The following is a 139,779-nucleotide window of genomic DNA, read 5'->3' on the forward strand; positions in this document are numbered from 1 at the left end:
TGCACAACTTAACTTATATGCTGTTGTTACTCTACAGTGCTTCCATTTGTATTTCACAATTTATAAATTGAAACAATCAATGTCCAGTTGCATAGGATTTATAACATAAGCCTAAAGGTTGCTACAGAAAGCTGTCTGCTTTATATATGCGTCTAATAACTGATGATATGATTTTGTATATACCAGTAACTCTGGAGGCCTGGACTGGTCAGTAAGTCTGTTAAATAAAAGAAAGACAGGTTGTTCAAATTTCAGCAATCAGCTAAACTGAGGAGCTCACCGCTTGGAATAAAACAGATACTAGACAGCCTTTAAAAATTAAACATTTTCACTGTTTAAAAAAAATCGTATAACCACCAGAGTATGAAAAAAATAATAATCCATTTTAACTTTTGCAATGTTATTAACCAGAGAGTGCGTGCATCCTAACTTCATCAGTGTCCTTTGAGGTTAAAAAGAAAACTTTTTTGAAAATTCATAACAGTAAATTAACGTTGGCATTTACTTCAGGTACTCTTTCACCCCTCAAAAAACATTTCGAGAACTCATCAGCCATGTATTGCCTTAATGCAGGCTAGTAATAAATGGAAATAATGAGTTCATTGTAAAGTTTAAACCAAGGATAGCATGATCAGGAATTTTTGTCAACCTAGAATGCGTAATTAGCCATAGAGGTGAAATGAAAGACAAAATCACTTCATATATTAGAAAAAAACAAATGAGAACATAACTTTATAATCCACTACTGTTCCCTTGCTATTAAGAATCGATGGAATCTGTAATTAGGGAACATTATGAAAAGGTTAAAGATGAGAACACATGCAGTCTGTCTACAGGAAACCTAAACGCCTTAGGTTAATGAAATGTCTATGGAAGTCATATTAATTAGCAGATTCACAGGAACCTAACTTTTATTTCATAAATGCCATGATGGAAAGTATTAAGTCTCATGCACACAACTGTGTCCCATCTAGATTACCACACAGTGCTTACCTCTTTCAATCTTCTATCCATTTTCCTCCTAATCATCTGGATGCTATTAAGTATTGCATATCTCTGGAAATCCCTCATGAAGTAGAAGTTTCATTTAATGACATGGCTTTGAAGATAATGAGAAACTGTAGAAACTTTCTATTTTTTAGAAAAGAGGATTGTTGAATTTTCAATGTTTCATTAATATAATGTTATAAGATGACAAACATTTTCTTATTTTTCCCTTTGTTAGTTCTTTCTAATATCAATCAAAGCCATTCCTTACATTCAAAAGTGAGAATTTTGCCCATGAAAGTCCAGTTTAAGGGGCCAGCCCAGTGGCATAGTGGTTAAGTTCACGTTCTCTACTTCTGCAGCTCAGGGTTAGCTGGTTTGGATCACGGGTGCAGACCTATCCGCCGCTTATCAAGCCATGATGTGGCAGGTGTCCCACATATAAAGTAGAGGAAGACGGGCATGGATGTTAGCTCAGGGCCAGTCTTCCTCAGCAAAAAGAGGAGGATTGACAGCAGATGTTAGCTCAAGGCTAATCTTCCACGAAAAAAAAAAAAACACAAAATCCAGTTTAATCTGGGAAACAAAAGCCAGTATCAAAGTATATGGAGATTATATACCATATAGCATATAATAATTATATACTGTATAATGTATAATATACTGTATAGGTAGCAGGACAAGAAACAAAGGTGAGTTAGCATAAAAAAAAAAAGACAAAACCCAGAATACTTATCAATCAATCATTACCACCACACCAATTCCATTTTTATACCACGAAGTTCACCACTTATCCGCAGGAAAACAATCACTGAAGACAGCATTCTTAGAGAAAGTCACTTATTGCTATTCTTCTCTGCATCGACTAAAATGATATCTACAAATAGTGCCTTTTATCACTTTTCTCACTTTCAAAATGTGTGGGTATATCTGATTAGCTGAGCCTAAGTTTCATATACACATCTGCCTCCAAGGGAAATTGGGAATTTGAGCCCTGATTTTTACTCCTGTTTACAGAGGCATTTACAACTTGGAAAAGTCCTCAAATCTAGAGAGGTTTTTCAAAAGAAAATAGACAAATAGTTTAAATTACAATGATGTGGTAGTAACTTGTATCTAACTCAGATGCAGATGAAAAGTTATAAACGCTAATCAAAACATTAAAAAAATCCCACATTTGATGACAAAGAAAACAGTCAGAAATATCAAAGTATTTGACCATTGACAGAGTATTCGACCATCGAAAGAAGATAACTGCATTGGTTTAAGCTTGCGTTCATACAGCTTTACACCTGTGAGTACAGCTGAACAATTAAAGAGCTATCAGAAAAGAAAGAGCAATTCTTTTCTGCCCTTTTACACTATAATTCATATTTAAGGCAGGATTATTTCACAGCTTGTATCAACCCCGGAAATTGCCCTGACCCACGAACGTTATCTTGGACCTTTAGGGGCAGATCTAGTTACTGATAGCCGAGCTGGGCAAAGAGGGAAGGCCTGGCTCTGACAGAAGGCTGTGCTCTGGGACTTCAAGGCAATAAGGATAACTGGACTGCTAAACCAATTACCAAAATCAGGACCTCAGGAATATAGATTTTTAGGGGGCAGAAACTTACTTACCAGATTACTGAGGTAATTACAAAGTAGAAAGTGGTAGAGAGGAAGGGCGTGGAACTGGGAGCAAATGGGATAGCCCATGCTCATAACTGGAATACTCCATAACTGTCAGAAATGATGCAGAAATAAAACTTCAAATGTGACCTCATTCATTCCCTTCTACCATAGATCAGGATAGGTCCTAGAGACAGAGGCAAGTATAGCCTACAGATATGTGTGTGTTAGGGGCAGCGCAAAAGGACCAGGCTGTGGATAGGAGAGAGGTATTAAGGTTAAGGCTGAAAACGAGTTGCAGTTTTTAAACCACACAAGGTGATTTGGCCCTTCATTGTTCTCTGTCAGTAGCTGCCAGTACGGCCATGTGTCGCTTAATGATGGGGATACATTCTGAGAAATGCGTCGTAAGAACATTATAGAATGTACTGAAGGGGAACAAAATTTGACACCCCAAAATGTATCTCTTTTACATGAGGATTATTTTAGGCTGATTAATTTTAAGAAACAAAAGACTCAGAAAGTTTTTCTTGTTACCTCCCCCTTAACTGCCTAAGAGAACTCAGATAAAAAAGCCTGTCTCAGGAAGCAGCGAGCTATCACTTTAGCATATCATGAACTAGGGAAGAACCTAGAAAAGCCTCCTTGTTGGGCTCCCATCTGTGTTCTTCTGTTTCTGTGAGACCAAACAAACATTTGTTTTCCAAACTTTTCTTCCTTTTCACCTAGTTGTGAATTGCGTTCTTTCCCTTGAAGTCCTGACTCTCCCTACTCCTACAATCTTCTTTTGACTTTAGCTGAGCTTACTTTAGCATTTAAGGTGAGGACTTCAGCCACTTTGGGGGGTTACTGGTTTTCCTGAGTTTCTCTCATGTGTACATGTTATTAAACTTTTGTTTTTCTCCTGTTAATCTGTCTCATATCAATTTAACTCTTAGACCGGCCAGAAGAACCTAGAAGGGTAGAGGGAAATTTCTTCCTCCCTTGCAATACTTATAGAAATATAAGGTATGTATAGCCTACTGCACACCTAGGCTATGGTACCAATCTTATGGGACCACCATTCCACATGTGGTCCATTGTTGACCAAAACGTCATTATGTGACACGTAACTGTAGTTTTAGGGCACTTTTTTTTTTCAATTTCCTAGGTCTTCTTCCTCAGTTCTGCGAGCAGAGTTATTCTGGGCTCCCTGATTTAGAGGAACAGAAAGGAAGCATTTTATTCTCAATTAGAATCATCTGGAGGGCTGACCCCAGTCACAGCTGGCTGGCTCCACTCCCAGAGTTTCCATTTCAGTGAGTAAAGAAACCAAAATTGAAGCAAGGTGAGGCCAGGCATTTAGAGCACTGTGGGCTGCTCCCGGGAAGGACACGTGACTTTGGGAGAGGCAACTCTATTCTGAGGACACAGGAAGGGAGTGCAGGGAGAGATGCTGATGCTGCTGAACTGAGAGCGTCCTCTGCATGTCCAACGGATCAAGACCAGCCATACACCAAGGCATCTTGCAATTTACTCTTTGTCAATATATGCAAATAGCATTGTGTCTTTAGACACTTGAGAGGTTAAAATTTAGAAACATAAATCCAACGACATTCATTTGCCCTTGGCTGATATATCAGTCTGGATGCTTCCAGCTTGCCTTTGCCAGGTTAGAATTTTGAGTAGATCAGAGGAGAATTCACATTTGGTCACGTGAAACTTTGGTATACTCAATTCAGCCATTGATCTACTGTCTTGATGTTTAAAAAGGCAGAATCTATGTAAACCCATCTTTTTATGTGAGACAATTCAGCCCTTGTTTTCCTTATGGACTTTAAATATTTTTAGTTAGCAGTAATGAAAAAAAAACAACCACACGATGCAAAGCATCTGCTTGAATGTTTTGTATTGTTTTATCATTATTTAGTTGTGTGGATTAAAGTAACTGCCTCAAAATTTCAAGGAATGTCTACAGATTGAGGAACCATTCATGTTGAAAGGCTGCCCTCTTGTGACAATGTGTTGTGTGTTTTACTGGTAAAATGACCTTATCTTATACCCTCCAAAATCCAAGTCATAATAACATAAGAAAGACATAAAACCTTAATGTAACTTGGGATTTAAAAATATATGTATTGCTTATATTGCACCATTGGATAACGAATAGTTCTGATTAGGTAGATGTTCCTGGGAGCTGAAAGTTTAAAGCCATCTCATTATTTAACTTAATGGATATATTTTTAACATATACAACCCACTTCTCTCGCTTTTAAAAAGCTAAATTCTGGGGGCCAGCCCAGTGGCCATGTGGTTAAGTTTGTGCATTCCTCTTCAGCGGCCCAGGGTTCATGGGTTTGGATCCTAGGCACAGACCTACACAGGTCTCATCAGGCCATGCTGTGGCAGTGTCCCACATACAAAATGAAAAAAGATTGGCAGATGCTAGCTCAGAGACAGTCTTCCTCAAGTAAAAACATGAAGGAAGTTAGCTCAGGGCCAATCTTCTTCACCAAAAAAAAAAAAAACAACCCACATTAATTAATTAAATTTTGCTATAGATTTGCTATACATCATACAACTTAATAACTTAAATTGTCATCTTTGTTACTCTAACTGAATGTCACTCTCAGATTGAAGGATCAGTAAACATCTTTAATAAAAAGATGAATAGTGCATGTATTCTGGCTTTGAGGAGCTCTTGGTGTAATGCAGGAGACAGATGATATAAACAAGCAATTACAAAGAAAAATTGCAAATGCTGTAGTACAGGTGTACATGCTATACCCGGAAACATGGAAGAGAAAGGGCTTAGCTTTGCTTTAGAGAACCATAGAAATTGACTAGCTTAAGCTAACGTTGGAGAGACTATTAAAATTTGAATAAGACACAGGATTTTATTATATGTCAAGCATTCCTAGATGCTGGGAATAGATTAATGAAAATATTTAATCCTGACTTTTAAGGAACTAGGGTATAATGGAGAAACCAGAATGTAAATGATTTGAATCCAACAAGATAAGGGTCATAATGTACAGTGGATTTTCTCTCCTTCATATCTCTTGAAACTGTTTCCTTCTTTTCATTTCATCACTACTCTCTAGTACAAATACAGTGACCATAATGTTTTTGTGATATTAATTTTTAGGGTCCCTTTTTTTCCTTCCTGGGTCTTCTTCCCCACTTCTAAGAGCAAAGTTATTCTGGGCTCACTGATGTAGAGGAATAAAAAGGAAGCAATTCATGGAAAGGAATAGTAACTTGCAATTCTTTCTGACTGTTGTCTTCTATAAGCTTAAGCCTTTGGAATAATTTAGAAGGTTTATAGAACTGGTGGAGAGAAATATTTTGCTTAATGAGAGACTATAAATGTGAAAGGAGAGAGATTATCCCCGTTTTTAAAAATCCACTCTCCCCACCTCTACATTCTCTCCCCATGGTTGAGAGGAGGGGAAAACAGAGGGGCCCCTTGATAAGCAGTGGATACCTGGGAGCAGTTCCCTGGAAATATCCCAGGACATGTAAAGGCCCCAGAAATAAGAGAGCTACAGGTGTGTCTAGGTGGAAGGGTCAATGGAAAGACTCTCATGAGAGGATTTTTTTACTCCAAATATGGTAAAGAAGCAGCAGTGAGCTTGTGGGCCTAAACGAGCCATGCAGAAATGGACAAAGGAGAGGCCAGTAGCAGCTTGTGTGGGCAGATGGTCAGGCACTAAACGCCTAACCATCATCCATCACCCATGTTCTGGCTCTGCTTACAAACACTGTACTCTGCCACCCAGATGCCTTCGTCAGGACCGAAGCATCATTCTCCCAGCTCCTGGGAGTATTGATAGTTGATGTGTTGTAATAATGCTCACAGCTGAATAAAATCATCTCATCCAAACTCATAGCCCCTTCTCAGGGACGGGCCATATCCAAAGACTGGTCAGTGAGGGCCTATAAAGGCCTGGCTCTTTCACCCCAATGCAGGACAGTTTTATAGACCCATCAGAGTCAAGCTGCAAAAAAGGGAGGAAAATAAATTTATCAAAGACAACAATTATTCCTAATGATGTGATTTCAAAATTGCAATTAAACATGGCATTTAATGATTACTTAAAATGAACAGTTTAACTCCAGTGGGAAAGATAAGAAATCGGTAATAGCTGTGACTCCAGGGCAGGGAACTCTGGATATATGTCCTTTTAATTCCTTTTGATTCTGCATCATGTTGAGACAGAAACCCTTAAACAAGCAATAGTCAATTCCCTGTGACAACGTTATACTTAGATGGCAAAATTTCTATAACTAGACAACTTAGATAGACAGGAAGACTATGGCCTAGAAAATCCTGTTAGATAACTCTAAAGGGAGTTAACTGATAGAAAAGACATTGATATAAAGAATGCATGTGAAGAGTTTGATTAAATTGTTTCATGAAATATCAGAATTTCTAAGTCAGTATATTACCTTACATAATACGTATAATTAATAAATATTATAAGTAGATACTTGAATTTTACCTACAGCATAATGTATATTCAATGTATTTATTCAGTTTTGCTCACATGAAAACCTGGATCTTCTCAACAAGAAAATTTCGAAATCTCTAACCCTCTTCCCTACCCAACCCAGGGACATAAGTAGATACATATAGTTATGGGTCAGTGATTTTTCCTAGGATGAAAGAGAAAATAAAAACAATATTTAAGACCCCTTATCGTGATCTCTATTTTTTAAAAAAAGTACACAAACAAAAGAGACCCTTATCTTGGAAAAGGAATGGCAAAAGTATGATGAAATTTGGGCCTAGAACACAATGGATCTAATTCATTAATGACGTGTTGCAGGCATGGATTTGCAAATCACTTCCGCCAGCAGCCCTTCAAACAGAAGGTACCATCCAGACTTTATTTCTATGATGTAGGTCGATTCCACCTGTCTTTTTTCTCACATCCCTGCTATTGCCGGAAAGAAAGTCTATTATATGTTCTTTCAAAGTAAAATGCATACAATTGTGAAGCAGATGGCGTAGAGCTGTCCTGAATTTTCTCTTGTGTTGCCACTCACAGGTCTTCCACTAGGTTTTTCCCTTTGGTGGCACTGGAAAGAAGGTCTCAACACATTTTAGAGAACGATGAAGAAAATTATGCCACGTTAGAAGGCCACTTCTACACAACACATGAACTTTTGTTTTCTTCTTGCCAGGCTGTTGTGGCAAAACTCCAATGCATCCTATGCTGAATTTCTCCATCTTCTGTTTTCCTTGCTTACCTAGTATCTCCTTTTATCATCCTCCCTCTGCATGTCAGGGCTCCCGCAGAGAGGTTGGTAACACCATCTCCAGTTAGGCATAGGAGAGATGTATCTTTTTAAAAACACAAGTATGCTCATGCCCTGTCCTTGCCTGATAATGTTAAATAGCTCCTGACTAAAATAACTCTTTTTCTATGATACAGAAAACTTCATATAAGTCTGACCTGCCTGTATCACATCTGTTCTCTCTTCCTGCCTCATGGGCAACTGTACCAAGCTACATTCTCTTCCATAGCTCCCTCTCTTTGTATTAGCTAAGCCCTAAAAATCCATCAGGAACCAATTTAATCATCTCTATTATCAGTCAAGACTTCCCTAACTTCCTCCACTGCAGCTGATACTCAGCCTTTGCTCTACTCCACACCTTGGACTAATCATTGTTTTTGCAATCATCATATGGTATTGCAACATATGTTTACACAGGTAGCTGTCTTAATAGAACATAAGTTCTTTGCATCTAGGAATTCAAACTTTTCTCTTTTTGTATCCCAAAGACCTGTCATACTTGAAGAAAGCTTGTTGAAGAGACTGATTGAAATGATTAAGCACACAGTAACCCCGTTCCTTTCAAGGAGATGCAAGAGGAACACTTGAGTGTTTGAAAGTGTTTTAATGTTGCAAAAGCAAGTCTTCAACGATACACTCTCTAAGAAATGTTTCAAAGAATAGCCAATAGAATGTTGAAGGAGTTGAGCAAAGTTGAAGGACTGACACTACCCGACTTCAAGACTTACAATAAAGCTACAGTGATCAGTGCGGCATTGGTGAAATAATAGACATATAGATCACTGGAACAGAGTAGAGATCCCAGAAATACACCCACATAAATACAGTCAACAGATCTTTGACAAAGGGGCAAAGATCATCATTTCAACAATGGTGCCGAATAACTGGACATCTACATGCCAAAAATGAATCTAGACAAAGACATCATCCTTCACAAAAGTCAACTCAAAATGGATCATAGACCTAAATGTAAAATGCAAAGCTATTAAACTCGTATAACATAACAGGAGAAAACCTGGGTAACCTTTGGCATGGTCATGACTTTTTAGATATAACACCAAAGGTACAATCCATGAAAGTAATAATTGATAAGCTGGACTCCATTAAAATTAAAAACTTCTCCTCTTTGAAAGACAATGCTGAAAGAATGAGGAGACAAGCCATAGACTGAGAGATAATATTTGTAAAAGACACATCTCATAAAGGCCTTATCCAAAACATACAATGCACACTTAAAATTCAACAATAAGAAAATGAACAACCTGATTGAAAAATGGGCAAAAGACCTTAACGGACACTTCAACAAGGAAGATATAAGAATGCCAAAAAGGCATGTGAAAAAATGCTCAACATCATATGTCATCAGGGAAATGAAAATTAAAACAACAGTGAGATTCTACTACACATACTAGAATGGCCAAAATCCAGAACACTGACAACACCAAATGCTGGTAAGGATGTGTAGCAACAAGAACTTTCATTCATTACTGATGGCAATGAAAAAAAGTACAGCCATTTTGGAAGACAGTTTGGAAGTAAAATTAAACATACTCTTACCATATGATCCAGCAGTTGTGCTCCATGGTATTTACCCAAAGGAATTGAAAACGTATGTCTACACCAAAACCTGCACATGTATGTTTATAACAGTTTTATTCGTAGTTGCCAGAAGTTAGAAGAAACCAAGAAGTCCTTCAGTAGGTGAAGGGATAAATAAACTGTGGTACATCCGGGCAATGGAATAGTATTCAGTGCTAAAAAGAATGAGCTACCAAGCCATGAAAAGTCAGTGCTAAAAATAAACCAGCTACCAAGCCATGAAAAGACACAGGGGAACCTTGAATGCATATTGCTAAGTGAAAGGAGCCAATCTGAAAAGGCTGCATACTGTATGATTCCAACTATATTACATTCTGGAAAAAGCAAAACTATAGAAATGATAAAAAGATTAGTGGTTGCCATGGGCGGGGGAGAAGTGATGATGAATAGGTGGAGGACAGAGGATTTTTAAGGCAATGGAAACAGTCTGTATAATACCATAATGATGGATACATGGCATCATACATTTGTCCAAACCCATAGAATGTACAATACCAAAAGTGAACCATAATGTAAACTGTGCACTTTGGGAGATGATGATGTGTCAATGCAGATTCATCAGCTGTAGGAAATGTATCACTCTGGTGGAGAATGTTGACAGCGGGGGAGGATCTGACAGCATGTGTCCAGGGAGTATGTGGAAAATCTCTGTACCTCCCCCTCAATTTTGTTGTGAAGCTTAAACTACTCTAAAAAATAAAAGTCTTAATAAAAGAAAATGTTTCAGGCAGTATCTGAATTGAGAACATCTAGCATATAATCTAGACTAATGACCTCAGAGTACAACATCACCCTGACGTATGCCGTCCACACAGCATGGCTGCTCTGTAACTTGTGAACTAGCTGACACCAGTGACCAATGTCTTGGTTCTTGCCTCTACCATACATAATGGTAATAGTTACCATGCATGCAGGTAATAGTTATAAGAATTGCTATGTCTCTGGGTATTCTGATATTATGTGCTAGACATTATAATTATTGAATCTTCACGCCAACCTTGTGAAGAAAGTATGATTAATATCACCATTTCTCAGCCAAGGAAACTGAGGCACAGAGGGCTTAAGTAGTCGGATGAAAAGCTCACAGATGGTAAGTGGCAGATCCAAGATTTGAACTCAGGAAGACTGGCTCTCAAGCTTGGACTTGAAACCACTCTCAGTCACCACAGCCCTGTCGTTGGAGTCTCGCTCCAACAGAGTCAGAATGCTAGACCTTCCAGCTCTGTGGAAATGCACTCAGAGCTTACAACACGAAGTCTGAAGGGACAATCAATTTCCTTCTGCAGCTTATTTTGTAAAATGAGATTTCAGGGAGGAAATAGTGACAGTGACAAAGGCATAGCCTTTTTTTCTCCTATACATTTATTCATCATAACATTTTATGCCGAAACACATAGTTTGTATGTCATTCCCCAGTTGTAAATAGATAGCCTCGATCTGGTAAAACATAGAGGAAGTAGGCAGAATATTTATAATCTTGATAAAATATTTCAAAACTAACATCGTTCCTAGACTCTTTCGGGTTAGATGCAGGGACACCCATAGACTAGATTCCTTACCTTTGGCTTAGTAGCCTGGAATGTGGCTCTTCTATGTTGAGTTTAACTTTGATTGTTCCTAATACCATAATAGTTGGTCCATCCAGGACTTTACAGAGTTCCTCTGGCCAATGTAAGTGTTCTGATGTCCAGGCAGTTCTTGCCATTAAGGGATGATGCTTCATGGGCATTTTTCTTCAGATCTTTTCCCTCAGAAATCAATTTCACTTACCCACTTATATTTGAAAACGTATCATTTAATTCATTTATTCTAATCTCTTTCTTTGTTTTCTGTCAGTTTTTTCTTTTAAAGATTGGCCCTGAGTTAACATCTGTTACCAATCTTCCTCTTTTTTTTCTTCTCCCCAACCCCCCCCAGTACATAGTTGTATATTCCTGTTGTAGGTCCTTCTAATTCTGCCGTGTGAGACGCTACCTCACCCTGACCTGGTGCTAGGTCTGTGCCCAGGATCCGAACCGGCAAAACCCTGGGCTGCCGAAGTGGAGTGCACGAACTTAACCACTTGGCCACAGGCCGGCCCCGTTATCAGTTTTGTAACAGGAAATAAACACTACACTCACTATTACAACTAGGAATTGTGACTGGCATTATTTGTATGTGTCATCTCACAATATTATTATTTTTCTTAATACTACAAAGTTAATAACTGATAGTTATTATAATCATTACTATTTAAAGTAGTACTAAATAAAATTAAATCCATAGTATCCTTGTAGACTTAGAAATTGGACTAATTTTTAAGACCATTTCAGAATATGATAGTGTATTAAAGGCATATTATTATGTAAAAAGAACTAGTTTTTAATAAAACAGGGTGGGGGAACACAATTCTTGGGTCTTCCTCACTTCTGGACAATTTGCAAGCATTGGCCTCCTTGTTCTTGAATATTTTTTCACAAATGTCTGTATAGAAAACAGCCTTGGAATATAGAAATAGTGTCTCCTTCTGGAGTGAAGGAAAGGCTTGTTTACCGTCCACTAATATAGACAATGTCACCCTCTGGGGAAAAGTCCTGGCAAGTGAACTGCCATGATAAAAGACTTGGGTTCCCTCAGATCGGGGCAGCTCTCCTGCAGTGCAGTGTGCAGCATCATTTGGCCCTCTTTGTGTTCTGCTGTGAGAGTTGGAGCCGTGAGAGTTGTATGCTCTGGCTATGCTGTTGCTACGAGCAATAGGTTCTTTTTTCTCTGAGCCAGAAATCTTATGTCTTCAGCCAGCATCCATAAAACTGTGGCAGAATAACTTGTTAGCTTGCAAGTAGAGTAACATCTCAAACCCTTCTAAGTTATTGACAAATATGATCTAAAAATTTTTTAATGAATGTTTATATACATAAATATATGTGTGGAGTGAATCAGTGAAGTAGGGAGAAAGAGAAATTTAAGAAAAATGCTGATAGGGATAAGATTTTATAGTTTTTGAATTTCATTTTTATTTATTTTTCCATTTTTCTGCAATTGATATGTTCATAAACAGAAAAAAGTCAATGTTTCATAAAAATATTATACTAGGTATACTATACTTTATTGCCAGTGTGAATTATGTCTCTTTTGCAATTGTATGTTCAATGTTTTCTAGCATATAATATTGGGAAGTTATTAATTTCTGTATGTTCTTTTATATCCTACCACTCTACTGCATTCTTATTTGTTGTAAGAGTAGCTGATTCTATTGTGTTTTGTTGGTAGACAGTATTATCTTCTAATAACTTTAGAAAGGAGGACCCAAAGTTAGTATTGTTTGCAGATGGTAGTAATATATATAATATATTGTAATATGCTACTAAAGTATACTATGTAACATACTTATGTAAGATTTATTTATGTTATATTTATCTTCTTTGTTGTCTACCAATTTTACATGTATTTTATATATGTATGTGTTTCCATTTCACATTTTATTGCTTTAGGCAAAATTTCCAAATAAAAATAACTAACAACAGCGATAACAGGTTTCCTTACCTTGATTCTAATTTCAACAAGAGTAACGTGGCTGTCATATTGTTAATTAAGGTGAAAACCGTTGGTTTAAGATATGTACTTTTTTATCATCTTAAGAATGTTCCCTTTTATTTCTAGTTTAATAAAGTTTTATTTTTCCTTCCATTTTTGAGACAAGTCTTGGATTTTGTACTAGGTTGAATACTAGGTGCCCCCCCAAAATTCTTGAATTTCAAAACCTCAGAATGTGACCATATTTAGAAATAGAGTCTTTGCAGATGTCATTAGTGAAGATGAGGTCATCCTGTATCTCTCTATCCCTGATCTTCCATATTTAACAAGTTGGCATGGTCATGATTCTACCTTCAAAACACCTTAGTCCAACACTACATCCACCAAAACCACAATGGACCAAGCCACCATGATCACTCAGCCTTCTGAGTGGTTTCTCTGCTTCCAAAATTACCTGGTACCCAAAGAAGCCTTTGCAATAATGCAACAGAGACACTGTTACTCTCAGGCTTGAATCACACCAATGGCTTTATATTACATTTAGAATAAAATCCAAACTATTACCATGACCAAGAAGATGTTAAAAATCTCACTCCTGCCAATGTCGCCAACCTCAACTCCTACAACTCTGTCTCTGAAATGCTAAGCTCCCAGCTCCACTGGTCTTCTTCCTATTCCTCTAACATGCTTTCATTCCTCTTTACACTTTACACTTGCTGTACCCTCTGCTGGAAATGCTGTTTGCCAGGTCCTTGCATGAGTGGCTTTGTCTTGGTATCCAGGCCTCTGCCCTAATATGACCTTCTTGGAGAGGCTTTCCCTGATCATTTCAACGAACTCAATCCCTATAATATCACAATTTCTTTTCACTGTTATTTTTCTCACTGCCTCATCCCTCTTTGAAAGTACATGTTTGTTATCTTGTCTATTCTCTGCTTTATCCTCTAAAAACTAAGCTATGTTCAAGAACCTGATCCCCTTTGTTCATGTCTGTGTCTCCAGCAAAATGTCAGGCACATAATAAACATTCAATGCATGTTTGATGAATGAATGCCTAGGCACTAGGCAGACGTGCCTCAGTTACACATTATGTAACACATTCTTCTAGAAGCAACAGTGTTTCTTGCCGCCATCGATGCTCTACCTACTTCGTATTTCAGGAAGTATATTGCTTAACTTTTGCTACACAAGAAACCACTCCAAAACAGTGTCTTAAAACAACAAGCACTTATTTAGTTCCTGTTTTTGTAGGTCGGTTGTGTGTTTATTCAGGTCTAGGCTGACTCTGCCAATCTCTGTGTCTGTGGTCAATCTGCTGGTAGCATCTGTTGGCTGAAGTGTCTCAGTTCTCCTCCATTTGGTGTCTCAAACTTCTGGTAGCCTCGCCTGGGCATTTTAACACAGTGTCTGAGATCCAAGGACAGCAAGTACTTTTCAGGCCTCAGCTTGTGTCACATTTGCTATTGTCCCAATGGCCAAGTAAGACACATGTTCAAGCCCAGGGTTGGGATTCGAGGGAGTTATCTATAGGATGTTTACAGGGAGATCTGAACAAATTGGGGGCCATTACTGAAACAATCTAACAGGTGGCAAGCCATCATTGCCTGTTTAAAGTTGTTTCCAATAATGTAATTTTCCTGGACCTGGGGGCTCCTGATGACTAGAAAGTGAAATACTGGGGGAGAATATAATGGAGAGTGGAAACTTTCTTGCTCCCAGAAAGTAATTACTTCCTTGTAGAAAAGTGACCATATAACTCTGGTTGGAAAATGAAATGGAATCACAGTGCAGTGGGCAACCTCTTCCCACCGATTCTCAGCTCAACTATCTGCCTCAATGTCTCGTATGTGTTTGATTATCATAATTTCCTCCTGAAGTTTGGAAGACTGTGATTAATTTTCCCAGTCTGAAGAGGTTTTCAAACCTATAGTCTCTCTATGTATTTTCTTGACTTGTTCGATGGGCAGCAAGGTAAGGGTGAATCCAGGATTGTTGGCCACCATCATCATAACTCTGGGTGTCTTCCAAATAATTTTTCTTCACCCTATATGCAAAACTGTGCTTATATTCAAATCTATAAATATTGATCAAGTGTTATTTTTTGGTACAGGCTGTGTGAAAATAAGATTGAAATAAGACAGTCCCTATGTTCAGTAACACATGAACAGAAACTGTATCTTATCGCTTAGAATGAAAGTTTCTTGGGTGTGGTATCCTAGGTTACATGGTTCTGAGAATACATTTAGTTCGTTCATTAAAGTAAAATTTATTCTTAACAAATTCTAATTCCCTCTCTTTGTTACTCTCTCTCTCTCATCCCACATCCCTCCACTTAAAGAGTGTTCTGCTAAGAGTAAGCCCACTTTCTAGTTCTTTATTCTTCATTCACTTTGGGATCCATCATTTGAAAACTTTTTCCATCGATATTTTCCCAATTAAATATGTTTAATTTTCCCAATTAAACATCTCTCCTACCAAGTGTTAAAAAATAATGCAACATTAACAAATGTTGGAGAGTAAAAAATCTTTTGAAAACTTATGACAAGTTCAACTGAGAAAGGTCCAATTATTTCAGAATCTATGTCTGGAGCAGACGTTGTTTTCTTTACCTTCAAATTGTCTCTTTCCCCAGAGAGTTATTAAGGAAAGACTTGAAATTGGTAATTCTTCTAGGCGTCCAGAGTGTTAACATTTTAGTACTTTAACGATATATGTGGAAGAATTTTTTTCAATTCAGTTCTAAATGCAAATTATTCTTAAATATCATATTTGTTTTGACTGAAATCATCTAACATTAAAACCTAGTTTTGCTACATTCTTAAAAAAGAATGTAAGACACAGATAATCTTAAATTTGCTGTACTGTGAGAGCTCTCTGATCTCTAACCAGAACCACTTGTAACATTTTGTTCTTCTAAATAGCCTGCAATCACTGGTGTCTGCCCACTCTTCCTCCACTAAGCTAAAAAGAAACTTACTGCTTCATTTACTTTATTTTTCATTTATCACCCAACAAATATTTATAGAGCCCCTGAAACAGGCCAGGCATTTGTGTAGACTCTGAAAATACAAAGGTGTATAATGCAAAATTTCCTGCTCTCAGGAAAGTCACATTCTAAGGATGGATATGGACAAATAAGCAGACTTATAATACCCCGTGGTGTAACAGAGACATGAAAGAGCATCTCTGGGAAACAGAGAAGGAGGCAAAAACAAAGGAAGGAGAGAGTTTGAGAGAGACAACCAAGCAGAAGGCCAAGAAGGGACCCAAATGAGAAGGAAGGTGTCAGGGCAAATCTGAGTTAACTGGAAGGTGCTGATGGGGATCAAATAGGAAAGCTGGAAGAACATTCAATAGGGTCCTAGTGAATCTGGATGAATGATCTGTTGCTTTGAATCTTCAAACACTTTCTGCAATATTATGTTCCATTTAAAGCATTTTATTCGTGACTGCTAGCCTACATGCAAACACATTCTTCCATGTCCCTGTGAGATATCATTCTACCCTTAGCCAAGAGCCTAGCCTTCCAGAAACTTAAGCCATGATACAGAAATCCAAATTCAGTTCATCATCACCATCTGCATAACCAGCTGTTCACCGTCCATATTCCCTTCTTTTTTCATGTACCACATGTTCATAGGAAAAAAGAAATTATGAATGAAAATGTTATCTGGCCTTTGAAGTCCTACATTTCATAATCCCAAAGTCATCCCCTAATGTTCTCTGACAACGTTGTTTATGCTACCTGGAGAAGCAAGTTGTATTGTCTTGGGGCATAACTCAGGAATTTGGTAACTTTTAGCAGTGTCTTCACCTTAAGATCCTAAAATCACACGCCAGAAAACCAGCACATATGTCTGGCAATTTGCCGGGATGGTCACGTTCAGCAAGCTCCATGGCAGTTGGAGGGTGCTCACCAGTCACATCACAGTTTCTCAGAGCCAGGCTCCCCCTTTCCTCCTATGCTTCTTTTCCAGAGGATTTGGCTTCCTGTTCCACACATCCATCCATTTATTCATTCATAAACATTTACATATTCCCATTATATACTCAATAGATAACAATCGAAACACAACAAACATCTTTCAAGTATTGTCAATTGTCCAAAGGATTTTTTTTCTCTTCTTCTCCCCTCAGAAGCACATAACTTATAGGGCGTTTATAAGGACTAAATGAAACATTGTAAGTCAAGAACTTAAAACACAGACTGGCACATAAGAAGCACTCATTTTGTATTTGCTATTATTATGATAATGTGAAAAAGCAGGATTAATGCATAAGACATAAATGTTACGACCCACAAGACCACGTTTATGAATATAAGTAATTGTAAGTACTCTTACACAATGTGTCTCGTCCATCTTAGCCTCACACACAGTTAAATGATTATTTAGTGAATTAGAAGGATATTACAGCCTATTTGGATATGCAATTTTATTTTTTTTAATTTATAGTTTATTAAAACACACAAAATCCAGTAGGCCTTTGATTATGCCCATTCGTCATTTCAGTTGACCATTGTGGGTAACAAAGGTATGATTTGTCGGTTTGCTGGTAGTTTATTTTTTTAAATATAAAGTTTATCATTCAATGGAAACACAAAGAAATTACACCAATAAAACAGGTAATATATTATTTAGTTAAGCAAATCCTAAAATTAACCTAAAAATAGTCAAACTACGCTATTGAGAGAACTTTGAAAGACAATGTTGAGTCCGATTTGGCTGTGCACCCAGGCAGGCATCATGAAGGGTAAAGAATTTAAGCACCTCATCTCTCTGTTTCCTTCTATATCTAACCCAGAACATCATATCTTCAAAGCAGCCTGGCATAACATATTTTGTGCATAATGGCTCTTTGTTCCTTTTGTTCTCCCAGATAATTGCTATAGAATACCTGTACTCCATTATGGTCCTCTAAAAAGTACATTTTTTCCTCGTACTTCTATTTTTGATCTATGATTTCCACAAATTTGGAAAAAACAAATGTGATTAAAAATATTGCTTGAAGACTATGAACTTGAGCCTCAGAGTTTACTTCCCTCACCACCAAGACAAGCTCCAAAGGCTTCCTTTTCTTGTTAACTCTTATCTTGAAAAAAAGTGGAAGGAATTAGGATACTGGAGAAGACGTTGCAATATGGAAAGCTGTGAACATTTTATAAGTTTGTCTTCATGTTATTCTTGGGTGACTCTCTCGCCTATGACAAGGAAGTTTTATTATGAGGGTTATGGGGTCCTGTAATATGCTATGAGACAAGATGGCTGCTATTTCTCTGTTACCCAGAGGCCCTAAGCAACCAGGAATACTAGAGGGGGATTTCCACTCCTCATAACATATCTATAGTGCATTTTATTTAATTTTCAATGTCATTAATGTTACAAACTGAGATTCAAAGGTTTCTGAGGATATTTGGCACATTAATGGGGGTGGATTGGAAAAGTGAAATTACATGAGGCTTTGTGGTTTTGTTTAAGAATGTGGGGGGCTGCTGGTGCCATAGTGGTTAAGTTCACATGTTACACTTCAGCAGCCCAAGGTTCATGGGTACTGATCCTGGGCATGGACCTAAATACTGCTCATCAAGTCACACTGTGGTTGTGTCCCACATATAAAATAGAGGAAGATTGGCAAAGATGTCAGCTCAGGGCCAATCTTCCTCACCAAAAAAAACAAAGAATGTTGGATGTTTGTGAGCAAAGGCCTAAGTGACAGAGAGGAGAGAGAAGGTATCTCTGTGGACTGGAGTCAGAGGCCTGTAGAGGGAAGGGCTACAGCAGAAACTGAAGGAGCTGTTTTCAAGGGCTGTCAGACAGCAGAGGTGCAGGCAGCAGCGCTTAAATTCATAGGCAAAAAGTAAAGAGCATTCTGTTTCTGCCTGGAACAAACATCTAATACATCAAGCTTCTTCATACATCAGTGTTTTCCAGGTGGGTACAAATACAATGACCCCACTTCACTTTCAAATGGCTTACTAGGCAAAGGTCATCAATGTGGAGCTAATGAGTTATGACAGGTGTTTTGGGCTGAACTGTGTCTCTCCAAAATTCATATGCTGAAGCCCAAACCCCCAGTACCTCAGAATGTGACTGTATTTGAAGACAGGGTCTTTAAAGAGGTGGTTAAATTAAAATGAGTCCATTAGGGTGGGCTCTAATCCAATCTGTCTGGTGTCCTTGTAAGAAGAGGAAATTTAGACACACAGAAGAGACACCATGCAGAGGAAGGGCCATGTGAGAACACAGCAGGAAGACTGCCCTTTGCAAGTCAAGGAGAGAGGGCTCAGAAGAAACCACACCTGTTGACACCTTGATCTTGGACTTGTAGCCTCCAGAACTGTGAGACAATAAATTTATGTTTTTTAAGCCACCCAGTCTGTGGTATTTTGCTATGGCAGCCCCAGCCAACTAATGCAACAGGAAATCAAAAGCGTAGAGACTGTGACTGTGACTGATAGATTGGTTTAGAAACACATATCAAACCAACCTTGGGAGCACACAGACGCAAGTAAGAGGGAGCTGAGGCCCAGGAATTCCTGAACTGAACAGGTAAGTGGGAGAATGCCAAGGACATTTAGATGATTATTTTGAATGTGACTGTTTGTAAATATAGCTGCTAACGTGTATTGAGCTCTGTAGAAGCAGTTAACGTAGGAGTTAAAAACAAGGACCCAAGAGCCAGCCTTCTTAGAATTCAATTCTGGTTTTGTGCCTGATCCTGGATAGGTTAGTTAACATTTCTCTGTGCCTCAGTTTCTTCATCAATGGATATAAAAAGGTCTACTTCACAGGGATTTTATAAGGATTAAAGGAATTGATATATATAAAGTATTAAACTGTGTAGGAATACAGGGATGTATGCAATTGTTAATTATCAGTTTTTATTATAATGATTAGGTCAGACACTAGTCAAAGTATTGAATCAATCTTCATAGAAATTCTTTGGTGACTGAAACATGATGAGGTAAGCTTAGTTACTCCAGGTCATACCATGAGTAAGTGGTGGACCCGAGATTTGACATCAAGCATTACAAACCCATAGATTATAGTGCTCCACAGAAAAAAAAGCTTTTATTTATAAAGCATCACAAAAATGCCAAACAGATCCCGAAACAGAAGGTGTACTTATGTTTACAAGATTTACATTAATCCAAGTGACATCTCAAGTGACAAGTTTACAATTAAAAAAAATTCATATATTTTACTACTGCAGTTTGAGAAGCGGAGAATGGTACTGTTTAGACAGTGTACTGAAGCAATGAGCTTCTCTTTTTTTCTAAAGACATATCTATTAAAAATAAGTAATTTATGGAAACATTCAGTGATAAACATTTGATTGATCTAAAAACAGAAATAAACAGCTTTTAGAATATATTCAGAATGCTTGACCATAAGTATTTAAAAAATTTTCTACATTTTTGATTCTTAAAAACTTATTCAAGAAGTAGAAATATCTGAATCCCATATTGAACATCACATTGTAAAAGAAATACTGATTACATTGTTCTATTTATAAGTTCTTTAATTCACAAACAAACAAGGTGTTCCATTTGATGGAAGAGGGCATTTTATATTTTCTTTGTTATGCATGCGCTTGGATTGAGAAAGACTTCCTTACTTTCTTTAAGTACAAAATTATACATGCAAAGTGGTGGTCTGTGAAAGAGAAAAAGAGAGAAAAAAATAACCATTAGTAAAACAGCAAAGTTTATTTTCTTCTTATAAATATTGGAATATTTTACGCCTGTAATTAACTAGTTCTCCAAATGAAGGCATTAGAACCTAAAGGAATGTTTCCACACTATCTCATTTGGCCATGTAGGGATAAAGTAGAAGCAATATTTATGAAAAATAAAAAATCTTGTGTTTCAACTTCTTCTCTCCTTGCTGTTCCACTGGAATACTCACAAGGTATGGGAGATATTGGTGGATATTGGGATAGCTGAAACCTGAACTCAACACTTAGTGTCTGGGACCCTTCTTCTACCATGACAGCCACCAGGGAAGAGTTGGCCTGAACTGAATAGACAAATTTTCCCAGAATGCTTTAATCAATCCTCCTTGTCACCTACTATAACGAAAATAGTAACGTCTAAAGTATTCTGTATGTTGGAGAGGTTAGATACTTAGTATCCGAAGAGTTCTGAGAAGTCAAGTCTCTGTGGTGAATCAGGCATCTTGTCTAATTATTTATCTTCCTGTTTTAAAAACCTTCCCCCCAAAAAGTAGTAAATTAGAATGAGAAAAGATTGGTAAAAGTTCAGGAAAGGAGCTAAGGAAAAAAATGGTAGTAATAAATGGAAACTTCCTGTGTCAGTAATAATAACTTAGGTTAGGAAAATTGGGCAATTCAACTGCGCAGGTGCGGGTAGCTCACCTTTATTTGACACATGCACTGCTCTAGTTCAAGAAACACATTGCTCCCAGTCTCCTTCTAGTTTGGTTAAGACAACATTAAAAAAGCTTTAAAAATATTCAACAGCATTTTTAGGTTAAATTATTCAATATTTAAATAAACCAATTTTCTATATTTGCTAATGTGATTAAAAGTAATAAAATACAGGCATATTTGTCTTTAATTATAAAAGCTGATATAGGACACTACAGTGCTTTCCATTTGAAATAACAGAATTTTGGAATTTTAATTTTAATACTATGTGCCATAGTAAATGTAAGTAGTAAATTGTAAATGTAAAATGATGGTATTTCAATCTTACACGATCTGTAGATGTTAGCAAAAGTAGCTCTCTGTTAAGTTATCAGAGATCAGAATATAACTGAAAAATCAGACATTATCCTTTCTCCATTATTAAGAAATACGTGGGGGAATGATTTTACCACTTTCCCAAACAAATATGTATATATACTTATATCAATTCTTTATCTATCTTGTTATATCCCTTGTTCACCAAATGTGCTTGCAATGCTCTGGATCTCCCTAATTCACCTCATTTTTAAGTTATCATAATAGGACAAATGTGTCATTAAATTTATTCACGGATAAGTTACCTCAGTCATTATGTAACTCTCTTGTTCATATATTTATAAAACAATATTAAGGCTAGCATATTTTTATTTCTTTTCTACAATAAAATAAAAGCTTGCAATCGTGTTACCACTAAAATATGTTCAATCAGTAATATAGTAAATGCATATTTTTATTAAATAATCAACATTTTACAAAGCCTCTGCAATCATTACAACAGTTTAGGCAGTTCATAATGCCTACCAAAGTTAAATTTTTCCAAAAGGCTTGAGAAAAATGAATTTTCTCTGTTTTTACATTGTGAAAAGTTCCACTTCCATGACTCTAATTTTGACATCATTTATTCAATGTTATTAATATTTCTTCTCCTCAGGCAATAAAAAATTTAAAAACTATAATTTAGAAGAAAATTTGTGATATATGTTGAATTACCATGAGAAGAAGAATATTATGTATTTATTTTTTTATTTCAAAAAGAGCACTGAATACTGCATTTCTAACACTTTTACCACAAATTTGCAGAAATGAAGAACTTACATTGATAAAGTATAAACTTTGATAAAAATAACAGAACTTAACTGATTAAAATTCTCTAAAATTCAAATGCAATCCACTTTTTTATTTTAATCCATATATATTATACCAAATTAGAAGAAATATATATGCTTCCTTACATGAAAAAACTCCTAGGGCTTCTGCACAACATATCACCACATCTATGCCTCCAAAATTCTTTTAAAAAGTTTCTTAGGATAAAATTCCCAGCTCTAACACAGGTATCTGTTCCTACCTTCCAGACGAGAAAAACCAATAATTCACAGGTTGCTGAGTAAAGTGCACAGAAGGGTCTTGTCTTGGTAGTGGGAGTAATTAAGCCTAGACTGAACACTAATCCAGGCCAGCCTAAGAAATTTTGAAAGCAAAACCTGAAAGAATCAACCTGTTTATAAATAACTTAACAGCATCTTATGAATAAATCTGAAGAATATGTATAGGAATACAAAAATATAGACCACAGAAGTGATAAAATACACATTGTCTGCCCTCTAATCAAGACTTAACAAGCACCCGAAGATGCAGGAAAATGGACCCATATGCGAGTCAACCAATTGAAACAACCCAAACTAGCACAGCTATGAGAATTGATAGACAAGAACATTAAAAGAGTTATTATAACTGCATTCCATGTGTTTAAATAGTTAAGCAGAGACATGAGAGATATAACAACTTCAAGAGGTAAAAACCACAAAATCTGAGATGAAAAATACACTCGATGGCATTAACAGCAGATTAGACATGCAGAATAAAAGAATAGTGAACTTAAGACATAGCAGCAGAACTGTCAAAAATGAAATGTAGGGAGAAAAGGAAATTAAAAAATTAACAGAGCATCAGTGAGCTGTGGGACCACTTCAAGCAGCCTAATAAATTTGAAATTAGAATCTCCAAAGGGAGGTTAGAGGGAGGGGACACAGAAAAAGATATTTCAAAAAATAGTTGAAAATTTAGATGAAATTTGATGAAAACTAGCAACCCACGGGTCCAAGAAGGTCAACAAACTCCAAACACAAGAGGTGTAAAAAAAATTAGAAGTCACATCATAATTCTCTTGCTTAAAAAAGTAATAAGGAGAAAATCTTAAAACCAGCCAGACAAAAAGGCCACATTTTCTTTTAGGAACAAAGGAAGGATAGTAATAGTTTTCTCATTAGGATCAACGCAAGGTAGAAGACAATACAGTAACATTTTTAAAGTACTGAAAACAAATAACCGTCAAACTAGAATTCTATACCCAGATAAATTATCTTTCAAAATGAAGGCATCATAAAGAGTTTTTCAGATACACAAAAGTTGAAAGAATTCACAACCAGCAGACCCACGCTACAATAAAATCTTCAAAAACTTCTTCAGTCAGAAAGTAAATTATATCAGATGAAAATATGCATCTACATAAAGGGTGGAGGTGCAGCAGAAATGGGAATAATATGAATAAATATGTAAGAATTTCCCTAATTATTTCTCTCTTTAATAAATTGACTCTTTAAATAAAAATGATACAATGTATTACAAAGCGTTTAGCATATGTACAAATAAAATGTATGCCAACAATAGCACAAAAGCTGGGATGGGAGAAATGGAATTATACTTCTGTAAAGTTCTAATGTTATATGTGAAGTGGTAAAATTCACTTGAAGGTAGACTGTGATAAATTAAAGAGTATACTACAAACCCCAAAGAAATCTCTAAAGTAATAAAAGAGTTCTAGAAAATAAACCAACAAAGGACATAAAATGGAATCATAAGACTACTCAATTTATCCAAAAGAAGGCAAACAATGAGAAAAATGGGCACAAAGAACAGACAGACAGATAGAAAACAAAACGGCAAGAGGACAGATTTAAACCCAACCATGTCAATAATCACATTAAATTAAAAGATGTAAATACCCTCAATTAAATGGCAGAGGTCAACAACATCATTTCTCATTTGAGAAATCCAAGTTGAAAACACAATGAGATACCTCTACACACCTTAGGCTAGCAAAAACAAAAACCAAACAAAGAACAAAAGAACTGGTCAGGTTTTTGCTGCAGTTTTCGTTTCAGGAGAGCAGTGGAACACTCATATATTGCTAGTGGGAATGCAAAATGTACAGGCACTTTGGAAAACAGTCTAGCAGTTTCTTATAAGGTTTAACACACACTTGCCATATGACTCAGCAATCCCACTTCTAGGTACTTATCCAAGAGAAATGAAGACTTATGCTCACATGAAAACATATATGCAAATATTTATGGTAGCTTTATTTTTATACAGACATCAAAAATTGTGAACAAACCATATATCCTCCAACTGGTGAATGGATAAACAAACTATGGTATATCCATACAGTGGATACTACTTATCAATAACATTCCATTGATACAAGGAACAACATGATGAATTTCACATATGTGAAGCTAAGTGAAAGAAGCCATACTTAAAAAGCTACATACTATATGATCCCACTTATATAATGTTCTGGAAAAGACAAAACTAGGTACAGTGGTTGCCAGGGAATGGGAGTAGGGATCAAGATTAAAAATAAATGGGCAGCACAAAGCAGTTTTTGTGATTGATGGAAATGCTCTGTATCTTGATTGAGGTGGTAGTTACACGACTCTATGAATTTATCAAAACTCATAGAAGTGTATACCCAAAAGAGTACATTGTACCATTAAGTTTTTAAAAGTAGCTTTTTAAAAGTCTAGTCCAATTTGTCTTAGGAATTCATCCCAGCTCACCTCCATCATGCATATTCCACCAAGACCCTAAATTCAAAGGCTTTACTCTACTGGAAATGCCCAGAAGGAGACCTATGTTATAGTCTTTATAGCAGTTTGTTATGGAGAGAGAAGTACTGGTTGAGTGCATACACAGTTTAATCTGGACCATAAGGCATCACATTTTTATAACTCAGGTTCCCAATACTTTGACAGTGCTAATTCTCATTAATTGCACATTATCTGTATGGACAGATCTAAATAGGAAAAGCAACTAAATGGTTATGGCAATTATCTAGGTAATTAAACTCAAAGCATACATTTCATCCAAGCATCTGTTAGCATCCCCAGCCAGCAGTAAATGTTGAGTTTTGCTAACCACCCACAAAATGTATTTTAGTCTGGTTTTTTCCCTTAGGAGAAATAATTGCATTTTGTAAATTTAGCAAATTTTCATAGCCCACCCACTGTTTGGCCATGAAAACTCCATGAAGGGCAGCAGAGCATTATCTGATATAGGACTGGAAAGTGAGAGGATGTAGCAAAAAGACCAAGAAGGGTTCTGCTCTGCTGTACACAGTGTCACTCGGAGTCAGAATAGAATCGACAGCGCGAAGAACAACAACAAATCCACAGTTCAGATTTGAAATAAAAATTAAAATTACATGCATGTTTATTTTTTGCTCTCCAGCATATCCCAATGACTTTACTCTATTTCTTACTTAACCAATGAGTGAGTTGTATATAACACCTGTGTACATAAAATATGATTAAGAAGATAGTGAGTCAAATGCAATAGTGGACACATCTGTCTGCCTTTCCTCTTCCCTTTCCCCTTATAATAAGTGCCTTTTAAAAGAGAAATGCATGGGGAGAGCAATGACTGTTTGTAGGCTCACCAGCATTTTGTATCAAGGTGTGAACCTCTTGTGGTGAGGTGGAAGATTTGAAAATATTTCTCTGCCTTTCTATGATGCTCTTTCTATGAATATAAAGCAAGGAAATTGTTTAAAGTGTAGATCGTTGCTCTGCATAGATAGTCAATGTTTCTGATTGGGAAACATTGGGAAAAAATGAAGTAACCAACAGTAAAGGAAAAACTAATTTGAATATTCCATAAAAGATGGAATATGATGGCAACCATTAACTTATAGAAAGAAAGAAAAAATTGCTTATAACCAGTTTCACGGTGTTGCACAGCTCCAAGAACATTATGTGCACATTGTTATCTATGTGAACAGTGACCCCTGGAGCTATCACAGTGAGTAAGCTGCGTGATTCTACACAGAAAGCCTGCGTATAATATAATGTAAATAATTAAATTCACAATTCAACTGTAACATGTGTGGCTATAAGCAAGACAAAATATTAACAGTTGTTATCTCTTAGTTGTAGGATTACATATGAATTAAATTTTCCAAAGGTTGCACAAGGGAATAATTGACCACATTAATTAGGGAAGAAATATTTATTCCTGAGAAAAATAACAATGAAAAACAAACTAGCAAAAAAAAATTTTAAAAACCCAAGAAAAGTTTGGCTTCAAATCATTGTGAAGGCACTTCTCCACTGAAGAACTTCAGATATGTTTTTTAAAATCTCTGAATTTCTGTTTCCTTACTAATAGCAAAGAAAATACTTACCTCATAGAGTTGTTGCAAAGATTGCAAAAATAGCATCTGGAATGTAGTACATGCTAGACAAATTTAATCACTATTATTCATCTCGAAAGCAGTTCACTAATAGGAAAAACCACCCAGGGATATCCCTTTAGTGGCCAAATCTTCAGAGAAGTCATCAATCTTTGGTACACAATAATTTTCTCTTAAATCATGTGCATCATCCAAAGCATGCACCTTGGAAAAAAACTAAAAATCCCTTCCCTATGTACTAGTTTCCTAAAGGAGAAGGCTAAATTGAGTCTAACTCAGAGGATAAATTCCACTCTATTAGATGAAATTGCAATCAATGCAGATTTTCTTGTGTAATGTTCTCTTTTTTTTTTTAAATATTTTATTTTTTAATTTTTCTCCCCAAAGCCCTCTGGTACATAGTTGTACATTCTTAGTTGTGGATCCTTCTAGTTGTGGTATGTGAGACGCTGCCTCAGCGTGGTTTGATGAGCAGTGCCATGTCCGTGCCCAGGATTCGAACCAAGGAAACACTGGGCCGCCTGCAGCAGAGCGTGTGAACTTAACCGCTCGGCCACGGGGCCAGCCCCCCTTTTCTAATGTTCTTAATCAGCTCTGCTCAGAGTTTTTCAATATCCTCAACAACATTATTGGGTAAGGATTCACATCATCATATTGTCAGAGTGGGTAGTGTGCTAGGAGCAAACAGTTTGGATAAGAAGTTTAGAAAGCAGCAATGAATGAAAATTTTACAGGAAGCTAGGAGTATTTGTATGGTAAGGGAATGAAACCTACAGTTTCACAGAAGTATTGGGAATAACGCATTTTATTGATGAATTATTTCAGCAAAGTAGACAAATCTGTTTCATATAATTATTGGCTTGGTCAGTCTGTGACTTGAGCTGTGTATTTATAGATAAAAGGAGGTATAAGGAAAGTTAAATTGAGGACAAATCGGAGAAAAGGAGAAAAATAAGGAGACAGGATTGCTATTCATTGAGCATTTACTATGAGCCAAATACATGATTCACATATATTATGCCACTGAAAATGTATAGAACAAATTACAAGACAAATATAGAAAGAAAACCAACCACTTTATGAGTAAAAAGACTGACTGTAAAATACATTTATGTACATTTTGTATTGTACTTTCAATCAAATTTTGTTAAAATTTGTATTGATTACTGGGTGTTTATGTAATAACTATAATTTTACCTTACAACATAGTTAATGAAAATGTATGTGTTGTGGTTTTTATGATGAAAACCTGAAAATTCTTGATTGTGTTGCCAATTATGCAATTACTACTTAGAATTATGCCATAATAACTTTTAGGTAAATTAAAAAGAGAACCACTTATTTTAATTATCAAATATTTTTAAAATTCTTATATAACTGCAACAAAAATTTTAATCTAAAACAAATAATTTTCAAAGTGGAATATAAATAAAAGTATCTTGTCCCCTAATGAAAATATTGAATTTCTAAAAATATCTAAGGATAACAACCTTTTTGTTCAAGAATGATTCTAATGGTATATAAAAGAAAAGTTCTTTTCCAATCATCCTAAAACCACTTGGTTTTTCTCATATGAGGTGTAGCTTACATTACACATAGAAACACTCATTCACCATCAAACTGTTGACATTGTTTGGAGTTCTTTCCTTGTATCACCTCTCAACATTACACTGACCTAGAGAGCATTATTTGAGGACCCAGGAAAGAAATGGGGGGGGGGTGTGGATAGTGAAGATGGGGGACAGGTTTCAGGATGAATGAACAAACTGTAAAAATGTCAAGTAGTTCTGCCAGAATTGCTGCTTTTAAACACCCTGCAGAGGTCTAGAGTTTCAATCCCCACATTCTCCCAAACTACTGTTGGCTTGTTACCCATGCAGTTTAAAAGACAAAAATGAACTGTTAAAGACTTCAGCACAAAAAATACAACTGTAAGTTAGTTTCCTGACGTTACTGTCTAAATTAAATACAGCTCTTTTGGCTGTGCTTAACCGAATACTTACTCTCATGAAATCTAAGCATTATGTATGATACTTTGAAAAGAATCTTGAAATTATTGAACTAAATGAAATACTAAATAACTAGAGAAGTTATCATGAGGTTAGTCACTCATTCAAGCCCAGGCAACAAACCATATATTTAAATAATTAATTAATTTGAAAAATGACAATATACTTAAATTTATACATAAGCCCTCCATGATACATAGTAGTAAATTATTTGAGGAGTTACTTCCTTGTTCAATCTCACATTGTGTCATCAGACAAAATATTACACTATAGCCATGCAGAACAATATACACAACTATTTAAAAAATCTAACTTACCCCAAATTGTTTGAAGTATCCAGATCTTGAGAGAGCTGAATTTGAGTGCTCCAGCTTAGCTATTCATCTGGTGCTTTCATTCACAAGTTAGTTGTGTCAGCCAGTCAGAATTATATTGAATATTGTTTTAGTTAAATCAATATTTAACTTTAACAGGATACATTACAAGCCAATCTACTTTTAATTGATGTTCTGCCTGACATCAAAATATTTTCAGTCTCTCTGTAGTAACCTGTTATTTCTGCCACCAAACATTTATGCTCTCTCTGGTAATATTATCCTCTCTGGTGATATTACCCTTTTCATTCTTTACCCCACTCTCAATCTATAAACTTTAGATGAGTTTGATCTGATCTTGTCTCAGAGTTAAGCATAAATCAATCAAAGGACTCATTTCCAGTGTGAGGTTCAAAGGAATATACTTGCCCAACCAAAGTTAATGAGGTGCAACGAGACTTTAAACTTCTTTTTTGGTATGGGATTTGAACTTGCAATTAAGTGGGCTAAAGGTCCCAGCAGCCAACTTGGTACCATGAAGACTAAGAATGAAGCAAGGAGAATGGCACAGCCACAAGCTTGCACAAATCTGCTCCTCGGTCCTTTGAATGCAGCCAAGCCAGAAGCCACATCCTCCATAGGATTTTCAGACACATCTGGCGACATGTCCCCTTTATCTTTACGGATTTATGGTTGGGTTTTCTGTCTTCTGTAGTAGTAAGAGTTTTTTCGTTTGCTGGTTTTTTATCTGCTGTACAACATTGTGCCTGTAGTAAATAATATTATATTGTGCGCTTAAAAATTTAGGAAAGTAGATCTCACATTAAGTGTTCCTACCACAACAATAGCAAAGAAGATAGTTAATGCGGGGGAGGGGGGAAGGGAGCTGTCCTCTTGCCAGGGAGCAGCAGGGGAAAGTTCTAATGAGTAAGCCACTTGATGAAACAGGTAGGGTGGGGGTATCTTGGGCAGTAACGGCTCTCAACAGAATGTCTACAGCTATTAAAAAGTGTATTTGGGGGGCTGGCCCCGTGGCCGAGTGGTTGAGTTCGCGCGCTGCGCTGCAGGCGGCCCAGTGTTTCGTTGGTTCGAATCCTGGGCGCGGACATGGCACTGCTCATCATACTACGCTGAGGCAGCGTCCCACATACCACAACTAGAAGGACCCACAATGAAGAATATACAACTATGTACCAGAGGGGCTTTGGGGAGAAAAAGGAAAAAATAAAATCTTTAAAAAAAAAAAGAGTATTTGGTTTACATCTTCAATATTACACATTATTTACATGACAAAATAAAAATAAAAAATAAAAAGCTCTCAGAAGACCATCTCCATGGTTTATAAATTTTCTCTTTTGTGTCTGTGGCCATTTATCCCTGAATGCATTTATTCTTTTATTATTAATTTGTAAGATTTCTTTTTTTAATTAATTAATCACAGTTTTATTGAGATATAATTGACATATAACATTGTGTAAGTTTAAGGTATGTAAAGTGTTGATTAGATACTTATATCCTGCAAAATGTTACCACCTTCGCGTTAGCTAACACCTGTACCACTTCACACAATTACCATTTCTTTTTTGTGGTGAGAACATTTAAGATCTACTCTCTTAGCAACTTTTCAAGTATGTAATACAGTATGGTTAACTATAATCATTATACTGTACATCAGATCCTCAGAACTTATTTATCTTATAACCGGAAGTTTGTACTCTTTGACCAACATCTCCCCTTTACCCCCACTCCCCAGGCCCTAGAAACCACCATTCTAAACTCTGTCTCTATGATTTTGGCTTTTTAGATTCCACATATAAGTGGTTTCATATAGTATTTATCTTTCTCTATCCGACATATCTTGGCTATTGTGAATAGTGCTGCAATGAACATGGGAGTGCAACTATCTCTTCAATACCCTATTTTCATTTCCTCTGGATATATATACCCTAGAAGTGGGAATGTGGGATCATATGATAGCTCTACTTATAATTTTTTGAGGAACCTCCATACTGTTTTCCATAGTGGCTGCACCAATTTACATTCCCACCAACAGTGCACAAGGAAAGGCCCTTTCTTGCGTATCCCAGTCAACACTTATTTCTTGTCTTTGTGATGATATCCATTCTAGCAGGTGTGAAGTCATAGTTCATTGTGGTTTTGATTTGCATTTCCCTGCTGATTAGTGATGTTGAGCACCTTTTCCTGTACTTGATGGCCATTTGGATGTCTTCTTTGGAAAAAAGTCTATTCAGTTCCTCGGCCCATTTTTCAATCAGACCATTTGTTTGCTATTGAATTGCATGAGTTATTTATATATTTTGGATACTAACCCCTTATAGATACATAATTTGCAAATACTTTCTCCCATTCCACAGGTTACCTTTTCATTTTGTTGATGGTTTCCTTTGCTGTGCAGAAGATTTTTAATTTACCATAGCCTCACTTTTTTATTTTTGCTTTTGTTGTCTTTCCTTTTGGTGTCAAATGTAATACTTTCAACTGACACATTATTCTCTGTTTTTTCCTACACAAACCTAGCCTTTGAACTCCCCCCTCCACTTGTTTTTTCTCTCAATCAAGACTACAATGATCATTAGAATTTGTTCCAAATTTAGAAGTACCATATTTATTAAGATATATTAGTAATGATTCAGTGCGTGCTTAGTTATGCAGGTAATTCTTCAAATTATGTAACTAATTATAGCCCATAGTCAAGCATCACATGCTTAACTGTATAAAATTCAAGGATTTTGTTACAAGTCATTATGCTATATTTGCCTATGCAGAAATGCTTTTCTTCGTATTTTATGAAGACAATAAAAATTATTGCTATTGAATTATTGGCATATTCAAACAAAAATCTTAAATTACAGAAATTTCTGCATTTTATCCATCTGTGCTAATATCAAATACGCCCTAGTTGGGAAAAAGAGGGCAAAACTTTTGAAATTCACTTTAGTTCCAAAGCAGAGGGAAATTTTACCATTGTGCCATTTATTTCTCCAATTATTTGCGTTATTAGGTCTACCTGGGACATTGGGGAAGCAATTTGTCCAAAGTAGCCTGCCTTCTTCATCAATGTATCTCTTGACTCTGTTCTCCTTACTTTGCTGGTCTCTGAAGATCTAACTTAATCCAGTCTATTAGAAACGATATATATGTAGGCAGTTAGGTAGGTAAGCATGTGTATCGGCCTGTGGATAAATTGTATGCATATAATTAGACACTTTTTATTTGCTTGACTTAGAGTAGGAAATAGAATACCTTTCTGAGGTTATAAATTGGGAGAGCCTGGAGATGTGTGAGAAACCATATAAAATTACACACAATTTTGGCAACAGTTAGCTCTTGTGATGGTTTAAGCTCCTCCCACTGCCCCAATACTTCCAACAACCTACTCACCCACACAGTTTCTGCCTTCTTTATAAGTCTTTTTTTCTCAAGATGGCGAAATGTGCCTAAAATCTCACCCTACGGTTCTGATAACATCTATGAAATAACATTGGACAAATGTAAGAGAAGGGTTAATATAATTCCGTATCCAAGAATGTTCTGAAAAAGAGCCTCCAGTTACTTAAATTGGGATTTTGACATCCATTTTCACATTCATTTCACTGTTGTCCCAAACAGCTCTTTGTCACTATACCAAAATCTCCATTCAGTATCAGGTGTACCAAATGATGTCAATTTTATTCCCCAATAGTTATGCAATTAAGACAACCCTATGGCAATATTTAATCTATCTATTCCTTTTGAGCTGTAAATTAGATAACATTACTTACTGAAGATAAAATACAAAAATCTTCAGTGACTTTTGCAGGGACCAAAGGTCTCAATTCTAGTAAATAACACAAACTATTATTTTTCTCTTAATTATCTGAGTCCACAATTTTAAAAACTTCAAGGGGTAGATATGTAAATAATTTTTAAATCACATTATCAACTTTGAAATCCAAATATAATTTCTCTCTTAAATACAAAAAGTTTCCACAATTTCATTTACTTTCTGTAAACATCACAATTTCTGGTATATGCTAATTTTTCTACATATCCACCAAGAAGAGCAATAATTGTTAAAGTATACAGCAAATTACAACTTCTTAAGAAAGCCCTTTACTTAGGTATTAGTATAAATTATTTATTTTCATCAAAACCCTTTCATGAGAAAAAATCATTTGACTAAGTTTTTCCTAATTATGAGATACGTATATATTTATTATATTTTGAAAAAGATGAGCATTAACCATTATGTTATGGTCATATCTCCACTTTACTGATTGCCTAACATTGCATACTATGGATATTCCATAATAAACTTATCAAGTACTTTATTGTTGAGCAGTTAATTTATTTCTAATTCCTCAGCATTATAAACCAGACTATGGAAAAAATTTCTTATATAGAAATGCTTATGTTCATTCTGATACATCCTTGTATTTATTTAAAAAGTATTTGCATAACACGTTATGTCAGACAGTGTTTTTTATCCTTTTATAAATGTTATGTCATTTAACCTTCTTGATCAGTCTATGAAGTAGACTATTACTATTCCCATCTTACAGATACAGAAACTGAGACACAGAAAGATAAATCAGTTCCCCCAAGGTCACAGAGGTAGTAAGTAACTGAACTAAAACTCACACTCAGGCACTCTGAACATCACCTTATGCTACGTCTCTGAAGTGTAAGTTCTAGGAGAGGAAACAGTGGGCCAGAAGTATTAACATTAGGAATTTTCAGTATATTTTGCTAAACTATTTCCAGAATATGTTTACCAGTTTACATACCTACTAGCAGTGAAACAGGGTAGCAATTTCTGTATCATCTCAGTAACAACAGACTTTTTTTTTTCAATTTAAGAAGAGATATATAATTTATTTGAATACTATTTTATTTAATACTATTGGAGTAAAACATTTAAAAATATGACTATTAACTATTCATCCTTTTAATTTCTTAAATTGTCCTTTGCCAATTTATTTTCTGTAGTACTTCATTCAACAACTATTCATTTAGTGACTATGGTATACCAGGCAAGGACTTCTGTGAATGAAATAGATAAAATCAATGTCCTCAAGGTGCTTACATCCTACATGAGGAGAGACAAACAAACAACAAACAAAATAGATAAGTATATAGTACACTATAGATATGTTCTATGAGGAAAAAAAAAGCTTGAGCTGAGTAGGGGGATCAGAAGTCGTGGGGTTGCTTCATGGGGAAGATGACATTTGAGCAAAATCTTGGAGGTGAGAAAGTTAGTCTTCTAGAGGATGAAATGCCCAGAGAAAGGAAACAGCCAGCACAATGGTTCTAAGAAGGATCCTGCCTGGTGTGTTCAAGGACAGCAACGAGACCTGTGAAGCTTTAGCCAAAGGAGCAAGTGAGGGGAGGAATGGTTGAGGTTGAAGAGGCATGGGGTAGTGGAGATAAAGAGGAGGTCATGTGGGATCTTGTAAACCATTGTGAGGACTTTGGCATTTATTCAAACTGTGATTGAATTCTGGATGTGTTTAGAAGGTAGGGACAGAAGGATTTCTGATTTGCTGCAGAATGTCAGGGAAAAAGACTAGTCTGATGAACCCAGGTTTTTGGCTTACACAACTGGAAAGATGTTTCTCTCCATGTTTCAGCTGGAATGTAACTTTTTATATTTTTGTAAAAATTATTTACATATAAATAATTTAAAGCCATTCTGTATCCTATTTATTATAAAAATTTTCCTAGTTTCTTTTTGTTAATGATGTCTGTAACATACAGACATTATTTTTTAAATTTGTATGGAAGCAAACTGATTAACATGTTGCTTTCAGTTTTCATTATTCTGCAAACATAAACACTTGCCTATGCTTTCTCCTTACCATTTTATATTTAATATTTTACTCTATCTGGAACTAATTTTGATGTATGTTATAAATATGGTATCAAACTCTTTTTCAATTGTCAATCACTTATTCTTATGTCATTATTTGAAAGGTTATTTGTATCATCTACAAAATTAGGTTTTGGAGTTTTCATTTTATTCTATTAAACTGCATTTTAATAAGAATTGCCATTGCTACAACATTCAATCTTCCACTCCATGAAGATTTCTTTGAATACTTGCAGAATTTTATCTCTACTGCCAAATTTTAAAAATAAAATATATTAAAGTGCATCTCATTGTTGGTCTCTTTTAGTTTCCTGGTTCGTAATTCATCTTATAAATTTAAGATTTGTACCTTCTTTTCTTCAGTTTAGGGGAGGTTTCTTTTATCGTATCTTCAAATAGTCCTTCTGTTGTGTTTCCTCTTCAGCAACACTAGGTATCTGCATTTTGCATTTCAATTATTTTTCCCCAATAATTATACCCCAATCCTCTCTATTATTTATATCACCTTATTCTGTAGGTTATTATAAAATGAATTTTCTACATTATTGATCAAGTCTACTCTTTCTGGTTTTTAATGTTGATACTAAATTTGATGTTGACTTTAGTTTCCTTTTTTTTAAAATCCACTGGGGAATTTTTCTAAATTTATTATTTTTTTGAGAAGGAGGATGATTAGCCCTGTGCTAACATCTGCTGCCAATTCTCTTTTTGCTGAGGAAGACTGGCCCTGAGCTAACATTTGTGCCCATCTTCTTCTACTTTATATGTGGGACGCCTACCACAGCATGGCTTGCCAAGCGGTGCCATGTCTGCACCCGGGATCCGGGCCGGTGAACCCTGGGCCACCGAAGCAGAATGTGGGCACTTAACCGCTGCGCCACCGGGCTGGGCCATGACTTTAGTTTCTTAACTCAGTCCGCTTCCTTTTAATCACAGTCAGTTGCTTCATCATCTTTCTCTTTACTTGTTCTTTCATCAATTACTGTTTTCTTAAATATTTTGAGAAGAAGCAGTGCTTTATGTAATTTACTTCTATTTCCTGTAATAAACCTTTTAAAAAGTCAACCTTATTTCTAAATCTTGATTGTTGGATCTTTCTTCCTTATGTTGCTGGTGCTGAATTAGGCACTTTTCTTGTTGTTGTTGCGTTGTTGTGCTTTTCCCGTTCACATCTGCTGAAATGATGAGAAGAGCGCCTAGCCCTCGCATTTGCCCATATTGACAAAGGGTGGATTACCCTTGGTTCCTTTTACTGTCTACACGTATGGAACTAAATTTCTCTTTCTCATCTTGAGCTCATATGCTATTTTACATACAAAGCTTCTAGCTAAATTTCTGGTGTCTGGCCGAGACTTACATTGTATACTTCTTCTAGATTCAGGAGGAAACTCTTGTTTCTCTTTCCAGTTATGATATATAGGGAGAAGACTTTATTTTTGGACAACATGAAACTTTTACATTTAAGTGGCAGTGGCAGTAATGGAGGATGTAAAACTATAACCTCTAGACGTCTCTGTTCATACCCACTTTCCTTGTGTTTAGAGAAGTATTAATGGGGGAAACTAGAGAAATATAATGGTGTGACAACACTGGTCCCTTTAAAACCTAGCCTTTGGGGACTAAAAATATAGTTTCTATTCTGATGTTAGTAGAGGCTTTGCATCTTTAAGATAATAGATACTGAAATCAGTTGAAAATTAAAAGTCTTGCAACTCTAGTCCTTCCAACATGATTCTCTAACCTTTCTCTCTCTCCCTCTGTTCTGCTTTGGCAGGTAATGATGTTGTCAATATTCCTAACTGAAAATGTCCATATATTTTGGTATTTTTGTAAGTATTTCAACCAAAGGCAAAGGACGGTAAAATTACTCCTAGATTTTTTCCATTATAAAGACATCTTACCTATTGGCTTTTGAATGACAAAATAGTCTCATACCAAAAGTTACAAAATAACTTACACTTCAAAGAATTTTCCTAACTCTCCTCTGTTGATATAGACCTCAACTAAATGCATGTTCTTATCATTTATTGTTTTTATTATTTTTATTCTCCAAAAGTTCTTATTTATTATGCTCAACACCCTAGAAAGGAAACTGGGAAATTAAATCTATAAATAAAAGAACATAAAGTGGAAGCATTGCAGTCAACTAAAGAAGAGAGATTTCTAGCAATCCACAAACCCATTGCTATTTGCTCTCAGTTGATGTTCACTTTTGGAACAATTCACATATCCAAGTTGACAGATGATCAACTCATTAAAGAACTTTTCGTAGTTCTGAGTGCTTTCACAGGGGTGTTTTTGTAGAAATATGAACTCTGCCACGGTGAACACATACATCAATACTATGAGGATAAAGATAGTGGGAATATCTCTTCTGTTGTGAGGACGTGGAACCAAGAAGAGTATATTAAATGGGCTAAGAAAAATACTTCTAGGGCCTGTCGTCTTCAAGAAAATGCTACCCACGCTGTCATGACAGTGTCACATTTTTTTGGAATGGAGATATTTGCAATATAACTGACAAACCAAGATAGGTGATGGTAAAACTAAAGTGTAGAGTCAGATTCTCCTCGCACTGTTATTGTACACATGATGGAGCATCAGCATCACTCCTGTCAGAATATTCTTGGGGCTGAATCTCCAGTGATCTGTAGAATCTTAGACACAGCAGATGAAAATGCACTTTTTTTTCCCCACAAATAAAAAGTAACAAATTTTGGAGAAAGAAAAGATCATTGGCAGTCATAATAACTTCTGTCTTCTGTGACCATATATCTTATCATTCAGTCATTGGACCTCATTTAAAGGATTGTATAAAAAGACTTTCAACCACTCTGTAAATATATATGCATATATGAAAATTATTGATAAATTATAAGGCAGATATTTGTCTCACTTTTGTCATTTTTGTTGTGTCTTATGAAATGATTGTGTATGTTTTTTCTTTGCTTGGGTAATGTGATTTCAAAATAAATCTCATCCAAGCAAAAAAAAGTGCATTTTGCACCTTTTAAATATTCAAATATTTATGTAAAATATAATCTAAAATACAGGATAAACAGATATTTGAGTACATGAATTCTTAAACCATTCCTTAGTAAACATATTTTGAAGTTGAAAAGATAACATATTGAAATCAAAATATAGTTTTCTTACCTTTCTGGATACGTAAGTGATTTTAACATGAGACACTGGATGATGTATTCACACGTGGAACATCGTTGATGTGAGCTCTGAAAATATGCCAAATGAATGCTTGAAATATTTACAACATCGTTGAAAAATTGAGCAAGAATCTTGGCTTCTTGAAGTTTATAAAATGATTTGTTCTTCCTAAACAGAAAATTTGATATGCTCAGCATATTAGTAATTTAACGTATAATTTAACTTTAAAATCAATGTAATCTTAACAGTGTAGGAAAGAGAGAACAATATTATAGGAAAAGGCCAAACAATAAAATATTTGTTACTGTATTAAAATAATTTGAACAAAAATTTAAAACAATAATAATAATATATGCATCCCCTTACACAAATATTTTGGTAATACTTTTTGAGAAAACAGTCATATACCTTGTCTTTTTGACTAGGTGTCTAGATTGCACATTTGTCTAAAATTAGAGAAGTCATCTTATGCTTCTTTTTTTAGACCCCTGAACAACTATTACAGTTCCTTGAATAGACTGGTGACTCAAATAATAATCTTTTGTTGTTTTATGCCACTTTTTCAAATATTTGTCAATTAAAGTAATAATTATAAAAGCCTAAGATTCAAAAGAAAAAAATAAAGGTAGTATTTAAGAAGTATGATTTCCTGAGCATTTACAATAAACCCAGAACTGTCATGTAGCGTGACATACTTGACCTCATTTAACTATTTCTACAACTCCTTTTATTAGGTACTATTAGTATGGCCATTTTACAAATGAGAAAACTGAGTATCAGAACATACAAGTGCCTTTCCTAAGCAAGTGAATGCAAAGCTGGAATGCAAACACAGCCACGTCCATGCTCTTCACCACTCTACTCAATTCCTCATCCTTATGTACTAGAAATGTGAGACCCCGCAGTCATTTAGGTCAACATGAGTCTGCTTGACTCCAAAGGGAACTGTAAAGGAGGAGGATAATGATAAGGAAGAGGAGGAAGAAAGAAAGGGAGGGAGGGAGGGAGAAGGAAGGAGGGAAGAGAGAATAAGAAGAGAAGAGGAGAGGAGAGAAAGGAATTGTTTTAAAAATTTGTTGAAATAATTTCCTCCATTGAGGCAACAACTTGCCTGAGCAAAGGTGACAGTCTCACATAGAACAGCTGAAGAGCACCCAGTGGAACACCCAGCACTCAGGCCTCTTCTATTTGTCTTAGTTCTCCCTTCCTTTTGATTCTTCAAAGCAGCCAGGCCCATAAAAGGATGTCAGCACTCCCTTCAAAGCCCATCTGTACTCCCTCTTGGCAGAGTTACTACCTCCTCTTTCACAGAATATAGTGTCATTGGTCATATCTCTAATTTCTGGCCAAGAGCTTATCCAGGTTTCTCAGAGATACTTCAAAGTGAACATATCCAGACGGGAATGTGTTGTCTTCTCCCACAAATTCACATCCACTCCAATGGTTTCAAATGTCATCTGTTCACTCATGACCACCAAATCTCTGCCTCCAGCTGAGCCCTGTGTGCTGAGATCAAGACACAGGTATCCACTGCTATTCACCACGTCTACTTGGATATCTCAAGGATGCCTAAAGCTCAGTAGGTTCAAATCTAAAGGATATCTTCCCCAACACCCAACTCTCACTAAAAAAAAATCCTAAAATTTCCAAATTTCCTTATCATTTTAAATGGCATCACCATGCATTGCCCAAGTCACACAACTAGAATTCACCCTTGATATCATCCTCTTTCAACCCCTATATCCAATCTATCATAAATTCCTACTCACTTTGTCTATGAAAGATTCTGAATCTGCTTTGAATCCAGCCTCATTTTTGCATCTTCACTGCAAACTCTGAATCTCAGGGCACCATTATTCCTTGCCTATATTCTTGCAACACCATCCTATCTTTTCACTCTCCAATCCACTGTGGTCAAATTGTTTTTCCAAAATAAAAATCTAATCCTGGCCCTAACCAGACTGCTCCAACGAATACACTTCAGTAATTTCTATTGGCCCAAAGAATAAAATATAAATCCTGGAATATGTACTGCAAGTTCTAGTTCCTACAAAATCTAGATGCTCTCTACCCTTCATCTCTCTCCTTCTTTCCCTGCCTCTATTCTCAGATGTGATGAACTTCCTTCAGCTCCTGAAATGGGCTATGCTCCCTCCTGCTTCAGGATCTTTGCATTTGTTGGTCCTTCTGCCTAGAATGTAGCAGAGCAGACTAACTCCTGTTCACCATTTAGGTCTCAACTAATACAAAACATCCTTAAAGAAAATTTTAGTGACCCTTATAATTCATATACCCTATTTTATGTTTCCATACACACTATAATGTGGCTAAAGACAATTTTCACAGATTTTATTTGCATACCTTTATAATTATTTGATTACCTTTATATCTTTCATTAGGCTGTAAGCTTAATGAGGGTAGGACCATGTCTATTTTTCTCATCACAGTATCCTCAGAACTTAGCATAATGCCTAGTTCAATGCAGACACTCATTAAAAGTTGTTTGAATAGAGGAATGATGAACATCATCATTTTGCTTGTATTATGTATTTCTAAAGTCTATCTGCTGCACTGGGCTGAAATTATGTAAGGACAGAAATCTAATTTGTCCAAAATTTTACCCCTAATTTCTATTACAGTTCTTGACCTACAGAAGCTTTCAAGAATTTTTGTTGAATGATTAATTTAGCTTCTCTCCATGCATCTCCTAGCTCAGGGAATGACAACATAATTTAAATAGTCACCAAGCTTAAAACCTGAAGTCACTCTAGATTGGTTTCTTTTCTTCAATTTCACATGTTTAATTAATCATAAAAATACATCTATTCTAAACCCTAAAAACCCACTTCCACTGACTTGGTCTAAGTCTCCATCATCTTTCATATAAATTATCACAATAGCCACCTCTCTGGACTTGTTCCACTCTAATCTCCCCATCACTCATCCATCTTGGAAATTATTCTAACCTGAATATCCAATATTGATACACACTGTTTAAAATCCTCTATTGGCACATTAATATATTTGGCATCATATTATAATGTGGAAGTGATTTTTAGTGACATAGAAAAAATGATCACACTGTAGCATTTAGTATAAAAATCAGGATGCAGAACACATTTGCAATAAGGTCCTAATTTTTCTAAAAAAAATTAATGTGTGTGTGCACAGGGGTATGTACAAGAAGAAGAAAGGAAGACAAGGAAGAGGTGGAGAAGGAAGAGGTGGAGGAGGAATGGTTATAAACTAAATGGTGAATGTGAGTATCCTTGGATGATGTAATTACAAATGAGTCTCACTTTCTACTATATAGTATGACATTTTCTGTAGCGAGCAGACATTCCTATTTTAATTTTGGACAGGAAACCCCAAAAGATCATTTAAAAGTCTTGAGGGGCCAGCCCTCTGGTACGCCAGTGAAGTTTGCACATTCCACATTGGCAGCTGGGGGTTCACCAGTTCAGATCCCGGGTGTGGACGGACCTGGCACTGCTTGTCAGGCCATGCTGTGGTAGGCGTCCCACATATAAAGTAGAGGAAGATGGGCACGGATGTTAGCTGAGGGCCAGTCATTCTCAGCAAAAAAAAGAGGATTGGTGGCAGATGTTAGCTCAGAGCTAATCTTCCTCAAAAAGAAAAAAATGTCTTGACTTCCCTGGCATCTGAAACAGTTTAAATCCCAAAGCATGACTAAACTTATTAGCAAAGAATTATTAATAGAAAAACAATAAAGCCACTGGCCAGGCTTAGATGGACAGATTTACCGTGCATAGTGTTCCATATTTTACATTCCTTCATGAAAAATGCACTAATTCAAGAATTTGAATAAAATGCGTCAATATTTCATGGTGCTCTGCACAGAACATGATGCTTGTAAAGGAAATCAAGACTCACAATTTCTTTGCCATCTGAACAAGTTTGAAACAACTTCTCTGTGACAGCAGGCTGTGCGCCATTACTGAACTTGGGTACTTCCCTAGCTCCACGCCTTCGAAGGCACCCTTTCTCCATTCCCTGACTGCAATACCTCCCTTCAAATGCTTCCTTGCTTCCTCCTCTGTACTAACACAGCACATAAGTGCTTGACTACTATAAAACGTATTACTCAGCACCGTAATTATGCATTAGTCTCCTCTGATATTCTGTGACCAGCTTGAGAATCATAACACTGTTATTTTCGTTTGGATCTCCATTATTTGGTGGAAAGCCTGAATAAGTTTGGTTGGTGCTGAAAAACACTTGTTGAATAAGTGAATTCAAAAACTAATAAAGCATAATAGTAATAAATAATAGGTCATACATACATGCGTGCCTGTATGTAAATATATATATGTATGTATGTATACACACATGATTTTAAGCAATTTAAAGTAACAAGCTATTACGCAATAATATTATTTATTACAATACATTCAATCAGTGCTCAAAATTAAGTAGAAAGAGCTTAAAAGTTTCTCTTAATAAAAGATGGCCCTTGATGTAACTTAAGAATTTGGATTGAAATCCTGGTTTACCTTCTTTTATCTTCTTCTTTGGGTGACTGAAAGGAAGTTGAAAGAGGGGAAAATACAAAAATAATTGGTGCTCACTCATTACCATTTCTATGCCACTATTAAATTATCTGCAATGCCTTTATTAAGTTTAAGAACATTAAATCTATAGAATATAATATTAAAAATATGTTTATCTCAAATTTTTAAAAATTTTGCCTAACTTGTAATCCAGAATATTATTTCCAAGGATGACCATGGTATTCCATGACAAAATAGTCTTTGTGTTACTTCAGTACAGAGGTTCTCAATATTTTATCATCATGGACTTCTTTTATTATCATTTTCTTTGCGAATTCTAAGGTTTTAAAGATTAATGTACAAAAAAAACTTCATGTGTTATGAGCTATGGCTACTTTTTATATTTTTATGTTGTTCTAGATTTTAACTAAGGGTTCATGATAACGCTGTAAAATTAAATATAAGATTACTATTGTTTGTGATACTAATGTGAAAACAAATAAGCATGCAAGGAGTTTTTCCTAGTTCACTGTTAATGGTTGAACATGTTTGGATGTCACAATGTACTCAAGTCTAAGGTCCATCGCACATTAGGTTTAATCAGTTCGGGTACTGTAGCTACCTAAACTGTGACAACAGTAAATGTTGGCTATCCCAACTGTGCCTCCTGAGATTCTCCTGATGTCAACAGTAACCAGTCTAAACTTAAACCAAGTTGTTTCTAGTCCAGGCACAATAAAATAAAGTTTATCTTTGACTTCATCACTATACATGGTACCTATGAGCCTTTTGAAAACAGTTACATTATTTAATGGATTTCTAGAAGTCTAACACGGCAGGTTGGAAACCACAATTTTAACAGTAACATGCACCTTTATATCATTCTTTTGCTGAAGGGAAAATGAATTTCCTAGTTTGAGAATTTATTAAAACCCAAATACACAGTCAACAAACTCAAGCTGAGAACATTCTCTGAGATTATTAGATAACTTTAAAAATATGTATACTGGCCTACCCATACAAACATAAAAAGTTAAATAGAAGATTAAGAAAAAAACAGAATCCTCTTCTATTATTTGAGGAATTTGTGGCTAGGAGTGGTTCTCTGAAATACTGAAATTGGGGCACTCTATGGACAGAAGCACTAGATATTTATTCACAGCACTGTGAACATGACATGACTGAAAAGAGAGAGAATTAGAAGACAGGATGGTCTGAGAGCAAGAACATGAGAATGATAGTCAAAAGAGGGGGAAAAAGTTTATTTTCTCCTAACTCGTGGTTGCTAGCTGTATAACAGAAACAAGTTCTTTAGTCTCTTTCATATTTGATATCATCCTCCATAGAATAAATGAATTAGAATATAACACCCGAGATCCTTTTGATATTTAACATTTCAAGACTCACTGGATAGAAAATTTACATCGTTTGGATTATCTTCCAAAGTGAATGCTCAAGAAAATAAGCATTTAATTTACAAAAGAAAAAAAATACTCAATTATACTTACTTATAGAGCCTTGCCTTTTCAACCACTCCAATCTGGTTAAATAATTTAAATGTAATATAGCCATCCTTCATAGTTTCATCCAGAGATGTGATACTGAGAACAAAATAATAGGCTACAAAACAAAAATATAGAGTGCAATTCGTATTATTTTTTAAATTTATTTTGGCACATATGCAGATATGCATGTTTGTACGTATGTATGTAATCTAGGCACACATTAAATATGCAAATAATATTGAGAGGCACTCATTTGGTACATGGGTAATATATTTTACTTCTTGTCAATTCTTAACTAGTCTTGAAAATGAGTAAAGAAAAAGCCTCCAGACAGTCAAGGTATGGTGAAGAGTTGGCCAAACAATTAGTGAATACTAACTGGTCTACAAACCAAAAAAATTCAGAATTTAGGTCAATTAAACAATTTTTCTTTTTCAATAGCACATCTAAGGTAAATATGATAAGGTTCTTTAATTATCTGATTAATAGTCCTAGCTAAATTTGCATGGCAAATATAATTCCAAGTTTCACTGGTTGATTAGGAATGACTGTAAACTTAAACAATCCTATACAGAGTGAGCTCATGGTAGTTCTTACTCAAAATATCCCTACTAAAACTTGATATAGTATATCTTTCAGAGGCAAAGATGCTGAACTCACCTCCGTAATCAATATTGTCTGGGCTATACAGAAAGTTCTGACTCTATGTGAGTTTCCCAAGTACCTGGCACCATCCCTTAGAAGACAATGTATATACACAGAAAATGGAACGCAAATTTTCTTCTGAGAAATATTGTGCTAAAATTGCACATGCTAGGTGTTAAATGTTGCTGCTAAACAGCCAAGAATAACTTCTTGCCTTATGCCTGATGCTTAGTACTACTTCACATATGGTAATAGATTTATGATTGGACCTCATCAATTTCGAACACAAGATACATCAAGAAATGCATCTCACTTTGAAGTGACTGCCCAGCTTTAGAGAAAACACTTTGGTTTACCTTACCCAAAAAAGTAGGCATTCAGATCTGCTCACATGATTTCTGGCAGCATGACATATTGAGATATTACAGAATAAGCCCACCTCCTACTACAAGTACATAGAAATTCTGGATGTGCAATCTATAAATTAAAGGTACAACTAAACTCAGATGAAGGAAGGGGACATATCAAGAGGCAGAAATGAAGAGAAATTAAAGTCAAGGCTATCAGAAGGACTGAAGCCCTGGATCTCCACGGGACTTGAGAAGTGGGTGCAGCATGGAGACAGAGGCTGAAGTGTCAACTTCCATGCTGGACCAGGACATATGAGGCAAAGCGAACGAACTGAAATGAAAATCCCTGCACAGAGTCAGGGACCTTAATTCTCTGCTTCATCATTGAAAGAGGAACTTGGAAAATTCCTCCTACTGATTGTGTGTGGGTTTTAGGTGGAAAAAATGTTCCCTCCAGCTAATGCAGAACCTAAATTTACACTTGCCACTTGGTGAAGGACCCACCTCCAAAATGTACATAAAACATGCTCCAGGATTATGGTACAAAAGTTCTGAGAAAAACAAAACCCAACTTGCTCTGAAGGGAGAATTTTGAGTAAGAGCTGACTTCTGAGGAGTTTTCTATATTAAAAGAAGACATGAATCTTTATTTTAAAATGGCACAAATATTTTTTCTTTAATTTTTAACAGAGACTTAGATTGACCACTGAGACTAGAAAATAATAAAAATACATCATGCATAAATAGATAGATCAATTGATCATTCAATAAACAAATTCAACCAGAAGAAAACTCCAGATTATCTGCAGGGAACAATTAAATTGACAGTAAATGAAAACAGTAAATTTATCTGAAAACAAGAGAATTAATATTTTCAAAATGCTGAATGAAAATAACTCTCAGTGTAAAATTCTACCCTGAACTAAATTTACATTCCAGAGTGAGGGAAAGGTAAGGACATTTTCAAGGAAACAATCAAATAAACAGAAAGACTAGTAGTGATAAGTCACTAAGGGTATATTTCAGCAAGATAGAAGGTAAACTCAGAAAGAAGGAGTGGAAAAGAGAGGGGAGGACAAGATAAAATGTAGAAAACTGAAATTGGTAAATATAAATGAGCATTTGCTGTAATGATAATATTCATAATAAACATTGATTGTTAAATAAGAAGTAAAATAAAATACTACAGAACATGAGATTGAAGATAGAAAAGAAGACACACGATTCAAAGGCTCTATGAGGCAAAGTGTTGTTGTGACAGAATCCAGTAAAATAGTCTGTGAGGCAACATGCATTTTTATGTATAAAGCAGAAAAGAAGCAAGTCACCAGGAAAATATAACAATCTTGGACATTTATACATCTAAAGAATCATTGCTTCAGAACACATAAAGCCAAAACCTAAACAAAGTGACTGTCTACTAAAATAAAATATTTAAATAGGACTCAAATTCTAACAAAATAGACAAAATGTCCAGGTTTTGATTGAAAATTATCCATTATGCCAAGAACAGAGAAAACCACAACTTTGGTGAGAAAGGATAATCAACTAATGCCAACACTGAGATGAATCAGATGTCAGGATTATCTGACAAGGATTTTAAAGGAGCCATCATAAAAATTCTTCAAAGTCCTTTAGAGTTTATTGAAAAAAATAAAGAAATAGAAAAATCTCAGCAAAGAAATAGAAACGGTAAAAAAATAAAAGTAGAAATTACATAAGTGAAAAATACAATAACAGATACAAAACTCACCAGATATGCTTGATAGTAGAGTGGAGATGATAGAGGACAGAATCAGTGAACTTGAGGACAGATCAATCTGCCACTCAATCTAAGCAACGGAGGGAAAACAGACTGAGGGAAAAAAATGAACAGAGCATCAGGCACATGTGGGAATGTAACAAAAGATGTAGCATCTGTATTATCAAGGTGTTAAGAGGAGAGAAAAGAGAGTGTGGTGGAAAGAATATTCAAAGAAATAATGACTAGAAACTTTCTAAATTTGGTGAAGGAATCAAACACATAGATTCAAGAAGATGAATGAATCTGAAACAAGATAAACCTAAAGAAATCCTCACCAAGACATATCATAATTACACTTCAGAAAATTAAAAACAAAGGAAAAAAACTTGAAAGCAGCCAAAGAGAAATAATGAATTACCTACAGAAGAACATCAATTTGAGTCACAACGGCTTTCTAATCTGAAACCACAAAGGCCAAAAGGAAGTAGCATAACATTTTTCTAGTGCTAAAAGAATAAACTCAACTCCGAATCTTTTACCCAGCCAAACTATCCTTCGAGAATAAAGGAGAAATAAAGAAACTCAGACAAAGCAAAACTAAAAGAATTTCACATTAGCAGACTCATTCCTAAATATTGTAAGAAGGAATTTCTTCAAATGGAAAGGAATTGATGAAATAAATAATCTTGGAGAATCAGAAATCAAGAGGGAACAATGGGAAGAGAAGAAATACGGATACAAACAATAGATTACCCTTTACGTCATGAATCTTATAAATCATATTTGATGACTGAAGCAAAAATTATCACATGATCTGATACTCAAGATGATGTTTAAACGTGGAAAAGGTAAAGGAACCTAAATAAAAGTGAAGTTCCCACATTTCACCTGAAGTGGTAAAACGTTGATACCACTAGACTATGAAAAATCACGTATGCATATTGTAATTGTGGTAGACCTCCCCAAATATCTCCACGTCCTAATCTCTGGAGCCTGTGAATATGTTACTTTATATGGCACAGGATGATTAAGATCTCAAATGGAATTGAGGTTGCAAATCAGCTGCCCTTAAAATAGGGACATTATCTTGAATTATCCAAGTAGACTCAATGCAATCACAAGACCTTAAAAGCAGAAGAAGACAGAAGAGAGTCAGAAAAAGAGATGTGATGCAGAAGAAAGGTCTAAGAGATGCAATGTGAAGACTCAACCCAGCATTGTGGAAGAAGAGGCCACAACCCAAGGAATGCAGACAGCCTCTTGAAGTTCAAAAGGTCAAGGAAACAGATTCTCCCTTGGAGCTTCCAGAAAGGAATGTGGTCTTGCTGACTCCTTGATTTTTGCACAGTGACACTTGTGTCACATTTCTGACCTACAGAACAGTAGGATAATAGATTTGTGCTCTTTTAAGCCACTAAGGTTGTGTAATTTGTCATGGTAGTGATAGAAAATGAATAAAGATTTTGGTATGACGAGTGGGATTCTGCTATAACAAATATTGAAGAATGAGGACGTGCGTGGCTTTGAAACTGGCAATGAGCAAAATATGGAAGAATTTTGAGGAGCACAGTAGAAAAGCCAAGGTTACTTTGAACATATTGTTAGTGGGAATGTAGATATTAACTACTCTGCTAGTGAGGACTCAGAAGGAAGTAATGAGCATGTTATTGGAAACTGAAAGAAAAAGAATTCAGGCTATATAGTCACAGAAAACTTAGTGGAATTATGCCCTGAAATTATGCGGAAAGCAGAAAGTGTAAAGGAAGAAACTGGACATTTAGCTGAAGGGCTTTCTATGCAAAGGTGTGGCCTTGTTTCTTATTGGTGTTTATGGTAAAATGTGAGATGAAAGACAAAAATTGAGATAAAAGTGCTAAAAACAAATCCTGCACTGACAATTTGAAAAATCCTTTCCTATCAAGTTTATAAAAGATACTAAAACTAAGAGATTCACCATCAGGAAATCATATTCTTAAGAAAATGTTAAGAGTGTGGATGGACAACCTTTTGCTTTAGAAAGATCAAAAAGAATATTCAGTAACATAAAAGGCTCTTTGAAAAGATTAAGTGTGTGACCCATAGATTCCCTCAGCCATCTCAGCAGAGAAAAAACATAGAGATAGGATTATCTAGACTTTTCTTTTTTCTTTATATTTGGAGGAGGCTCTTATCTAATGGAATGAAACTCTGTGACATACATGGAGATCTACAAGGTTTTTGAGAATGTTGTAGCAGCATAAATACTGCCAGGTTGGACTGAAAGGAACAGAGCAGAGCGTACAAAATAAAGAAGGTTGTGAGACCCCTAAAATCCCGCAGGCAAGAAACAAGCTGATAAAACTACGCAGCTGCAAGCATATGACAGCATGCATACCAAAATAATAATAAAAAAGAAGAAGAAGAACTCTGAGAGCCTAGAACATGGAACTGTGAACCCAGGAGGCAGAACCCAGAGGGAATAAACCACAGAGGATTATTCCCATGTCTTGAAACCAAATGAAATTTGCCTTGATGGACTGTAAAATTGCTGGGGACCATTGACTCCGTTTTCTTTTCATTTTCTTGCTTTTGAAGAGGAATGTTTATAACTGTTATCCTACGCCTGTCTCAACATTGCATTTTGGGAGCAGGTAACTTGATTCTTGAGTTTCACAGGCTCCCAAACAGAGGCAAATTGTGCCCAAGGATGGATTCTATCTAGAGCCTCAGTCAATTCTGATTAAGATTTAGAATTGAATGATACAATTTAGAACTTTTTATCTGATGAGTTTAGATGAGATTTTTGACTTCGAGTTGATGCTGAAATGAATTGATGATGTTGGAGACCAACCAACAGAATCTTATTAACATATATAGAACACTCTAATCAACAAAAGCACAATACACATTTATTTCAAAGGCCTAAGAAGCATTTATCCAAACAGACCATATCTTGGGCTATAAAAAACCTCAACAAGTTTAAAAGAATTGAAATCATACAGAGCTTGTTCTCTAATCATAATGACACGAAATTAGAAATAAATAACAAAAAAAACAGGAAAATCTCTAAAGTTGTGGAATTGAACAACACGCTCATAAATAACCCATGGCCAAAGAAGAATTCTCAAAAAAGAAATACATAGAATTGAGTGAAAAGGAAAATACAATGTATCATAACATGTGGGATACAGTTAAAGCAGTGCTAAGAGAGAAATTCATAGCATTACAAATGAAGAAATATCTCAAACCAACAATCTAATTTCCTGTCTCAAGGAAATAGAAAATGAAGAACAAAGTAAATCCAAAGAAAGCAGCAGGAAGGATGTAAAAAGGAACAGAGCAGAAATCAGTGAAACTTCATACAGGAAAGCAATAGAAAATCAATTAAGCAAAAAGCTGGTTCTTGAAAAATAACTATAATTGATAAACTTCTACAACACAGACAAAAATAAAAAGACAGAAGACGTGAATAACCACTATTAGTGATGAAATAGAAAATATTACTACAGATCCTGTAGTAATTAAAAAGATAATAAAGAAACAGTACAAACAACTTTATGCTCATAAATTTGACACCTTAGAAGAAATCGACCAATTCTTTGAAAACCACACACTACAAAAACTCAACCAACATGTAATCGACAATTTGAGTTACCCTATAACCACTGAAGAAGTTAAATTCATAACTAAAAAGCTCCCCAAAAAGAAATCTTGAGGACCAAATGAATGCACTGAAAAATTCTACAAAACATTTAAATGAGAATTAACACCAAATTTCACAATATATTCCAGAAAATAATGGAGGAGGGAACACTTGCCAACTCTTTTTAGGAAATAGTGTTGCCCTTGTATGAAGACAACATTACTCCTATGACAAAACTGGACGAAGACAGCATGAAAAAGAAAACTATGGACAAATCATCTCTCATGAACTTAGACACAAAGTACTCAACAAAATATTAACAAACCAAATCCAACAATGTATAAAATTTGTGCATTTGTACACTATGACTAGGTTGGATTTATTACAGGAATGCAAGCCTGGCACACCTTCTGGAATCAACCAGTGTAATCCAATATTTCAACAAATTAAAGAAGAAAATCATATGATCATATCAATGATGCAAAAAAGCATTTGACAAAATCCAACACACACTTATGAGAAAAACGCAGCATTAAGAACAGAAAGGAATTACTTCAACTTTATAAAGAATATCTACAGAAAAGCTACAGATAACAGCTTACTTAATAGTGAAAAACTGAATGCTTTCCCTCTAAGACTGGAAATAAGGCAAGATGTCTACTCTCACAATTCTTATTCAACATAGCCACTGAAATAAGTCAAGAAAAAGAAATAAAATGCATACAGATTAGAAAGGAAGAAATAAATTTTCCCTATTTTCTCTATTTGTAGTTGGCATGATTGCTACATAGAAAATTCCAAGAAATCTATTTAAAAAATCCAAGAAATAATAAATAAATTCAGCAAGCTCCCAGGAAGCAATTTCAATACAGAAGATCAATCACATTTCTGTATGGTAACAATGAACATGGGGATATAGAAATTTTAAAACATCATTTACCATCACTCAAAAAAGAGAGAAATACTTAAATATATATGTAACAAAAGATGCACAGCATCTGTATGCTGAAAATTCTAAAATGCTGATGAAAGAAATCAAAGAATCAAAGTAAATGGAGTAACATAACATGTTTATGAAGCAGAAGACTCAACATGTTATAGACATCAGTTCATCCCAAATTGATCTATAGATTTAACACAATTTCTATGAAAGTCTCAGTCAAGTCTTTGTAGACATAGACAACTTTATTTTAAATTTATATTGAAAAGCACATACCCTAGAATATTTACAATAATCATGACAAAGAAGATTAAGGAGGAAATAGTCACTCCATCTGATAATAAGGCTTCCTACATAGCTATAGTCAGAACTTAGGGCTCAGCAAGGAGTTCTTTGAGAGCAAAATCATGTTACATGATAAGAAAAAATGATCAATTAGACCTCATCAAAAGTAAACACTTTTGGGACCGGCCTGGTGGCATAGTGGTTAACTTCACGCGCTCCACTTCGGTAGCCTGGGGTTCACAGGTTTGGATCCTCATCACAGATCTACACACTGCTCATCAAGCCATGCTGTGGCAGCATCCCATATACAAAATAGAGGAAGATTGGCACAGATGTTAGCCAGGGACAACCTTCCTCACCAAAAAGAAAAAAAAGGGAAACACTTTTGCTCTGCAAAAGTGAAGATATGAAGAAGATGAAAAGACAGTTAAGTTACAGACTCTGAGAAAATGTTTGCAAACCAAATATCCAACAAGGACCACTCTCTAAAATATATAAAGAACTCTCAAAACTCAACAGTTAAAAAAAAAAATTGAATTGCATATGGGCAAAAAAACAAACACACCTTTCACCAAAGAAGATATACAGAAAAGATATTCAGTATTATCAGCCATCAGGGCAATAAAAATTAAAACTGCAATAAGGTATCACTATGTGCCTATCAAAATAGACAACATTTTACAAATAACGACAGCACCAAATGCTAGCACGAAATCAGAGAAACTGGATTACTCATACATTGCTGGGGGGAATGTAAACTGGAACAGCCACTCAGAAAAACACTTCATCAATTTCTTATAAAGCTAAACGTGCAATTAGCTTATGAGTCAGCAACTGTATACCTGGGCCTTTAAAAGAGAGAAATGAAAACTTATATTCATACAAAAACTTGTACACAGATATTCATGGCAGCTTTATTCATAACAGCCAAAAACTAAAAAATCCCGATGTCCTACAATAAATGAACGATTAAACAAACTGTAGTACATGCATTCCATGGAATATTACTCAGCAATAAAAAGGAATGCATTACTGATACATGCTACAACCTGAGTGAAGCTTCAGAGAATGATTCTGAGGGGAAAAAGGCCAATTAAAAGATCACATGCTGAACTATTCCTTTTATACAACATTTTCAAAATGACATTTTAGGAATGTATTCATTTGCACCGGGGATGGGAGGGGAATATATGTGGTTATAAAAGTGCCACAAGGGAATCATTGTGATGATGGAATTGTTCAATATTTTCATTGTCGTGGTAGATACATAGCCCTGTAAGTGTGATTGAATTGTATAGAGCTAAAAATACACACACACACACACACACACCCCACACACACATACGAATGTGTGAGGAAATCTGAATAAAATGATGAACTGTATCAAAGTCAAAACTGTGGTAGTCACATTATATTATTCTATAGTGTTGTAAAATTTTACCATTGAGGAAAACTGGATAAAGTGTACACAGGATCTCTCTGTATTATTTCTTCTATCTGCATGTGAATCTAAATTTAACTCAATAAAAATTTTAACTTAAAAAATGGATAGTCCCAATTCTGAATGATAGGACACATTACCAACATTTAAGGAATTATAGTATCTTAAAATTGATAGCAAGTGTTACTGTAAGATATTAACAATAACTGATCCAAAAATATTTTTAAATCTGAGAATCTATTTTAAATATTTATCCCCCAGTAACCAAGGTCAAGGCCAGTGGCTGAAAATTTCACAAGATTCTTCATATAAAAGAATTTATTTTTATTTATAAACCACTTCCAGCTTTTCACCTCTAAACAGAATAATTTTGCTTTCTTTAATAACTCTTCATAAATCTAATTATTTAATACATTTCTATGAGATTATCTTTTGTTCTTCAAACTTTCTCCTTCTGTCTAACTGACTGTAAATGTGTTAGGAGGATTATTATTTACCCACTATTTTTGTATTTATGTAGTTTAGCTTCAGTTCCCAAAGAGGTGTTAATAGTGTAGACAGATGTCTTAAACTCTGTAAACTGTCATACACTGACATAACTCTAAGGGTGGGAAGGATAAATCACACAAATTTGCAGGAAAAAACAAACGACTTTGATTGTTTCTTTGGGAAAATATTACCCAAAGCGTATGTTCATTTTATCTAAAGGATCAGGTCCTTACTTTTAATTTGTCCAACTGGCTCTAACAAATTTTAAAGTTCTTTGAAAGGACATGATGGAATTTGAGCGAGCAAAAAGATCATTTTGGGTAAAATATAAGTAAGAATATAAAATAAATCATTTGGGAAAACTATCAACAACTTACTACAGAATGGATTTGCGCCAGTAGTATCCAAGAACACAGAGGTCTGAAATCTTCCAGCTGTTTTTTCTTTTAAAACATCTTTCCATAACTCAGCTTGATAACCTGAGATTTGAGAAACAGAATGTTAGAAATTGGACTTCCATCAAATAGTATACAAAATTTTCAAATTACTAAACGAACTAAAGGACCAATGTATTACAATAAAATTATACTAGTCATTTGTGGATTTTTATAACTTAAAAATCATTTTTCAAAGAACTTCACATTCTGTTTATTTTTAATTAAAATAATGACTCTTAAATTCAAGACACAAATAAATCCACTCCTTGGAATTCTTAACAGAGCTTAATACGGCTACAGTCCATTTGTAGCAGTTTTTACTGTTATATTATAAATTCAGAATTCTACTTGTAACTGTTTTTAATAAATTCAGCAGAATAAACTGATTAGAGAAAACAAAATTTAGCTCCATGAGTACAGCCCCCAATTCTCCTATATATACATTCATACAGATATGCTACACATGTCTACACAAGTGTATATATTAGCATCTAGATAGCATCTATACATACTATATATTGTGCATACAACATATATATTTCAGATACATACATTATTTGTACATATAGAATACATATTATACACACACACACCTATATATATAAATGCTTCCCACTTCATGTATTCATCTGTTCCTACATTGCTACCTCCAAATTTGAGATTTGATTATCGTAGAAAGAATATTGAACTGCTTAACTCTAGTGCTCACTTGTGCCCTTAATCAACCTATATATTCACACTGGGCCACAATTTTATCATTTATATGGAAAAGAAATGGGACCAGAAAAGCAATTCCCAACATGAGGTCTGAAGAAAACTAGTCTCACAAGATGCCTTGTGGACAGAAGGGGTCCGTGAGAAAATAAGTCTGGCAAAGCCTGCAGAGTGCATGCCTCTCCTAGCAGTTCTTTGGGTGTGCTAGAATAGCCTCCTGCTGAAGAACACTGCAGGAGGCTGTTTCATTCAGCCTTTGTAACCGCTCCCTATTTCACTGAGCGCCTTTAGCTTTGGAAACATTTCTGGTAGATCCTGTCATGACACTGATCAAATGTTTACATGCTCATGATATGCTTGGGGTCTGGTCTTCTCTTTGGAAAACCTGAACAAATAGCCTCTGCCTCTGAGATTCTTTCCAGCTCTAATATTCTATTTTACGTGGATTCTTTTTCTCCATAATTCCCCATCAGCAGGTTTTAGTTATCAGAAGTTTCAGGACTTAACTGCTCTAGCCAAGCTTTACCAATTTAGGAGGTGTGAACCATGTATGAGTCATGTCTACTGGCTAATAGCTAACTATGGTTCACACTTCTTCACTTGCTCCTAAGACTTATTTTTTAAAAAGCCCTCAGTGCCACTAGGAATGCATAAGTCTCCTTCTTTCAGTGGAAATACAGATGGATGACACACAGTGAGATCCTTTCGAAAATCATGAACAAAGAACATCATGAGATGACCAAATTTGCCCACTACACTGAGCAGAGAAAGGAAGTTGATCAAGTTCCTCTCACTAAATGCCTTAAAAATATTTAGTAGGAAAGGAACTATTTTCTCTGACTGTTCCACAGATAATTTTGCCATAAAATGTTAATACATTCACAAGTAAATAGGAAAGCTTCCAGCAGAACCACTAACACAATTATGTTACTCATTTTCCACAAATTATAATAATTATAACAATCTCTCTTACCTAGCCTAGGACACGATTTTGTCTTAAAGTTGTCACAATCCACACATGACCCAGTTTTGTAATCTTTGTATGAATTACAAGGAAATGAAATAAAATTGCAGTTTGTTTCCAAAGTGGCCATGAACAAGTACACTGCTCTCTGGTGGTCGCATTTAATGAAGTCAATTCCTTTAAGTGTTAAAAATCAAGCAAAAGAATTATAGATGTATTAAGCCAAGTTCAAGTAAATTAGAGAAAACCTAAAGATTAAGTTCTACTCAATACAGTGTACTTCATGAATATTAAAGTGTTGACTTCAATACAGAGTTTTAGCTCAAGCAACTAAACAAATGGTACTATTGAAAACTAAAATTTAGTATGTCTTTTATGTGAGATTTATAAGAAATTTTTCTAAAGTAATAATTAACACAGCAAAATGTTTGATTTCAATAATTTAACAAGCTGTACAAACATAGTGCTACCCCACAATAACTGGTGTACACATCTCTCCCTTCTAATCCCAGACCCCTGACATTTCTTCTCAGTGTCAGAGATGACTATGACAGGTGAAGTGAAAACCTTCCTTTCCCAGCTTCTCACATCTTTATCCCTTTGACAAAACTTCTCTGTCTGCAGCGGCCTTCAGTGATGTGTTACTTGACCTGTTGCCACTGCAGACCTCAGAACATTTCTCTCTAAGGCTCTGAAGTGAGCCAAATTCTACACCTGGAGTAGTTGCTCATCTATTTATGTACAGAACAACCAAGCACAGAAGTTTATAAATCTGTGTTTGTGCAGTACTACAGTGATGGTAAAGATTAAATCCTGAGACCGAACTTGAGTTGTATAACACTTTAGCTATATTTGCTTCTTCAATGACTTATAACTTTTCTCTTAATGTTTAAAATGGTGAACTAAAACTGTTGAAACTATAATGGATAGGTCTCATCCATGACCAAAAATGATGTCTACTGGTAACCTTTATGAACTGAGAAGGATCAAATTAAGCCATTTTTCACCAATAAACTCTCCTGAATCATGGGCAATGGTAATCCAAATCTTGCCTACAGATTAAGAGGGAAAAAAGTAAATAGCTTTTCTTTCATCATTTTGAATCATAAGTAAAATTAATTCAAAAATACTATTGGTATACCTGAAAAGATTGATTTAGGACAGCCAGGTTGTTTTTTTCCTCCATTTGGATAAAAATCTATATGTCCCAAGGGTTCTTTAATGCCTAAACCTGAGAAAAAAGCACAGTACCTGTGATGAACTCTTGAGAGAGATCAGCAGTAAATTAGCATAACAAAGATACATACTTGGGTCAGACATTAAGGATTAAGATGCAGCAACTTGATTTAGTTCTGGTATGGAACAGAACAAGATAACAGCTGCTGAGGTGTTGGCAGAGCATGATAACACTGGGCACGTGCGTTAAGCCGGAGGTGAGTCAGCATATAATGTAAGACAAAGGACAACTTAGATGACTTCCTTAGAACTCCCTAGAATCCAAAGAAGCATGTGTGTGATTTGATTGTGACAGTGGTGAGGGTATGCTAACCAATCTCTCTTTGCATTCCATCATCTATTTAGCTTGTGGAATTTCAACAAGAAAGGACAGTCTCCTAGATATGATGAAAAAAAAGTCCAATCATTTTGGAGATGTTTAAAATTTCCTCATATGTGAACTCAACATGGAGTTCTAAGACTAGGGGTTCCAGATTTGGAGCCACCATTTTCTCCGACCTGCCACTGAAGTAGAATCAAACCAGGACTGCTTAGGCATTAGGGAGAAGCAAAAGACTATTATTAACTTACAAGCAGCCCTTAATTCAGGCATGTCATTTCCCTTCTAGCAGATGGAGGGGACAGGGTGGGTGGCTCTGCTTAAGTCATTCATTCCCTTGGTTTCAAGAAGGGTGGGGAGAGCAGATGTGGCTTTTTAATTTCTTTTTATTATAAAATATAACACATACAGAAAAGAACATATAACATAAAGCTAAAGATTAATTATTATAAAGCAAATAGCCATTTAGCTACCACACCTATGTCAAGAAACCAAGAAAGGGGGCGGGACCAAGATGGCAGAGAGAGTGGTCTTCTTTGTCTCTCCCCCGTCGAATCCACAACTAATTGGACATTCACCAATTAACAAAGGATACCCAGATAGCATCTCAAGATGCCTAAAAGTTTCATGCTACTACACATCGGAAGGTGGATGGACTTCCCCCAGGGAGGAGGTGGAAATAGGTGAAAACTCTCCGACCCTGGACCCCCGACCCCCGGACAGCCTAGTTCCTGCAGGAGGCTCTCTTCCAGCCGACTCCCCCATAGCATTGCCACACACCAAGGGTGGGAGTGTGCACTCAACAGCGAAGCGACGGTGGAAACAGGTGACAACAGCCCTACCCAAGACCCCCGTGATCACACCTAAGCCCAGGGGGAATCCCCAGGGTCCCGCACCCACCGGCAGGGAAGGCCTCCACTCGCCATTAGCAGGGAGGCCCTTCCCAGAAGCCAGAACAAAGAGAAGCTCCTGGCAGGTCCAGCACGGCACCAGACCACAAGCTGCGGCTGGGCTCACGGTCTCCGGTGCACGGGTCAGTGCAGGGGGCGCCCAGACTTCCCGTAGAGGTGCTTGGGGACACAGTCGGAGCTCCAGCGCCTGGCTCTGCAGCGCAGGGGAAGGCTCCGGGGTCCCGCACCTCTCCAGCAGGGAAAGCCTCTGCTCACCATTAGCAGGGAGGTCATGCCCAGAATCCAGGACAAAGGGAAGCTCCCGGTGAGCAGATTCCCCAGCATGGCACCAGACCGTAAGCTGCTGCTGGGCTCACGGTCTCCAGCGCATAGGTTGGTGCAGGGGTGCCCGGACTTCCTGTGGACATGCTTGGGGACTGGGTGGAGCTCCAACACCCGGCTCTGCAGCCTGGGGGCACGCTCCAGGGTCCCGCACCCCCCCAGCAGAGAGGGCCTCTGCTCGCCATTGGCAGGGAGGCCCAGCACAGCATTCGGAACACCAGGAAGCTCCCTAGAGCAGTATTCCCCACAAGGCAGCAGCTTACAAGCCACCACCAGGCCCATGGACTCTGACCATGTCCAGACGAGGCAAGGGGCTCCCAGAGATCCCGTGAGAGTAAAGTTGGGCAGAGTAGAGCTCCGGTGAAATGGCTACATAGCCTGGGGGGAACTCCAGGTTCCTACAGCAGCCTCAGTGAAAGCCTCTGCACAGCACTAGTGGAGAGGTTCCCAACTGGCGATGGCAAGGCGGGAAGGCCCTGGGGCAAAAGCAGTACAGCTAGGTGAGCTAACGATAGACTGCAGAAGATACCCATAGCTCTGCTGGGACCTATAGTGGACAAGTGTGATCTGGTGGGCTCTGTTAGGGACAAATCGGCGATTATAGGTGATCCTGCTCCTGGCTGAAGGGAAAGCCCACAACACCGCTGCAGACCACAAGGAGGGAGCACGTCAAAGTGGGCTGCAACAGTAGGCACCAGCAGCCTGAGGCCCCCTTGTGATTGCCCCCACAACCGATGAGGGACCCACGGGACCACTGTGACTACGAGGAGGGGTCCAGGCCCAGTCAGTAACAGCTGGTGGTGCAGTCTAAACAGCTGCCCCCTGCCCACACCAGTTGCAACAAGTGGAAGCAGCGACTAAACTCTATCTCTATGCAGAGGCACAGATCCACACCATCAAGCAGTATGAAAAAATATATTAAATCTCCAGAACAGAAGAAAAATGATAAGCACCCAGAAAACAATCCCAAAGACAATGAAATCTATAACCTAAATGACGATGATTAGAAAAGAGCCATTATTAAAAAGCTAAATGAGTTAAAAGAGAATTCAGATAGACAACTCAATGAGTTCAGGAGCTATGTCACAAAAGAGCTTGACACTATAAAGAAGAACCAATTAGAAATACTGGAGATGAAGAACACAATCGAGGAGATTAAGAAAAATCTGGACTCTCTGAACAGTATGGTTGATAATATGGAGGACAGAATTAGCAATTTGGAGGATAGGAATATAGAAATGCTGGAGACAGAGGAGGAGAGAGAACTAAGACTAAAAAGAAATGAAGAAACTCTCCGAGAATTATCCAACTCAATTAGGAGATGCAACATAAGGATTATAGGTATACCAGAGGGAGAAGAGAAGGAGAAGGGGGCAGAAGGCCTGTTCAAAGAAATAATAGCTAAGAACTTTCCAAACTTGGGAAGAGAGATGGACCTTCATGTGACAGAAGCCAATAGATCTCCAAACTTTATTAACACAAGAAGACCAACCCCAAGGCATATAGTAGTGAAACTAGCAAAAGTCAATGACAAAGAGAAAATACTAAGGGCAGCCAGGCAGAAGAAAATAACTTACAAAGGAAACACCATAAGGCTATCAGCAGATTTCTCAGGAGAGACCTTACAGGCTAGAAGAGATTGGAATGAAATATTCAAAACTCTGAAGGACAAAAACCTGCAGCCAAGAATACTCTACCCAGCGAAAATATCCTTCAAATACGACGGAGAAATAAAAACTTTCCCAGATAAACAAAAGTTAAGGGAGTTCATCACCACAAAACCTCCTCTGCAAGAATTGCTCAGGAAGAAACTCATTCCTGAAAAATCAAAAAAAGTAAAGGGGTTACAAAATCCAGAACAAAGGAGATAAGCAGAAGGACAATAACACAAAGTAACAGCTCTCCATCAGGACAAAATGCAAAAGAACCGGAAAACAAGTGATAAAATGGCAACAGTAGGCCCCCACATTTCAATAATCACTGTCAACGTGAATGGATTGAATTCTCCAATCAAAAGGCACAGAGTGGCAGGATGGATCAAAGAACAAGATCCAACAATATGCTGCCTCCAGGAAACACACCTCAGCCCCAAAGACAAACACAGACTCAAAGTAAAGGGATGGAAGACAATACTCCAAGCTAATAATGAACAAAAGAAAGCAGGTGTTGCCATACTTATATCAGACAAAGTAGACTTCAAAGCAAAACAGATAAAGAAAGACAAAGAGGGGCAGTATATAATGATAAAAGTGACTCTATACCAAGATGACATAACACTTATAAATATATATGCACCTAACACAGGAGCACCAAAATTCGTAAAGAAACTATTAACAAAACTAAAAGGAGACATCAACAGCAATACAATAATAGTAGGGGATCTCAACACCCCATTAACACCAATGGACAGATCATCCAAACAAAAAATCAACAAGGAAATTACACAATTAAGTGAAAATTAGGTCACATGGACCTAATAGATATATATAGGACACTTCATCCAAAAACAGCAGGTTGCACATTCTTCTCAAGTGCACATGGAACATTCTCAAGGATAGACCATATCTTGGGAAACAAAGCAAGCATCAATAAGTTCAAGAGGGTTGAAATAATATCAAGCATCTTTTCTGATCACAATGCTATGAAACTAGAAATCAACTACAAGAATTGGGCTGGGAAAGGGCCAAAAATGTGGAGACTAAACAACATGCTACTGAACAAACAATGGATTATTGAAGGAATTAAAGAAGAAAACAAATATATCTGGAGACAAATGAAGATGAAAACACACCCTACCAAATTATTTGGGACGCAGCAAAGGCAGTCCTAAGAGGGAAATTCATTGCAATACAGGCTCACCTCAATAAGCAAGAAAAATCTTACATAAACAACCTCAAACGACACCTAATGGAATTAGAAAAAGAAGAACAAACAAAGCCCAAAGTCAGCAGGAGGAGGGAAATAATAAAAATTAGAGCAAAAATAAATGATATTGAAACAAAAAAGACAGTAGAAAGGATGAATGAAACAAAGAGTTGGTTCTTCAAAAAAAATAACAAAATCGACAAACCCTTAGCCAGACCCACTAAACAAAAAAGAGAGAACTGTCAAATAAATAAAATTAGAAACGAGAGAGGAGAAATCACAACAGATACCGAAGAAATACAAAGGATCATAAGAGAATACTATGAAAAACTATATGCCAACAAATTGAACAACCTAGAAAAAATGGATAACTTCCTAGACTCATACAACCTACCCAAACTGAATCAGGAAGAAACAGAGAATCTGAATAGACCAATCACAAGTAAAGAAATAGAAACAGTAATCAAAAACCTCCCCCAAAATAAGAGTCCAGGGCCAGACAGCTTCCTTGGAGAATTCTACCAAACATTCAAAGAAGATTTAATACCTATCCTTCTCAAACTGTTCCAGAAAATAGAGGAAGATGGAGCACTCCCAAATACATTCTATGAAGCAAACATCACTCTGATCCCCAAACATGACAAGGACAACACAAAGAAGGAAAACTACAGGCCAATATCACTGATGAACATAGATGCAAAAATCCTCAACAAAATTTTGGCAAACTGAATACAGCAATATATCAAAAAGATTATACACCATGATCAAGTGGGATTTATACCAGGGACACAGGGATGGTTCAACATCCGCAAGTCAATCAACATGATTCAGTGCATTAACAAAATGAGAAACAAAACCACATGATCATCTCAATAGATGCAGAGAAAGCATTCGACAAGATCCAACATCCATTTATGATAAAAACCCTCAATAAAATAGGTATAGAAGGAAAGTACCTCAACATAATAAAGGCCATATATGACAAACCCACAGCCAACATCATACTCAACGGACACAAACTGAAACCCATCCCTCTCAGACCAGGAACAAGACAAGGGTGCCCACTTTCACCACTCTTATTCAACATAGTACTGGAGGTTTTGGCCAGAGCAATTTGGCAGCAAAAGAAATAAAAGGAATCCAAATAGGCAACGAAGAAGTAAAACTCTTGCTGTTTGCAGACGACATGATCTTATATATAGAAAACCCCAAAGAATCCATACAAAAACTATTAGAAACAATCAACAACTACAGCAAAGTTGCAGGGTATAAAATCAACATACATAAATCAGTAACATTTCTATATGCTAACAATGAACTAACAGAAAAAGATCTCAATAACTCAATCCCATTCACGATCGCAACAAAAAGAATAAAATACCTTGGGATAAATTTAACCAAGGAAGTGAAAGATCTATACAATGAAAACTACAAGACCTTCTTGAAAGAAATCGATGACGACATAAAGAGATGGAAAGACATTCCATGCACATGGATTGGAAGAATAAACATGGTTAAAATGTCCATACTACCTAAAGCAATCTACAGGTTCAACGCTATCCCAATCAGAATTCCAATGTCATTCTTTACAGAAATTGAACAAAGAAGCCTAAAATTCATATGGGGCAACAAAAGACCCCGAATTGATACAGCAATCCTGAGAAAGAAGAACAAAGCTGGAGGCATTGCAAACCCTGACTTCAAAACATACTACAAAGCTACAGTAATCAAAACAGCATGGTACTGGTACAAAAACAGATGCACAGATCAATGGAACAGAATTGAAACCCCAGAAATAAAACCAAACATCCATGGACAGCTAATCTTTGACAAAGGAGCTGAGGGCCTACAATGGAAGAAAGAAAGTCTCTTCAACAAATGGTGCTGGGAAAACTGGACAGCCACATGTAAAAGAACGAAAATCGACCATTATTTTTTACCATTTACTAAAATAAACTCAAAATGGATCAAAGACCTAAAGATTAGGCCTGAAACAATAAGTCTTCTAGAAGAGAATATTGGCAGTACACTCTTTGACATTAGCTTCAAAAGAATCTTTTCGGACACCATAACCCCTCACATGAGGGAAACAATAGAAAGAATAAACAAATGGGACTTCATCAGGCTGAAGAGCTTCTTCAAGGCAAGGAAAAACAGGATTGAAATAAAAAAAACAGCCCACTACTTGGGAAAAAATATTCACAAGTTATTTATCTGACAAAGGGTTAATCTCCATAATATACAAAGAACTCACACAACTCAACAATAAAAAATCAAATAACCCAATTACAAAATGGGCAGGGGACATGAACAGACATTTCTCCAAAGAAGATACACAGATGGCCAATAGACACATGAAAAGATGCTCATCATCACTAATCATCAGGGAAATGCAAATCAAAACTACACTAAGATATCACCTTACACCTGTTAGAATGGCAAAAATATCCAAAACCAAGAGTGACAAATGTTGGAGAGGCTGTGGTGAAAAGGGAACCCTCATACACTGTTGGTGGGAATGCAAACTGGTGCAGCCACTATGGAAAACAGTATGGAGATTCCTCAAAAAGTTAAGAATAGAAATACCTCATGACCCAGCCCTCCCACTACTGAGTATCTATCCTAAGAACCTGGAAATCAGCAATTCCAGAAGTTCCATGCACCCCTATGTTCATCGCAGCATTATTCACAATAGCCAAGTCATGGAACCAACCTAAGTGCCCAGCAACTGATGATCGGATACAGAAGATGTGGTATATATATACAATGGAATACTACTCAGCCATAAAAAAGGACAAAGTCGTCCCATTCACAACATGGATAGACCTTGAGGGTATTATGTTGAGTGAAATAAGCCAGACAGAGAAAGACTAACTCTGTATGACTCCACTCATAGGTGGTAGTTAACATATGGACAAAGAGAACTGATCGGTGGTTGCCAGGGGAAAGGGCGGTGGGGGGAGGGCACTAGGGGTGAAGTGGTGTACCTACAACATGACTAATAATGATGTACAACTGTAATTTCACAAGGATATTAACTTTCATAACCTTAATAAAAAAAATTAAAATAAAAAAAGAAACCAAGAAATAGCACCTAGAGGCCCCCAGTGTGCCCTTGCCAATCACCATCTTCTCTCATTCCTCTAAGAATAACAATCATCCTTTCTTTTAATAAAATCTTTTTTTTTTTCTTTTTGCATTCTTTACCATTTAAGAATGCCTCCCAAAACATTATAGTTTCTATTTACATATTTTGGAAATATATATAAGTTGACTCATATTTCGTGTATGCTTTTGCGTCTGGCTTCTTTCGATTATTGGTCTATTTGTGATATTAAACCACATTGTCAAACGTAAATGCAGTCATTCATTTGTAATCATTCATTGCTATATAGTATTTCATTAAACAAAAATACCACAACTTATTTATCCATTCTTCTCTGGGGGACATATGTTATTTCAAATTTGGGGCTAATATGTGCTAATATATGAACATTCTTGAACAAAAATTAATGCATTTGTGAAGGCATATCTGTTGGCTATATACTTAGGAGGGAATTGCTGTGTTATAGAATATAATTTCTTCAGTTTTAATAAGTAATGCTGAATAGTTCGCCAAAGAAGTTGTACCAGTTTACACCCTTACCAACAACATATGAGTATTTCTGTCGTTCTCCCGCTTCTCCAATAAATGACATTTTCAGCCTATTTAACGTTAGTCATTCTGGTAGGCCTGTGGTATTTCATTAGCGTCTTCATTTACATTTTTCTGCTTACCCAAGATTTTTAGAACTTTCCACATTTTTTGTCTATTTGGAGTTTTTCAGTGTAAAATGTCTGTTCAAGCCTTGATTTTTTTTTTAACTAAGCTGTATTTTTCTTTACTATTGATGTGTAGTGGTTCGTTATCTCTTCTTGCTTTTCTTACCTTGCCGTTAGCGTTCTTAAAGTGTTCTTTAATGAAGTTCTCAATTTTAATATAATCAGACATTTTAATCTTTTGATTTGGGTTAGGGGTTTTGTGCACACTTTGGAAAAATGTATTACGCTATATTATGAAGATTTTAAAAATAACAGCTCAAAATATATTTATTGTTTTTCCTTTCACATTTATACACACCTTAACGAAAGAATTTTTGTGTTTTATGTGAGTTAGAGAACTTTTATTTTGAGCATTCAATTGACTAACACAGAACCACTTATTGAACAGAGAATCATTTTCACACTGTCCAGCACTACCAAAATTATCATAAATCTCATTAGTTTCATGACTCGTATTTTGTTTTACTGGCTTTTTTGTCTGCCTTCACGTGAATACCACACTGTCTTAATTACTATCATTTTATAAGACTCGGTATCTGGAAAAACATGTCTTTGTACTTTTTTCTTCTTTAAGAGTGACTTAGCAATCTTGGCCCTTTGCATTTCCATATTAATTTTATAATTAGCTAGTGAAGTTATTAAAAAAAAGGGCTTTTAACAAAGATTGCACTGAATCTCTAAGTCAACTTGCAAAGAATTCACATGCATACAATATGTTCATATGTGTGGTTTACTTCCTTTTTATTTAGGTATGCTTTGATTATATTCTACAATGTTTTGTGGTTTTCTGCGTAGAGCTCTTGCAAAATTTTGTTAGAGTTATTCCTAGGTATTTTACATATTGTTACTAAAAATGGTATAATTATACAATTTTATTTGCTAACTAAATTTATTATTGGTTATTAGAAAGAATTGAATTTTGTCTATATAACTTACATCCAACAACCCTGCAAAATTCACCTGTGAATTCTGGTGAATTATCTGCAGATTCCTTTGAATTATCTCTGTAGGCTAATATACCATCTGAAAATGAGATTTCATCTTCTTACAGCTTTTATTACTTTTCTCTCCTTACTCTACTAAGACATTCAGTAAAATGCTGCCTCACAATGTTAGTAGTAGGCATCTTTGTCCAGTATCCAATCTCAAAAAGAAAGTCTTCCAAATTCTATCATAGATATGACACCCATGATTAGAATAGAGAATGTCCAGCAAATTTTCTTTTCTGTAATGTCTCTCAAGTTTTGACATTAAGTTTATGATGGCTTTTTTAAAAGGTTGTAAACAGTTCCCTATGTTTTTTTAATTTTCTGAAAGTGTTTGTATGAAAGTGGTCTTATTTCTCCCTTAATTGTTTGGTAGAAAAGAAAAGATTGTCTGGAATTAACTTTATTGGAAAGCTTTAAATTACAGTTTCTATTTCATTAATAATTATAGAACTATTCAGATTCTTTGTCTTCACTTTTCAGTTTGGTAAATACTTTTGCTTTCTCATAAGAATTTTTCTATTTTGTATATCATACCATATCCCCATACATTTTCATATTTATTCACATAATATTGTTCATTATATCCTATTATGATCATTTTAATACCTGTAGTATCTATCACACTATCTCCTTTTTCATTGTGTCTTCTTTTCTTGTCCTTTCTGTCTTTCCTCTTCAAGAACTTATTAATTTGGAGGCTGAGATATAAAGTTCAAGCATTCCATGTTTCTTTCATTTTATAAAAGAAGGTAAAAACAACATAAATTTTAAAATAATTAATTTTATCTTTTCTAAAGTGCAAATTTTTGCCTTTTTAATCACTTCTAATTCATATTTTTTATTGCATTAATTTCTTTTGCATATTTATTATTAGCTTCTTTCTCCATATCTATGGGTGTATTTTATATTTAATTCTAAGTTTCTCAAGACAGATACTTATTGAATTTCAGCATTGTAAAATATCTGTACTAAAAATTGGATATTTACTTCTAGTCAGGCTTTTGCTGATTCCAACAAATTTTAAATATGTAGTAATTTTAATGTTGAATTCAAAATATTTTATATTTCCATTCTTATTTATTATTTCTCCACTAGTTATTTTAAAATGTGTTTCTTAACTTCCATATATGGATTTCCAAGTTATATTTTTTATTTGCTTAAATTTATTGAAAATAGAAAATATCACTCTTTATGATTTCTTCTCTTTGAAACTTTTAAGAATATTTTTAAGGCCCAGTGTATACTTTATTTCTCTTAAAATAGCCATGTATGCTTTAGAAGAATGTAAACAATACAGTTATTTGACATAATGTTTTATAAATGTCCATTAGATCAATTTTGCTAATTAAAATATCCCACCATGATGGTGCAGTTATCTTGTTCATTTTTCTTTTGTAATATGATAGTGTCAATTTTGCTTTATGTATTTTGAAGCCATGTTATTAGGTACACACAAACTATAATCGTTATATCTTCCTGGTGAGTTGGAAGTTTTATCACTTTAAAATCTCTCCATATTTCTACTAATTTGGTGATAAAAACGTTTTTGTCTAAGTCAATATAGATTTACCATCTTTTAGCAGATAATATTTGCATCTCATTGTTCAACCCTCTACTAGGTTCAAACACTCTGCTTCCTTTTATATATATGTCTTTAATAAATAATATATAATTGAATTTTTGTCTTTTTAACCAAGTGTGACAACCATAATATTTTAATTGGATCACTTAGGCCATTTACATTTAATGGTATAGTTGGGTTTAATTTTACCATCTTACTGTCTACTTCTATTTGCTTCACCTGTTCTGTGTGTTTCTTTCTCTCCTTTCTTGCTTTCTTTTGGACTAAAAAAAATATATTTATCCCATTTTTGTCCTCCATTGGCTTGGCAGTTATATACTCCTTTACTCTTCTTTATGGATACGCAAGAGACTCAACATGAAGCTTTGACTTATGAACACCAAATGTTGACTATTTTTTTTTTTACTTTTTTTCCATACAATTAAAGGGACAAAGAATGCTTGAATTTCACTTACCACCCCAAATAATATGCTGTTTTTGTAATGTATTTTTATTCTCTCTATATTTTAAGTCCTATAACACGTCTTATGCTATCAATATCCATTTAGACTTAACTATATTTTACCATTTGTCATTGTTCTTCCTTCCTGAATATCACCATCTAAGGATAATTTTCCTTCTGTTATGACAATTTCTCTCAATGTAGATTTGTCTGAAACAAAATATATTTATTCCATTTTTTTTTCCTGAAACAGATTGGGATACTAGGTTGGCAGTTATTTTCTTTCATCATATTGAAAATATCATTTTATTATTTCCTGGCTTCCATTGTTTCTGTTGAGAAATTAGTTGTAAGTTTGATCATTTTGATTCACCTAATTTTAAACTGTATGCTTTGACAATGGTCTTTTCTGCAACTTTACTTTCACATCTCAATGGGAGATTGGAAGTAATTGGGCATTTTGAATTTTTGGATTAATTCTATTTCCTCAATTTTGTCAAATTCTGAGATATTATCTTTAAATATTGCTTCTGTTATTTTTCTCTCCTTTTATTCTGGGATTCTAATGAAACATGATTGACCTTCTCATTATGTATCCTATGTACCTCTCACCTGTCTGTATTGTCCATTCTTTTGTATCCTTTTGCTTCATTCTAGAAATAGACTTCTTACCTATTTTCCAGTTCACTCACTCTCTCTTTACCTGATTCAAATTTTCTGTTAAACCCATTCAATAAATGTCAATTATTTTTACTTTTTTAGGTTAACAACTTTTATTACTTTTTATCAAATATAATAGGTCATATTTATACTTACTCATTCTCCGTTGATATTGGTAGTCTTATCTTTTATCTCTTTGAAAATAATAAGAATATTTTTATAGCCAGTGTATAATAATTCCAATAGCTGGAACCCTAGAAGTCTGTTTCTATTGACTATTTTTTCTATGAGTTCTCATGCATGCTGTCTTCCTTCAAGTGTGCCTGATTACCTTTATTTGGATGCTGGACATTTATTTTTAAATTTGTTTGTAAAAGTAATTTGAGACCAAAGATGATGTGGTTTTCCTATAGAGAGAACTATTATTTGCTTTTGTCAGGCATCTAGCAGGTCCAAAAATCCAGGATTTCCTTAAATGAAACTCAACAAATGAGATTTTTCTGGACCACTTCAGAGTACTGGAAGCTTGGTTACAGACCATAAAAAGGCTGGTTTATTTCAGGTTTACCCTTACTCCTATAGTGCTGTCCTCTGGGGTCCCAAACAAGAGTATGAGATGTTTTACAAGACCCATATGAGAATTTCAAAAGCACTTCCCAAACTCTCTGCATCAGGGAACCTTCCATGAGAAAAGTGACTCCAAAATACCAGTTAACCTCCCTGGAATTTTTCTATCTTCTGGATATTGCTCTGGTAATTTTTCCCTGATAGCCCAACAAGAATGTTTGTCCCAATTATCTAATCCACAGTTTTGGAATGCCACATAGCTTCTTTCACACACACAACTGAATCAGGACAAGAATTACTAGGAAGTAGAAGATTTGCACCACTGGTTAGTATTCCAGGAAAAGGCAGTCTGCCAGATACATGCTGACCGCAAGTATCTCATTCGGAAATTCCTTCAGACAGATTAATATACAGTGTCAAAAATCTGTGTTTCTCATTTGTAATGGTCATAAAAAGATCAGTTAAAGGTGCCAATTATGTGGCATCTAGTGGTAAGTTAGATCTGATAGGTTGAGTCATCAAAAGATGTTTAGAATATAAGACAATTCAAATAGTTTATTAGGAAAAGTCAAAAATGCAAACAAAAATAATAAAAAGCATGAAGAGCTAATTCAAAAGGCCATAGCAGAATTGAAGTTGAGATTTCAGAAAGAAGAGTTCAGACAAAGAACTGTAGAGTAATTGGGTAGTAGGTGTGCTGTGTGTGAGAATGTTAAGCTGATATGAAGGTAAACGTTAAGGCTGCTATAAAGAAAGTCTTGAAAGGCTGGAAGTATCATACCAGAACTATGACTCTTGAGGCATTGGTTCCCTGTAGGAAGCAGGGGAACTTAGATTCCAAATAGGGGCAGAATTTTTCTACTATAGGCTCAGCGCATTGGCATACAGATATGGAAGTTGAAAAATTGTCATCCACAGCGTTTATGGCATTTATGTCTCTCACAAAAACATTGGTATGGATCACCAAAAGGTAAATTCAGAGGAATATGGGAGCAAATAAATGACATGGACCAAAGAGAAAAGAAACCTGAGGAAAGAGGGAAATAGGAGCAGTCTTAGTGTCACTTCCTCCCATGTCTATCTCAGCACCATATCTTCCCCGTGCCCACAGCCACAACACACATAAATCATCAGTTAATCAGAGCAACATACTAGTGACATACAGACTCTAGAATCAAAAGAGATGATTTCAAATTCTGGATCTTCCACTTACTGGCCTTGTGACCTTGACCCTAGCTTCCGCATCAGTAAAAAGGGATAATAATGTCTACTCGTTTCATAGGGACTTAGGAGAATTCCATAATTAACTCACTTAAACACTGCCTTATGTGTAGGAAGTGCTCAATAGATATTAGTATCATCAGTTTCAAATCAGAAAGGGGATCAGGGCTGTCTAAATTATTCCCTGAAAGTGTCTGTCCAATGTACTCTGGCCAAAACTATCAATAGTATGTTAGACAATTTCAGGTAGGTAACTAAAAGAAATAGAGAAATTATTTCCCTACCTTTAGGGAAAGGTATTCTCTATCTGTGCGTGACATGCTGTGCTCAGTTCTTGCTGATATGCAACACAGTGAGAACATGAATGGGAAGGAGGGTAACCTTGTATAAATCACAGAAGAATGTTAAGCATGGGAGAAATTGTGATCAAATCAATAAAATTGTCAATAGCATAAACAGGATGAACTTTTTTTTATCAAATTTCAATTTTTTTAGGATGACATGACAGTTCTTGAAACCCAAAGGAAGAGAGCTGAAGGCAAAGAGTGCCGTTTGACATCACGGGATATCACTAATTTCAAGAAATATTGCTTGTGGGAAATATAATCATTATATAATTGCAGACTTATCATCACTATATCCACTGCTCTTCCTCCTCTTATGTTCTCCTCTTCCCCAATGTCTACGTCTCCTTTCATTTTCAAATGTTTAAGCAATAAATCCCGCCTTGTTACCATCGGTATCTGAATGGATGACATCCACAAACTTTGCATCAGTGTAATCTAATCTGCCACTTGATGGTTTTCCAGAGAATTTTGGCCCAGCAGGGTCAAGACCTGAAATTTAAAAAAGAAACTATTAATCTATTAATAAAGTCCTACCGCAGTGTCTATTAGATCATATTCTTGCATTATTATTACATTATAAACATAATAAACCTATACAGTTTTAGTTTAAACCTGTCAAAAAATAAATCTAAAGATAAATAAAATTGGATGAATAGCACGCATCTTTATTATTTGAATAATACTTATTACCAGTCGTCAGAGTTTATCAACAAGCTAGTGTCAAGACACACTAGAGATGCCTCAACAGAATGTTGTAGTTTCTTTCTTAAGCATTTTTGTTTAAGAAGTAATTAGGAATAAATCGGTAGTAACTTTATGTTTAATAACAAATAACTACTACTACTCCTGAGGGGGAAAAAAGATGAATACTAGTCTGGTCCTATCTTGAACCTCAAACCTCACGGGTTCATCCTGGATCTATCAATAGATTTATAGGATCATTTTTAGGTGTCAAATGCAATTAGGGCTGTAAGATAAAACCTATTTATTATTGCCTCATTCACTTCTCACAAAAGCTTCCCACACACACTTAAGAAAAATACATTAAAAGTTCCATGGAATGAGGATATTATTTCTGGTGTATTTGAAATTCTAAATAAAAATTCTAAGCTCATGACCTCCTGGAGACTGTCAAAAAACAGGGAAGGAAGGGATAAACTTCAATGCCCGGGAACATTAATGCAATGGAAGAAAGAATCACCTTAAGATATTTTGAAAAGTAAAATATAATGTTGCCCAACTCAGGCCCTTCTCTTATCCCAGTGTATTTAGTTGACTTCACTGAATGAGGCAGAAACTTCTCTCTTCCTATAAATTACTCAGATGTGGAACCACCACATTTACTGCCCTCGTAAACCCTAATTTTTGCTTAGTATGTGGAACCATTCAAACTAGACTAATATGGGAGTAAACACACCTTAAAATAAAGTGGGATTATCACCAGTTAAAACTGAGCTAGTGATTTGGTTGAAAGAGAATGGGCTTTGCGTGGTGGAGACCTTTGTGTACATTCTGGCTTGGCTGTTACTAACTTTTTGACCCTCCTACATTCATTCAGTTAACCTCAGCCTTCACATCTGTATAATGGGAATAATATTAAAACTGAGTGGAGTAATAAGTTAGGGTATACATAAGGTTTGTAAAGATACTATCTATATGTTATCACTTCTGCTCTCCCACTTTGCTTAACTGAACAGGACTCTGGTATCTTTCATTAATACTTGAAATTATTATAAATCTTCTATGGACACAGATCTCAATACTTGTTAAAAAGCAAAATTGGTTGGAAAGGGATACTAGCCTCCTAGTTCTAAAATCACCATCACTCCTAAAAAGAAGCCTGAAAACCCATTTCAGTATTATTTGATTACTAAACTTTCTGAATGCAGTAACTTTGTTAAGGAAATATGAGGGGAACTGGGATCAGAACCCCTCAAGCTTCAATACCAACTCCTGACTCTCTCTTCTGGCATTCAAGTAAAATTTTTTAAAGAATTGAACTCCATAAAAGTTTGTAAAACTTAAGTACATGGATATAGTCTTAGTTAATACATAAAAAGTATTATATACTTAATGGGCCAATTTTTCCTTTGGGTTGTTATAATAATGTGTCTTTAAAATTCATATGAGGCTACATAAATTGATCTTTTTCTCACCATTTCTATATGGGTAACTTAACCTCTGTTAAGAACTGAATAAGACTTTAGAGTCTAAGTAAAACAAAGAGCAGCATTTGAATATCATATGGAAAAAAATAGATGTTTGTGCGTCATTTCTGTGGCTTAATTATTGTACCTGTTAAGTTTTAAATAAAGGAACTTCTGATGCTGAAAAGTATCATAAAACATTAATTTTATCAAAAATATTTTACCTGTTATTCTTCCAAGTTGACCTTGAAACTTCTTTCCAACAAACCCACTAATATGAGCCCCTAAGCTCACACCTATGAAATGAAAATTATCAAGAGATGCTCCGTGCTTCTGCAATTGAAAATGCAGTGTTATGACTTTCATTTCAGAAAATCACAAATCATGCCATGTGCATCAATATTCCAAAATTTATTATTTTTTCTGATTTAATCCATTTCTGGGAAATAGGGAATGGGATTTTATAATTTCAAAACAACTACATCTTTATTCAACTTTTTCCATAAGATACCTGACTTTTCTCTATACGTTTTTAATAATACCATTAAATTTTTATTTGAAAACCTTTGTCATCTATTATCTGGAATAGCATATGCAAAATAATAAATACTTTTAATTAATGAAGCATTTTATAATATTAAACAATTAAATATTATTTGCTACTTGCTTTTTGCCAGTTACCTTGATAAGTGCCATATAAATCTCATATTTAATATTCAAAATAGTCCTAGGAGTTACTTATTTTTATCCTATTGCCTAAAACTGTCCCTGGCACCTATTAAATGCAGAATAAATATGGTTTAAGAGTTGTATGAAACCATGTATATTTATTACCACAAGGGAAAAAGATGGTCCTCAAGTCCAGGTCTGTCTAACTCCAAAAGATACACTAATCTGCCTCCCTCTTTCATCTGATCAGATTGTGTCAAAAACTCTAGGAACACTAAATAGTGTGAATGACCATCCCCGCTTCAGAGATGATAAAATGAGACTCATGGATTGTAAGTGGTTTCCCCAGTTGCAAGCTGGAGAATGACGGAGTTCAAACTTCCAAGCCAAAGTTTTGAACACCTCCTAGAGCCTCAGCCCCAGGTGGCCATTAGGAGCTTAAATGAGGGAGAATTTCTCCCACCATCCTCTCAGGAAGCAGGTCATGGTCCATTCTACACAGTGACACATCTGACAGCTTACAGACAAATGTGGAGCATTTATTGCTAATGAGAAATTAGACTTAGGCTTGCCAGGCACAGGGTGATAATTTTCTTCAAATTTCTCAGAGAAAAGTCCAGAAATTTGAGGGAGTACCACTCTCAACTTTGGTGTTCTGATCTTTTCCTCCCTTCTCCTTAATATGAAGGCTTTGTAAGCAAAAGCACTGTTAGAAATTTACATAATACTACAAATTTTCCTACATTTCTCTATTTAACATTCATATTTCCCATACTTTGAGATATATGTTTATTAGTTAGAGAAAAGACCACTGCTACAAGGAAAAATCAGTTATGCGCTTTACAGACCATCAGCAAGAATGGGTGAACCAATTACCTCCTCTTTCTCTCTAGACGGATATTTTGGTTTCGTCCAAATTTGGGGACAGAAAAATAATAACAATATCTGATTTTATTCAATCATATGCCAGGCACTGGTGAAGAATTAATTTCCTTGAATACTTAAATAAAATATTGTGATAAAGTTTTGTTAACACAAATGTATAGATATGGAAATGAGTCAGGGAGGTTAAACAACTGCTCGAAAGCACACAGATGATAAGAGATGGATTTGGTCTTTAAACTCCTCCAGTCTGACTCCTAACCACTGCACGTAACTGCTTCTTGGATCTGTTGTGCTTCTTCAATTTCAGCAGAGGCTTGGGAGTTCAGCACAACACAATTCAAAGGCAGATTTCAAGCCCAAGAATGCTCCCACATCAGATATCACCCCTCTTTCTCTCACGTGCCCATCACCATCACCTCTCTATAGAACAGACATGAATCTCCACATGGGTTGATTTAGTAAACAAAGATCATTCAAACTAAAGATGACCTAGAACTGACCTGAATTTGTCTGACCCATCCCAAGCCCAGACCCAAATACTGGATAAATCTGAATGGAACTGAGACCTTCCTCCAAGGCTGGCAGAAGCATGCTACTTTCCAAGCTGTTGTTCTCTAACTTTTACCAATTCGAATTTGATTTACTATAAACATATTAGCCATACTTTAGGAAAGATATCTAAAGAATCTAATGATTGTATAGTTTATCCCCTCTCTCCACACAGAGTCACTACCTTAACCTGAAGTTGGTATAGGTAGAGTTAAAAAAATAAAAATCTTAAAAGATTTTAAGGAGAGGGTGTCAAGATAGCAGCATAGGTGGACTCTGAACTTACCTCCTCCCACAAACACAACAAGGTTACAACTATTTTTGGAACAATTACCCCTGAGAGAGAACTGAAAATTGGATTAAAAAGAACCACTGCAACAAGGTATAGTCCTGACTGAGGCAGAAATTCCTGTCTGGAGAGAAAAAAGCCACCTTTGTGAGATGTGGGACTTCACAGCCAGCCACCCAGGAGTGACTCCAAGGTACATAGCCTTCCCTGGAGGAGTGGGGGACCAGAGCAGGGGAGTGTTGCTGCTCTAAGCATCCTTCAGACTCAGCAGAATGAGACAAGTGTCACAATATCTGGCTTTGCTGGCTATTAACTACAATGGGGAAAACCCCTAGAAAAGCTATGGAACATAAGTGGAAAAAAGCCAGCTCTTAAAGGGCCCATACACAAATTCACCTATTTCAGAAAGCAACCATAAATCACCAGAAAGAAAGGTGCACAGTCCTTTGTTGAAAAGAGACTCACCTGATAGGCTCTGGGTGCATGTCAGTGAGAGGTGAGACCTCTCCAGGGACTAAGACATTGACAGCAGTCATTACTATGACTTACTACAGTCGTGCTGGCACAGACACTGGCAGACATCATTGGAGTACTTCCCCTCACCCGTTAGCCCAGGGATCTGCCCTGCCCACTAGAGCACTCATTTTATCCAGCTCAGCCAGGGCAGGCAGCCTGCTCTAGGGACTTGTCCAACACAACAGCAAGCCCTTGGACAACTTTTTGGCCTGCATAGACTGGGTGTCTGGATCCTCTGCAGGCAGGTGAGTGGGTCCATCTCTGTGGGGCAGGGTGCATCTGAGGAGGGGCTGGAGATTGTGGGACATTGGTGGAGTGTGTGTGGGCCACTGCAATGGGGTGGCAGGGTCCACTCCAGGGGGTCAGGAACTGTGCACAGACAAGGAGTATGTTGATAGTGGGTGTGGACCTGTGGGCCATGGGGTGTATCAGTGGCAGAAGATCTGTGCTTCTCAAACAGCCACATAGGGGATCAGCCCCACTTTCCAAAGCCTGAAACAATTGGGTGCTCCTGGCCCCAGTCAGCTACAATCCTGAGATAGCTGACAACAGCCTTGCAGGCCAGAGGCCTGCAGCAATTGTAAGCCCCTGAGCCTCACAATCAGCCACACCAGGGGCCTACTTATTCAACAGAAAAAGTGCAACAGGAATGTGCTAAGATCTTTCAGCCAACTGTGCTGGGGCTCCCCAAACCCATTAAACTGACTGAAGGGTCCATAGCAGCCAAACAAAGCTGAGCATTACACTCAGCTGGTCAGGGGCACAGCCTAGACTCCCTGGGCACCTGCAGCAAAAGTAACCCTGCCACAACAGAAATGCACACATAGCCCACCACACAGGGGTCACTCCTGGAATATTTGGAACTGGTGATTAGAGGGAAGCACACTGCTGGGCCTCAAAAGGTGTCTCCTACATAAGGCCACTTCTCCAAGATCAGGAGACAAGCTGACCCACCTAATGCATGGATATAAGCACAAAGAAAGAGGAAAAATAAGGAGGCAAAGGAATACATTCCAAGCAAGGCAACAAGACAAAACCCCAGAAAAAAGAAATAAGCGAAACAGAAATAAATGATCTACCAGACAAAGAGTTCAAGCAAAAAGTCATAAGGATGCTCACTGATCATGGGAGGAGGATGGATAAACACAATGAGAATGTCAACAAAAGATTGGAAAATATAAAAAAGAACCAATCAGAAATGAAAAATACAATACTGGAAATGAAAAATTCACTAGAAGGACTCAATAGCAGAGTACAGGATACAGAAGGATGGATCAGTGAGCTAGACAAAAAGACTAGAGGAAATCACCCAAGCTGAACAGATAAAAGAAATAAAAAGAATGAGAAAAGTCTAAGGGAACTCTGGGACAACATTAAGTCCACTAACATTTGTATTATAGGTGTCCTAGAAGGAGAAGAGAGAGACAAAGGGCCAGAGAATCTACTTGAAGAAATAATAGCTGAAAAGTTTGCTAACCTAAGGAAAGAAACAGACATCCAAGCACAGGAAGCACAGAGGGCATCGAATAAGATAAACCCAAAGAGGTCCACACCAAGACATATTATAATTAAAATGTCAAAAATTAAAGATAAAGAGAGAATCCTGAAAGCTGCAAGAGAACAGCAACAAGTGACAACCAAAGGAAACCCCATAAGGCTATCAGCAGACTTCTCAGCAGAAACCCTATAGGATAGAAAGGAGTGGTATGATATATTTACAGAGATGAAAGGAAAAAGCCTACAGCAAAGAGTATTCTACCCAGGAAGGCTGTCATTCAGAATGGAAGGAGAGATAGAGAGTTTCCCAGACAAGTAAAAATTAAAGGAGTTTATCACCAATGAACAAGTTTTACAAGAAATGCTAAAGGGACTTATTTAAGTGGGAAAGAGAACTGACAAATAGGAATAAGAAAATTATCAAAAAAAGGCAATAAAGGTAGCAGAACCACTACTTATGAAGATAATACGAAGGTCGAAAGACAAAATAACTAAAATTATCTATTTCAATGATAAGAGGGTAATGGATACACCCACACAAAATAAGAAGTTAGATATGATATCAAAAACATAAAATGTGGGAGGAGAGTAGTGAAGAGTAGAGGTTTTAGAAAGAGCTCAAGCTAAACAGACCATCAAATCAATATAGATTGCTATTTACATAGATTATTATATATGAACCTCATGGAAACCACAAACCAGAAACCTATAATAAAGAAAAAATAATTAAGAGAAAGGAACCCAAACATAATGCTAAAGAAAGCCATCAAACCACAAGGGAAGAGAGCAAGAGAACAAGAAAGGAACAGAGAAGAACTGCTAACACACCCAGAAAAAAGTAACAAAATGGCAGTAAGGGTATCAATAGCTACTTTAAATATCAATGGACTAAATGCTCCAATTAAAAGGCACAGAGTGGCTGATTGGCTAAGAAAACAAGACCCATATATATTCTGGATACAAGATGCACACTTCAGACCCAAAGGCACTCACAAACTGAACGTAAGAGGATGAAAAGGATACTCCATGTAAATGGCACAGAAAAGAAAGCTGGGGTAGCAATGCTTACAACAGACAGACTTTAAAACAAAAACAGCAACAAGAGACAAAGAAGGGCACTACATAATGATACAGGGAACAATCCAACAAGAGGATATAACACTTGTAAATATCTATGCACCCAACATAGAAGCACCTAAATATATAAACCAATTATTAACAAACATAAAAGGAGAAATAGACAGTAACACAATAATAGAAGGGGACATTAACACTACACTTACACCAATGGACACAGCATTCAAACAGAAGATCAATAAAGAAACACAGGCCTTAAATCACACATTAGACCAGACAGACTTAGCAGATATATCTAGAATATTCCATCCAAAAATCACAGAATACATATTCTTTTCCAATGCACATGGAACATTCTTCAGGATTGATCACACATCAGGCCGCTAAACAAGTCTCAACAAACTTAAGAAGATTGAAATAATGTCAACCATCTTTTCTAACCACAAAGGTATGAAACTAGAAATCAACTGTAGGAAGAAAATCAGAAAAGCCACAAATATGTGTAAATTATGCAAAATGCTCCTGAACAACGATTGAGTCAATGAAGAAATCAAAAAATACCTAGAGACAAATGAAAATGAAAATATGACATGCCAAAATCTATGGGATACAGCAAAAGCAATTCTAAAAGGGAAGTTTATATATTATATTATATTTTTTATATATTTATATATTACATTATAAGTTTATACATTATATTATAGCAATACAGGCCTACCTCAACAAACAAGAAAAATCCCAAATAAACAATCTAACAGTGCACCTAAAGGAACTGGAAAAAGAAGAACAAAGCCCAAAATCAGTATAAGGATGGAAATAATAAAAATCAGAGCAGAAATAACGAAAAAAATCAATGAAACCATGAGCTGGTTCTTGAAAAGATAAACAAAATTCACAAACCTTTAGCTAAACTCACCAAGAAAAAAACAGAAAATCAGATATGAAAAAGGAGAAATTACAACTGACACTTCAGAAATACATATATCAACGTGATACACCACATTAACAAAACGAAGAAAAAAATCACATTATCATCTCAATAGATGCTGAGAAAGTATTTGACAAGATACAGTATCCATTTAAGATAAAAACTCTGAATAAAATGGGTATAGAAGGAAAGCACCTCAACATAATAAAGGTCATATATGACAAACTCACAGCAAATATCATTCTCAATGGAGAAAAACTGAAAGCTATCCCTCTAAGAATTGGAACCAGACAAGGATGCCCACTTCCACCACTCTTATTTAACATAGTATTGGAAGTCTTTGCCAGAGCAATTAGGCAAGGAAAAGAAATAAAAGGGATTCAAACTGGAAAGGAAGAAGTGAAGCTGTCTCTATTTGCAGATGACATGATTTTATACATAGAAACCCCTAAAGAATCCACTAAAAAACTTAAAAATTATAAATACGGTCAAGTTGCAAGATATAAAATCAACATACAAAAATCATTGTGTTTGTATACACTAACAATGAAGTAGCAGAAAGAGAAATTAAGAATACAATCCCATTTACAATTGCAATAAAAAGAATAAAATATCTAAGAATAAACTTAACCAATCTGTACATTGAAAGCTATAAAACATTATTGAAAGAAATTGAAAAAGACACCAAGAAATGGAAAGATATTCTGTGCTCTTGGATTGGAATAATTAGCATAGTTAAAATGTCCATGCTTCCTAAAGCAATCTACAGATTCAACACAATCCCTATTAAAGTTCCAATGACATTTTTCACAGAAATAGAACAAAGAATCCTAAAATTCATATGGAACAACAAAAGATCCTGAATAGCCAAAGGAATCCTGAGAAAAAAGAATAAAGCTGGAGGTATCAAAGTCCCTGATTTCAAAACATAGTACAAAGCTATAGTCATCAAAACAGCATGGTACTGGCACAAAAAGAGACACAAATATCAATGAAACAGAATTGAGAGCCCAGAAATAAACCCATACATCTATGGACAGCTAATTTTCAACAATGGAGCCAAGAACATACAATGGAGAAAGGAAAGTCTCTTCAATAAATGATGTTGGGAAAACTAGACAGCTACATGCAAAAGAATGAAACTAGACCACTATTTTACACCATACACAAAAATTAACTCAAAATTTATTAAAGGCTTGAGTGTAAGACCTGTAACCATGAAACTTCTAGAAGAAAATACAGGCAGTACACTCTTTGACGTTGGTCTTAGCATATTTTCAGGTACCGTGTCTGACCAGGCAAGGGAAACAATAGAAAAAATAAACAAATGGGACTACCTCAAACTAAAAAGCTTCTGCACAGCAAAAGGAAACCATCAACAAAATGAAAAGACAGCCTAACGACTGGTAGAAGATATCTGCCATCCATATACCTGATAAGAGGTTAATATCCAAAATATATAAAGACCTCATACGTCTCAACAACAAAAAACCAACAACCCAATTAAAAAATGGGCAAAAGATCTGAACAGACATTTCTCCAAAGAAGATATACAGATGGCCAACAGGCGCAGGAAAAGACATTCAACATCACCAACTATGAGGGAAATGCAAACCAAAACTACAATGAGGCGCCACCCCGTGGCCGAGTGGTTAAGTTCGGGCACTCTGCTTTGGAGGCCCAGGGTTTTCATCAAGCCATGTTGAGGCAGCGTCCCACATGCGACAATTAGAAGGACCCACAACTAAAATATACAGCTATGTACTGGGGGGATTTGGGGAGAAAAACCAAAAAAAAAAAAAAAAAAAAGATTGGCAAGAGTTGTTACCTGAGGTGCCAATCTTTAAAAAAAAAAACTGCAATGAGAAATCACTTCACTCCTGCCAGAAGGGCTATAATTAAAAGAAAGGAAATAATGAGTATTGGAGAGGATGTGGAGAGAAGGGAACCCTCATACACTGCTGGTGGGAATGCAAACTGGTGTAGGCACTATGGAAAACAGTATGGAGATTGCTCAACAAATTAAAAATAGATCTACCATATGATCCAGCTATTCCACTGCTGGGTATTTATCCAAAGAACTTGAAAACACAAGTGCATAAAGATATATGCACCCCTATGCTTGTCGCAGCATTATTCACAATAGCCAAGACTTGGAAACAACCTAGGTACCCATCAAGGGACAAATGGATAAAAAAGATCTGATATATATACACAATGGAACACTATTCAGCCATAAGAAACGATGAAATCCAGCCACGTGTGACAACATGGATGGACCTTGAGGGCATTATGCTGAGTGAAATAAGTCAAAGGGAGAAAAAGTCAAATGTTGTATGATCTCACTCATAAATAGAAGATGAAAACTACAACAAACAAACACATAGAAATAGAGATTGGATTGGTGGTTACCCCAGAGGGGAAGAGGGGGTGGGAGGAGGGTGAAAGGGGTGATTAGGCACATGTGTGTCGTGATGGGTTGTAATTTGTCTTTGGGTGGTGAACATGTTGTAATCTCTACGGAAATCGAAATATATAATGTTGTACACCTGAAACTTATATTATGTTATAAACCACAGTTACCACAATAAAAAAAATAAAAAGAAAATAAGATTTTAACATAAAACACAATAACTGAGTCTTTAAGACAATTTAAAAAAAATAAGATATGTCACATCTAGATATAGAGCTATCGATTTACACAAAGATGACTGCGTACGTTAGTATATCAAAATTGTAATTCTTAATTTTATGGGAAAAAAAGTATTTTATTACCACTTTGAGGTATTGCCCAACACACTGTATATTGTATAATGTATATAATACATAAAATTCCAGACTTACCAAAAGACTCTGAATGCTCTCACTCAAACTCTCAGCAACTTTTCTGGTGTTTTTAACTGCTCTATCATAAATAAAAGTTGTAGCACCTCGGTTCCAATCTACTACAATTATATTCATATCGTCTTGCTTCAACAAAACCCTTAGAAAGTTCTGAAGCCATGCTGGAGGGGAGCCAGTGGGTCTGTATCCATGAATAAGCCAGACGGTTTTCTTGCTTACGTTGAAATTAACGTTAAGTGAGTAATTCTGTTCAAACAGTGGCTCAGCACAGTTCAGGTTGCTCCTTGTATACATGATCAGAAAGGTCTCCGTCTTGGGAATAAACAGATCTTTGAAGGAATCCTTTACACTTAGATGGGAGAATTCAAGGCATGGTCTTTTATTCTCTGAAATCAAAAATGTCAGTCAAGCTGAGTATGTACTGGGATAGCATTTGATTCGAATGCTGTTGCTGTTGCAAAGAATAGAATTGAACTTGGAGGGTGGGAAGGATTTCATTTCATTAGCACTTAAACATAATTTATGAGCAACTACATGGTTTAAAGTAATTCTTGGATTATGTAAAAAGACTTTTTGAACTAGAAGTATTCAAAATTTACAATGAAACAGAGATAAATGGAGTTGGGTAAACGTTAAGAATTATTTTTTATCAGTACAAAATAGCAATGATGTGACTACAATCATTAACATTGTTAATAAAGTGTTATGCATACCAATAAAAGTAGATAAATTATGAACTATAACAGAAATTTTGGAGAATATAATATAAGAATACTTATACATGGATAGTCAGCATTAGAAAAAAAATATTTTACCTGCCTGATGATCAAATAAATACAAATCAAAACAATAAGGTGTCATTTCTTCTTATCAAATTAAGCAAAATGGAAAAATCCTTTTAACAACACTTGTGAGGGTAAAGGTAACAAATATTCTTATACGTGGATGCTGAGAGCATAAATTGATACAACATTCTTTTGAAATTTTATGTGCGTGTGTGTGTGTGTACCACACACACACAATCTTAAAAATATTTATTCTTCCTGATTTTTTTCTGGGATTTAACTAACGAAATAAACAATTTGTATTAAATGTAAAGACATTAACCACAGGGATGCATAATTGAAAAAATTGAAAACACCTTAAATATAAATATATACTAGTCTCATCCATGTGTGTATCCTATCTTTTTTTTTAGGAAGATTAGCCCTGAACTAACTACTGCCAATCTTCCTCTTTTCACTGAGGAAGACTGGCTCTGAGCTAACATCCGTGCCCATCTTCCTCTACTTTATATGTGGGACGCCTGCCACAGCATGATGTCCCAAGTGGTGGCATGTCCACACCCAGGATCCGAACTGATGAACCTTGGGCCACCAAAGCGGAACTTGAGCGCTTAACAGCTGCGCCACCAGGCCAGCCCCCTTATCTTTCTCATTCTCTCTTCTTCTCTCTCTCTCTTTATCTTCCCATCTATCTATCTATCCATCCTAGAAGGAAGTAGGGCATAAAATGAAATAACTAAGCCAAATCAACAGCAACACTCATTGCTATGCAGTGAAATAATAGCTGCTTTTTACTTTCTTTTTCATAATTTTTAGAATGTTTTTCAAAATAAGCATATAATCCTAAAACATTGTTTGTAATGAGAGCATACACTTGTACTGTTTCTGGGAATTTACTTGTCAGAAGATTTGGGAAAACAATTTGTTAATATATATCAAAACTTCACAAAAATGTTAGTATACTTTATGCCAGTGATTCCACTTCTAAGAATGAATCCTAAGAAACTAGTCTGAAAACACATTAAAAACAATAAACTAATATACGTTATTTTAATACTGAAGAAATCAAAGTGATATAAGTGCTCAGAAATAACTTGATTAAGTAAACTACGTGTACACGTATTTTATAAATTCTAATTTTTTAATATATTTATTTACTATACATATTTAATTTACATTTATTTACATTTACATAATTTAATTTACTATATTTAATATACATAAATATTTAATATATTTACTATATTTAATATACATATTTAATATTTAATATACATAAATATATTTAAAACTATAAATATATAGCATATATTTGATAAATCCATGATAATTTGCATTAATTCTAATAATTCTAGATTGGAAAGTATATATGTTATACTGTCACAATTATTTAGAAGAAGACAAAGGAGGAAGGTAATGAAGGAGAGGCAAGACCTAAAATTCCCAGGTTAACAGTTGAGAGATACCTAGACAGGTGAAAAACTTTGATGACTCACTTGTTCTCAGTACTAGGGAACGAGCAAGTGGAGAAGAGCAATAAATCAAACCACAGTGCAATAGCAATGCTTCCTCCACTGTACGAACTGTGTAGGGAACTGTGTACATCCACTTCCCCACCAGCTGGAACTCTAAAAAGGCCAAGTGCAACCAATACATCCAAACAGCTGGTCGAGTCCAAGCCAGGATGGATTTTACCTGGCCCTAGAATGAGTAAGGAGGAATAAACTAGCAGGATCCCTGTGATAAAATAATGGAAAGAAATCACCCAAAACAGTCAACAGAGAAATCTATTATCTATTACCAGATGGAGGAGTGAGTGCAGAAAATTCTACAGCATCCCCATTAGAATGCAAGAAAGATCATGTCTCAAAAACACGAGCAGGAGACAATTAAGAGAAAATTGAGGTAAAAAACAATAGAATAAGATGAAAAATGGAATACTGAGATACTCCAATTCAGGAAAAGTAAAAATATAACTGCAGAATAAAAACTCACATTATAGATGGTAAAAAAAAAACATGGAAAGCTCACCTTATAGTAAGAAATGAAGGAAGAAAGAGATTAAAATTATGAAGGGAAACATAGATATGGCACAGGAAATGATGATTCAAATTACAAGTCATTGGTGTTCTCTTGTTGGGAAGGGAGAAATTTGCGGGGGAAGAGGATAGCAGTTACAATAACTAAGGAAATAACTGTCTACCAAGGTGTGTGAAAAGAAAAGGGACATCACAACCCAGAGAAAATCAGTGAATCAGACTCACCGAGAGAGATCCTAGAAACTGGTTTGGGTTTCAATGAAAAAGAAAAATATCCTAAAAATATCGAGGCAGAAAATCCAGGTTACAAATAGAGGAATGAAGTTATGATGACTTCAGATTTGTCCTTTAAAACAATGACAGATAGAAGTGTAATAACTGAAGGTTATAAATGGAAAATTTGTGGCCTAATAATTTTATACCCTTCCTAAAGTGCACCATTCATCAATGAGTAGAGTTCCTGACATCATCACTATTAAATAAATGCTAGATTTATTGGAGACAAGATCCACAGAAACTCACAGTATGAAAAGATTGAAAGTGAGCATGGAAATAAGTTAGACACCAATGTAAGTGTAAACATTATAAAACCTAGTAAAATGTAAACATAATTTCAACACCATTCTTGTTCAAACATTCAGTAAAAATATTTAAATATTAGTATAAGTCAATATACTAATAAGTTTGGAACAAAGGTTAAAAGGAGTATAGAGGAAGTAAGTGCAGTAAAAAAATTCCTTAATGGAGAGACCTAAAAGATGACAATTTTTAAAATTTTAATAAATAGATAAGTATGGGTTTAAAAAGATATTGAAAACCTTAAATGTTAACTGTTGCACTAGGTAAAATAGTACACATAACTTTCTACACACTGAAAATGCACAGCATGGTGACTATAGTTAATAATGATATTGTAAGGGGCCAGCCCGGTGGCACATTCTGCTTTGGTGGCCCAGGGTTCATGGGTTCAGATCCCGGGTGAAAACATGGCACCGCTTGGCATGCCATGCTGTGGTAGGCGTCCCACATATAAAATAGAGGAAGATGGGCACGGATGTTAGCTCAGGGCCAGTCTTCCTCAGCAAAAAGAGAAGGATTGGCAGCAGTTAGCTCAGGGCTAATCTTCCTCAAAAAAATAAATAAATAAATAATGATATTGTATACTTGATAATTAATAAGACACTTTGTATACTGGGAAGTTGCTGAGAGTAGTTCTTGAATATTCTCATTACACACACACACACACACAAAGTTAATCATGTGAGTTGATGGGTGTATTAATTATCTTGATCTTGGTAATCACTCTACAATGTATATGTAGATCAAATCATCACATTGTATACTTTAAATATATACAATTATATTTGTCTATTATTCCTCATAAAGTTTGGGGCAAAGAAGGAGGAGAGGGCAGAGATGGCTATTCTCATATTAGAGAAAATAGACTTTAAGTTAAAAATTCTTACAAAAGACATCATAAAGCTAAAACTATAAAATTATTAGGCGAAAACTTCATGATATTGCTGATGAGGATGAAAAATGGTGAAACGTGGAAAACGGAATGGTAGTTGCTAAAAAAAATTAAAAATAAAATTACCATATAACCCAGAAATTCTACTTCTGGGCATATCCTCAAAAGAATTGAAAACAGAGACTCAAAGAGGTCCTTATACACCAATATTCACAGCAGCATTATTCACAATGACCAAGAGGTAGAAGCAACCCAAGTGTCCATCAATAGATGAATGGATAAATAAAATCTGGTGTATATATAGGGGCAGCCCTGGTGGTGTAGTAGTTAAGTTTGCATGCTCCACTTTGGCAGCCCAGGGTTTGTGGGTTTGGATCCTGGACATGGATCTACACACCACTCATCAGGCCATGCCGTGGTGGCATCTCACATACAAAATGGAGGAAGATTGGCACAAATGTTAGTTCAGCGACAATCTTCCCCAAGCAAAACGAGGAAGATTGGAAAAAGATGTTAGCTCAGGGCGAGTCTTCCTCACCCAAAAAAAAAAAAAATCCTTGCATATAAATACAATGGAATATTATTTACCTTAAAAAGGAAGGCAATTCACAGGGCTGGGCCCGTGGCATAGTGGTTAAGTTCACACACTCCACTTCAGGGGCCCAGGGTGCACTGGTTCAGGCCCTGGGTGCAGACCTACACACCACTCATCAAGCCATGCTGTGGTGACATCCCACACAGAAGAATTAAAAGGACTTTCAAATAGGATATACAACTGGGGCTTTGGGGAGAAAAAGAAAGAGAAAGATGGGTAACAGATGTTAGCTCAAGGCCAATCTTCTACCAGAAAAAGCGCACTTTAAAAAAAAAAAAAAAAAAAGGAAGGAAATTCTGACACATGCTGCAACATGGAAGAACTTTGAAGACATTATGTTAAGTAAAATAAGCCAGTCACAAAAATACAAATACTGTATGATTCCACTGATACGAGGTACCTAAAGTAGTCAAATTTATAGAGACATAAAGTAGAATAGTTGTTGCCAGGTGTTGAGAAGAAGCAGAAAGTAGAGAGCTATTGTTCAATGAGTACAGAGTTTCGGTTTGGGAAGTTAAAAAAATTTTGGAGATGGATGGTGGCAGTAGTTGCACAATAATGTGAATATACTTAATGCCACTGAACTGTACACTTCAAAATGCTAATTTTTATGTATGTTTTACCATGATCAAAACAAAACAACAACAACAAAACTTACAGAATCCAATTCCTGCCATGATGGATATCTGAATCCAGACTTGCCTTATTTCTGTAAACAACCAGAACACTAGATAAAAATGTACAGAAAAAAAAGTTTAGACATCGGACAACAAGAAGCACAGGACTGTGATCCCTGAAAGAAAGAGAACAAATGATTTGAACCCTCTAATCCAAAAGCTTTCTGTCTGGAGGAAGTTTCCAGACCAGTGCAGTAAAGTTTAATCCAAGAAGAGCATGCTGAGTTGGAGAGAAAGATTGGAGTTTAGGGGGGCTGAAACAACTAGAATTTGCATCGCAGAGCGGCACCAAGGACGGAGCTGTGCAGAAGCAGAGCTCCGAAATTTACAGATGGGACTCTTAGTTTGTCGCTGGGTACAAACCTAGGCATGCCTAGGGTGAAACTCCACAAAAAGCTGTGAGCTGAATAATCCCAAAGGTCACAATGTACTGGGAGACACTGAAGCTCCAACTAGCCAGTGTAGGAAGACCCTAATGAACATCAGAGACATTCAGTAGAGACCCTAGAAGAGTCAGACTTAGTTGTAATGGAGCTAAACTACATCTAGATTAAAAGAGAACTTAGATTCATCCTTTCTTTCTCTCATTCTTTCAGCTCTGCTTGTTTTGATTGGCTTTGTTCCCTGGCAGGTAACAGGCTATGTGTATGAAATATTGAGAAAAAACATTAACAATGTTGAAGTAAGCAAAGATTTTTCAGATAAGATACAGTAAGCATGAAACAAAAGAAAAAATGATAAATTGAAAATTGTCATAATGAAGCATGTCTGTTCCTAAAATAACACTGCTAAGAATATGAATATGCAGGTTTGCAATATGTGCATCTGAAAAAGTACCTGTATCCAGAATATGTGTGTGTGTTGTACGTGTGTGCATACACACATATATATGTAAAACAGGAAGACAACTTGATTTTTAAAAATTGGAAAAAGAATTGAAGACACTTCACAAGAGATGATATAATGGCCAATAAGCTCAAGAATGATGCTTAACATCATTAGTCATCAGGAAAATGTAAATTGAACCAAAATAATAGACCACTACACAATCACTAGAATAGCTAAATGAAAAAGACTGAAAGAACCAAGCATTGGTGAGGATGTAAAACAAGTTCAAGTATCCTACATTGCTGAGGGAAATGACAGACTGATATAATACTTTGGAAAAGTTTGGTAGTTTCTTACAGTGTTAAATATGCATTTATATGACCCCCAAAATTCACTTCTAGTCGTTTACCCATGATACATGAAAACATTTGTCCACATGTTATATGTATAACAACTTCCTAGTTCTTTTCATAAAGACCCCAAATTGGAAAGATCCTACATGTCAATCAAGAGGAGTATAGATAAAACAAATTGTGGTAGGTGGATCTATATGATGTAATACTACCCAGAAATAAAAAGGAATAAGCAGCTTAAACAACTTCGATGAATCTCAAAAATGTTATGCTGAGAAAAAGATTCCAGAAATAAAAAGGTACATATTTTTTAATTCTATTTATATGAAATTCTAGAAAAGGATATCTAATCCAGTGTCAGAAAGTAGATCAGGATTGTATATAACCAGAGGTGGTAAGGGGATTAATTGGAAAGATTTTTGGGATGCAGAAAACGTTTTATATCTCAGTTGATGAGATGTCTTGGGGAAAGGAGAAAGTACCCAAGAGAAATGAATAATATTGTAAAGACAGTTAAAATTATGTTTATATTATAAATTGAGTAAAAAGAGGCCTGTGAAACTGAGTCAAGATAGATTAATGCAACAGAATGGGAACACCCAAAAATATATTATACTACTCTTGATAACTACGGCAACTCAAAGTAGTCAAAGGTAATGGATTTTTAAATAGACAATGGCTAGGATAATTACTTGATTCTGGTTATATTAAAACATTCCATGAAAAAATAAAATTATATGAAATGGAAGAAGAATGCAGTCAATATGTACATGATCTCAGATTGAGGTATGACTTTTTAGCATAAAAACAAAGGAAGAAACCATAAAGTATGAGACCAATAGATTTCACAGCACATAAATTTAAAACTTCTGTACATAAACACCATAAACCAGCCAAAAGACAAAAATAAATAAACTAGGGAAATATTTTCAATATAAGGTAGGAAAGGAATTAATATACTTACATATAAAGAACTATAAATGAAGAAAAAGAATACCCCAATTGAACACCAAGTGAGAGATATAAACAGATATTTTACAAAATAAAATATTCAAATGGCTCATAAACATATTAAAATGTGCTCAACCTTCTTAAAATCAAATGAAGATCAATTAAAATAATATTACCATATCATTTTTACCATTATACCCATTGACCATTAACACCAATGTATATCACAGGATTTTAAAAAGTGATTACTTAGGGAGCTAACACTGATGACCTAGTGCTTGAAGTTGAGCATGCTCCACTTCAGTGGCCCAGGTTCCGTTCCCAGGCACTGAACCACACCACTCGTCTGTCAGTAGCCATGAGGTGGTGGTGGCTCACACAGAAGAACTAGAAGGACTTACACCTAGAAAATACAACTATGTACTGGGGCTTTGGGAAGGAAAAAAAAAAGAGGGAAAAAAAAAAAAGAGTAAAAGATGTTAGCTCAGGGTGAATCTTTCCCGGTAAAAAAAAATACAAAATGTTTTAAAAAGTGATTATTTAGGAATCAACTAAATATATGGTGATGAGAGACTAGAAAAATAAATTATGGTGCCTTCATAAAATGGGGACTCTATGCAGCAATAAAGAAATCTATATAGGGGCCAGCCCAGTAGCGTAGTGCTTAAGTTTGTGAGCTCTGCTTCAGCACCCCGGGGTTCACAGGTTTGGATCCTGAGCATGGATGTAGCACCACTCGTCAAGCCACACTGTGGCAGCATCCCACAGAAAATAGAGGAAGATTGGCACAGATTTTAGCTCAGCAACAATCTTCCTCAAGGAAAAAGGGGAAGAAAAAAAAGAAATCTATATAATCCATATATATACATATATAGTCCCTAATTTTACCTATAAAATATAATATATATACACTACACTATAAACACATACACACATTTGTGCACATGCATACTCACATATTTACTGTAATAGAACTGGTAAGAAATAAACAAATGCCTTAATTGTTGTTTGTGGAGATGGTATTATCAGAGTAGATTTTTTCTCCATTTTTCTATATTTTGCTGTGTTTTATATTTTCTGCATTTTAATATTTTCTGAGTGTTCTAGATCTGAAATACTCATTTACTAGTTTTATAATGAGGAAAAAGTGGTTTAAATAGACCAGTTAATTAAAAAATAATAGCAAAAAATATTGTCACCAGCAAAAGATGAAGATATCTAAAACAGATAAGTGTTGACTTTTTAAAACCTTGTTTAAAAAATTAACAAATTGAAGTTCTGAGGACTAGACTAAGTAACTCGATTGTGATTAGAAATTCAGTAGCAGGAGCACAATGTTGAATTTTATTGCCAAATACGTAGGAAGATAATGACTCTCTGACAATCTAAGGTTTCAAATTATAGAAGCAGTAAAATTGTTAAAAATACCAAAGACATATGGTGAAGTGAGGACTAATCATTCCAAGTTGTTCAGCTGTATCTCTGGAATACATTTCCATTCTAGTGACAATGGCTGTGAAGAAGACAAGGAGATCAAAATGGACAGAGTCCAGAGCCCTGGACAGTGCCCTGAACATGGACAATTGAGACCCAAGTCCCTCTATCCTCTCTCAAACATCTCTTGTGCCTCTGAGCCAATTCTTTCTCATCTCTGAGCCCTGATCTCTTTAAAGGGAAGGAGTTGAAACAAATGGTCCCTATGATTCATATTATTCTAACTCATGTTATTCTTTCATTTCAAACCTATTTTCATACTTGGTAAGCTGCTGAGAGAAGTTACTCTGCCTTGCAACTTAGTCAGTGCATAATCCAGAGGATTCTGGTACAGACTGTCCATGGGCCACACATGCTGAAGCTCTCCATCTGGAAATTATCTGAGAAAATGCACATGGAAGAAAACACTGATTTATTCTAACCTAATTTATGTTGCCTTATAATTGTCCAAATTGCACATATATGTTATCTCCTTTGAACTTCACAATGCAAATAGTATTATGACTTTTATTTCCAATTAAAAATAAGGAAACGGGTTCAGGGAGGTTAAACGATTTGGCCTAGGATAACAAGCCATCAGGACTTGAATCTGGGTCTTTTAACTGCAAATTTTGTGTTCCTTCATGTCGCCCTTATAATAAACAAACTTTGGCACAATAAATTAAAGTTGCTTGTGTGCATCTGATTTTAGTAAATCAAGAGAAATAAATTACTAATTACATCAGAAAGATTTTTAGACTATTTAGAGGAAAATCACGATGAATTTATTGAGGCTGTAAACTCATAATTCCATGGGTTTTAGAAAGATCATTGCCCTACAAACAGCCTACTATGTAAAGTTCTATAACTTCCTATCCTCTTACCCCTCAAAGTGTTGTGTACATACCCATGAGTATCACCTGGGAGTGTATTAGATTTACAGAATCACTTCCAGTCTACAGATAAGCATCTGCATTCTAAACAAGATTCCCAGGTGTACTATATCACATATTGTTAGTTCTATCATCTTAGAAAAATGACTCCATTTTTCAGAATTTCACTTTCCTCAACTGTGAAATGAAAAAGATGAATTAATCTATCTTTAACATCTCATCTAGTTTCCCCAAACACAGGAATTGACAAATTATGGCCTGTGGGCTAAATCTGGCTGGCAAGCTAAGAATGGGTTTTACATTTTAAGTGGTTGAAAAACATAAAAATAATACTACTTTGTGACACGTTACAATTATAATAAATTAAAATTTTAATGTCCATAAATAAATTTTTATTAGAACACAGCCTCACTCATTTGTTTACTAATTGTCTGTGGCTGCTTCATGCTATGATGGCAGAGCTGAATAGATGCAACAGAGGTTGTACAGCCCTCAAAGCCTGAAATATTTACTATCCAGCCCTTTACGGAAATATTTGCTGACTCTTCCTATAATTATAACTGCAATAACCACAACTGCTGTTAAGCAGTTGCTATGAATTAGAAACCATACTAAGAATATAAATGCATATTATTGGAATATATATGCATATCGATATAGATTTGTATACAGTTTGTTCAGCCACCTCTCCGCTCCCATTTTATTCTACTTAAAAATTTTAAAAACATCTGACTAATCTGTTTTGCAGAAAGTTTTTCCTTTTTTGAAGGCAGATACAATCATGTAATACCTTTCACACTGAGGAGTATGAAACATGCCCTCCAGTTACATATATTAGAATCTCTAGCGGAGAACGGAGGAGCATGTATAATTTGAATAAAACATACCTATATGAAATAAATTACTGAAAATTCAAGAAAATTTCCTAGGCAGCTGGGAATTCAAGGAAAACAAGAGAAAGCATAAGAGTTCGCACTGGTTAAGAATGATTTTGAGATTCACCAAATCTTTAATTTCCTTATTTTCTATTTACTGTCATTTTTATCTAAAAGGTCTGATATTCTACTTTGGTCAACAGAGATAAAAACATACTTAGTAATTATATCTGAGTTTTCCCAACTGAAAATTTAGGCAACTGCCTAACTACTAATCAAAACAATAACCTCAGAAAGTCTGCCACATAAGTTTGTAGTATAAACTATGATATTAAGATGATGTAAAATGATGTCAACTATGATACGACACAAAGGTTAGGGGCCTAGACTTCAAATTTCTCTGACTTTCAAATTAAGGTGTCACTATTATATACGTTACACAAACAGAAAATGTCTATCAAGAAACCTCCAAATATAAATGATATTCATATCAAAATTATTCCAAAATAACTAAATTATAAAATATAAATCATAAACTGTATATTAGTACCATTTAGATTCTGTACTTGAATATAAAACTCAAACATTTCCAGAATTATGATTAGTTCAACTATCTAATTGAAAAGAAACACGAAATAATTTGAATTTCTAGTTGATATTTTAAGGTTATTCAAGCATACATTCAAGAATTTTTTAAAAGAGAAATTTAAAACAAGAAAACGATCTGCTTTTGCAAAATCCCCCGAGGAAACTACTCATGGTGAATTTTAAATTTATTACTTTTCTTATTATCATAAAATAGAACAAGAAGTTCTACTTTATTACCACAAAGTAGTAAATGATATCACTAAAATTAGCAAACTTTATTACCACACACGAGTAAACCAGGAGAATAAAGTTCTACTTTATTACCATAAACCAGTTTTGGCTTTTCTTATGACTTAGCATAATAGGACAAAAAAAAGAGAAAGTCATGGTAATGCTTACTTGTTTGCTTTGCAATTGACAAGTGACCTACATAAAAATGTTCCTCAAAAGTAAGGTTATTTGAACAAATGAAACTGAAACAAGATGTTTATTAAGTCATGATTTTCAAATACTGAATTAATTTATTATTGAATTATTCTTTCTCTTGAATATGCCTATTTGTTTTCTATTTACATTTCCTTGTAAAAGGTTTTTTAGTTACTATTTATCTGAAAAGCTAATAAAATACAGAATATACCATTTACCAAACAGACACACACATACATATATACACTATCTTTCTTCATAATAATCTTTTTGATGTAATTAGCCCCTGTACTCATAGTATATATTTTTTCAGATAACAGTGTCATAGTATTCTTCATCCCAGAATGCAGACCAGACTGATTACTTTATGCACAATCTTTTATGATAAATCAAATTATTAAGTTCTTACCAGATCTTGCCCAGCATATCAAACAGAGAAAAATGTATACTCTCATTTGGAATCTGATAAAAGTAAAAGAAGCACTCAGATTCACCAAAAAAGAAATACTGAAATTCCTTAAGGTTTCTCTCTGGTAAGATTGTCACAGTCCAGTAGGTTTTGATGCAAAAGGTCTTTGACCTTTTGCTCCTCCCTGTTTGTTGAAAGGTGAGGTAGTTCGTTTTCTCCCATTTAGTTTGTGGCTGTGAGAAGGATTTTTAAGTCAAAGACTCTGTAATAAGTCACAAACATTCAGCTACACAAGCTGAAGTTAAGGGAAAGAAAAAGCTAATTCTATCTTTCTTTTATTCCTCTTAACCTCAGGATGTCAGAAGTGGTCATGAAGAATATGTTGGTTGAAAGCCTAGAGCAAATGTGATGTTAGAAAATGCTAGAAATGGAAAGAGTTAGAAAAAGTTGTGGTTTACGTTCATTTTGAAACAAACTAAGTTGTCTTTATGCACCATAAAATCAATAATGAAATCCATATCCATCAAGCTGTCAAGTATAAAACACAGCCTTTGCATGCTTATGTCATTTTGCAACTCAAACTCAGTGGCTATTTTAAAACTCAAAATTCTAGCCTGTCCCTTGAGACCTACAAGTTGAAAATCAAAAATATTTTTGTTTTGAATATAACAAATATTTTTAAATTATTATAGGTTTTCTTTTTACACATTTACTTAATGTTTCCCTCATTTTCCTTCAAGCAATGGACATAGCAGGCAAGGAAAATAGAAAATTTTTCTGAGTACATGCATTATAGTTAAAAAATTAAATTTGTTTTTTGGAAATTCAAGTCTTTGTAAATATCCAAAGATATTTTAAGAACAGATCTGTTTAATTTACATCATCAACCAGCAGAAATTAGTCTGAGGTCTGGGGAGTTACTTCAGAGGATCCACAAACGAAATGAAGTATTCATTTAAAAATCATGAAACATTTAACTGCTGATGAAACCTCTCATCATTTTGATCTGTTTGAACTCTCGAGAGTTTATGTGAGACTTCATTCTTAAAACGGTGTCAACACTACGTTTTGGCTGGAGACCACCAAATAGCCTAGATCCTTCCACATCATTTAGTTGTAACAACTACACTCCTCTAACAAAGATAACAATAAACCACATCATTTCAGAACGTGGGAAGAAAAATAATATAATCAATCATCTTACATGTTAAAAGAGAGTCTTCTTAAGTTCATACTCAAATTAAAAGATGTCTTTCCTATTTAACATATAATTTTTCTTTTGCTGTGTGCTTTTGATGTGACACTGTAATATGAATCTTGCACATTATTTTCATCTTTACTGTTCTAAAGAGCTCATATTGAGAATATCAACTTCAAATTTAAGACAGTACAATACATAGCAGAGTTGCAAAATATGAAATTACATTTCATTTTCATTTTTTTCTTACTGTCAATAGTGATAAAGTTGGAATTATTAATGTTATTGCATTAAGTAGCCAAATATTGAGGAATGATAAAATATTATATAAAATGCCTATAGGGGCCAAGCCAGTAGCATGGTGGTTAAGTTCATGCACTCTCCTTCGGTGGCACCGGGGTTCACGGGTTCGGATCCTGGGTGCAGACATACATACCACTCATCAAGCCATGCTGTGCAGCATCCCACATACATCCCACAAATAGAGGAAAATTGGCACAGATGGTAGCTCAGAGACCTCACCAAATCTTCCTCACCAAAATAAAAACACAAAAAAACGCCTATAGTTCAGCAAACAATATTTATTTATGCACTTATTTAGACTTCTTTGTATATAAAAAATGATTTTAAGTAGCTTACAGCTATGCATACACTATAACAATAATATAAAAGTGACAATGAGGATGATGGTGATAAAGACATAACATGGATTGAGCCCCATGCACCAGCCATGCTTCTAGGCACTTTACAGGCAATTATAAGAGGAGCTTAGGAGTGTTTATTGACATGGGGAGTCATGTTTTATCAGAATATATTTTGGCACAACCTTTTTGTATGATTTAGCAATATATATCAAAATGTTTAATGATTTTACCCTTTGACTCAGCAATTAAACATCCAAGATACTTTCCTACAGAAATACTAACACACGCACAAAGACATATAAGCAAGGATGTTTATTTCAGCATGTTTATAACAGCCAAAAAATGGAAACAATGAAAATGGCTAATCATGGGGGATTAGGCTAATTATGTACAGCTGTGGATGAAAATTAAGGATGTAGATAAATCAATATTTATTGGTGTAGAAAGTCTCCATTACATGGTTTTAGAGGAGAAAAGGTAAGCTAAAAAGCAATATGCACAGTAAGGTTTACTTTCCTAAGATATGTTTTATGTATATATGCATAGGTCAAAGTTGGGAAGATTTTCCTCCAAATGTTTATCTCTGCATCATAGACTTATTGGTGATTTTCACTTTCTTATTTATTTCCCTAAATATTAAAAATATTTCTTTATAATAAACATCTAATAAAAGTAAAACAGCAAAGAATCTATATTTAATTGAGACAACTATGGTTAGGAAAATCAGAATAAAGACAAAATGAGGGTAAGAAAAATAATGAGGACAAGTAAGGTCACTTTTTAAAAAAGCATCCACTGGAGTCCCTTAACACTAATTTACCAACTTTCTCCATTCATTTATTCACTCATTTGTTCATTCATGTATGTAAGTTTTATTAAGCATCCACTGATTTCCAGGCATAACTTAGTTGTTGGACATACAAAGTAGAGACATTCGCTTATTCAAACCGTATTATTTCAACAACTATTTATTACACATTCACAGATGAGTCAGGGATTGCCCCAGGTACTAAAATATATTTACCCCGTAGTACTTCACAGTGAGTAGGGCTTGCTTGAAAAAGGTACATCTAGGAAACTATGGAATCACACAGGTGGGGCAGCCAGCTAATCTAGGGTGCAGAGTTCAGTGAAGCCTTGCGGGAGATGCTCCCGGGCTGAGCTACAGAGAGAGTAAGAGCCAGCTGCGCAAAGAAGGGGAGAAAGGCGTTCTTGTTATATACATACATATTTAAAATATATATCTATACATAAACATAGTTTATAGTTTTATATATTATATATACAGATATTTATATATAAACATTTTCATTTTTGATGTCTTCATATAGTTAGGGGTATAAGACATTCTGATATGAGTGAAGAAAGGCTAATCTTATACAGTGTTCATACATTTAACCCATTAAACCTTAAGTGTGACTAACGGTCTAGTAAATGCTGAGAGTAAAGTGAATTATTTTTTAGCTACTGCTGGGTTTCTTACCATGCATGCCTCCAATATGAGTTAGGAAATACAGTATGCTTACATTAGAAAAATGATATATTGAGGTCAAGTTATGAACAAACAGCTAACAGCCTGAGCTGACTTTCAGAGCTAATAACATTAAATAAGTACTCTAGAATTATAAGTACCATAAACGTATGTACTGCCAAATGAAAAGAGGATGTGATAAGAACTCCAAAACCATACACATTCGTAGACAAAGAATGACATAAATTTCAATATATCAAGATAAGATCATTAATTATTCACAAATATAGTTAAAGGTTTATAACATTCACAGTCATATATACGCATTGCATATTTTACAATGAACCTGAAGATATATCTCCCACATAAGCAGTGTCTTAAGAGGAAATTCAAGAGGAAATATGTTGGTTTGGATAAGATTTATGTGGTAAATGAATTTAAAAAATCAATAGATCTACACATAATAGAGACTCGCAGGTATCCATATCAACATATATTTGTTACATGCCTGCAGTGTGCTAGTTTCTTTAACTCCCTTCTACCCTACAACAACATTGATGACAGAGGAAAGAAGAAAAAACAGAGACAGGACTTAGCAGACATGATATATCAGGTGAAAGTGACTACTGAAATTACTGACACATTATTTTGTATTTATAGGTATAGACAGTCTTTCTCATTATTCTGTAAGCTTTCGGAGGGCAGTTTTTATACTGACCTTTGCTTCCCAAGGATTAGATAGCGCCTGGCACACAGTAAGCACTGAACAAACACCTATTAAATGAACTAATTATGTAAGTCCCATCCATCCCTTAAGAAATAGGACTTGAATTCCAAAAAATGAAATTACTTATTTAAGGTCAAAAAATTAAGCAATGTCATAGTTCAATTAGAAATCCGGGTTCCAAAGACGTGTCCGTTTTCATTAGAAAAGATTATTTTTGGTCCACCAATCAAGGAAAGCATGCCTCTTCAATTCAAAATGAATTATCACCACGCCTACCTCAAGGCAAAACGGTGTCTTGATTACTTGTATGATATTTGCAGGACGTTTTCAGGGTCCTATATAGATATACAGTATCTTCAGAAAGGAGGCCAAATTAACAGTTGATTTATCAAAGTACTGAGTTTCTGATAAATTTTCTTCCCTCTTTCTTTTAATTATCTTGATCGTTTTTAGGATTCTTTTCTTTTAACCCTCCTCAGGTAAAAATCAATTCTTCACCCTGGTACGCAGTGTACAAAGTACAGCCCTTGATACACAGTACAAATACTAGATCCTGCTACAAGGGCCCAGCAGCCATCCTCAAGAATTCTGGCTCCAGAATTCACAAAATTTGCTATACCTTTTCTAGTATTCCTTGGTGTAGGCTGTTTTCTCAAGTTCACACGCCTTCTGGAGTCCACCAAAAACCTCCGTGGCCATTTTCAAAGACCTCTCCAGGAGCGCTTCCTAGGTAAGTAAACTTCAATTCTAGTACTCTGTGTACCCAGATCCACGCATGCACGCATTCATTCTTTCAAAAACTATTTTATAAAGAATATAATTGTAAAATCCTAATTATTTATTCATTGACTCTTTGGAAACAAAGAAATTAATCTTCCCCTCATTAGCCTGCAGCTTCGGTAATGCAGTTAGTATGTCTTAAATCATTTCTATAAACATTTTATTTAAAATGTTGGACGAGTAAGTCGAGAATCAATTAATAATGTCGTGCCCGGGAAAACGGAGGCCACTCCACAAGGAAGAGGGCAAAGGCCCTGGCACACTAATTTTTCTCAGCCTCTTTCTTCCTCTCCCACGGTCCCGCTGGAACCTGGGCAGGAGGCGCCGTGGGTGGTCCCCGCGGGGCGCCGGGGGCGTGGCCTCGCAGCTTCGCTCCGCCCCGGCGCGCGCGTCCTCGTCGCCGGCCCCGCCCCCTGGCCCCGGCGGCGCAGTAAAGCGGCGAGAGGGGGCGGGGTCTCGGCGCCTCCTCCATTCTCGGGCCGACATCGGAGGGATGTTCCCTGCTCAGGAGGAGGCCGACAGGACGGTATTTGTGGGGAATTTAGAGGCCCGTGTGCGGGAAGAGATTCTTTACGAGCTGTTCCTTCAGGTACCATCGGCGGGGAAGGGGCAGCAGAGGGGCGGTGCGCGTCGAGCCGGGAGATCACCGGAGGGGCGGGGCGCACCTGGACCACCGGAGCCCGGCCCCCTTCGCGCCCCATCCTCTGTCTGGGTTTTAATTTATTTCCGCGTTGGCGCACCTGTCTCCAGGTGTGCGGCTGGGTAGTAAGGTGCCGTAGCGTGTTCGCCATCCCCATCCCCACTGCAGAGTCCTGGGGGTGCAGAGTGACTGGGATTCCCCCAACCCCCAGCCCTGAGTGAGGGCTCCGCGGAGGCTGCCTGGGCCTTGGGTGTGCTAGGAAGAAAAAAACAGCCCTGTCACTGTCTTCCTTCAGGTAATAAGCACTCTCACGTCTTACATCCCGTGAAATGAAAGGTACAGATTTTTAAGTGTTTCCCTATACGTTCGTTACTTACTCCCCCAAGCCCTTTTATGTGGCGAATGTTTTTACTCCAGTCTGATAAATGAGGTTTGAGATGATTGGGGCAGCCAAATCGTGACTGTGACCAATTGATTCCCTGACCAAGTCCTTTCATTTCATACCAAGAGGACCCTCGGGAAAGTTTTCGGACCTGGTCCCTCCAGGATGAAGCATCCTGTCTCCTGTAAGCACTCACCCATTGTATACATCTAGGTCTCACTTGCTAGAGACATACTCATTCAGCCGTTCCTCTAAACGTTTAATGACTCAGAATGACATGGCAAACACTAAGTAAGGTGCTGGGCATACAAATGTAAGAGACAGCCTTCGATCTTTCTAAAATGGGAAATTTTAAATTAATTACCATGCGTTAGGATAATCTACAAAAGAGAGGGATAGTAGTATATTGAAAATGTTTAGAGTGTGGAGCTCTCATGTCAGCACTGTGACTTTGGGCAAGTAAATGAATATCTCGATGCCTCAGTTTCCTCACATATCAAATAGGAGTAATAGTTTCTACAATATGATGTGGTGTGAAGATTAAATAAACTAATCCAGCTAAAACAGTTAGAACTGAGCTTGGCACTTACTAAGTGTTCGATGCTGCTGCTTCTACTAATAGCACTACTATTTGTATTAGTATTACTAATTACTAATAATTACTAATAATTAGTAATACTAACACTAACATCAAGAGAAATCAAGAAAGAGTGACTTTCTCCTATCAGAATAAGGGCAAGTTTCAAGGGAGAAAGTAGCAAAGGTAAATTTCCAGGATTAAGTATGAGTACAAGCAGTGAAAAGGTTCTTTATTTACTATTGGAAAGGCCCAAACTTTGTCTCTGAAACTAAATCACTCCTCTTTTAATTATAGATACAAACAGTTTGATAGAAGGAATTTCCTCCAGGAATATGATTTCCTTTTCTGGACATAAAACTTTTTATTTGAAAATATTGTTGATTTTAAGGCTTTTATGCTTATTCGCCTAATTTGCCATCTTTTTAAACTTGCTCTTTTCATCTGCTCTGATAGTTGTCTTTTCCTATAGTTATTTTTCCTCAATATCATTTGAAATTTATCATGTCACTTTTTTTTTTAAGAAAAAAAAAAGGAAGGGAAAAAGAAAGAAAGAAACAAACTCACAGTTCTTTTTCTCCAGAAGAATTCTTTCATGTCTAGCTTCCAAAAAGGCTGGGGGCAGGGGGTTTACTAAGGGGTGTGGGTATAGGCTTGAAGACCCCCACGCACATGCGTTATTTCTAGTCCATAGGAACTGGATCTGTGTCAGGTGGAAGGATCCACAAGACTATATATGTATTATCTTCTCATTTTTTATAATTTCTACCTAAACAAAATGTTCATCTCGTTTAACAGATCAGGCAACCAAGCATATGTTTTAATTTTTTCCTAGGTTCTTGTATATTCTGGAAGGATCTGCTAAAATGAGGCATCTTTTAGAAAGGCTTCAGCCCAGCAAAACCTAGCAGATCTCGACAACTGCAACACTGTGTGTTTCATTCTGATTTTAAAAAGACTAGAAGATGATGTGCTTGTTGCCAGAAGCAATGCTCCTTGTTGAATTTCATCATTAAAAATGCTTTGGCATATCTTTGAATTTGTAAAATTCAAAGCATTTAAGCATATTCTTTCCCTTTGGGATTTGATGTATTTAATATCAGTAGTGGAAAAGTACTGATTAAAATTGGTTTTCTTTTACTACTGTGAATTTATCCTTTTACTAGTTTCTTTCAAGTTTCTGATTATCCTTTGAAGTGAGAAAGTAAGGTTTCATATCTGTGCTTTTAACTAAGGAATACTGGAGTAGAGATTTCGAGGGGAAAGATAGCGAATTCAGTTTCAAGTATGTTGAGTCTGAAGTACAGTCACAGGGAGATCTCTAGGCGACTGTCTCCATGAAAGAGGCGTGAGTCGGAAAAATAGATTTGTTGATGAAGTGGTCTTTGAGCTAGTCCCTGGGAAAGCAGAGAATGAAAAGAGCAAGACTGAATCCTAAAATACAGCATCATTTTAAAGATGAGAATTAGCGTTTTTCCTTAGATTAAAGCAATTTCTTTATATACTTATCCAACTCTACAGAGAAAAACAATCAATCTCTGATGATTGTACAATTAAAAAGTATGAGCCGCTCACCATTAAATCTTAGCTGTTTATAGGTTGTTTTTTTTTTTTTTTTTGAGGAAGATTAGCCCTGAGCTAACTGCTGCCAATCCTCCTCTTTTTGCTGAGGAAGACTGGCCCTGAGCTAACATCTATGCCCATCTTCCTCTACTTTATACATGGGACACCTACCACAGCCAAACAGTGCCACGTCCGCACCCGGGATCTGAATCGGTGAACCCGGGGCTGCTGAAGTGGAACATGTGCACTTAACCGCTGCGCCATCAGGTCGGCCCCTGTTTATAGGTCTTTCTGAGTGCCTCCTCTGATCATTTTCATGACAGAGATGCAAATTTTTTCTTATTTGTAATTAACGCTTTTTTATAATATTTGACTCTGCTTTTTTACTCTTATTGCTAATTATTGATGCAACCTTATTTTCTTCTGTTTTAATAAGATACTATGGAATAATATTCTCCAGTTGGATTTAGAGCCTTTCTAACTTTTCACTATTATAAATAATGTGCCCACTTAAAAGTTTTAAACATATTACAACATTTCTTGACAGAAAAAAGAGTTAGACTGTGATATAATGTTACCAGTTTTTTTTTATGATAACCAACATTGGCTTTGTCATTTCAATTTATTTTTGAGTTATACACTATTAATATGTATGGAGACAAAGTAGTATTTTAATCTTGGATTTAAGTGCTCTTTAAGTTGTTTTGTTAAGCCTAACAGAAGAGTAATAAGTCTTTCCTTTTAAGATTTGTAATGATCGCCTAGAATTTCCTATTCTTAACAGCAGGAATGTTTCTTGATGAGCCAGAAAATACCAAGAAAGTGTGATAAAGTATAATATTTATTGTTAGGAGAATGCATTCTTAGCAGAGCTACATAAAGCTATTATTGCTAACGGATTTTTTTAGTCTAAAGTTGAATATACTTGATTTGTCTGAGTGTAAAAAAATCTTTAGATTTATGAGAAAATAATTTTTAAGTTTCTTCTAGGCTGGGCCATTAACCAAAGTTACTCTATGCAAAGACAGAGAAGGAAAGCCGAAGTCTTTTGGATTTGTCTGCTTTAAACACCCAGAATCGGTGTCTTATGCCATAGCTTTGCTGAATGGAATTCGTTTATATGGAAGACCCATTAACGTGCAGTATCGATTTGGTAGGTCCCGTCACTGATGAATCTTCCAAGTGTGTTTTGGTGGTGGTGGTGTTCACAGAGGTGTAAGCATTCTGTTTTCTATATTAGACCAGAAAAGTGCCCCTGTGGTTTCTATTAAATCTTCCCAGAACACGTCTAATTCCTAATGGTATATAAGTTATTAGTCTTGTCAACTACACTGCCAACTCTATAGCATCTCTTCTATGTTAAAATTTTAAATGTTCTATTTTAGTATCAGCCAGCAAGTACCTATGATAGTTGCTATTGGCTGTTATAAATTAAGCAAATCTAAGTGAACTGGGGGGACACAATTCTAGCTTTTATATAGCAGGGCTATTTGCTGTTCTTCTTGTCATGTAATACATGTGGCCCTGGATCTTCACCCCTGTAAGAGCAGCTGGCCAAAGGCAGCTGCAGTGTGACCCTTAATGGTGGTGGAGGAGAGCTTCCTGGCGTGAATGGCCTCCAATGCCTTCTCCTGCACACGCGTCAGGAACTGATCACCTTTGATGAGATGCCCGGAGAACATTGTACTGTTATGCTGGCCCTTTCACATTTTAAGGGGCTGAGGGAGGCGAGGCTTGTGTTGCCTCCCTCTCCCAAATGATTCAGGCTTATTGGTGTATCCCTTCTTTGTTTTTTATTCCTCTTGCTCTACTAGAAATAAATAATAACGAAACACTGCCTCGTTGCAAAGAAATATGCTTCTCTTTGCGTTTCATTTTTTTTTTAATGTCTTTGGAAAGAAAATTGGCTGCCTTGTGCTCTCAGGCACTGTCCAGTTAACTCATCCAGGCTGGTAGAGTGGCCGGGACATTATGTTCTGAGACTTCCCTAGCCGGCTGCTCAGCATCCTCTCTGAGTGTGCTGGCTTTTGTCAGTGCAGTTTAGAGAACTCAGGCCTTCTACACAGGAGGCAAATAGCACTGATTTTGTCTTCTATAAGTCCCTTATCGTATATGGTCCCTTGTCAGTATAATATTTCTGTACATTCATTGCTTTGGATAAAGCTTGATTATAATTCAGTTATCTATATGATGTAAAAAATCTGTAAATATTACTTGAGAGATCAAAGACAGATTCATGACTCTTATGAGTATGGAATTTTAATCAATACTGTGTTCTTTTGGGTTTGGAGTTTTTTTTATGGTTTAATGTGAGAACCCCAAAATACTATATCATGAAGTAATCTGTTATTCTCTTTCTTTTAAAGGGAGTTCTCGCTCTTCCGAACCTGCTAACCAAAGTTTTGAGAGCTGTGTGAAGATAAATTCACACAGCTACAGGTAATTAAAAATATTTTTTCCTAAAACTAAAGCAAATAAATATGTTCTTATGCCAGGAAGAGTTTTTATATATTCTGGACTGTTGTAAAACCTTACTATTTAGCCATAGGATAAAATTAAGGAATTCATTTTTCTGAAACCATGAAAAGCAACAGAAAATATTCTCATTTAAAGTTCAGTCTTAATATTTTCAGCAGTAAGTGGGAGAGATTTGTATGTGTAGTGTTCTTTATAGTTTACCATATGCTTTTCATAGCTGTTAAGTCGTTTAAGCATCCAGGGTCTCATTGTGATGGATCATAGAGACACTGTTATGCACGTTTTATATTTGAATAAGTGAAGATGAAAAAATTAACTAATTTCCAAGGTCACAAAGATGAAAAAGTGATAGTGCTGGGCCTGAAATTAAGCGTTCTGACATTAAGCCATTCTATTATTTATTTTACTATTTTTTTTAGAACTTCTCTATGGTCATTTTCAAAATATTCTAAAATTTTGTATAGGCTGATTTCTTAATGCGATTGTAGCATTCCAGGCAAATTGTCCCAGAGGTTGTGGAAAAAAGCTCCAAAACCAAATTAAGATGCTCGAATCACACCGTTTATTAAGCCGATTTAAAAGATACAGTGAAAAGTAAGAGGAAAGATACCGGATAGTCTAGCATACTTAGGATAGGGTACAAGAGGGCAGAAGGGCCATGCTAGCCGAGTTCTGGTTATGCCAACATTCACTGCCCTGTCTCTCTCTCCACTTCCTCAGTCTTCCCCAGTGATAGGGTGGTCATAAGGCCTAGAGCTGAGGTTTGGGTAAGGCTGTCCATTCAGCTGGAAAGCTCCTGGAGCTAACCTCACTTGCTTGCTCTCAAAGAGACATAGGGGCAAATACACCTGGCCACAGAAGTATCTTGCTGGTTAGTTGGCTAGATGCCCATAGATTTTATCTGAGTTTCTTAGGCAGAGCAAAGCAAAAGTTAGCCCGGAGGTGGTTTGATCTGGACTTGATACTGCCTCCCCTCTCTATCTGTAAGTAACACTGCTATTTTTTCCATCATATTTTCTATTGAATCTATCTATCTATCTATCTGTGGCAAGTCTTACAGCATACTAACCTATTTACTATCTATATTTAATATATATTATGAGTTCTGCCTGTATCTCCCACCTCACTTGCTTATTCTATCCCTAACACAGTTTCATCACTAACTCATAAATAACGAGCTCACTTAAAGTCTGCTCCAAACATGTCTTGTGAGTTTCATCCGTCCTGTTTGTTTTCTTGTCTTCCTCAGCAGAACTGAATATTCTCAAGTAAACTAACAACAGCTGAAGCTCCCATCCCTGCCAATTATATCAGCCCTTTGAGGCATAGGAGAGCGGCCTCTTGGAACTGGCAATTCCCCAGGTTTATCTTTAGGAGAAGTATTACACCCCAAATAAAACACAGTGTGCTGCACATCTTCACTCTCCCCGGCGTTTCTATATCAGTGAAATAGCAGTGACATCAGATATTAAGAAAGTAGGTGCTGCAGTCAGAGTGCTTGAATTTCAATTGTGTCTCTGCCACTTTATTAATGGTGCAACTTTGAACAAGTTACTTCACCACTCTGTACCCTCATCTCCAAAATGAGGCTAATACCTCAAAAGGTTATTGTGAGAGTCAAATTTTAAAATAAATCCAAGGTATTTAAAGCACTGGGCCCATAGCAAATATTCAGTGAGTACTTTCAGCAAATGTTAGCAAGAAGGAGTAGTGATTGACTGCTTGTGGGGGGAGCACTAGAGACCCATGAGTTGAGCCATATATGAGCTCATAATATAAGAGCTTCCCCTCTTCTTCTGATGGGAAAAGATACCTCTTTTTCCTCAGGAGCTAGGAAGGGACAAGCTATTGCCAGGATTTGGGCGGAGGAAGAGACTAGATAGGCACTAGAAGATGGCATATCTCTTGTGCTCTCTACTTATGTTTGATAGACTCTAAGTCATCACAAGTTCTAGGGTATAAAGTCAGAATGTTGTGTACATTCCCTAATGCTACACTTCAGCGGTGGTACTGTATTCTTCTAGCATTTGTTACATTATGAAGGAAGAAGGAGGTTATCGTGTCCTAGAAGTCATGTGCGGAGAAAGATGGTGTGCGTGTTATGCCCGAGTCTTTCACTGGTCTTCCTTGGAAATGAGTTTTTGTGCTTCTTATTACCTTTTATACCTTCTGTTTTTAACAGATACTTCCTGTGTTAGTTTGGTAGGACTGCTATAACAAAGTACCACAGAGTGCGTGAACAACAGAAATGCATTGTTTCACATTTCTGGAGGCTGGAAGTCCAAGATTAGGATGTCTGCAGAGCTAGTTCCTTCTGAGGGCCATGAGAATGAATCCACACTATGCCTCTCCGTACCTCCTCCTGGTTTGTTGGCAATCTTTGATTTTGCTTGACTTGTAGAAGCATCGCAGATCTCTGCCTTCGTCTTTATACGGTGTTCTCCCTGCGTGCATCTGTCTCCAATTCTCCCCTTTTTATTAGGACACCGGTCAGTTGGATTAGGGTCCCATCCTACTCCAGCATGACCTCCTCTGAACTAACTACATCTGCAACAAGCCTATTTCCAAATAAACTCACATTCAGACGTATTGGACGTTAGGACTTCACCATATAAATTTTGAAATGACACAATTTAACTCATAACTCTAACTTATGATTCCTCTATGCAGACAACTATGCAGGTCCTGAGATTCACACGGGAAAGAGTGGTTTTAGAGAATCTGCAGCTGTTTTTATAACGGCGCTGATCTCACCAACTCTTACTGAGGCCATATCTTGCCCACTCTAGAGCCTCATTGCATTTTTTATATTGTTTCTTTACCATCACTTTCCCCACACATGTTATGGTCTCCCTGAATCCTGTCTCTGAATCAGGCTGTTAGAGTTTTCCCCTTCCTCTCACAGACAAATGTTTCATCCTTGACATCTTTACTTCCCATTCACTTCTTAACTTCATTGTTATATGGAAGCTGCTCTTTTAAAGGTTATCAGGAACCTTGTGACCAAGAATTCAATGGCTTCGGTGCTTATCCAGTTTACTCTTCTGTAACAACTGACACTTGTCTAATTCCTTATTTAATGAAATTTACTCTTCCACTGGCTTCTGTGGTACTAGTCTCACCACTTGTAAATGGGATCTCCACCTCTCCATGTGACTGCTCCTGTCACCTCCTGCCCTCATCATTGCTTCTACCTGCCTGTGTTAATTTCTCTCTCCCGCACAGCACACTTCCTGTCCTAAGGATAGTGGTATTAGCATTAAAATTGTGGAATACTGTGGAGCAAGTAGACTAATGAAGACTAACTATAGAATCTAGCCAGTACTGGTAACTTTGGAGTTTATGGAACACCTCCCTAGAAGCAAATATTACACTTAGAAATGAAACTTTGGGACACCATGGTTTTTAAATTAGGAATTTTTATTATCTTAATTAATATGTGGAAGAAATCAGCAAATATGTGTTCATGTTAAGATTTACAGTCCATTTAGAAAGGAGCATAATTTTTACTGTCAAACAGTGAAGATACCTTCAAAAATAAATTGAGGAAAATTTCTACCTTTCTTTCACTTTGTATATCTCTAGAAAATTGAATGTACCCTTGGTGATTATTAATGACTTGCTTTGCTCTCTTCATTTCTAAGTGTTCTTTGTCTTTATACAACTATAACATTGGTTAACGTTTTCCTATCAGGAAGCCAAACATGACTCTAAGTATTGAGATTTCAATACGTAGTAATTAGTAAGACTTAAGGTACTGCTATGTCACTACGTTATCAGTATGATAACTGATTATTTGTGTGAGTTTGAAGTTAATTAATCTTAACTGAGCTCTCTTAGAGAAGCTGTTTATTTTTTAATTACAAAGAGCTGTCTTTTTCTTTTTAAGAGAAAAGGACACTTGTGTGTAGGAATCTTAACTTTCTATCACTTCTTTTAACTCCGCAAAGAAATGAAGAAGGCGCAAGCAGATCTTGCTTTCCCGTGCCGTTCTTTCCAATTAATGCAGCTTTACCTCAAGAATACTTTTTCTTTCAGAATATGGTAAGTTTGATATGCCTTTGGTTCACTATACAATATATACAAACTATGAAAAATTTGAAAACTACTTGGAACTTATGGGCTCAAATCTAAACCCGAGATGCAAGCAGAAAGTGCCCTGAGCACTGTCCCTTGGTGGCGGTCTGCTCTAATGCAGTCCTCTTAAATCCCACACACAGAACTTCAGCCAACAGCCAGTGTCAGCAGAAAAGGGACAGATGGTAGTGACAGTGCACTACAGTCCAAGTGAAGTTTGAGTAGAGATTTCTTATTTCAATGACTATTTGAAAGGATATTTTTTAGAATTGAGTACTTTTATTTAGTGAAGCATTTTCATATAATCATTAATCACAAATATATTGTTTTTGCACATGGATTTTTTTTTTAAATAATTTTTTTAGAAGGCAAAGATTCTCAGTTGATAGTAAACTACATTATTTCTAAAAACTCAAAAATACGGTTCTGGCCTAGAAATCATACTTGTGGTCTTTATTGTTAAAGGAGAATATAGGAAATTTCTTTCTTCTGGCTCCTCATTTTATACATAATGAAATTGAGGCCCAGGGATATTAATCAAGAAGGCCAAGATTATACAACTTGTCAGTGACAGGTGTAGGACTGTAACACAGGTATCTGATTCACACGGTATGATTTTGCAAACATTCAACATACATGTGAGCTTCAGATTTTCCGAATAGCCATTTTCGCTTTGTAAACATAAGGAAGATTGATCATTTAACTCTTGGAAAAAACTTTTCTTTGTTCTATTAAGATATTAGTAAACAACCAGTTCTCATCCGAAACCTCAATATCTTCTTCCCATCATTTATCTTTGGTAGAGAAGATACACACACACACACACACACACACACACACACACACACACAAGCTCATGTTGTTTCTATTAATCTTTAAACTACTTTGAATAGTTAGAAATTTGAGTTAAAAATAAGGAAATATCTCCTTGTCTTAATAGTTGACAGTCGTGCTGTACAGAACGGTGGCCGTCAACCATCTGTGAGAGTAAGCAGCTGAGTTTTTAGTTTTCTTTATTTTTAATTAAAATTTAAAAACAGATAGTTCAGTTATTGGGAAATTTTTAAATATATTTGAAAGACCTTGAGTATATGAATCTACTTTTTCAAGTGTAAGATTTATGTAACTAAATTCTGATCAAGTATTTAACTGAAAATTTAACATCTGAATTGAGATATGCTGTAAGTATAAAATGCACACCGGATTTGGAAGACTTAGTGTGACAAAAGAGAAAGTAAAATATCTCATTAATAATTTTTATATTTGTTGCATGTTGAAATGACAATTTTGGATCTTTGTGGATAAATAAAATACATTATTTAATTGTAACTGTTCATTTTCATATTGTGGCTACTAGAAGATTTAAAACTACATATGTGGCTTGCATTATATTTCTAAAGGGCAGCACTGATCTCTATTGTAGTGAGCTATACACTATCCTGAATCTTTCTGTTGACCATTTAAGGAAACTACCATGTCCCTACTATGAAAAGCCACTGTCCCTGTTAGACTAACCAGACCATGGTTTGGTTTGCTCGTGGTTATTTATATAATGCGTGTAAACTGTCAGCTTCTTTTGTGACCTTTCTGGGCTTGCTTTGGTCGATGACTGTCTTCTGTTTACAGCAGTGGCAAGCGTATAATCCAGCGCTGCAGCTTCCTTACTGTGAGATGACAGCACCGCCTCCTGACAGCGCATCTGTCTCTTCCTCACTAAATTGCGTTCCAGATTTTGAGGCTGGCCCCAGCTCTTACGAATGGACTCACCAACAGACAAGTGACTCTGACCTTTATCAGATGAATAAGCGAAAGAGGCAAAAACAAACCAGTGATAGTGATAGTAGCACAGAAAACAGTCGAGGAAATGAATACAGCCAAAAGTTTCGAAAGTGTAAGAAGAAGAAAAGATATTAGTATTACCTTCAAATGAAATTTATCTACACAAGACTTAATTCTCTTAAAAGAAAAAAAAAAGTCTGTATTCTACTAAATGACCAGTATCATGGCTTTCTTGTCTTTTTTGAAGTATATAATAATATAAAATCTGATTTGCTATTCAATTTTTGTCTTGAATGACAAAAACTTAATATAATGTGCTACTTTTGTATTCATAATGGCATTGTTGACCCATTGTTAACATGAAATACACTTTGAGTTGTTATATTTTAGTACCGATGATGAAATTGCTCTAAACTGTCAATCAAAAGTCACTTACTGAGCACTTACGGATAAGGCACCATGCTCCCTGAGATTGTCGCCTGTAACCCTCTACTGTAAATAGGCTGGGATTAGAAGTGGAGTGGTGGATTTTCTGAGTGAAACTAGTGCAAATATTGAAGTGTTGCATGTTGTTCCTAATGAAGACAAAATAAGCAGGCTTTGTTACTAACATTTTATTTTTTACGTCTAAGTATGTTTTGTCTGAGCCTTATTCTCCCACAGATTTATTTCATAAAATGAGGATATATGACAGTGATACCAAAGGAAAGATGATTATCATGGGACTTGTTTTTGGATCATTTCATTTTTACATGATTATATATAAATAAGAATATCTGCTTTGCTTCTCACGTATTAATTGTATTTCATGAAAATTAGTTGGCGGTGTCGGTATTTATTATCCACCTCTTTTTGCCAGCTGGGTTGAGAGGGTATATTTGACATATTTAAATCTTGATAATGAACAATAAATAGAATGATTTCCTTAATGTATGATATTTAACATTTATCATCAAATCAAGTTTCCTGTTTCTGGTTCATTTATTTTTAGAAGATAAATAGACTACATGTAAAATTAATGGTGTATTTGGACGTTTCTGTTAACTTTGTAGCTCATCACAAACTAGAATAATGAAAGTCTTTATTTACTAAAGTTAATTGAAAGAATCATGCAACTTCATTGCGAGTTAACCACCCAATTCAACAGGAAAAGCCATGCTTGGATATTTCTTTTGCGTGTTGCATAACACTTTATAGACCTTTATTATTTAAAATAATAAAGGGGCTGGCCCAGTGGCGTAGTGGTTGGGTTCCTGTGCTCCACTGCAGCAGCCTGGGTTTCGTGGGTTCGGATCTTTGGCGTGGACCTACACACCACTCATCAAGCCACGCTGTGGTGGCGTCCCACATACAAAATAGAAGAAGACTGGCACAGATGTTAGCTCCGAGCCAATCTTCCTCACAAAAATAAAATAAAATAATAAAGATTTTTTTAGCAAAATGAGTAACTCAATTTAACTTTTGGTTATAAATATACAATGCAGTAGAGTTTTAAGTGTAAATATTAATCTATTTTCATCTGATCAACATGAAAAACTGAATTCTGTGTGATGTAGGTAGATCTATATACCTTTCTGTTCCTGAATATTCAAACTAAAAAAAGATGACTTTCTTTTTAAATTCACATTTTTGCAATTTAAAATTATGCCAAAGGGAAAAATATGTTTCTCTGTAAATAGAAAATAGTATATATTTATACACATTAACTTCACCTCAGCCTTTTCTTCGCTTGTTATACTTTACAGCGTACCTTAGCCCTAAATTATTTCACTGTGATTGGCATTATAGGAAATATGTACATAAGAAATATTTCTCAGCAAGTAAGAGTGGCTTATTTTTAAAAAAATTATCTTGAAATACTGTTACATGAACTAAAATCTTAGAACTGCAAAGAATTCTTGCAACTTCTTCCATCACAGGCAGGAATTACATGGATATCAACTTTAGCAGGTCAACCAATGTGAACCAACCAGAAGGCAAATTCACCTATTTACCCCGGTATATTTCATTGTTAGAAAATATAAAACTTCCCTTAAAATGTTAATATCATCCACAATCCCATATAACTTTAAATTATCAATTTTCCCAATGCTACATCTTTGAGTTAAAAATCATCTAAATTATTTGCCTTAAAGGGTTTTATTTTTCTAATTTTAGTTCTCCACTCTCAAAATCTATTTAAGTATGTATGTACACGTTCTACTTCAAATGCTAAAAGAAGCTTGGAATTTGACAACAAAATTAGTCATCTTTTTATTCTCATATTCACTAATTTTTTTTAAGTGAGTTTCTGTAATGCATCAGGCAGTGGCAAAACTAGAAAAATTACTTAGAATTAAAGTTGGTCAAAAAGATGAGTGTGAAACACACCCTTGAAACCTTTGCTGAAATGACACATCCTGAGCTGTGGTTTCAAATGTGTGGCTGTTAAGACAAGTATATCACCTTTGAAATCTTAGCATTAAATGCAGTTATTATAAGATAAGCAATAACTACTTTATTGTAACATGATTATTATAAAATTCTGATGTCATAATGTTTTTGGCAACCTGCTTAGAGTTTAATGAAAGAAGAACAACTAAGAATTATTACACTTTCTGGAGCACCGTCTGGGTGCAGTGACGTTGTCCACTGATACGTGGTCAGCCTCTTTCTTTCTGTGGCTAAATACTAATAAATTGATGGGTGATTAGAAAGTGAGATTTCTCTCTTGCCAATACTTCCAAAACTGTGTCTCCAGTCTTTTCTCTCCAGTGGTTACTGAGCGTACACAGCTGAGTGTCTCATTAGCACCACACACTCAACACTTTCATTTTACCCTGTTTCTCCCCAGGTATTTTCTTCTCTGACCAGTGTGGGCCAATATTCCAGTATGGACTGGTTGCTGGAAGGTTGCGACAGTTGTTGACCTCACTTCAGTGACTGAACAGACGGTTTCAGTTCTTCTTAGCCCACTTGCATGCTTCAATGAGAAGGAAAAACTCTTGATGTCAGGCACATAAAGAAATGAAAATAGCCCCATACAGAATGAAAAGATAGAAGTGACAGCCATTGTTCAGCCCCATCTCTATTTAAACATGTTTAAGGGCTGGGCATATTCTCTTTCAGAGTGGGTGTGGCTCATGGCAGACGTGGTTTAAATAACTACTCCTGGAGCTTGGCTTGGCTGTTTGGTTCCCCATCTTCTCGTCTGTAAGAAGGGAAGGAAGGCTGGAGGAGCAGAGTTGGCTCCCAGAATATCACACTAAAGAACTAGTGGAACACTAACTGCAGCTGCTCAGGTCTGGTCAAAGCTCAGGCTCTATAAAGTGTCTGTATTCTGCCTCTATTTTCTATTTCTGTACGTCCCAGGAAAGCTGGTTACATCAGAAATCAGAACCTGTCTCTCGTTAATTTATTTCCCATCAAGAAAAGTGAATTAATAGCCTGGGTGTGATTTTGGTGAAAATGAGCACTAACATATAAATCTCTCTAGAAATAGTTTTCCGCAGAAAGCTCAAGCAAGCATCTTTTTAACAAAGAGGATGTCTGCTTCTATGCCTCAAGCTTGGGGAAGTTCAGCGAGCACAGCCTCACCAGTTAGCGCTAAGCAGTATTTGCTGAGGTGGTTAGTGATGATGTTTTTCTGCCTGATCAGAAGGAGTTCTACAAGGTCACATGTTGCCCCAACTGTGGGCTAAGTCAGTCTCTTTATTGCCAATCATGCCTAACCTGCAAAAATTACTTCATGTGCGTGCAAAAGCAGCCTTAGCAAGTGAGGACAATGATCTGTTATCTGGTTCCTGGTAAAACTTCCTTTTGAGTTTCCAATACTATCTTGTTAGAGCATCAACAAATTATATAAGGATTAAGGAACATGCATGCAACTTGCATTATATTCGAGAACATAACCAGTATGTAAGGATACTAATGTATTTCATGTGTTATAAACTCTAGGAAGGACTAAGCCCAATAGTCTACATAATAGAATCTACTGTAAGGAACCCAGATTTATAACAATTGGCTCAACTACCTGACCTTGCTTGGGGAGCTTAATAAATGAAAACATTCTTTTTTTTTTTTTGCTTTTGCAGGGAAAGATTTGCCCTGAACTAACATCAGTTGCCAATCTTCTTCTTCTTTTTTTTCCGCCCCAAAGCCACACTGTATGGTTGTATATCCTAGTTGTAAGTCCTTCTAGTTCTTCCATGTGAGCCACCACCACACCATGGCAACCAACAGATGGGTGGTGTGGTTCTGCAACTGGGAAATGAACCCTGGCCGCCGAAGTGGTGAGAGTCCTTAACTTTAACTACTAAGCCATCAGGGCTGGCTCATGAAAACATTCTTTAAATGAACAGTGTTGATCAGTCCAACACACTTACTATTTGAATCCTAATAATTAATGTCTTTGCTTCTGTTTCCATACAAGAAAAGTGGAAATATCCTGGATAGAAAAATAACCCTCACCCCGGCTGCCTACTCTAGCTGACAACATCTTTGTTATGTTATCCCACCTTCAAGTTAATCACAAGGGAAACATTGCAGATTCTCCCGCATGCCAATATCAAAACCCTGGGAGTTATTCTAGATAATTCCCTTCACTGTTTCTAAGTGGTCATTAGATCCTCATCGTGACCTTGTTCAGGTTCTCTTCAGTTCCTGCTGGGAGTTTTCATTAAGCAAGTCAACAGTGAATGAACATCATTCTAAACAGATTTGGGTGCTGAGACTACGTCACTGAAAGAGCGTGATCCCAACATTCAAAGAGCTTACGGTCTCCTGGCATGGATGATGGACAGTTAGAAAGGTGATTTCAGGATGGTGTTATAACAAAGTCGAGGTAAACACAGTGCAATGGGAGTGTATCAGAGTCTCCATTCTTCAAGAAAATAAATCTTCGGAGGAGGGAGTCAATCACCTGACTACACAGAAAAAAAGGAGGGGATCTAGCAGTCCAACAGCGTTCTATCCTGACTCTCAACTGTTCTCACATTTTCAGCCCTGCTCTTCACCCCTCCTTGGAGGGGTGGCTTCAAGTTTTAGGCCAGTACAAGAAAAATGGCTTGCCTCTGTTGGTATCACTCCATCCTCTTAGAATACTGGAGCTTGGGTTATGGCATAAATGAAAAAGATAAAGATCCCTGTTCTGATGGAAAACTCTCATGGAAAGATAGAATAAATAAGACAAACAAAATATGAAGTTAGATGTTAAAAACTGACAACCACTGAAGAAAAAATACAGGGAACTGTTTAGAGATTGAAAAGCAAAAGCAGGAGAGCAAGTAAGCCATGTGACTATCTGAGGGAAGAGCCCTCCAGGTGAAGGGAAAAACTGAAGCAAAGGCCGCATGGAGGAAGTGTGGGTGGAAGAGAGAGGAGGAAGCCAGTGTAGCGAAGGAGGTCGATCAAGGGAGAGATGAGATGAGAAGATACTGGGACATTATAGGCCATTGTAAGGACTAAGACTCTGAGTGGTAATGCTTTGTGAATGGGGAGTGAGGGGTGAGGCTGTGACAATGGCAGAAATATTGAGACTGTAGAAGTTACCCAGATAAGGGAAGATAATTGCTTAGATCAAAGTGGTAGCAGTGGAAGTAGTAAGAAGTGGTCAGATTCTGGATAGATTTTGAAGGTATAGCTGGCAATTCACCAAGCATTTTAACACTGGGAAAGAGAACGAAGAGTCAACAATGACTCAAAATTTTGGGTCAGAGCAACTGCAAGAATGAGGTTATCATTTAGTGATATAGAGAAGCAAGTTTTGGAGGAAGATCAGGAAGAGAATTTTGGATATGTTATTTATGATTTGCATATTAGACATCTAATGGGAGATATCAAGAAGCATGTACGCACAAGTCTAGAGTCCAGGCGAGGAGTCTAGGTTGAAGATTTAAACATTAGAATTACTGGCATATCAATGGTATTTCAAACCTTGAGACTGGATAAGATCACCCAGGAAGTGCAAGGAGATGAGGCCCAAGGACTGTGCCCTGAGTATTGCCAGTATCTGTACCTTGGGGAGATAAAGAGGAACAGCCAGCAAAGTAGGAGTATGAGCAGAATATGGTGCCTGGGAACCCAAGGGAAGAAAGTGTTTCCAGGAGGAAGTGATGAGTAGTATCAAATGCTATTGATATGTCAGGTAACATGAGGACTCAGAATTGATCGTTGGATTTAGCAGTGATCTTTCACTTAAGACATTTTGGATAAATGATTCTGGCAAAAGCATGATCAGAGTGATTTCAAGTGAAAATGGAGGAAATAACTGGGAGACTGCAAGAAGAGAGAATTTACTCAAGTGTCTTGCTATGAAACAAAGAAGAGAAATAGGAGCATAACTCAAGGAAGATAAGTGATTAAGAGAGATTTTTGTTGGGTTGGTTGCTTTGTTTTCATTAAGACCTAAAAAATGTCTAAAATGTTGCTGTTGTCTGTCTTCCCATTGTCTGTGGTTTAATTTTTTTTTTTTTTAAGAAATTCATTACTCTTCATTTAATAGGGTTTTTGGAGAAAGAAGAGAGAAAACTATCTGGTCCAATATACCAGGTTTAAAAAGAAGTTCTGTTTACTGATTTTTAAAATCCTCTTTATCTTAAGAAAATTAGCTCTTTATCTGTTATATATGTTTCAAATAATTTTCCAGTTTGTTTTTTTGTATTTTCTCTCCAGAACAGAAGATTTTAATTTTCATTTAGTTCATGTATTGTCAGTCTTTTTTATGGTTTCTGGGATTTTTATCACACTTAGAAAAGCCTTTCACAGTCAAAGATTAAGAAAAATCTATATCATCTTTTCTTTTAGGCTTTTAGCAGATTCAATGTTATGTATAAATCTTGGTTCATGGAGTACTTTATTAGGATATGAGGAGGTAAAATATTTCGATTTTCATACAATGTAAGGAATTTTGAGTTTCTTTCTAAATGCCTGCATGAAGGTTTTTTACATCAAAACAGCAAATGTGTTCCTATATTAAGCAACTCTGTGGAGGATGCAGTCCTGACAAAAGGAGTGAATACTCCAACGGACTGAATTTATTCTCCCCACTCATTGGATGGACGAATCCAAACCAAGATTCACAATACGAAAAGAATTGGTTCTAACCAAAAAGTTTTTTTCCTATAAATCTAAATTATGGATATTCCCCTTTTAGAAAAGTCAAAGGGAAGTGCTTACTGATGTGTATAAGGCTGCCCCAGCTAGAGAAGCCCAAGGTGACCTGGCCTACATGCCAAACTATATGACCCAGTGGACTTTTTTTATGGTATCAATTAGGACTACCCCAGGGAGAGAAGCCCAGGGCATCCTCACCTACATGCCGATCTACATGGCCAGATTCGTATCTAAAGTTATATGACCGCACAATAACCAGACCCCATCTGCACTGAAATCATTTAATGACTTTTTACATCATCTTTTCTTTTCCCAGTAAAAATAAGTCACGTACCCATGCCTTATAAAATTAGCCCTAACCCTCAACTCAGGGCAGCAGCAGAAGCTCTGAGTGACCATGGGTCCTGTCCCCATGCGGCAGCAGCAGGAGCTCTGACTGCCCATGGGTCCTGTCCCCATGCAGCAGCAGCAGGAGCTCTGACTGCCCATGGGTCCTGTCCCCATGCTATTCTGTACGATTCTCTAAATAAAAGAGCACCACTGCCAGACCTTGAGAGTCCAAGAAATCTTTCTTTCGACAACTCGGCTCACCAACCCCGCATCACTTACCGCCATTGCTTGACTGGACACTGGGCAGAGAACCAAGAGTCTGACTGGTAGGACTGCTCACCTTCTCTCTCTTGGTCAGAGGTTTCAAAATCTCAACTGCAGCCTCCAGAGTGAGTAGGGAGTCCCAAGCACCCCATCCTCATCATCAAAACTGTGGCAGGGGGAACTTTTCCCCTACCGACTTATGTCCAAGTGGGTGAGGGCCTGTGAATTAATTGACAACATACAGATTAACAGGATGTATTAGAGTTCTCTAGAGAAACAGAACCAATAGGATTGATTGACTAATTGATTATAAGAAATTGGCTCATGTGATTATAGAGGCTGACAAGTCCCAAGTTCCGCAGTTGACAAACTGGAAACCCCGGAGAACCAATGATGTAGTTCAAGTCTAACTCTGAAGGCCTGAGAACCAGGAGAGACAATGGTGGACTTCCAGTCTGAAGGCCTTAAAAAACCAGTGTCACTGCTGAAAGCATCCAGGCAAGAGGAGATCCCTCTTATTCAGGGAAAAGTCAGCCTTTTGTTCTATTCAGGTCTTCAGCTGATTGGATGAGCCTCACCTGATGAAGATTTAGGCTGGTTAATTTTAAAACGGTTTATGATGAGGATTTTTAGGCTGGTTAATTTTAAAACTACAGATGAGAAGCAGGCTCCCAGGAGTGGAATTTGCTTGTCCCTTTCTTGGGAAACATTTACATTTCTAAGGGAAACCTCTATCTGTGAAGATGCCTCCCTCTCTGTGCCAGGAAGAAGGGGGGATGGCCTTATCTCTAGAAACTCTTAATCAATGCCAGAGGCAAGAATTTAAGTTGTTTACTGTCTGGCAACCTCATGTAACTGACCCCGCCCCCAAATCCTCCTTTGTCTTTAGCTGAGGATAATATTTAAGGGGTGACTTCTGCCATTTACTCAATCCGGTTTGAGTCTTATCTAAAAGTTGTGGGACCGCCAAATAGCCAGACCCTAAGGGCACTGATACCATTTTAACTTTTTTACATATTCTTTCCTTTGTTTTGTAAAGAGATAACTCACATACCTATGCCTTAAATTTAGCTCTAACCCTCAACTTGGGGCAGCAGAATAGGCGGCAGCATCAACATGCCCGCAGCAGCTCTGCCTGCCCATGGGTCCTGTCCCCATGCAGCATCTCTGACTGCCCGTGGGTCCTGTCCCCATGCTATTCTATACTATTCTCTAAATAAAAGAGCAGTACTGCCAGATCTTAATAGTCTAAGAAATCTTTCTTTCAACTTCTCGGCTCACCGACCCCACATCATCACCCACGTTAGGGAGGGTAATCTGCTATACTCAATCAATTTAAGTATTAGCCTCATTGAAAAACACTCTCATAGAAACACCCAGAACAATGTTTGACAAAATATCTGGGCAACCTCTGGCCCAGTCAAGTTGATACACAAAATCAACCATCATATAGGAGGAAAGTTTAATTGACAGGTATGTGGGAACACTCTAAAGAAGTGACTCCTCAAATTGCCAGGGGTAATGGTTTACATACCAGCTTAACAAAAGAGGGACGGGCTCAGGCTTCACTGGGAACGTATGGAAGTTTCTATTCGGCTCATTTACACAATTTTTCATCCAGGTGTTGATGAGCAGTCTCTTCCCTGGCCGGAAGCTTTCCCATGGGGGTTTATGGCAACTGAACTCTCACATTCCAGCGATAAGGATCAGTCTTCTCCAGAACAGGAAACTCCTTGAGAGGGGAGTTTATGGCTCTGCTTAAGTCAGTAAAGGGAAGTTTAGATAAGGTTTCTTTCTGAGGCTGCTGTTTATTCAGATGTTTTCAGTTTAAAGTAATCCTTGTACATACCATTCTGATAGGGTTTTGGTCCCTTTAATAGCAAATAGACTTGCCTGTTTAGATTAATGTAAGAACCTGATACTACATTTTGAAAAAAATAAGTCTTTCTTAAATGGTAAAAATTCAGTAACCCTTAACCTGTATTTATTAGGAGCTAGGGCATTTTTGGTTCAACTAACGTATACTTCTGTATGCACATCCAGACATGGATTGTACATTTTTTAATTATTCAAAGGCCTGCATAATACTTTGGCTTCAAAAATTGGCATATTTCTTTAACTAGAGATTCTTAAATTAGTAATTATAATGCTTGAAAACTCAGTTAAAATCTCCTGAGCTTGAAACCTCATTCTTAGGTACTGACAAAGCTCAGGGCCATGTCACAAGATTTTGGATGGCAAATCAGACCAGCCATTTGCCCCAATTCCTCCCTCAGAATGTGTGCACACAGGTAGAATCTGATTAAAATAAATGTCATAGTCAGAAAATAAGAAGATAAGAAACTTCAAAACCTCAGCCTGTGGGTTGTATGTCAAAATAGGAGAGAGGCAGTTAGAAGTCATTACTTTGATGAAAATCTCAGGTCTGACTTTTTCATAAACTGGTACCACCTCCACCTTCTACCCACAGATTATCCAGCTGCCCACACAGCAGCTTCTTCTCTCCTTGTCCCCCATCAAAGCAGAAGTAAGACAACCATTCTGATCCACTGTACCCCAGAAGTAATTGGGAACCTTATGAAAGAATTATGCAGGATACCATAATGTACTTTTCTGAAGAACACTGCAGATAAAATTCACTGAACTGCTTCAAAGAACTAAATTTTCAAGCAATAGTAGAAAAGAACATTAGTCAAGCTTTCTTTACTGCCAGAGATGTTCGTTACTTGATTTTGAGAGTAGGAATGAATGAATGAATGATGATGCATGAATGAATGAATAAGGGACTGAAGCTTTAAGAGGTTAATAATCACAATAACTACTATTTATTCAGGCTACTGAATACCAGACATCAGTCCTGAGAAAAACACCTTGCAAATGAAGAAGCTGAAGTTCAGTTGCCAAAAATAGCACATCTTTTTTCAGCAGAGAAAATCTAGAACATAAGTCTCACAAGAGCTGTTCAGTGCTCTAAATATATTACTACACTGTTGGTCCTAAAGATTTACTTGCAGGATCTATAACACCTGGACAATGCTTTTGAATGGAAACTCGTTTAACAGATATCATAATTACCTCTTGCCAGAATTGATTTCATTGTCACTTCTTCTAAACAGATATAAACCTGGGCCTAATGGTCAATGTGACTGAAAATGAGACTGCCTTAACTTAATATAAACGTCAAATCTATTAAAATTACTTTGGGCAAGTTAAATGGAGGCTTTCCTACAATATTCTGTACAAGGGAACCATTTCATAACAAAACTGCTTTGTTATTCTTTGATCCCCTAATTATCCTATTTCAGTTCCATATTTCCTCAAGTTTCGATTCTCTTTTCTCCATACAATATGCGCCATTTAGGAAATATAAAGATGAGAAATTTTAAAAGGACTAGCATAGCGTGTGTGTGTGTGTGTGTGTGTGTGTGTGTATTTAAGAAGAGAGGCATCAGTAGCAAAAGAACACAAAAAACAGAATTTAAAATGATTTTTAAATGCAAGAAAACCACTTCCTACATAGATGAGTGACAATGGCATGCCACATTCCTAATGATTTTTAAATACTTCAGTTTTTGTCTTTGCTTGTTTAAATTTTTGTCACTTGCTTAAAGAAACTTGAAATTGAGGCATATTGACTGTATTGAAATTTGAAAGAAAGGTACAGTATAAAGCAAAATTATTGCCCAGAGACAGTGACCAGCTCCCTGACAAGAGCCTTACAAGGTGGATTGTTAAATTCAATATGAAGACTCTAGTCCTCCGTTTTGAAGTTCAGAAACCTGATTACGTCTGCACACCTCTTGTGGATTGTCTTATATTTAATAATCTCATTTAAAGACCAGTTTTGGTAAGAGGACCCTGTGTCCTTAGTCACAGATGTTCAAACCAGCTAAATGTACGAAAACCCAAGCTGAGCCAATCAGAACCTCTTCCTTGCCATCTCCCACTCGGTCCTAAAGTGCTGGGTCCAGATTGTCACCCAATCCAAGATGGCTCAGTCGTGATCTCTTCTGCTGGAAAATACAAAAAGGGAAGAGAAAGAGTAGTTTTATTCAGAAAATGTAAATTCAGGAGCTGTCTGTAGCGGTTTTTCATCCGTGGTTAAGAAAAACAGATGAAGTCCTTCACAGAATAGAATAACATAGACATGCGGAGAAAAGCAGAAATAAAAGAGAGTAAGAAAAGCATTTGAGACTCTGGTCAAGAATCTATCTAAGACTCTCGGTTTACAGCAAATTCACTCTTTTTGTTTAGCTTTTCAGTTTAGATTCTAAATAACACACTCCCTAAATCTAAGCATTTATTGTAAAATAAAGACCATATGTCTAACTGGTAGTGATCACTGGGTTAAAATCTGAGTTTGCCCTCTTCTCATCTGTTACTTGGGGTAAGTTGCTTAACATTTCTTGTTTGGGTTTTCGCTTCAGAAAGATTATGGTAATTTACATTTTATCAGCATTATTAGTCAGTTCAGGCTGCTATAACAAAATATCATACACTGGGGGATTTGTAAATGAAATAAATGTATTACTCACAGTTTTGGAGGCTGGACGTCCATGGTGTCAGCATGGTCAAGTTCTGGTGAGGACCCTCTTCCAGCTTACAGATGGCTGACGTTGTACCCTCACATGGCAGAGAGCAGAGAGGGGAAACAAGCTCTCTCCTGACTCTTAGACGGGCACTAATCCCATTCATGGGGGCTCCACCCTCATGATCTCATCTAATCCTAATTTCCTCCCAAAGACCCTGCCTCCTCATGCCATCACATCAAGGGTAATGTTGCAACTTAGGAATTTTAGGGGGGTAGAAACATTCTGTCCGTAACAATATGAGACAGCTCATTTTCCAACAACCTTACCCTCATTAGATATTTAAATTTTTTTATAATTGCCAATCACTAATCTAGTAAGTATGTTATTTTGTTGTTATTTAAATCTTCATCTATTTTATTATAAATGAAACTTAGAGGGAAAAAGAGGGTGAATCTTTTTTCTTATTCATTGACCATTGCCTGGTCTATGTGAATTGAGTTCTTTGTCCTTTTTTTTCTATTGAGGGATCATATTTTTTCTAATTATTTTTAAGGATTTCTCATATAGAAGGAATATTAGCCCTTTGACATTTATTATTGTTGCAAATGTGCTTTCTCTGTTTGTCATTTGCTTTCAATTTTGTTTAGGTATCTTTGAGAAGGAGGATTTACAGTTTGTACTTGTCAACAAACATCTTTAGAACACAAGAATTTAATTTGGAAAGTTTTATTGCTTATACAGTTTGCAAAATGGGGAGAGGTAGCCTTTGGCAGCAAACGGAAAATACGCTCCGAGGAAGACAAAGGAGGCAAGGGTTTATAAAGGCAAAAAGAGCTAAGTTACACAGGTTGTTTTGCAAAATTTGTGATTGGTCCTGCCAACTACTGTTAATTCTTGGTTATAAGTGATTTATTGCTAAGGCCATCTCTAAGGCAAAAAGTTGTCATCTATGGAAGTAAGCATATTTCTTGAAAGAAGGTCAAGATGACAACAGAAAAGCATAGTTCAAAAGTTACATTTCATCTGGTGTGTGTGCACAAGCCCCATTTCCTCAACAGCCTCCTAGCTCCATTTTAGAAGCCGGACATATGTTACTCCATTTTGTTATCACTGTCCACATACTCAAATCTACCATTTTCTCCTCTGTGGTACCTCCCTTGGGTGACATTCTCTGGGAGGCATTTTCATTATTAAGTTATGTGACTATTTCCAGCCTTTCCTTTGACACTTGTTTTCTATTTAACATTTGTATGTATAATCTACCTAGAATTAATGTTATTGTGTAAGTTAAGAATCAAATCTTATTTATTCTCCAAATAGTTAAAATTTCTCCTCTGTCATATAATAAAATTTTACTCATTGGTATTTCTGTACTTTTTATTCTATTCCATTGAACTATCTGGCTTTAGAACAATACTACGTTGTTTTAATTACTCAAACTTAAGAATACAAGATGGTATCTCCACAGGTTTTTGCATCTCCATAAAACATTTAAATTAATAAAATTTTCTGTAGTTAAAATTTTTCTGTGTGCTTTATTTCTTTGATGTAAAATAGTTTAAATTCAAGAATTACTTACCAATAATTAAATCAGGAACCTGGCAAAATAAACACCTTGGTTAATTTTGCTTTGGATTCTTTTTCCCTTTTTTCTAATGTAAGCTAAAATATCTCTGAAACTATTTGAAGTCACAGCAATTCATTTAAAAAATACATTTGAAAAGGCTGCCCTCTTGTGACAATATAATTTACATTTTTATCAATCGTATGAGTTTCATGTAGTCTCCATTTAGGGTGAAAAAGATAAAACAGGGGCCAGCCCCGTGGCATAGTGGTTAAGTTTGGCATGCTCTGCTCTGGGGGCCCAGGTTCACAGGTTCAGCTCCCAGGCATGGACCTACACCACTCATCAGGCCATGCTGTGGAGGCAACCCACATACAAAATAGAGGAAGATAGACCAGATGTTAGCTCAGGGCCAATCTTCCTCACCAAAAAATAAATAAATAAGTAAATAAATAAATAATAAAGCAGAATCAATATTTTTTTTAACATTTCTGTGAATGTATCATTACCAATAAAGAAAAATAAACAATCTAATATTGCTTTTTTCTTTTCTCTCTTTTTTCTCTCATCTTTGTTCAACTGATAGCTCTTGTAACATGAAAATTTATTTTTTTCTACAAATTCTTTTCCAATTACAAAAGTGTGCCAATCCTATTTCCAGCAGTATTAGCATATAATACTTAAAAAAGACTAAACATCCTGATGAAAATAAGAAGAATAAGAAGTTTTCACATATTGAGGTATATGGGGAAGTATTCTGGTTTAAATCTGGTTCAGCCTAAAACTTGTTCCCAGAGCAGCCTGGCTTATGCCCACTGACCATGCATCTGCTTCAAACATTTTATCAAAGCAAAGAATGTACTCTTTAAAGACAGAGATGAATGGTTTCTTTTCTCTGAAACCAATACCAGTATTTCCCTGAAGATAAGCTGTTCTTCCCAGACAACCAAGGTCAAGTTGACTTGCTGTATATGTGCTAAGCTGCAGCAAAACATCTTCTTGTGAACTTGGGAAAAAATTGTATTCCTGTTGTGCTTGATATGTGTTCTTTGTTCTGAAAAGGTATATGAGCATGCTGTAAACCATGCTTCTCTGCAGTGCATTCTTCCCTGAGAAAGGAACACTTCTGGGCTAGTCCTCAAAATTAGCTCCTTAAATATCGCTCTTAATGGTTATTGATTATTTGCATCAACAATCCTATAGTCCTAGAACATTTATATCTATGTTAGAGAAGTGTTTCCTCACAGAGAGACCTCCATTGTTGTGGTCCTCTAGCATCCAGACACCAGGAAGAGGCTGATCTGGAATACTATATGTTGTATACACGATCTTCAGCTCAAGAGCAGGTAATACTAGTGTTATCGGAGGGAGAACCAAGGTGGTAAAGTTATTACAGGTGGACGTGAAAATACCTACTGTGTCCTAAAGGAACATGTCCATGCAAGTCCTGGAATTCAAAAGTGGAGAGACTGTTGAGCAGCCCATGACACAATTACCTGTTCTCTCTAGGCTGTGAGGTGCATGGGCACCAGAAACATCAACAACTTCAACTGAGAAATCTTCAGAGAAAGTGTTTTCTAGCTGAAACAAATGTGAAGGTAGGAAAGTTTTGTAGGTCTAGGCAATTCTGTAACAAAAGGCAGAGGCTAAAACAGGGCCAAAAATATCTGCCCACATGTGGAGCACACGTTACTTGGCAAAGCTCCCCTTTGATGCAGCAATGAAAAGCCAGAAAACAAAAATGAAGGGGATTTTCCAGTGCAAGAAAGCCACCCACCTTTGCAAACTTTCACACTTTATAAGACATTAGCAATGTTTCAATTGCCACTCTTAGAAAAAAGAAAGAGTATATCTAGGCGGATTTTCCACAGAAATATGGTAAATGTTTGTATCAAAATAATTCTCTTACCAGAAAACATCCTAAAAGGGTTTAAGTTTACAATGCATGTATCTCTACAATGAGCATTGACTGCCTAGTATTTAATGAATAGCACTGGCATTGCATCAGGGCCGAAACCAGGATACTCCACCCATCTTCCCATCTACCCATCTTCACTCATTGACAACTAAGTCTCTTAAAATAGCCTTTGGCAATGCTCAATATTGAGTTCTGGAACAACAGCCTTCATGCAATGAAGCTTCATGGAATTTGCTTTTTTCTAAATTTGCTAGAGGTTGAGTCAGTGCAGTGATATTCACAAGCATCCTATTAATCCTTTGAACTCTTTAAAAGTTGAGGTACATCAGAGATTTGGTGGTGAATTAACTCACCTCTAAGGAATTACATCCATTTTCAGTAATTTTGTAGTGTGTCAATTTAGCTAAGCTGGAACTACATTTCCCAGAATTCTTTTCTCTGTAATCCCAGGTCAGGTTAGCCATAAGAGAAGCAATGTTCCAAAGTAAGCATGGAAGCAACAACCATTAGGCTTTGAAGGTCCAAGTAGGGTGTCAGACACTGTTGTAGCTCACACATGTTAGTTACTGATCATGTTTGAGCTGCACACATGATCAGCGTGATAATTGGGTCACGTTACCAGCACAGAGCAGCAGCCAAGCCCACAGTTTCTCTGTGTACCCTGGATCTCCTTGTTCAGCTTTTCTGAGGCCTGAGGCAGGCATGTGTACAGTTCTGTAGTGAAGACATCAGCTACTTCTGCAACCACGCACTTCATCATGATTAGAGATACTGAGAAATAGATAGGGGCTCCAGTTTGTCCTTGGTCACTCCACTTCACATCCAGCTTTTTTTCCCCACTCCTGGCCATATTGATCTATAGCAACTTGAGGCTGTCACCAGATGCAGAAGGCAACACTCGTCCGTAGACTTTCTCCCCAATTTCCACAATTGCATAAGGTCGAATCCCTATTCCTTATCACTCATAGTAGTTCTTCTTCCTTGGTTGCATCTTACATAGGTCAGTGCCTGAAATGGAAGTGCTGTCATAACAAAAACCTCAAACAGGTGACATTGGCTTTGGGATAAGACGGCAGGAAGAAGGTAGTGGGCAGAAGATGGGAGGGGTTTTAGAAGACAGGATTTGAGAAACAGTAAGGAAATTGTTATTGAAATGTTTGATAACATAGCTCCCTGTCATAATGTGGAAAATAGGGTATTTAGTGAACTCATGGATCTAGCTGAAGAGATTTATAGACAGATGTGGAAAATTCCAACAGGCTTCCTCTAGCTTCCAATAATTAAATACAAAATAGGAGGGGGGATGGGAAGAGAAAGAGAAACTAAAGAAGGAACTGTACTATTTTCATTCAGATTTTAGGAATTTAGAGGAAATATAAAGGATCCAGGGATTATTGGGCTTGAAAATAACGTTGTTTTTCATCACCAGTTATTCCAAGAAAAGGGTTCTCAAAGAAAGAAATAGCTTTAACAAATATAAAATTGAGAACACTAAAAGAAATTCAAGGTAAAGATTGTAAGTGTGTGGCTCTTGTAAATTCTCTTGTTGAGACCTCAGAAGAGTTTAAGGACACGCCTCCCATGGTTCTAAAGGATCTTTCTGATGTTGACCCACAACATCCCTACTCTTGGCCCAAGGTAGAAAAGGGCCTGACTCAGTAAAAAATGTAGGTATGGTTTATGCCAATGGCATGAATTTAAAAAGTACAAAATGAAAAGAAGAGTTTTTGGACTTTCTTAGCATATGATAGGCAAGAAGCAGGCTGAGAAAGTCACTTAGTTGCAAAAGATTGGCCATTCTACATAGATAAGGACCCAAAAGGAGAACCAAGAGCTCAGAGGGCAATGCCAAGAGCCGAGGGGAATTATTCCCAGGAAGCAAAACAGTCCCCAATCCCGGATTTCACAACAACTAATGACCAGTAACTGCTGTGCCTCTTAGTCCTTCCCCATTTGAACTGGAGTTCCTACTGCACTTATCTGTCTCACCATTGTGTGGTGGTAGAAACCTTGTCTCTAGTTCACAGCTCATCAGCTAGAAAGGAACCATGCCCCAGGAGCCAAGGAGCCTCATCTATGCCTGCACCTGATTTAGAGGATGACCGCCTGGAACCTGGCCTGAGCGTGATGCTGTAATGCAATGAGAACTCTGGGGGTCATGGGAGGGGTTGAATGTATTTTCTGTGTGGGTAGAGGACAGGCAAACTATCATACAATAAAGATGACCATAAGTTCTTTGGCACCTCTCTCACAGAGTTTTAGGATGTTGTGTCTCCTCTCCTTGAATCCGAGTGGGTTCTTTGACTGCTTTGGAAAACAGAATATGGTCAAAGTGACATGGTGCCGGTTTCTGAGCTCAGGTCCAATTGACTAATGTTTCCATTTCCAGTATCTTGGAATAATCACCTTTAAGTCTTGAGCATGTAAGAAGTGTAGCTAGAGCGACCACGTGAAGAGGTTCTGAGATGACACGGAGAGGGAGAAGGGCCCAGCTGAACCCAACCTTCCAACGATCCCTGTTCAGGCCAGGCATGTGAGTGAATCTATTTTCCACCTCTGAATCAGTCGATCAGCTGAATACTACCAAACGACCCCAATTAACAACAGGAAGAGAAGAATTTCACAGCTGAGCTGTGTCTAGATTTCTGACCCACAGAATCATGAGATATAATAAAATATTTTGCTTTTAGCCGCTAAGGTTTGGGGCAATTTATTACACTGCAATAGATAACTGAAACAACATTTCCATGTAAGACACGCCCGTCTGTAACCGCTGGGATACAGAAAAAGGCATTCACGTCATTTTAATATGGAAAAGGAGAAGCCCTGTTCTTTCCAGTGGTCTTGGGCTTCTTGGATGTAAGATGGCCTCAAGGTGGAGGTATTCTCTGGTCCCCATAGCACAAATTTTACCAGCACCACCTTTACTGGTTAAGTAAGCTTTTTGATTTTGGAGTCCAATAATTGGAAGCCATTTGGATCTAATATTCAACTATGCCTTCCTCCTGAGCTTTACGGATAATAATCGTTATGTTTTGGCCTCCATTTGCCATGCTTTTGTCTTCTCATATCTTCAGAACTCAGGTGGAGATGTTGGGAAGATATTTTTTTCATCCCTCTCTAAAGTATTTCTTCCAAGCCCAACTTTCAGAATTTTAGTGCAATCATATTGGTTTTATTTGCTTTTAAATACCAGTGAAATGGGAAGGAAAGAACTGATTTTTTTTTGGTCGCGTTCCAGTAACCAACACAAATAACTTTCCATATGCTCACTGAACAATTTAAATGCATTTTTGCACGTCAACCTGCCTTTAATCTTTTTGCAACATATCCGTTAACTGGGAAGTTTAGATCTACATAACACCTCTCCCTCCTTATGGTTAGAGAGTGTGTAAAATTATATAGCTTTAATCCTCAGAGTTAATCTGCAAAATTTTTACTGCTCATTTAATTTTAACCATAAAAACTCCCATTTAATCATATGCTATATCCATAAACAGATATGTTTAAAACCTGGTCTTAAAAAGTCTTAGGAAATAACTTGCATTAAAGCTGTTCTAAGAATTTGCATATTCTGCTTACTGTTGGGTTTTGGTTTCCTCTCTGAGCTGGCCATCTGTGTGGCTATCTCTTGGACTTCTTCCCTTACATCTAAACTCCAGCCACCACAAGCTACACAACCTAGAAAGCTTCAGACCCAGTTTAATCTTCTCAAGTCAAGTAAGATTACAAAAGTACAGTTTATCTCACTAAATGCCTTCTATTTCTTTGCATTTCATTCAGGGAGACAAAATAGTCCCTTCCCATCTTCTTTCTAAATCCGCCCTGTTTATTCATAGTGACTGCCATGCAGATCCAGCCTTGTCACTCTCGGGCTTTCCACCTCCAAACATCAAAGTGGTATTTGATTGCCCAATATTTCCTAAAACCATTAAATAAGAATCTAGGTAAAAGAAAGAATAGAAAATAAAGCAATCTATAAATAAAAATCTGGAATCTATAGTTATTTCATGCTTAAATCATAGTTCTAAATCCTTCAGTAGACTGGATTATTGTGGAGTTCCATCCAAAGGGACAGTCGTGTACTGACAAGATGTCCTCTCCTCTGGCCTCCTCAGTAGGAGTAAAGGAAGGCTCCATATCTCTATAATGTCTGCCAAGAGCCTCATCATTCTTTCTGCCCGTACCTCCAACCCTGGTACTCATAGCTTCTCCTTATCTCCTTTGAGACCATGACGATCAGTCTTATTATGGTGTTCATCTTGATTTACTTCAGGTGCTACAAAAAGCACATCAGGTCATCTCTCACCTCCCAGAATTTACTTTATCTCATTTCCCAGAACATACTTTATGGTATGTGAACGTCCCTCCTCTAATCCATATCCCACCTCTTCCCAATTCCTGAACCTTCCTGCTGTGCTTTTAGAACTCGGTCATTCAATAATAAAATCCCCTATATCTTTAACCAGCTCCCTTACCTTCCTGCTCTAATTGAACCTAGATCCTACCCTGAGGACATGGGTTGTCTTGCAGCCCTCTCAGATGGTGTCTGTCTTCTCTTGGACTTGCCTCGTACTGCTCAGTCTAGAGGAGGGAGAGTTGTCTCTTTGCTCAACATTGACACTGCAAGATCATTCTCCCTTCTGCTATCCATTGGAACATTGTCACCTGCCATGCCTCCTCATTGCCTCATTTACAATGGTCTCTCATTTCTTGAATTTAACTCCTTGCTCACTGTTAGTCTCTTTAATGCTGTTCCTGCCAAATTTCTCAGTGATTTCAATGTACACCTATCTGATCCATCCAAAACACTGGTCCTTGAGTTCCTTGAACTCTTCTCTAAGGATCTCAAGTCTTACCCTACCTCATACACTCACTCCCACGGTCATATTTCAGACCTTGCCCCATTACCAAAAAATGCAATCTGTCCATATTTCAATTTCAAGAATCCTGCTCTTTACCAACCAACTCCTGTCTTTCCATTAATAAGTGTGTGCAAGAGCAAGAGAGAGACTATTAGAGCTGATCTGATCAAATTTTAAACCCAGAACTAATGTAGGCTACAGAAACACATATTTCATAATATTGCTCCATTACTCTATTGTTAGGAATTTGAACCAAGTTTCACTATTGTAGATAATGCTGTGCTAGACATTTTTGTGCGTAGTGCTGATTGTTAATGATTTATTTTAACATGCAATTCCAGGAGTTAATAGATTCAGAAGGATGAGCTCTTTTGCTACTCTTACTACATGAGTTGAAAATGGCTAGCTTTGGTCAGAGGAGTTACCATTGTTTGAGTTTTAAAATAAGAACCAACATTTACAAATTAGTTATATAACCAAAATCTTTTACCTTTAACAATAGCAAATAATATTAACCATTGAGTCACAAAGAAAAAAAGCAAATTGCCAATGAATATGTGAAAAAAATTTCCCAAGATGAATTCTGAGGCCAGTATAAGTATCCTTTCATTCTTTGTAAGCAATTTAGTTATTCTGCCTTAATATTTTTAGAACTTTTCTCTTTACTATTCTGTTTTTAAAACCTGAAGGTATATCCAAAGTGTTAATTTCTTCTCATTTACAGGATATTTAAAGGTGTGAATTTATTCTCATTGACTTTACCTGAAATAAGGTGTACTCTTCTTCCAATCTGGCTTCTTTTTTCATTTAGGAGATACATAAAATCCCTTTTCCTCACTCATCTCTCTTTTTATCATCCCTTATTCACTTTCATGCCAACCTGGTCTTTATGGGTGGTCTTCTGCCACATTTAATTAATTTGGAAACATCTTGTGTCCTGAAGAGAATAATCATGCTCATTATTACATTTCTTAAAGTAAATAATTTCTGGAGTCTCCTTTTTCTCTGAAACTTCATGAAGACTTCTTTTCTGTTGCTTTATCATACATTTTTATTTCCCTCTTTTAAAAGTGAACTCATTCTTAACTGAGAATTCTTCCCAAGCACAGTGTTTACCAAACTGCATGCAATGAGGAATGGCTTTATATCCATTATGGGCCAACTTGGGTGCAAGTTTCATTCTTTGCTTGGGACTTTATCCAGAACACCATTTCAGGACATGTGCTGAGTCCACATGCTCTTTCATTACTTGAAGGCTTTTATCTATTTGGGTTCTGCAGGAACGAGACAAGCCCTGTCTGCATTCACCATCTGGGTTTTAATATTCTGAACACACGATGTGCATGGATCTGTAGAACCCTCAGTGTGCACTGTGACCAGGCATCTTCCAGACCTTAGCCCTGTTTCTACTGCTTTATTTGTGACCATCACATCTTTCAGAAGATAGTAAGTGGCCACCAACAGTCTCGATTTTGGGTGGCCCCTGCTGCCATCCCACCAGTATTACAGGAATTTTGGTCTCTAATTAGATGTAGAAAAAGTTGAGCTTGGATGTAAGATGTTGACATCCCAAAGTAGCATCTAGGAAGTAGAAGAATGGCTGTCAATTTTTCTATTTGATAGAAAATCTCCCAGTTCTGAAACAGGAAGAAAATGGCAGAGGATGGAGAGAGAGCGGCTCGCTGCCTCCCACAGCTGAGCTGCTCGGCTTCTCGCTTCCACCAGTTTGCAGAAAATCTGGCAGTTTGCAGAAAATTTTCTGAGAGTCAGACAAGTTTACTATCACGTTTGTTGTGAGTTATTATTTTCTTCTGCTTCTAGAACTAGTTATCTGAGTCGGAAGCTGAGTGAGGCAAATTAATTATAGCCATTTTCTTAAAAAGATAAGAGGTCATTAATTAAACATTTTTTATGCATGAGACATAAAAAGGACATGAAAGCAAGTAGGTGGGAAAAAGTACTGTATAAAAGATTGCTTTTGTTTTCAAATTGTCTCAAAAGAAAATTTAAACTACTGATACTTTCTGTCATTTACCTTACCTTTTACTGGGAAAAGCATTTAAACACATGCTAGGGGTACAATTAATTTAATGAGAAAGAGTAAATACCTTATAAAACTCACATTAGTCCTGATGACTTCTCTTAATGGCAATCTTATATTATGAGGACAAGTTCATCTGTTCTGTCACCACAGCTTCTGAGGAAGATACGGTACCTTTGAGTCAAGTAGACTGGGTATCGATTCTTGTTACTACTCATCTGAAGATATCACTGTTTACTAATACTTAATACTTAAGTCAGTGTGCAGTAATAAATAATTTGATTGCAGGAACATATGCATTTAAATTGTCTTATAATGTTACTGAGGACATTTTCAGAAACTACCATATGCTAGTCGTTCTAATTTCCCTTTATAACAGATCCTTTAACATTTCTTCAAGAGATTGAAAGCCCCAAATTTATATCTAATCCATATCAAATATAGAAACACGGATAATGGAAATTCGTCTCATTTCTATTCTCAGTTTATTCATACACAAAATGTACAAACAATGATCTATTTCACATATTAAGGATAAAGCAACTAAGAATGTCCTAGACATCCTACAAATGTTAAGTAAATATTATTTTCACTCTGGATCTCAAAAAAATTCTAATATCCCACGTTTATTTTTAGAATTCCATTTGTAATCATGAGAGGGTGCATGGAAGTGGACTGACACTTTCTCAGGACAAACACTTCAAAGCAAAAGGTTCTGCTCCACAACAATGAGAAAACACTCAACACAGCAGTGCCGTTTAATAGCTTTCAATATTAACACAAGGATATACTATAACTTGGTGGTCTAGTGGTTAAGATTCAGCGCTCTCACTGCTGTGGCCCAGGTATATTTCCTGGTCATGGAACCACACCACCCATCTGTCGATTGTCATACTGTGGTGGCTGCGTGTTGCTGTGTTGCTGAAAGCTATGCCATTGGTATTTCAAATAGCAGCAGGATCACCCACGGTGGACAGGTTTCAGCAGAGTTGCCAGATTAAGACAGACTCAGAAGAAGGAACTGGCCACCCACTTCCAAAAAAATTGGCCATGAAAACCCTGCAAATATTTTCTGATTATAGCGCCAGAAGGTGAGAGAATGGCACAAAACGATGGGGCAGGGTTCCCCTCTGCTGTACACAGGGGCGCCAGGAGTTGGAATCCACTCATGAGTACTAACAAGATATTATAACTATGTTCAGTTTTCCATATGTCTGTGCCTGTGTTTAGCCATTGAGTCAGATAATTGATACAATTCCCCAATTCAAGTTATCTGTGCAAGGATGAATTTTAATATTTTTCATCCTGTAGAAAACATGATCAGGAGAAGAGAGATATATCTCATTTCCATAACTTTTTTACCCATTGTCTAACTAGCATCATCAGATTGTAAGAAATAAATTGCTATGATGTGACACAGCAGAAATAGTGATTAAAGTTCTTCTCAGCAAACCCAAGGCAACTATCAGCATGTCCCAGAGTGCTGTGACGATGGAGGTACGTGACTAGATCATCCAAGTCTTCAACGGACCCCCTCACTTTATTCTATGGTTTTCTCTATGCAAAGACAACATTAATGTTTATACCCATCATCCCCTTTGCTACCGTGGATGTAACAATGTCTAAAATCCCTTACAAAATTCATTTTTTGCTATGAGAAAGAGAAAAATTGCATCTTGCACATGTCTTAGAGTTGCAATATTATAATCCCACGGCTTTCTGAGAAGATGGATGGTAGTCCTGTGTATAGAACTATTACACAGAATCATTGATCCTTCTTAGCAGATGTCAAAAGAAGGCTAAGGAAAGCACTGAGTCCTAAGAACTACAAGAGCAAACTAAAAACTACATGCAGAGAATAGGACCCCTTATTTTGAGTTCCCTCGCTGGCACTTCCCTTGGGGTTTTGTAAATAACCTTAAAGACAGGCTTTGGTTATTAATCCAGCAATCCTGTGTGCAGGATTTTTTTTTTTTTTTTTTTTTTTTGGTCTGAATGATCAAGTCCAGTAGAGCGTAACAACTAGTTAACTCTGTATTAAGCAAAATCAAACTTCACTCTGACAACCTTAATTCAAGAAGCTTTAGATATCGAGCTTCTAGTAAAATGTATGGCGTCAAGGGCACCCAGTATATCTTAGCACTGATCGACAAATCCCCCTGACCTTTTGCTCTTCTCTCACTGTGCTCTTTGTCAAAAAAGTCTCGCCCATGATCTCTGTGACTCCTAGCTGAGTCCATATTCCATCCCTGAGCTGGCTCCTGAATACCACGCCCTTGTTCACGAGTGCCCATACTGTGCCTTCGCTGCAGAGATTTGATGTAGCTGATGTTTTGGAGAACAGGAGAAAAGCCAAAGTTACAGCTCTGCTCCAAAAAATGAGTCATCTCTAGATTCCTCCTCAGGTAGGGCCCCCTCATGAATGTATCATAGGGGTGACGATGGATAGCTTTTTAAAAAAAAAAAAAAAAAAAAAAGGTATTTTTAATCACACAAGTGTCTGTATAGGTATTTGGCTGAGATTTGATCATTGAGAATGAAACATTATTTCAGGCCCCGGAAACTTACAGATGGGTAGCAAAATCCAGTTGCCAGTATCGTTCAACAAAACAAAACAAAAACTTCTATATTGCTCCTTTAAACGTTCTAATTTTAATTATAATCTTCTGTTACAGAAGGCAAGATGAACTACTATGAAATGTAGTTAAGTGAATCGTCCTACTGGAAGATATTTTTATTTGCTATTGTTCACTGACAGATCATTTCTTTCCAGAGAAGCCATGTTTCTGCAAAATAGTGGAAAAAATACTTAACATCTTCCTAGCTATTCCTCAAGAACTTAAATAAATTACAAAATAAAGTTACATAAAACTTTTTCTGAAAACTGGCTTAGTCTGTAACAAGTGAAATGCTGTTTAAAAATGAATTAATCGTAATAGCTGACGCCTGAGTTCTTACTAGATCGGGAAGTCTGTGTTTAGAAAAATACCTTGACAAGCCACTAGAGGGCAATGGTCAGAGGGAAACGCGGACAAAAAACCGTATCAGAACAGCCAGAAATTAATAGAATGGTGGGGAAGAGAGAAGAGAAACTGAGAAAAACGGGAAGAGGAGCAAGAGAGAAGCCAACTGATCAAAATGGCGCGAGACTGGAGCCTTTATTGGTGGAAAACACCACGGGATAGTAATGTTCAATTTCAGAGTGCTTACTTTGCAGCAGTACCAATCTAGGTCATCTGTCCGGAGCATCAGTAAAGTCAGCTATGCCAGCAAAGGACTTCTGTGAATTGTGTGTGTGTGTGTTGAAAATAAGGAAAAGTCTGAGTTCACTGAGATAACAAGGTGTGGAGCAGTACCAATATATCATTTGTACTAATTTAGTGGAAGCAGGAGTATGAAAATAAAGATGACTATGGCTTTGACTATTCTGAGTATTCCCAGAAATCTTCTGAGGACCACTGAATATTTCATAACACGTGGGTTTTGGATTTGAATCAATTTTACAGCCTAAAGTAGCAGGAAGAGTTTAGCTGTGACAAGACTGTTTAGGTTCACATGCACACAGAGACATGTACACACACCTCGGTTACCAAGAAAAAGGTTAGCATAGGGCTTTTAAGGGGTTACTGGTTCACAGTGGCAGATACAATAGTCTTGGCAGCCAAGTAGACGTCCCTAATTACTAGCAATTTTTCTATCCATCTATCTGCCAAAAACAAGGGGATAAGAAACCGTAAGAAATCCTGGAAGAGAAGCAGAACCCCAAAACAATTATGGAACACACTGCTCCTCAGAGTGGGGGCAGCAATAAAAGTACCCTAGACCCAGAGTCTGCAGATAGCAAAAGCCAAAGAAGGTACAGGTGCAACTGACAGAGTGATCTGCTGGGCTATTTGCAGAAGGATCACCCAGGCTGGGTGACTCCAGCCCATTCACTGTGAGCTCCTCCTGCGAGCAGCAGCACCAGGGCCTCTGCCTCCAGGTAGATCTGGGAGAGGCGTGTCACACCTACCAAGGACTTGTAGACTGCTCTTTGATTCTATTTCATTTACATTTCTATTTTTATGATAGAAAGAAAACTCTACTATTACTGTATTAATATCGGTACTAATTCCAGTACTGTGGGCTGGACAGGTAAATTTAATAAAAACAGTTTCATTTTACAGAATTCCTAACATTGCTAAAGAGTTGTTAATATAGTTAGAATATAGGAAAGTCATTAATTCATATGTAGGGAATTCATTAATTAAGCGCTTGGGTGATACCTTGTGCCTTCCTTTGGAATTCCTTTAGAATTCTGGACCATCTCTCTCAGAGTTGAGATAATACTGTTACCTTGAAACTCACTTTGGGGTTCTTTGAATTTTAGTTTCTGCCCCATTTCATGATTTTCCTAGGAGGAAACATAAACTGCTCATTAAGGGGCCTAGGGGCAAATCCCAAAGAGTAGTGTTGGGTATTGGAGAAGTCGGCTGTTAAAGGTGGAAGCTGTTTGCCCTGATAGAATGCTGGTCTCCTCCTGTCCCTGGCTGAATACTGACCTAAGGATTAAGCCCAATAGATGAAGAGAACAAAAAGCACAGGGATGTGAGAGGGAGATATGTTGTTCACTCACCTCATGTTTCCATTCCATGGACAGCCCTGAAGTAATTCTTTGTGGCCTCTTGTCCTACATCTTACTCACTTGACCTTATAGAGGTGTGTGGTTCTTGATTGAAGAAACCGGTTAATCCACATTTCCTGACTGTATGAGCATATTGATAAAAACCGAAAGTCCTGGGATTCAACTCATATCTTCTTCCCCATCTTCCCTGGACTCACGTGAGGCCACAGCCCTGGGAATATATGTCTGCTCTGTAGAACGAAACTTTTCACTACTTGGCTGTGTCAATGTCTACACTTGATGGGAGGCAGTGTTCATAGGTCTTTCCAGTTTTCATTGCTTCTTTTAAAGGCCCTCCTTGGAACCCTCATTTGCAGCTTATGTTGTGTTTCATAGCTAAAGAGTTGTTTTCACCTTGGAATTTTAAGCTCGGTCTTTCATTCAGGGTCAAGAAACTAGAATTGGAATTGCAAGCTCTGACTTTGCATTCCCACTATGTCTAGCCATGTTAGCTAATGTAGACCACAAGAGGTGATGCAAGGAAATCAAATCACATTAAGATACTCTAACAATAAGATGCATAAATGTTTCAGTAATAAGATGCCAATAAAGGATTCCTTTATTTCAATATAATTCTTTATGATGTTTCCAGTAAGAAATGAACTAACAAAGTTAATCCCCTTACAACCTAAGAGAAATTAAAGTCCCACAGACTGAAATCAAATAATCTTGACCTTATGAGTTAATGGTCCCAAAATTCTCTGAAAATTTTGAGTTGGATCTCAAAGAAATTAAAATATTTTCTGGTTTTGTATTCTGCCCACAGCAGCCCAAGCAGTTCTCGATGCCTCCTGGGCTCTGCCTCACAGTCTCTAAGGTTTTCCAGATCCAGTAAGAGCAACTGGAGAAAGCTTCCATCAGAGGATTTATTATGGCAATATGTTTTATCACATCTGGAAGGAAAAGTTCATCTGCGCACCCATTTCCTGTCTCAGAGACATTTAGAGATTATTTCCTACTTGTAAAACTTAGAAAATTCCCATAGTGATAGCACCATCCCCAGGTTTTTTGAGGTTCTTTATTTTGGGACTCTCCCAAATATCCAGAACCTTATGGTTTCGATTTCCCCGTTCAACCTTGATTTCTCATCCTCTAAGCCTGCATGGAAGGGAAACTCCCTCTAGACATTTTGTGGTTTGTTCTTGGTCTCTGGACACAGTGACTGCTTCCATCACCCTTTGCTAGGAAAATGGTTAGGCTCATGCAAACTGCTTCTGTGGAGGATTCCCCTTGCATCCTCAGCAGACT

At 36.5% G+C, this 139,779-nt stretch overlaps 2 protein-coding genes and 1 long non-coding RNA gene across 7 annotated transcripts; 1 reads left to right on the forward strand and 2 right to left on the reverse strand.

The window, feature by feature from the left end:
• Positions 1-20,035: 20,035 nt before the first annotated feature.
• Positions 20,036-100,076, reverse strand: LIPI (lipase I). Of its 5 annotated transcripts, none has more exons than XR_011433074.1 (11): positions 94,947-95,104; positions 82,584-82,969; positions 73,554-73,662; positions 71,570-71,671; positions 57,042-57,131; positions 55,910-56,077; positions 54,163-54,264; positions 44,273-44,384; positions 38,245-38,421; positions 32,245-32,356; positions 20,036-20,648 (listed from the first exon to the last, which is right to left on the reverse strand). XR_011433074.1 is itself a non-coding variant. In XM_070252701.1 (10 exons), exons 2-10 carry the CDS (start codon positions 82,875-82,877, stop codon positions 20,561-20,563), a joined length of 1,242 nt encoding a protein of 413 aa, XP_070108802.1. In that variant the 5' UTR covers positions 82,878-82,969; positions 98,978-100,076; the 3' UTR covers positions 20,036-20,560. The 5 variants fall into 5 exon arrangements, 3 of the variants coding, with proteins under 3 accessions (XP_070108802.1, XP_070108801.1, XP_070108803.1); XR_011433073.1 differs by lacking the exon at positions 32,245-32,356 and adding an exon at positions 32,619-32,705; XM_070252701.1 differs by lacking the exons at positions 32,245-32,356; positions 94,947-95,104 and adding an exon at positions 98,978-100,076.
• Positions 100,077-100,161: 85 nt separating this feature from the next.
• On the forward strand, positions 100,162-113,962 carry RBM11 (RNA binding motif protein 11). The gene is made up of 5 exons (XM_023629907.2): positions 100,162-100,355; positions 103,919-104,081; positions 105,295-105,367; positions 109,357-109,450; positions 111,110-113,962. The coding sequence occupies exons 1-5, from the start codon at positions 100,260-100,262 to the stop codon at positions 111,395-111,397; spliced, it is 714 nt and encodes a 237-aa protein (XP_023485675.2). The 5' UTR covers positions 100,162-100,259; the 3' UTR covers positions 111,398-113,962.
• LOC138920958 (uncharacterized) lies at positions 113,210-121,516 on the reverse strand. Its single transcript, XR_011433075.1, has 2 exons — positions 120,483-121,516; positions 113,210-119,167 (listed from the first exon to the last, which is right to left on the reverse strand). It is a non-coding gene; the product is annotated as an uncharacterized lncRNA (long non-coding RNA).
• Positions 121,517-139,779: the final 18,263 nt, after the last annotated feature.

The sequence above is a fragment of the Equus caballus genome, chromosome 26 (assembly GCF_041296265.1).
Source record: "Equus caballus isolate H_3958 breed thoroughbred chromosome 26, TB-T2T, whole genome shotgun sequence".
NCBI lineage: Eukaryota > Metazoa > Chordata > Mammalia > Perissodactyla > Equidae > Equus > Equus caballus.

Excerpts from the sequence above, each read along its gene's own strand:
- LIPI (XM_070252700.1), bottom strand. The coding sequence starts at position 94,992 with ATGAGAGTATACATTTTTCTCTGTTTGATATGCTGGGCAAGATCTG. Across the intron at positions 44,385-54,162 it reads TGGCGCAAATCCATTCTGTA|CCTATTATTTTGTTCTCAGT; the intron begins GTAAGTTGTTGA and ends TTTGTTTTGTAG. Across the intron at positions 38,422-44,272 it reads GAAAAGGCAAGGCTCTATAA|GAAGAACAAATCATTTTATA; the intron begins GTAAGTATAATT and ends TTTTCTGTTTAG.
- RBM11 (XM_023629907.2), top strand. The coding sequence starts at position 100,260 with ATGTTCCCTGCTCAGGAGGAGGCCGACAGGACGGTATTTGTGGGGAAT. Across the intron at positions 105,368-109,356 it reads ATAAATTCACACAGCTACAG|AAATGAAGAAGGCGCAAGCA; the intron begins GTAATTAAAAAT and ends AACTCCGCAAAG. Across the intron at positions 109,451-111,109 it reads ACTTTTTCTTTCAGAATATG|CAGTGGCAAGCGTATAATCC; the intron begins GTAAGTTTGATA and ends TTCTGTTTACAG.